This window comes from Podarcis melisellensis, assembly GCF_964234715.1.
Source record: "Podarcis melisellensis genome assembly, chromosome: 5".
NCBI classification, from domain to species: Eukaryota; Metazoa; Chordata; class Lepidosauria; order Squamata; family Lacertidae; genus Podarcis; species Podarcis melisellensis.
The window spans coordinates 94,036,308-94,158,203 of NC_138537.1; the positions used below are offsets into that span (position 1 = coordinate 94,036,308).

The 121,896-nt window shown below is 43.6% G+C and overlaps 1 protein-coding gene across 4 annotated transcripts; it reads left to right on the forward strand.

Annotated features, from left to right (window-relative positions):
* The first annotated feature begins 47,404 nt into the window (after positions 1 to 47,404).
* Positions 47,405 to 117,395, forward strand: NTF3 (neurotrophin 3). 4 transcript variants are annotated; one of them, XM_081911882.1, is made up of 2 exons: positions 47,405 to 47,998; positions 116,228 to 117,395. In XM_081911882.1, exons 1-2 carry the CDS (start codon positions 47,975 to 47,977, stop codon positions 117,023 to 117,025), a joined length of 822 nt encoding a protein of 273 aa, XP_081768008.1. In that variant the 5' UTR covers positions 47,405 to 47,974; the 3' UTR covers positions 117,026 to 117,395. The 4 variants fall into 4 exon arrangements, with proteins under 4 accessions (XP_081768008.1, XP_081768009.1, XP_081768011.1 ...); XM_081911883.1 differs by lacking the exon at positions 47,405 to 47,998 and adding an exon at positions 50,027 to 50,376; XM_081911885.1 differs by lacking the exon at positions 47,405 to 47,998 and adding an exon at positions 63,606 to 64,002.
* The last annotated feature ends 4,501 nt before the right edge of the window (positions 117,396 to 121,896 follow it).

Sequence of the window (121,896 nt, forward strand, 5' to 3'; positions counted from 1 at the left end):
CCAGGTCCAAGGCAAGGAGCCAGGCGTGGTCAGAAACTCCAGAAGAGCAGGTCTGGGTGCTGGCAGAAACAGGTTTCCAACGTCGTTGCTCCTGCAACCTGGGACTGGGCTGACTGGCCTTTATCTCCACTGAGGCCTGGGGCGGTCCCGGCCCACAGGTGACCCGCCTCTCCTGGCCTTAAGGCGAGCACTCCTCCTGAGAGAACCCAGTTCTGCCCTGAGCCTCTGCAGCTCAGGAGAGGCTGGAGGGTTACTGGACCCAGAGGCAACCTCATCTTCCCCTGACAGGGCTGGGAGAGGAGCACCTGCAGGCAACGGGTCCTCAATCACCTCCGGAGCCAGAGCGGATTCAGCTGGTGTCTGCTCCTGAGGATCCAGCACAGGTGGGGGCCCTTCAGATTCAAGCCCCTGCCCCGGCTCAGCCGGCCCTGGAGGCGGGGACTCCTGTGCAGGCTGGGATTCTTCCGATTCAGCCTCTGAATCAGATTCCTAGGCCATCACACCTCCTGTGGTTTCCAGCAGTTAGTATTAGGAAGCGTTGCTGCCTCCAACTGTGGAGGTACAGCATAGCCATAAGGACTAGTAGCCATGGTTGTTTGAACCTTATCACATGTCCACCACATCTGTGTAATGGTCCCATTTCAGTGCATCCCCACCAGTAGAAAGGAGAAGAACGAAAAAGGTTACAATTTAATAGCATTAAGTGCCAATGATGAAGCAACTTGAAAGAATGTTTTTGGCAATTTGCATGGGCTTTGTTTTGGTTTTTTTGCCTACCTATTGCACCAGTTGGCCTGCTCTATTCCAGTCCTTTGGTCTTCCTCCCATATTTGCTTCAAAGAATCTAGTTTCATTAATTATTACCGTATCTTTCGCTCTATAAGACGCACCAGATCATAAGACACACCTAGTTTTTGGAGGAGGAAAACAAGAAAAAAAAATCTGAATCCCAGAAGCCAGAACAGCAAGAGGGATCACTGCACAGTGAAAGCAGCTGTTCTGTCTTCTGGGATAGCTGCACAGCCTGCATTCGCTCCATAAGACGCACACACATTTCCCCTTACTTTTTAGGAGCGAAAAAGTGAGTCTAATAGAGCAAAAAATACGGTATATCTTCTTCTTCTTCTTCTTCTTCTTCTTCTTCTTCTTCAGCAATCACTCGTAGCCAAGTAAGATTGTATTCCATAAACTCGGTTTTAACAATGAGTCCGTAAGTGACTGTGGAGGCCAATTCTGGATCCACGTGTCCTTCCACAGTGGGGTCATTGGTTTCCGGGTGGGAGTTGATCACAGTGTGGATTTGCCAAGCGTGCCTTCCTCTTGTGTTTCTCCCTTGCATCCTGAGTTCAAGTGTCTTCAAAGCCCATGACACCTTTAGTAAAGGCTGTTCTCCAACTGGAGCGCTCGGAAGCCAGTATTTCCCAGTTGTCAGTGTTTATACTACGTTTTTAAAGATTTGCCTTGAGACAGTCTTTAAACCTCTTTTGTTGACCACTAGCTTTCCATTTTTAAGTTCAGAATAGAGTAGTTGCTTTGGAAGATGATCATCAGGCATCCGCACAACATGACCAGTCCAACAAAGTTGATGTTGAAGAATCATTGCTTCAACACTGGTAATCTTTGCTTCTTCCAGTACACTGATATTAGTTCGTCTGTCTTCCCAAGTGATGTGTAAAATTTTTTGGAGACACCGTTAATGGAATCTTTCGAGAAGTTGGAGATGCTATTTATAAGTGGTCCATGTTTCACAAGCACCTAGTAAGGTTGGTAGTACAATAGCTTTATAAACAAGCATTTTGGTTTCCCTGCAAATGTCCCGGTCCTCACACACTCTGCACTTCAATCAGGAGAAAGCTGCACTCGCAGAGCTCAGACGATGCTGGATTTCGCCATCAATGTTGGAAAAGATAACTGCCTAGGTAGGAGAAGTCATTGACATTTTCCAACGTTACACCATTGAGTTGGATTTGTGATGCTGCAGAGGGGTTATTTTGTACTTGTTGGTATCTATATTATATAGACAGCATAATTTTAGAAGTCCAGGTTGTGTTTATTATCATATTTTCAAATGGGGTCTCCTGACTGGAGATTTCGGGGACTAAACCTGGGAACCTTTGTATGCAAAGCAGATGATCTACTTCTGAGCCACAGCCCTTCCCTGTTTTGCTCATGGAAAGTGCATTATATCCCTACACGTTTAAGACTTTCACAGTAAAATCCTCTTGAAAAGTTCCCAAAGCATGTCAGATCAGCTGTTACCTGTCCCTAATTCATGGCAATCATCTCAGTAACACTTACGTAGCTGCCTTCTTGACATTGCTCCATTAGCTCCTCCACTATAATTAACATTATAATGACAACTTGGGCATATTAAACTAAATTTAAATAGCCCTGAAGATTTAACAACTAGCACCATGAGCGTAAGGAACAGAAATGGGAGGAATTTACTGAGGGCTTGTGTGTGTGTAGGTGGGATTAGTTGCAGAAGGGTAAGTCATCTTTCTAAGGTGGGAAAGAGCTGAAAAGCATTCCACAGACATGATCTCAGTTATCTACAAAAAAATCTCTTAAAATCTGTCCATATTGCTCCTTCTCCTCCTTCGCCATTTCCCTCCCAAACATAATTGCAGTTTTGATTCTTTTTTCCCTCCCCGAAGCTCATCATAAAGCTAATCCCTTGCATATTTACTCAGAAGTAACCCCACCAAGATCAATGGTAGATGTACATAGGTCTGTGACTCTACTCAAGTGAAAGTAAGCACCATGGTTGGCAGCCCAGAAATTTAGTTTCAGTCCTCCTTACCTGGTATCTCTTGGGCTGCTGAGTGGGACAGGAGACTTCGGCTTCAAGGCGGTGTATTTAAGGGGGCTACAAAACAGGGGAGGAGAAAATGATGGGTGTATGGGGAAACAGAAGCAGTTTGGATGGGGTAAGGGTGGGCTTGGCAGACAGACCCCATGTCTGGACAGACCTGTAGCAGGCATGCACAAGCAACAAGAGAGAGAAAGGTGGTCTAAGAGCCACCAGAGTTGACACTGGTGCTGATGAAAATGTTGGCTTCCAGCCTGGGCAGAGGAGGGTGACACTGAATGTTTGCTAGAGGCTTAGCTCATGATTGAAGAAGCTGCTGCTTCCTTTCCTCTTCAAAGACACACTGTGGACCACCAGCATGAAGCTCACAGATCAGTGTTGATCCACAGACCACAGTTTGGGAAACTCTGGCTTAGTCTATTGTGGTCCCTCGAGGTTCCTCTCAGGATAACACTGAAAACTAGGTTTCCATAGACTTCCTGCCCCAAGAATTTAGTTCCTGAGTTATGATGCCTCAGTAGAAGATTTGGCTCCTCACATGCAATGGTCTTGCTGTGTCCTTATTGGTCGGAGCTGTTAATTTAATTAAATTATGAAATACATGTGGGATAACCAGCCCTGTACAACCAACATGCTTAAGTCTAATTAATACATGAAAGGGTTAAGACCACAGAGTAATCTGTCCTGCCAGGCTTAGCTAGGTCACACACCCTCACCTTTGGAGGAATGTAATCAAGTTGATAGAGACATCACCTTGCCAACAAAGGTCCGTATAGTTAAAGCTATGGTTTTCCCAGTAGTGATGTGTGGAAGTGAGAGCTGGACCATAAAGAAGGCTGATCGCCGTAGAATTGATGCTTTTGAATTCTGGTGCTGGAGGAGACTCTTGAGAGTCCCATGGACTGCAAGAATATCAAACCTCTCCATTCTGAAGGAAATCAGCCCTGAGTGCTCACTGGAAGGACAGATCCTGAAGCTGAGGCTCCAATACTTTGGCCACCTCATGAGAAGAGAAGACTCCCTGGAAAAGACCCTGATGTTGGAAAAGATGGAGGGCACAAGGAGAAGGGGGCAACAGAGGACGAGATGGCTGGATAGTGTTCTCGAAGCTACCAGCATGAGTTTGACCAAACTGTGGGAGGCAGTGGAAGACAGGAGTGCCTGGCGTGCTCTGGTCTATTGGGTCACGATGAGTTGGACATGACTAAACAACAACAACAACCAAGTTGATTCTTCCCTTCAGTCTACCTGAGAAGCTCAGCAGGTAAAGAGGTCGGAGCTGGTTGCCCCAGGCTCAGAATGCATGGCTCTGACAAGTCTCCCTTGAGTTCCTATTCCAAAAATTTATGAATTTTCACCACTCAAGTTTTACTGCCTTTGTTTTCTGGCTGACGTAAGGAAAAGCATTTTAATCTGCCCATCAGAGAGTTTGCAAGTAAACCATTTTAAACTCACCAAACGTGTGGTTTTTTCCCCCCTATGCTGGAGGAAGAGGGGACTACAGTGGTACCTGGGGTTAAGTACTTAATTCGTTCCGGAGGTCCGTACTTAAACTGAAACTGTTCTTAACCTGAAGCACCACTTTAGCTAATGGGGCCTCCTGCTGCTGCCACGCCGCCAGAGCACGATTTCTGTTCTCATCCTGAAGCAAAGTTCTTAACCTGATATTTCTGGCTTAGCAGAGTCTGTAACCTGAAGCGTATGTAACCTGAAGCGTATGTAACCTGAGGTACCACTGTATTTTGGAACTCACAAGGGCATATTTTAAAGGTCTAACAGCCTATATTTCTACACTTCATTTCCTGGGCTTCTTTCTCCAAAGAGTACTTGTCCCAAACCTGGATCTTGGCATCTAGGTAATTCTCTTTTTTATATAACTATATTTTTTTCCTTGCCACCAACAACACATTGGTGTTACTTGCCCTCTCACTGCTTGGCCGTTCTACTTGCCTCATTGCTTCATCAATTGGGGCTCCTTGTAGCTTGTTGTTGAGCTGTTCTTCAGAAACCCTTCTCTGGGTGTCCTGGCTTTCTGAAAGTGAGGTGGATGACCACTGGAGAGATGGCCTTTTCTGAAGTGGTGCCCAAATTTTAGAACTGTCTTCCGAGAGGGATGCCAGGAAAAGTCCATCCTGCTTTTAATGGCATTTTATATCATTTCAATGGTCTTTTAGCTGCACTATCTTCTTTCCTAAATTACAGTGGTACCTCAGGTTACAGATGCTTCGGGTTACAGACTCTGCTAACCCAGAAATAGTACCTTGGGTTAAGAACTTTGCTTCAGGATGAGAACAGAAATTGTGCGGTGGTGGCATGGCGGCAGTGGGAGGCCCCATTATCTAAAGTGGTACCTCAGGTTAAGAACAGTTTCAGGTTAAGAACGGACCTCCAGAATGAATTAAGTTCTTAACCCGAGGTTCCATTGTATACCTTTCTATTTTTTATAAATATTGCTTGATGGCTTTGTTATTTTATCTTGGTGTTTAGTTTACTATTTTATTGTGTGGTAAAAGGTGGGATACAAATTCCTCAAATGAATGAATCAAAAACAAAATACTGTCCCTACCAAATATGGACGGGCATGGAGAAAATCCAAGTAATTTTAGCCGAAGACCTACACTGAAATCAACAGCAAACTAACCAAAGGAACTGGGCTCTGACCTTTGCATCAAGTTGCCACAAATATGTTTGTCTCTCTATGATATCATCACTCACCAAATAACACTTTGCTTTGTGGAAAAGGGCCAGGCAGCCCTGATAACAGTGTCTGCAAATTATGTGAAGAGATTCTCTTTTTTTTAATGCTATAACATAATACAGTGCCACTCCCCAGCCCCCTACTAAAATTACTTGGTCAACTTTGGGAGGAAAGGTTTCCCTTTTTACAAATATGCCATAGTATTTTTGGAAGTGAGCCATGGTGTGATTATAAGTGCTCACTTGCTGTGAGATTGGCTGTCGTTTTTCCCCAAGCCGCAACGTCAGCTTTTGAGTGACTCCTTCTGTGCCAAAATCTGTCCAGTGGAAAGAATGTCCCGCAGTAAGCAGCCCATCGGGCCACGTGCTTTTTCTTTCTTGCTACTTCTGTGACAATGAAATCCGTCTTAGCTTTCCTTCTTGGCTCCCGCGTCGCAGCTTCATGGAAAAATGCCTTTGCTCTCATAAAAATCCAAAGCATGTATTGTACATCTCTGATAAATTCTTATATGAAATTTGCAAGCAATTGTACCTTCCATTATTTTGCTTATTTTTTCCCTTCATGTTGGAAACTATTCAGTGCAAATTCTGCGACCTTAGATTTTGTACCTTCTCATTATGCCCTCCACTCAAAGTCTGGCTGTGTTGTTGTTGCGTGTCGAGGTCCCCAGGTCCACCCCGATAACTCACACATCACACAGAAATTTTTGTTAAAGATTTCTGGCATAATTTTGGCCACAACTTTATTAAAATACAAATTTGTGAGTGGTTGCGTAGGCATTGGTTGCGACTATCTGCCCCCACCATGGGGGACAGACTGACATTCCGCACGATGCAAAAGTCAGAATAGGGGAATACACTTGGAGATAGCGACGGAGCAGGGAACCTGCCCTCACCCCAAATGCAACCAGGAGCTCATTGCTATGGCCCGAGCCTCCTTGACAGAGTGGACAAGCAATAGTTAGCCCCCAATCCCTTTAACGGAATCCCTTGCAGCAGCAGCATTAGAGGGGCAGGCACAGCCAATCCATGCCCCTCAACCAACCAAACCATAAACCAATGCCTAACCGCGAACCTTACAAGTTGTGACGATTTGCTACGCAGTAGGCAAAAACCAAATGGCCCCAGCCAATCAGCCAGATGGACAAAATTCCTACCAGGCCCCTGCCCCAAGAGCAGACGACCCCATGACAGGCATAGCAAGGTCAAAGCGAACAACCCTAATTCTAGGGAGGGAGGGACGGGCAATCCGATGCACGGGCGAAAAGAGGAAGCCCTGGCCTCGTGCAAGGAGTTTTAGCATTTCTGGCTGTTCAATCAACAAATGGCAACATTAACTTCTTCCCAACAACAAGGGAAGCCCCAATCGCATCAGTGGCCAACGATCAATTAGCCCGCCCTCCAACTTTGGAGTGTCCTGGCGGCCCCCACCGCAACACGTGCTCTCCATGAAGGAGAACACGCTTTGTTCTTGATATTAAATTTCTTTTAATTTTTTTCCTGGAGATGAACTTTTATTGGTTTTCACATATTACATTTCAATACAAATGTACCAAAGCCAACACCATTTCCTCCCCACCCCCCATACATTTACTTTTCTATTTTTCAACCATCATATTATTCTTTTCTCCTTCCTCCCACTTTTCTCCTTCCTCCCACTTCCTCCCTCCGCCCCCACTCGATTTCCTCCACATTATACAATTTACAGTAATCTTTGCATTCTACAAGCTTCTCAAAGCATCTATATATTCTTATTATCTTTCCTTACTAATTTTTCTTCCATCCAGTACTTCACATTTTAATCGATGCATATTAGCATATCTTTTTTTTTTGAGCAATATTTTGCCATATATTCATCAAAACATTTCCACTCCTTTTTTAATTTTTGATTCGACTGATTTCTTATTATAGCAGTTAATTTTGCCAAAGTTAAATATTCATTCAGTTTACAAATCCATTCCTCCTTTGTGGGTAGAATTTGTGACTTCCACCTAGCAGCAATCACTATTCTAGCAGCTGTACTTGCATATAGAAAAATTATCCCCACAGTAATGGACTATATGGAAATGGCAGAAATGACTGGCAGAATCCGAGACCAGGGAGAAGAGTCGGTGGAAGAAGATTGGAGGAAATTTAAAATTTATTTACAGAAACATTGTAAAATTTTTGAATGTTAATGACATTGAAATGAACTGAAGGGGTTCTAGCAATAAGGTATAAAATAAGATTTGGATTAACATTAGATAAATTAAATTGGATATGAATTTGCTGAACTAATTTTTAAAAGGGATACAAAAAAGGGAGATGTGAGGAAGTCAGGAAAATAAGTGAATCAAAGATGAGGAGTTAAAAAGACGGATTTTTGTGTTGTTTTTTAGTTAATGTGCTCTTGTTATTTTTTCCTTTTTTTAAGTTAAATTTTTGTACTTTTGTATTTTATAATTCTACATTTTTGTGTATGTGTTTTTTCTTTTTTCTGTTTGTTGTTACTCTACAACAATAAAATATCATCTAAAAAATAAATAAATTATCCCCCCCCCCCCGCCTGTGGTATCTCATCATCTATCTTGATATTAAATTTCTATCCCACTTTTCCTTCCAAGGGAGTCCAGGGCAGCAAACAGAAGAGTGGTAAAAGAATAACATCACAAATAAAATAAAAATCTATTTAAAAGAATTTTTGAAATGATGTACAACAGGTGCACACTCTTATAGCTAATAATTTCAAGGTTGGCATGAATGTGGACCTTAATAAACACTTTTTGAGAAACATTCAGTTACAAGATTAATATTACTAAAACAGTCATTTTTTGAATGTACCCAGTAACTCAAGTGACAAATACATTCGGTATAAACTTTGCATATCAGTTAAAAATAGCCCAATAAAATACTTAGGAGTTTGGGTGCACTTATATTCACAAACAATTGTTGATCATAACTATAATAAAATAAGTACACAAAAAGATGAAGATCTTAAAAAGTGGCAGATGCTACAACTCTCTTGGATCAGCTACTTCTGTGAATATAGTGATACCTCAGGTTAAGTACTTAATTCGTTCTGGAGGTCCGTACTTAACCTGAAACTGTTCTTAACCTGAAGCACCACTTTCACTAATGGGGCTAAAGCGCTGCTACCGCCGCGCCGCCAGAGCATGATTTCTGTTCTCATCCTGAAGCAAAGTTCTTAACCTGAAGCACTATTTCTGGGTTAGCGGAGTCTGTAACCTGAAGCGTATTTAACCTGAGGTACCACTGTATTCCACTCAAGCTGTTATTTCTATTCTCTACTCCATCATTGGAAACAGATTATCTGAAACTTAATTCTTTACAGAGCATCCTTTTATTTGCTGTTCCATTGGATTTATTTGACCATGTGACTTGGGTTCATATAGCCAAATAAACCAAACAGGACAGCAAATAAAAGCTTAGATCAGAAAAATTATGGAGGCATTAGAATACCAAACTTCAATGCTATTTTTTCTAGAAAAAGAGGTGCTAGAACTTGTTCTCTTATAATGACCGCTCTCCACATTAAATGGGGGGCGCCCTTCGCGTGGTCGCGTGCAGCCTCCTGCACCCTATGTGGCATCATTAGCACAGGTTTGGCTTCGCCTCCCCCCAGGTGGGATACCTGGAGGTCTCTGCCTACCTCAGTCAGTTGCCGAAACTGAGTTCCAGTGAATTCCAGCTGGGGAAAAAAGCCCTGTCAAACTTTATAAGATAATATCAGGCAGCAAAACTTGACAGCACCAGTGATACTGATGAACCATTACTGAAAGCAGTCAAAGAACTTTACAGAATGCAACCAGCGAAATGCAGACCTTTTGGCTTCTACTTAAGTGATTAATAAAATGTGGTGTGAAATTCCCCAAGAAGACAACTCGGGAAACTTTCTTCCCCATATGAGACTCTCAAAAGATATAAACAGAGTTTGAGACTTCTTGCACTGAGCTGCCCAGTCAAGGTAAAAACAAAGATCCCTTATGAACATGATGTTTATGCCGTACTTTTTCCTGTGCATGAACTGGGTTTGGACAAAGGGATGAAAGAACAATTTGTTGCAATCTATGATCTATGAAAGACTGACTTTATCCTAGGCATGTCCAGGCAGAGAATCATCTCGCCCCAGTGAAAAATACATAGCTCTGTGTTTGAGAACAGAGCACCCATTTCAAAATCTATGAGCTGAAGTAACCATTACCTGGAAAAGAATTTTCAGCATCAGCTCCTGAAGGAGAGCCCTGGCCATAGGTTTAAAGGGGAGCTCTACCAGGGCATTCAGGGCCCAATTCAGATTACAATTAGGAAAACAATGAACCATCAATAAACTAGTAAGTGTCACACCTTGAGGATTATTAAAAATGGACGTCTTGCTTTCACATTCTAGAATAATATTGAGTGCCGCTACCTGTCCCTTTAATGTGCAAATACTGGGGGAATAAGAAAAAGTCTGAAGATGCATCTGGCTCCCGCTTCCAACCATTTGTGCGCCACCGCAAAAAGGCCTTCCATGTGCCCCCACAGTTTGTTAGTACAAATTCTTTTATATGTCAGCAAGGTCCCCCAGCACTTTTTTTGAAGGTTCACACTGCCTGAGCCAGAGCCACTCAAACTTTAGGCAGTCGAACTGGAAGATAAGAGTCTGCTGATGAATCACGGGGCCCTGAGAGAGGTCTGTTCTGAGCGATGGCTTCCAGTGTTTCCTGGCAGGCAAAGTCCTCAAAATTCAAAACACTGTTTTTAAGTACATGGATACTTGAGCATAAGACAATAAGGCAGTTGTTAAAGGTAAAGGGTAAAGGGACCACTGACCATTAGGTCCAGTCATGGATGACTCTGGGGTTGCAGCACTCATCTCACTTTATTGGCCGAGGGAGCCGGCGTACAGCTTCTGGGTCATGTGGCCAGCATGACTAAGCCACTTCTGGCAAACCAGAGCAGCGCACGGAAATGCCGTTTACCTTCCCGCCGGAGCAGTACCTATTTACTTCCACTTTGACGTGCTTTCAAACTGCTAGGTTGGCAGGAGCAGGGACCGAGCAATGGGAGCTTACCCCATCACGGGATTCGAACCGCCGACCTTCTGATCGGCAAGTCCTAGGCTCAGTGGTTTAGACCACAGCGCTACCTGCGTTCCACAGTACCAAAAATGTATTCACAGCTTTTTGCTTCTGGTGGATGGATGTAGATGGTGGTGCTGCCTGGTTGCTGCCCACCCCATGATTCATCACACAATTCAGTATCAGTACTGCAGGACAGAGTCTCAAACAAAGGTGTGCTCTCCCAAGTCCACATTCCCAGCATGTTCACCCTTCTGTCTCAGCAATGTCTACACCGGCTTGGTCCACAGAAAGGAAGATGGCAGGATCCCCAAGGACGTGGTCTATGGGGAGCTGGCTTCAGGCACCAGACCCATTGGCACGCCAACTCTGCAGCAGTATCCAAATTCAGGTGGAGGCACAGATTGCTAGCTGGCTGATCATCTGAGCTGAATGACACGTTCTTCCTCCAAGCTGGTTGTTAAGGTTATGTCATGTATTGGGTTCAACGCTGATCAACTGTTCAGAATTCCTTCCAGCTACTTTTAGGAGCTATCACCAGTTATCTGACCTTGTTTTATATGTGCCACCCTGGCATTCATGTGCTTGGATCAGGTGCCAGAGGTTCAGGATGAGTCTGTAAAAGCTCTTATTCTGCAGAAAACTTTTGTGTATGTATTGCAAACAATCTCTCTCTAGCCCATGGGTAGGCAAACTAAGGCCCGGGGCCGGATCCAGCCCAATCACCTTCTAAATCCGGCCAGCGGACGGTCCGGGAATCAGCGTGTTTTTACATGAGTAGAATGTGTGCTTTTATTTAAAATGCACCTCTGGGTTATTTGTGGGGCATAGGAATTCATTTATTTTCCCCACAAAATATAGTCTGCCCCCCCACAAGGTCTGAGGGACAGTGGACTGGCCCCCTGCCGAAAAAGTTTGCTGACCCTTGCTCTAGCCTAGCACATCACGGTTCCATTTAAGATCTTAAAGATGGAAGACTTTGCAGCCAAACAACACCCAGTTCTGTTTTGGAATCAGTCCCACAAAGCTAACGTCACCTACTGGCAGGTTCACATTAAAAAAATAAAAAAATAATGCGGGGAACGGGACGAAGGCTTCATTATAAATATGTGGTATCTATATGTAAACACACGATTAAAAAGTATATATACTTTTGAATGGTTAGGTTAAACAGGCAACAAATGTGGCTTATCTTCCACCCCACATCTTTGACACCTGTAAAGCCACATATGGGAGTTTTAAGCTGCAGACAGCGACTGTGTTTATGGATCTGATAACTTTATAGGGCTGAGCTGAAAAAGAACAGATTCTTTTTCAGCTCAGGCCTATTTTTGCAACCTAAGAAATGCAGAATATGATCCCGTGTGCAGCTATGCTGCTTAAAAGCCACAGAAGGCAATGAGGTTTAAGCCACCAAAATGTGTACGAAGTTGCATTCCATATTGTTGCAGTGGTTACAAATGCATATAGTGTTTTTAAGTGGGCATGGTAGTGAAAGCAGCAGAATCAATGCCATGCATTTCTTGCTGACAGATCTTGGGTCGCATCGCTAGGATACCTCTCTGGTTTAGTCATTGCTAAACAGATTAGATAAAACTCTCCTATTTAGCTCAGGCTGAGATAAATACCGTATTTTTCGCTCTATAACACGCACCTGACCATAAGAGGCACATAGTTTTTAGAGGAGGAAAACAAGAAAAAAAATATTCTGAACGAAACAGTGGATGTATTATTTTTGTGGTTCATGCTGTGGCCACAGATATGATATGTGATTTCATGGTGAGTTTGGAGTAGCCCAATGCAAAAATCCTGAGAATCCATGTGGATCTGTGCCATTGCGGCCCCACAAAACAGTGGATGTGTGATTTTTTGATGCAGGCTATAGCCATGGACATACTATGTGATCTGATGGTGAATTTGGGGTGACCCAGTGCAAAAATCCTGAGGATCCATGTGCTTTTACCTCCCCCCTCCCAGGCAGGCTCCTTTATATCTAGAGTCCCTTATCCCTCCCGATCGCTTGCTGATCAGCTGCTCAGTGGTTTTGTTTCAACACCCCCTTCCCTCTTTCTAAACAATAAAAGGCATGATCTACTTCTCGCCCCTGGGCAATTCGGCACCAGGGACCACACATTTGCTCCATAAGATGCACAAACATTTCCCCTTACTTTTTAGGAGGAAAGAAGTGCATCTTATGGAGCGAAAAATACGGTACATACAAACACAGGAGGTAGCTTGGTTAATCCCTTGGAAGCAGGGGATAAAATCTAACAGAAGGCTAATACCTTTATTAGGACCTGTGTGGCTTTCTGCTGGTCCTGATAAAAGAGAGCAAGTTTTCAAGAAAACTCAATCCTGATGGATGTTGTCATGAACTGGCAGGAATTCTGGGAGGAGGAAGAGGATTTTGGCAAAGGTTGCAGCTGGGAGTGGGTCACACGGGAGCAAGCTGGGAATGTGGAAGGAGAAGTTGGTGTAGGTAGCACTCATGGGGTGACAGAGGATGACAAGGGGCTGAGGGCCAGTGGCCAGGAAGCTGAGCAGTGGGTCCCCTCGCCAGAGCCAGAGGACCCCCGTCCCCACGAACACAGTGGGTCCTGGGGCATAGGGAACAATGGGCAGGACACTCCTGGAAGCAAAGACAGGCCAAGACCTGCAGCCCAGTTTGATAGCTGGCCAGGTGGGGAAGGAGGTGTGGCGATCACACACAGGGCCCCCGGACGTTTGACGGTCTATTGACCCTGTGCCACCACTGTGATTGCTTTTTCCGCTGCCACCACCCCATATCTCACGGGGACACACGGAGTCCAGACAGTTGTTAACATTAACAAATCATCAAGTTTAGTTTTAAATGCAGGAACAAGCATATGGTTTCAGTTTATTTTTCTCTTGTCAGTTTCTTAACCTTAGTTCCTAACAATTCCAAACTGATTATTCCAACTACAGTATCTATCTGACTCAGCCTAACAATTCCTATCACTCTCTCACAATACAACTCTACCAACCCACACCTGAACCTCCCTCTTCCTTCTCCAACTCCCAAACCTCAACTCTCAACTCCCAAACCTGAACTGACTTTGAAACCTCCCACTCTAACTTTTACTCCCCCCTTGCATTCTCACTGGCCAATCACATCACACCTATTTTAACCCTTTCCTTATGACCCATCCTAGGAGGCAAACGCCAGGTGAATCGTCAGGTGGGGCAAGCAGAGAGCAGGTGAGGGTCACCTGCCTCATCAAGCCCAGATGCTGCAATCAGCAGGCACAATATCAGAAGGCAGCAGAGCTCAACTGGCCATCTTGAGGGATCTCGTCTTGGTTCCTCCTGGACCTCCACGGGTTTCTACTCTTGGCTTGATGCTGGACTGCATCCTGACTTCGGACTTTGATTGACCCTGAACCTCATTTTCTGACCTTTGGCTTTCGACTTTGGATCTCAGACTGTGGACTTTGCAGATGCTGACCGACCCTCGGATTTTGGACTTGGTCTAGGCACGCTGTCTGACTGCCAAGTAGGCTAGGGGATCAGGACAGTTGTTTAAAAACATTATCCCTGAGAAAAGAGTGATATTGACCAAATAAAAAACCCAAGACCTGTGGATTGTATAAGTTTTAGAAAGACCCTACAGCACGTACTACTTTTTGCTAAACATCTGCCCTGATAATGATTCTTTTTAATGAATTCACATTGCGTCCTCCTTAGATGGTTTCTAATAAAGGCATTTTCCTATTGTTATTTTAGGCAGATAAATATATTGAACCTATGATATACTTCCAAGGTAAGTTGCAATCATAGAGCCATTAAACACACTACTTGTTCTGACTCACAAGGGAATTGCTCACTTGGTCACTTAAGATGGTCAGGATGATATGAAATTCCAGCAAAATCCAGTATTTCAGACCAGCCTGTGGAAAAGGAAAAGGAAAGGAAAGTTGCTTTAATTTTGATTTTTAGTTGAATTTAGTTTAATTTGGCTACCCATCTTAAAAAAAGAAAACCCTTGCACCTGGCATATGTAAAAAAATAATAAATTTTGATTAGCACTAACCATTTGCAGAGGAGTAGCATGTAAGTCAGGAATGCGGGAGGCACTGTGGTCTAAATCACAGAGCCTAGGGCTTGCCAATCAGAAGGTTGGCAGTTTGAATCCCCTCGATGGGGTGAGCTCCCGTTGCTCGGTCCCAGCTCCTGCCAACCTAGCAGTTCGAAAGCACGTCAAAGTGCAAGTAGATAAATAGGCACCGCTCCGGCAGGAAGGTAAACGGCGTTTCCGTGCGCTACTCTGGTTCGCCAGAAGTGGCTTAGTCATGCTGGCCACATGACCCGGAAGCTGTATGCCGGCTCCCTCGGCCAGTAAAGCGCGATGAGCGCCGCAACCCCAGAGTTGTCCGTGACTGGACCTAACAGTCAGGGGTCCCTTTACCTTTTCAGCATGTAAGTCTGACGCAGCAAAAGCAACACAGGTGCTGAAATACTTTGTTATCAGCACCATTTTTGAGGACTTACCTTTGATTTTTTAAAAATCAACTTTTATTAATTTTGTAAAAGACAAGACAGCAAATCATAAATAAGAAACTCACAAGAGAAACACCGCAAATACAACAAAAGTAAGTGAAAATAAATAAGAGATAGGATAACCTTCAGCATTGTTCCATTTCTCTCCAGAAGTTCCATAGCTTGCAGCATAGAGTTTCTGAGAATTCTCCGATGTCAATTCTTTTAGCTATTGAGAGTTCCACAAATTTGCATTTTCTTGCTGGTATATCGGGGATGCCTGCTCCCTCATTTATAAGTCAAACCGGACTAGATAAAAGGTTTCTTTACTTGATATATTTTATTGTATTGAACTTCATAGAATCATAGAATCATAGAGTTGGAAGAGACCACAAGGGCATCGAGTCCAACCCCCTGCCAAGCAGGAAACACCATCAGAGCACTCCTGACATATGGTTGTCAAGCCTCTGCTTAAAGACCTCCAAAGAAGGAGACTCCACCACACTCCTTGGCAGCAAATTCCACTGTCAAACAGCTCTTACTGTCAGGAAGTTCTTCCTAATGTTTAGGTGGAATCTTCTTTCTTGTAGTTTGGATCCATTGCTCCGTGTCTGCTTCTCTGGAGCAGCAGAAAACAACCTTTCTCCCTCCTCCATGTGACATCCTTTTATATATTTGAACATGGCTATCATATCACCCCTTAACCTCCTCTTCTCCAGGCTAAACATGCCCAGCTCCCTTAGCCGTTCCTCATAAGGCATCGTTTCCAGGCCTTTGACCATTTTGGTTGCCCTCCTCTGGACACGTTCCAGTTTGTCAGTGTCCTCCTTGAACTGTGGTGCCCAGAACTGGACACAGTACTCCAGGTGAGGTCTGACCAGAGCAGAATACAGTGGCACTATTACTTCCCTTGATCTAGATGCTATACTCCTATTGATGCAGCCCAGAATTGCATTGGCTTTTTTAGCTGCCGCGTCACACTGTTGGCTCATGTCAAGTTTGTGGTCAACCAAGACTCCTAGATCCTTTTCACATGTACTGCTCTCAAGCCAGGTGTCTTTTTGCCTTTGCTTTCCTGAAAGAGACATGAGTTTACCATAACAAATTTCCGCTGTGAGTTTACCAATGCGCTTTCAGAAGTGTGTAATCACCAGTCTAGCTGCCATCAGCAAATAGCCAATTAGTTATTTGTTTTTACTATTGAAATTTTGACCACCCCAGATGTTCAAAATCACCCGAGTGGAAAATGTCTTGTTGGGTAATTTCTTCAAATACCTGACTCAGAAAATGACTGCTTTAGGTCAGTTCCACCACAGGGGAAAGAAGCAGTATGTGTCTTTTCCTTGCAGTTCTGCAAAGATAACTAGGAAATGTAGCGGGTGAAAGAGGAAATCCAGAGGAAAATTGACTCATGTCATGTACTGAATTTTCCTTCCATTTTAAGATTCTGACAACTCGGGTGCAGCAACAGTTTTGTATCTAATCATCTACCACATATAATTTCTGCTTTTGGCACTGCAGTACTCAAAGGCAATCCTTACAGGAACTTCCATTCAGAGGGTGCAAGATGGGGTCAAGATTGCTTTTTATTACCTGCACATTCGCTCCCTTTTTAACAACAACCATAACAATGAAAGTTTGGAATCGGGGCCGCCAGGTGGCACAACCTGGGATTTATGAGTACTCAGGCAAGCTTCTGCACATCCCTGAGTATAATGCTCTTACGAGGTTAAACAAGCAAATTCCTATTTGGGCAATAATAATTCCAGTTAGTTAGATCAGTAGATAGACGTATAATGTGCACATTATGCGGAGGGAGATCTTTGTCAAGCCAGAAGCAAAGGAGAGATACTTACCTATTCAAACGGAAAGAGCTAGCGGTTTATTTAAAGGAAGGGTGAAATCTTTAAGTGGTGATTACAAAAACCGCATGTTGGTTTCAATTTCCACTCCATATGCCAAGAGCAATAGCATAATTTGCTTCTGCAAAGAAAAGGGGCAAATTAATTCAGGCAACAGGCAATGAGTAGGATGGATCTCTGCCAACACGAAGGCAGGCGGCACATTCTTTTCTTCATGGTTTACGCAGTAGCAAAGTACAGATTAGGGGTCAGTAAAGTTCTGGGGTTGTAAAAGGATCTGCTCAGGAAGTTTACATTCTCTTGGTACAAAATCTCTCCTCCCCCCCCCGAAATATTAGCATATATTTTATTGAAGCAAAATCTCAGTGTCAAGCATAAGGATGGTGGAGAATTCTGTAATAGTTGAGCTGTTCACTCATTTGTTAGCCTGGGAAGATGGTTGATTTCTATGTGAGCACCAGCCGTCTTTAACAAATATTCATTTTTGTTGTTGTTGTTAAAAGTGAACATTGTTTTCAAACCCGGGGCATATTTAAAGACAGCTAGTTGTGTAGATATGTGAAATAAAACAAAACTGTGTCAAAGTCGTTTTATGTATATGTATGTGTATATATATATATATATATATATATATATATATATATAGTGGTACCTCGCAAGACGAATGCTTCGTAAGACGAAAAACTCGCAAGACGAAAGAGTTTTTTGTTTCTTGAGTTGCTTCGCAAGATGAATTTCCCCATGGGCTTGCTTTGCAAGACGGAAACGTCTTGCGAGTTTGTTTCCTTTTTCTCAAAACTCGCAAGATGAAAAATTCGCAAGACGAAGAAACTCGCAGAACGAATTAATTTCGTCTTGTGAGGTAACACTGTATATATATATATATATACATATATATGCTTTCGTAGATTTTCACGGGTACAGGAATGCAGGTTTTGGTGTCCTCGGGTGTCTTCCCGTGTAAAAGTTGGGGTGTCTAGGCGACGTTTCGACGAGGTCTCACTCGTCATCTTCAGGCTGGTGCTTTCGGCTTCTTGTTACTGGAACAGAGCAGGATCTCAGTGTTTGAGTTCCTATAAATATACTCAGGATATCCCTATAAATCACTCAGGATATCCCTCAAGTAATTAAGGAACAAAAGAAGAAAAGGCACACTAGCCTGGGAACTTCCTCTCTGCCCAGAACATTGGAGGCTATACACCACACCCCCTCAACAGTATTTATAGGAACTCAAACACTGAGATCCTGCTCTGTTCCAGTAACAAGAAGCCGAAAGCACCAGCCTGAAGATGACGAGTGAGACCTCGTCGAAACGTCGCCTAGACACCCCAACTTTTACACGGGAAGACACCCGAGGACACCAAAACCTGCATACATATATATATATATATATATATATATATATATATATATATATATATGCTTTCGTAGATTTTCACGGGTACAGGAATGCAGGTTTTGGCCATGCCATTGTTTTCTTCTGTGTCTTGGTTTTTGGGGGGTGTTTCTTTTTGGATTAGCTTCGTAACCCTGTTTTGCTGGTATCCATTGGCAATTAACACATTTGAGAGATTCTGTAACTCAGTTGTCAAGTGGTCTTTGTCAGCCAGGCGTTTGGTTCTGGAGATGAGAGTCTTGGCTACGGAGTTTATTTGTGCAGGGTGGTGGTGTGATTGTGCATGTAAGTAGCGGTTGGTGTGTGTTTTTTTCCGGTAGATAGTGTGTCCTAGGGAGCCATCAGGTTTTTTGTAGATTAGGACGTCAAGGAAGGGAAGTTGGTTGTTGGCTTCTATTTCCATAGTGAATTGTATTTTGGGGTGTAGGCTGTTGAGATGTGTGAGGAAGCTATCCAGTTTTTCCTTCCCGTGTGGCCAAATTACAAAGGTGTCGTCAACATATCTGAGCCAAAGTTTGGGTTTGTGTTCTGACTTGTCTAAAGCATTGGTTTCAAAGTGTTCCATGTACAGGTTTGCGATGACCGGTGAGAGGGGTGATCCCATAGGTGCTCCTTCTATCTGTTTGTATCTTTGTCCATTGTGGATGAAGTACGTGTTGGTTAGGCAGTGGTTGGTCAGGTCCAAGATGTATTCGGGGGGATTGTATTTGTTTTGAATGGCTGTCAAGGCTTCATTAATGGGCACTTGTGTGAAGAGAGATACAACATCGAAGCTCACAAGTAGGTCATTAGGATGTAGGTTTTGCTTCTTTATTGTTTCTATGAACTGGAAGGAGTTTGGAACGTGTGAAGAGATGGATTCTGCATAGGGCTGAAGTTGCTTGGCGAGAAATTTCGCGAGATTTTGTAGAGGTGAGCCTATGGAGCTGACTATTGGTCTGAGTGGTGTTCCTTCTTTGTGTATCTTGGGGAGGCCGTAGAGTTTGGGGCATCTGGATGATTTTTCTCTGGGGATGATTCTTAGCTGGATTTCTTCACTGATAGGAGAGGCTTTTATTTTGGATTTGGTGGTTTTTTCCAGATAGGTGGTGGGATCTGTTTTTATAGGTTGGTAGGTAGGATCTTGGAGTAGATTTGATAGTTTTGCTTGGTAGTCCGATGTGTTCATCACAACAGTGGCATTACCTTTGTCTGCTGGGAGAATGATTATGTTGTTGTCTTTCCTCAGGTTGGTGAGTGCTTTCTGTTCTTCTTTGTGTAAATTGCTTCTGGGTGGTTTGCTGGAGCAGAGGATGTTGGTGACTTCAAGTCTGATTTTATTGGCTTCATCTGGGTTGATTTTGGTTAGGCTAGCTTCGACTCCGCATATGATGTTTTCCGTGGGGATGCGTCTCGGGGCGACTGCAAAGTTGAAACCTTTGGAGAGTACTTTGGTTTCAGTTGTGGTGAGGATCCTGTCTGATATGTTATGTACTGTTTGTTTCATGGGTTGTTGTGGAGGGTGGCTGGGCTTCTGGCGTTTCTCTAGTTTGTGGAGTTTGTTGGTGTGTGTGTCTGTCTTATGTGAGGTCTCCGTTTCAGCTCTCCAGACGGCTAGTTGTTTGCATTTGTCCCAGAGTGCAGGGTGGATTTTGTTACAGAGTTTGAGGTGAAGAGTGAGCAGATCTTTGTTGGTTTGGTTTAGTAGGTATCTTTTCTTGTGTAGTTCGTTTCTGATTAGGGATAGTTCAGTTCGTTTCAGGATCCTTTCGGTAGCTGGGGTTTTAGAATGGAATTTAAGTTGGAAGCATGTGGGAATTAAGTTGTTGTCTCGGCAGTTGCGTAGGAACAAGAGATCACATAAGATGGTGGCTCTTCAGACTTCTAGTTTCTCGTAGGTTCTTGTCAGCTGGAAGGTTTCCTCCCCGTAGAGGTGAGATATTTGCTTTCGTAGATTTTCACGGGTACAGGAATGCAGGTTTTGGTGTCCTCGGGTGTCTTCCCGTGTAAAAGTTGGGGTGTCTAGGCGACGTTTCGACGAGGTCTCACTCGTCATCTTCAGGCTGGTGCTTTCGGCTTCTTGTTACTGGAACAGAGCAGGATCTCAGTGTTTGAGTTCCTATAAATACTGTTGAGGGGGTGTGGTGTATAGCCTCCAATGTTCTGGGCAGAGAGGAAGTTCCCAGGCTAGTGTGCCTTTTCTTCTTTTGTTCCTTAATTACTTGAGGGATATCTTGAGTGATTTCTTGAGTGATATCCTGAGTACCACTTAGGTGGGTCATTAGGTGTGGATTAGTTGCTAAAGTCTTTGTGTCTTGACCTCTTGAACTTTGTGAAGAGTTTTTCTGAGAAGATGGCTGTACTGCACTTAGTTGTGCTCTGGCTTGGCTTCGTGTATAGGGGCGAGCTGTGGTTTTGTGGCCTGTGTCAGCCAGATCTGTGTAGGGATTGCAGGGGGGTGCAGCATCCGGAGGTGCCACCATGGTTTGGCTACTGGATGGTGTCTGTAATTTATCTGTGGAGAGGGTCTGGGTTTGGGTCTGGTGTGGTTGATTGGTGATGGCGTTCTGTGTGCCTCTGGATCTGGTGTCAGTTTTTGTGGGGAGGGCTAATTTCCAGATGTCTGGCAAGCGGGATGTGTCGTCACGCTTGTTCATGTTGTGAGGGTGTTTCTCTATCTCGATGGCTTCCATGATTATTCTCTTGTGGTGATGTTCCATGTTAAAGAGCAATTTGGAATCTGCAAAATTAATTTCGTGTCCTGTTTCTTTCATGTGTTGGAAAAGAGAGGAAGTTTTTTCTTCTTTTTTGACGGCATTCTTGTGTTCTGCGATACGTGCATTTATTCGTCTGTTTGTTTGTCCAATGTACGTGGCTGGGCAGACTTTGCAGGGTATTTCATAGACCCCTTGGTTTTCCAACTGGATTTTATCCTTGGGGTTTCTGAGGATATTGGCTATTTTTTGGTTGGTGCAAAAGGCTGTTTTGATATTGTGTTTATATACACGAAGCCAAGCACACAGGAAAACAGCATAATCAGGAAAACATTCAGATTTCTGTGACCTAAATCTGCATTCTAATGATTGCATCTGTATTATGTGAATTTTCTGAGAATGTCAGTTGGCTTTAAAAAGACATTTAAAAGGACTCTAGGAATATACTAAAAAGTAGAGAGATCACCTTGCCAACAAAGGTCGGTATAGTAAAAGCTATGGTTTTCCCAGTAGTGATGTATGGAAGTGAAAGCTGAACCATAAAGAAGGCTGATCGCCGAAGAATTGATGCTTTTGAATTATGGTGCTGGAGGAGACAATTGAGAGTCTCATGGACTGCAAGAAGATGAAACTGATCCATTCTGAAGGAAATCAGCCCTGAATGCTCACTGGAAGGACAGATCCTGAAGCTGAGGCTCCAATACTTTGGCCACCTCATGAGAAGAGAAGACTCCCTGGAAAAGACCCTGATGTTGGGAAAGATGGAGGGCACAAGAAGAAGGGGACGACAGAGGACGAGATGGTTGAACAGTGTTCTTGAAGCTACAAACATGAGTCTGACCAAACTGCGGGAGGCAGTGGAAGACAGGAGAGCCTGGCGTGCTCTGGTCCAGGGGGTCACAAAGAGTCGGACACGACTAAATGACTAAACAACAACAACAGGAATATACTAGCATAGTAATACCCAAGCTGTGTGTTGTGGGAGAACTGCCAGCGTACTGCAAGAAACAGACTAACTCACTGAAGTGTTCCTGTGAGTGCAAAGTACAGGCACACCTCATTTTATTGTGCTTCGCAGATATTGCTCCTCACAAGGAAGAGGAGAAGAAAGCCCCTCGCTGCCCCTGCCTCTCTTCTGGCCATGGGAGTGGATCTGGCTAGGGCTGCAGCTGAGTACAGTACAGTGTAAATATAACTTTTATATATGCGCTGGTAAACAAAACAAATAATTAAATAATGGTTGTGATATTCTCTTTACTGCAGCAGCCTGTAACTGAACCAGCTATACAGTGGCGCCTCGCAAGACGAAATTAATCCGTTCCGTGAGGCTCTTCGTATAGCGGTTTTTTCGTCTTGCGAAGCAAGCCCATCGACAGCTTAGCGGATTAGCGCTATTAGCGGTTTAGCGGCTTTTAGCGGCTTATCAGCTTAGCGGATCAGCTGATAAGCGGCTTAGCTGCTTAGAAAAAGGGGGGGAAAGGGGGGGAAACCCGCAGGAACTCGCAAGACATTTTCGTCTTGCGAAGCAAGCCCATAGGGAAATTCGTTTTGCGAAGCGCCTCCAAAACGGAAAACCCTTTCGTCTAGCGGGTTTTCTGTCTTGCGAGGTGTTCGTCTTGCGGGGCACCACTGTATCTCCGAGGTAGGCCTGTACAGTGGTACCTCTGGATACGAACGGGATCGGTTCCGTAGCCCCGTTCGCATCCAGAAGCAAATGTAACTAGCGACAGCACATCTGCATACACGTCGCTTTTCACCACTTCTGCGCATGCGCGTGACGTCATTTTGAGCGTCTGCGCATGCGCAAGTGGCAAAACCTGGAAGTAACGCGCTCCGTTATTTCCGGGGTGCTGCGGAGCACAACTCGAACGTGCTCAACCTGAAGCGCATTCAACCTGAGGTTTGACTGTACTTGCATGCAGAGAAGAAGGTATCAGGCAATTACAGTGGTACCTCGGGTTACATACGCTTCAGGTTACACACTCTGCTAACCCAGAAATAGTACCTCAGGTTAAGAACTTTGCTTCAGGATGAGAACAGAAATCGTGCTCTGGCGGTGCGGCGGCAGTAGGAGGCCCCATTAGCTAAAGTGGTGCTTCAGGTTAAGAACAGTTTCAGGTTAAGAACGGACCTCTGGAACTAATTAAGTACTTAGCCTGATGTACCACTGTATACCACATCTCTGTTTCAGGTCTGAGGGGATGATTCAGTTACTCTTAATGCAGAGGTGCAGCAAAAATTTCCACCACATTGAGATGATGTATATTTTAAAGCATTCTGCATTTCTTCACGGGTCTCTGCATTGGGCTTGCCTTTCTCCGGTCGGGAGGGAAACTCAGAAAAGCGACTTGCACTGAAACCCAGGGAGTTGGCTCTACTATGTGTGGGTAATTCTTATTCTCACACTGAAAGTAAACCTTTTTTATTTTTTATCCAAATAATATTTATTATTTTTAGTGAATAAACATATTAAAGAAAGAAAAGACAAACAAAAAAGAAAAGAAAAAAGAACAAAGCTACATACAACATATTACCACTTAATTAATTAAAATTAAGTACCATCCATCTTCATAAACATAGTATTTGACTTCCTCGAATCTCTTCCATCTGAATTTCTTAGTAATTATATGTAGCAGTTTCCAATATCAGTGTTTCAAAAGACCATATCACTGTCCTAATCATATTACATGATTTTCCTTAACGTACATTTTCTTATTTATAAATTTAATTCCATTTTAATCCTAGGCCTAATTGTTTCTTTCAAGTGATTACATATCTTTAATATTACAATATTCAAGTAGTCTTTAAATTTCTTCTTGATGTTCCTCTTCTTTCTGGTCCCAGTGAGATCAGCCAGCTCCATACATCCCATCATCTTCACCTGCCATTCTTCTACCATTGGTAGTTCTTGTGTTTTCCATTTTTTGGCTAATAAAATCCTTGCAGCAGTACCTTTTTTAGGTATGAAGTGGGCCTCTAATTTTAATCCATTAAAAATAAAATGGCAGCTTTACCTGCTGGAAGCTTGGGAGCCTCTGGGGTAAAGCGTTTCTGAAGTGTCTCAGGTCTGACAAAGCGTGTTCTCCTTCATGGAAAGCACGTGTTGCGGTGGGGGCCACCAGGACACTCCAAAGTTAGGGGCGGGCTAACTGATCGTTGGCCACTGATGCGATTGGGGCTTCCCTTGTTGTTGGGAAGAAATTAATGTTGCCATTTATTGATTGACAGCCAGAAATGCTAAAACTCCTTGCACGAGGCTAGGGCTTCCTCTTTTCGCCCGTGCAGCGGATTGCCCGTCCCTCCCTTCCTAGAATAGGGTTGTCCGCTTTGACCTTGCTATGCTTGTCATGGGGTCGTCTGCTTTGGAGCCGGGGCCCGGTAGGAATTTTGTCCATCTGGCTGATTGGCTGGGGCCATTTGGTTTTTGCCTACTGCGTAGCAAATCGTCACAACTTGTAAGGTTCGCGGTTAGGCATTGGTTTATGGTTTGGTTGGTTGAGGGGCATGGATTGGCTGTGCCTGCCCCTCTAATGCTGCTGCTGCAAGGGATTCCGTCAAAGGAATCGGGGGCTAACTATTGCTTGTCCACTCTATCAAGGGGGCTTGGGCCATAGCAATGAGCTCCTGGTTGCATTTGGGGTGAGGGCATGTTCCCTGCTCCGTCGCTACCCCCAAGTGTATTCCCCATTCTGACTTTCGCATCGTGCGGAATGTCAGTCTGTCCCCCATGGGGGGGGGCAGATAGTCGCAACCAATGCCTAAGCAACCACTCACAAATTTGTATTTTAATAAAGTTGTGGCCAAAATTCTGCCTAAAACCTTAAACAAAAATTCTGTGTGATGTGTGAGTTATTGGGGTGGACCTGGGGACCTCGACACGCAACGCGAACAGGTTAATGCTAAAATATTGATCACGACACAACACATGGCTTGGAATTAAGGATTCTTCTTCTGAGTATTCGTCTGTATTAATTAGGCCAAATGGGCAAAGAGAGGAGTTTGCTTTGCCAAGCCCTTCTTTCTAGCAATCCTAAAGCAACAGCAGGAAACTGTCTCAACAGAACGATGGCTGCCTTCCATCCCGGGGTCACATTCTTCTCTTCCTCTGGGACCAAAGTGAGGCCTCCTGCTGCTACTGTTTCACTGACCCCCTAATACCGAGAACTAACGTTGCCTGTTTTGTGCATGACATCAGTAGACACAAGGGAGCTGTGGAGAAATTATCAAATTTGGCTTCTTGTGCAAAATGGAATAGGGAAATAAGGGAGTTGAAACATCTTGCAATTCTTTAGCTGTGTCCAATCCCTGGGTTTTTTTCCTAATGGGATTGTGTTTAACTTCCGCTGTTAAATTCTGATGGCCCTTAGAGTAATTCAAGCTAAAAATCCATTGCTTTACATATTCAGTTCAGGGGAAATTGACATGGTCGTATTTGCTATCACCTTAGTGACCATAGCTAAGAAAGCTAAAGGGACTCCTGACCATCAGGTCCAGTCGTGACCGACTCTGGGGTTGCGCGCTCATCTCGCTGTATAGGCCGGGAGCCGGCGCTTGTCCACAGACAGCTTCCGGGTCACGTGGCCAGCGTGACTAAGCCGCTTCTGGCGAGCCAGAGCAGCACACGGAAACGCTGTTTACCTTCCCACCGGAGAGCGGTCCCTATTTATCTACTTGCACTTTGCGGCGCATTGGAACTGCTAGGTTGACAGGAGCTGGGACCGAACAACGGGAGCTCACCCCGTCACGGGGATTCGAACCGCCGACCTTCCGATCGGCAAATCCTAGGCTTCATGGTTTAACCCACAGCGCCACCCGCGGCGACCACAGCTAGATGGTTCAAATAGATTGATTATCAGCACCAGATGAATTCTTTTTAATTGATAGATTTATAGCTGGCTTTTTAAGAGGCATACCCTGGTGAAGTTACAAACATTACACAGGGATCAAAACAAAAGAAAAATGTAAACTTTTCAATCTCTCAAAAAAATTAAAGTCAAATTATCAAATTTGTGAGCATCCTTTCTCCCTAACACATATGAAGATGTGAAGCTCTCTAGCTTCACATAATTATTTTTTAGTTTCAATGGGTGATCAAAGCATTTTTAAAGCAAATATATGCTATGTGTTTACATGCGAAAAAGGGATTGGAACAGTTTTCAGCCCAAAGCAATAGGAAAGGTTATAACACCCACCCCAATAGCTGTATTTGAAGGGCAGTTTATAACTGCATCATGTTTGTGTGCAATGCTGAAACAAATAAGCTGCCTTGTCTATTCCAAACGCCTTTCTTGGGCAACTGGTATCTGTTTACACGTAGTCTTACAAATGAAGCAAAACAATTATATTAATATAATGCATATTAATATGCATATTATTTGCATATTGTATATTGTATTATGCATATTGTCTTATTTATATGATGTTAGCCACTCTGAGCCTGGCTTTGGCTGGGGAGAGCGGGATACAAATAAATTTTATTATTATTATTATTATTATTATTATTATTAAAGGGGATTTTCTTCCTGGTGGGATATTTGAAATTTATTTCTGCTTGGATTCTACAATCCTGCCATCATATCCATCCATATCATTATATTATCATTATATTAATATTATATTATTCAAAGTATTATTGTTGCTGTTGTTGTTAAATATATATATATGTTCATTCATATGATCCACGTAACTTGTGGAGCAGAATCTCATCTCCAGGTTATATCAATTTCACTCTAGTTTTCGCATGTCTTCTCCTAAAGTCTGAGGAGTAGATCTGTTCTAATAGCTGAAGGGCCAGTTCACACACGCCTGGGATTTTAGGTTGCACTCTTGCCATATCCCATCACATTTGGAACCATTAATGTGAACTCCGCTCCAGCGGGAAGGTAAACAGCGTTTCCGTGCGCTGCTCTGGTTCGCCAGAAGCGGCTTAGTCATGCTGGCCACATGACCCGGAAGCTGTACGCCGGCTCCCTCGGCTAATAAAGTGAGATGAGCGCCGCAACCCCAGAGTTGGTCACGACTGGACCTAATGGTCAGAGGTCCCTTTAGCTTTACCTGTGCTTCTTTCTCGGAAAGTGATTGGGCAGAATAGTGCCTGCATACATTGCTTTGTGTCTCTGGTTCTTGCAAGGGTGAAAAACATTTAAACACACAGACACATGGAACCTAGGTCAGCTAATGGGAGTTATGGCCACATTCTAGATAAGACCTGGCCAACTGGGCCATATCGCAGTTCTAATCACAACTCTGTAAGCTGGACGCCGGCTCCCTCGGCCAATAAAGCGAGATGAGCACCGCAACCCCAAAGTCGGCCACGAGTGGACCTAATGGTCAGGGGTCCCTTTACCTTTACCTGAGGAGAATATCTGTAGCAAGAGGAAGGAGCCTCACAGCTTAGATAGGAAGAGGGGGTTGAGGGTCTGGAGAAAGTATATATATATATATATATATATTATAAATATTTATTAGAGTTTTTAGAAAAAAGAATACAGTGATAGTAGACATTATTGCTTTGTTTTAACAAAATTTCATAATATCCTTGAACTTCCTCACGTCTCCCGCTCCCATTTACATCATTAATAAGTTTTTGTCAAGCAAATTGTCATCTTATTTCCAAATCTGTAGTCACTTACTTAAATACAATAAAATAATTCTCCTGCAAATTTGTTTCTCTTAATCTCTCTTATCATCAATTCCTAATCTATTTTAGTGATGGCCAATTATTTATAACCAAGCATCCTTTTTAACATTCCACCAAATCACAATATTTCTGCAAGTAAGTCTTGAATTTCTTCCAATCTTCTTCAATCCTTTCTTCTCCCAGGTCTCGGATTCTGCCAGTCATCTCCGCCAGTTGCATATAGTCCATCAGTTGCATCTGCCATTCTTCCAGTGTGGGTAGATCTTGAGTTTTCCAGTTCTTAGTGAGTAATATCCTTGCTGCTGTTGTTGCATACATGAAAAATGTTCTATCTTTCTTTAACACCTTCTGGTCGACAATGCCCAGAAGAAAGGCCTCTGGTTTCTTAGTAAAGGTATACTTAAATACCTTTTTCAGCTCATTATATATCATTTCCCAGAAGGCCTTCACTTTGGGGCAAGTCCACCAGAGGTGAAAGAATGTTCCTTCATTTTCTTTACATTTCCAGCATTTGTTATCAGACGAATGGTATATTTTGGCAAGTTTAACTGGGGTCATGTACCATCTGTATATCATTTTCATTACATTTTCTTTCAAAGCATTACATGCAGTAAAGTTCAACCCAGTGGTCCACAACCTTTCCCAGTCCTCAAACATAATGTTATGCCCAATATCCTGTGCCCATTTTATCATAGCCGACTTAACCATTTCGTCTTGTGTGTTCCATTTCAACAGCAAGTTATACATTCTTGAAAGTACCTTAGTCTTAGGTTCTAACAATTCTGTTTCCAACTTCGATTTCTCCACCTGGAATCCTAACTTTTTGTCACTTTTAAAAATTTCCTTAATCTGAGCGTAGTGTAACCAGTCTCGCACTTTGTCCTTCATTTTCTCCATACTCTGCAATTTCCAATTATCTCCATCTTTTTCTAACAGTTCCCAATATTTTGGCCAGTAGGCTTCCATATTGGGTCTTTTCCAGGCCTTAGCTTCCAAAGGTGAGAGCCACCTTGGAGTTTTATTTTCCAGTAAGTCTTTGTATTTTGTCCAGACATTAAACACTGCTTTTCTGACAATATGGTTCTTAAAGGCCTTGTTGATCTTAACTTTGTCATACCACAAATATGCATGCCAACCAAAAGCATTGTTATAACCTTCCAGATCTAACACATCGGTGTCTTCGAGAAGTAGCCAATCTTTTAGCCAGCAGAAACCTGCGGCTTCATAGTACAACCTTAAGTCTGGCAGGGCAAAGCCCCCTCTTTCCTTTGCATCTGTTAGTATCTTAAACTTGATTCTGGGCTTTTTGCCCTGCCAGACAAATTTGGAAATATCTTTCTGCCACCTCCGGAAACACTCCGTTTTGTCCACAATTTGCAATGTTTGAAACAAGAACAACATCTTTGGCAGCACATTCATCTTAATCGCAGCAATTCGGCCTAACAAAGAAAGCTTCAGTTTTGCCCAACTTTCCAAGTCTCTCTTAATTTCAGACCAACATTTTTCATAATTATCCTTAAATAGACTCAGATTTTTGGCTGTTATATTAACCCCTAGGTACGTTACCTTTTTCACCAATGATAATTCTGTTTCTCTCTGAAACCGTTCTGACTCTGTGTCTGTCATATTTTTCCCTAACACCTTCGTTTTTTGTTTGTTTAGCTTAAATCCTGCCACTTGACCAAAATCATATATCAGTTGTAATACTCTTTTCGTACTAGATTCTGGCTCCTGCAATGTCAAAACTAGGTCATCTGCAAAGGCTTTAAGTTTATATTGTTTCGCTCCGACCTGAATCCCCTGCACCAGCCGGTCACCTCTAATCAAGTTCAGGAGCACCTCCAGAACTGAAATAAATAACAGAGGGGAAATCGGGCAGCCTTGTCGTGTTCCTTTTTCAATTTTAAATTCTTCCGTTACCACATTGTTAACTATCAATTTAGCTTTTTGTTCTGAGTATATTGCATCAATCCCATTTTCAAAACCCCGCCCTGCTCCCATTTCTTTTAAGTTTCCCTTCATAAATTTCCAAGAGATGTTGTCAAAGGCCTTCTCCGCGTCTATAAAAATCAGCACTGCTTTAGTGTTTATGTTTGTTTGCAAAAGTTCCAAAATATTGATAATGTTCCTTGTGTTTGCAAACATATGTCTACCTGGGAGAAAGCCGGCCTGGTCTTTATGAATTACTTCATTTAAAACTCTTTTAAGTCTGCCTGCTAAAACATCAGCAAATATTTTGTAATCCACATTTAAGAGGGAGATGGGGCGGTAGTTCTTAAGTTGTGTCTTTTCAGTTTCTGATTTTGGTATCAACGTGATAAAAGCTTCCTTCCACGATTCCGGCGCCTTCTTTCCTTCCAGAATTTCGTTGCTGACCTCCATCAAAGGTTGAATCAAATAGTCACTCATTGTCTTGTAATACTTGGAGGTCAAACCATCTGGTCCTGGAGATTTGCCCAACTTCATGTTCTGAATGGCACATTCAATTTCTTGTCATGTTATTTGACTATTCAGGAGTAGTCTATTTTCTTGTGTGAATTTTTTAAGACTGTTTTTTTTCAAAAATTGTTCAATCTCAACCTCATTTTGCGGCCCTTGAGTATATAGTTTCTTGAAATATTTCTGGAAAGATTTTCTAATTTCCACGGGGTTCTGAATGTTTCTTCCTTCAATTTCTAGATTTGTTACTATGTTCAACTTTTGTCTCTTCTTCAACTGCCAAGCCAGCAGTTTCCCACATTTGTTTGCCGATTCAAACGTTTTTTGTTTCATTAACTTAATCTTCCATTCTATTTCCTCATTTATCAGTTTAGAATATTGTGCCTGGTGAAGTTTAATTTCTCTCAGAATCGGCTGCGACTTCGGATTTACTCTTAGCTTCTTTTCTAATTCTTTTATTTTTTCCAAAATCTTATCTTTCTTTTCATTTTGTTTCCTTTTCTTAATAGCGTTCTGTTGTATTAAGAACCCTCTCATCACAGCTTTACTTGCGTCCCAAATTGTTCTTTTTTCCACCGTTGTGTTCAGATTTATTTCAAAATAGTCTTTCAATACTTTTTGGGCCTTTTTAATAATCTCCTGATCTCTGAATAAGTTGTCATTCATCTTCCATCGAAAGGAGCCGGTTGGTAACAATGTCAAATCCATTTTCAGAGCATTATGGTCGGAGCAGGTCTTTGGGCAGATTTCCACTTTTCTGACCTTAGGTGCCAGACCTCTAGTAATCCATATTTGGTCGATTCTTGTCCAAGTCAGATGGGCTTCAGAGAAGAATGTTCCTTCCTTTCCCAAGGGGTTTCTCATTCTCCAGATGTCAATCCAGTCCATATTGTCTGTCATTTCAAAAAAGGTCTTTGGTAGTCTGCCATCTTTGGTAACTTTTTGACTTTGCGACTTATCCATGTTAGTTGATACGATCCCGTTCATGTCTCCCATCATGATGATGTTGTCAAAGTCCAGATATTCCAGCATGCTCTCATGCAACTTCTTATAAAATTCCGATTTCCCTTCGTTTGGTGCATAAATTCCTAATAACATAATTTTTTCTCCTTGATATTGTATTTCGACTGCCAAAATTCTGCCATGTTCATCTTTGAATAATAATTTGGGTGAAAGGCTCTCCTTTGCATATATCACCACCCCTCTCTTCTTTACTCTATCTGAAGATATAAATTCCTGGCCGAGTCTTTTATTTACCAGAACTTTTCTATGGAGCCTAGTCACATGTGTTTCTTGCAAGCAAATAATGTCCAATTGTTCCTTTTTTAATATGTGAAAGATTTTCTTCCTTTTTTCGGGAATGTTACAGCCATTTATGTTCCAGCTCAGAAGTTGCAGAGACATCCTGTAGAAATCTGGTTATTTTTCAGGGGGTGGTACTTTGTCATCCAAGGGTGCCGGTTCCTTTGGTGCTCCAGGCTCCGGCGGTGATCCAAGTCCTTTATGAAGGTCTTCTCCGTACTGGTTCAGAAATTTGTCTCTGTCTTCCAATGTTCTGATTTTGATCTTCCTCCCTCTAAAAGTAAACGATAATCCTTGAGGGAATTCCCACCTAAAGATGATTGAATTACTCCTCAGTAGTTTTGCTAGTTCCAAGTATTCGGATCTCAAATCCAAAAGCTGTCTAGGAATATCCTTATAAATTTCAATTCTTTTGTCCAGAATGTCCAGTGAATTTTTGTAATGTAGGTCCAGAATTCTGTCCCTTTCCTCCTTTGATCTCACTGTGATCAGGCAATCTCTGGGCTTGTCTTTTCTTATCAGTCTTCCCAGCCTGAAGGCTGATGTAATTTTAAAATCTTTTTCTTCAAGTTTCCACTGCACGGAAAATATTTTAGTCAGGAACTCAGCCAAGTTATCTTCTTCTACTTCGGGTACAGATCTTATCCTTAAATTGGTCTCCCTATTTTTCAATTCAATCATCGAAAGATAGGTCTGGTGTTCACCTACTTGTTTGTTGAGTGGTCCTACCTCTTTTTCTAGCTGTCCAAGTCTTTGGCTAGTGTCTTCAACCAGTTTCCTGTTTTCCCCTGAGGCCTCCTCCAATTTTACAATCGATTGAGTGTTCTGTGCCACTTGCCCAGTTATTCTATTTAGGCATTCTGTGTTCTGGTCTATTTTCACAGTTTGCTCATCAGCCTTTTTGTCCAAAGATTCCACTCTCTTGTCCAAAGATTCCAATTTTTCATAGATTTTTTCTAGAATGGAAGAAGCTGATCCTGAGGCCATATCCTCCAGTTGTAAATCCTCTGTCTCTCCTCCCCCTGCGTGTGGCAAGGAGGCAGCTTCTTCCTCAGAGTGCAAAATAGGCACAGACGATCTACGTTGCTGTAGAGTTGAGGCTAGAGTTGTTTGTCTCGTTCTTGGTCTTTGTTCTTTTTCCTTGGTCTCCTTTTTCTTTGCGCCACTCATTCCAAACTTATCTAGTAGTCAAGGTCAAGCTGAGTTGTTCCCATGAGAAAGGGACGGCCCAGGTGCAGCACTCAGCCAGCAGGCCAAGAAATAGAAAGTAAAACAATATCACTGCTGTTAAGTCCAAAAACCTCTAGGGGGAGCCTAAAATGTCTTTCAGGAAGGATTACCCAAAAATAAAAGTTAAAGTCCCAAAAACCTTCAAATGTTAAGTTTTTAGCAGAGTTGGTGATATAAAAACACAATGTCTCAAAACAGTGCTTGCTGGTACTTCAATTGATGTTATAAAGTAACAGAGTCCAAACCTCTCAAATTTTCCCAGTTTATGTATCAAGATGCTTGGGTCTGCAAACTGATTGCTACTGTTGCCAGGCAGTTCCAGACCTGGTTTCCTTCTTTAAATTGTAACTTCAGCAGAAGAAGATTTCAAAGTCCATGCTAACACATAAATCCAATGCTTAAACTCCTTTTCTGCCTTTAAATACAGTTCAGTAAATGCTCAGATCCAGTCAGTAAAAGATTTACTTACAGCCTCCACTCCTCCAGCTCTTTGCGTTGAAGTTCAATGGCAGCGGAAGACGGACTTCCTTTTTCTTTTCGTCCTCCGCTTTCAGCCAAATTCAATTACTTTGGTCTCAAATTGGTCTCCAATTGATTAAAAGTCTCTATTACTCACGGGTTGCTGTGTTTTAAATGCCAAATCCAGGAAGAAAGGTCGGCGCTCACCGGCAACGGCTTCGCGGCTTCTCTCCGCCGATTGCGGAACGACCCTCAGCACCGCTGCCTCCTCCGCGATCCGGAGCCCCTTACGGGGTCCCTTCAATGTTTCGGGGGCAGCTTCTGGCGCCCGCCGGGTCCCAAGGCTGCAGGCTTCTGCCGCCTGCAGTTTTCCGGTGTGGGTCTCCGCTTCGCCGTAGCGGACGACCCGTTCTCGGACGGAGCTCCCTTCCCGGTTAGGAAAGGGCAGCCATTACCCTTCGCGCCGCCTCCGGAAGTCCGGGTCTGGAGAAAGTATATAGACCAGGCATAGGCAAACCTGGCCCTCCAGATGTTTTGGGACTACAACTCCCATCATCCCTGACCACTGGTCCTGTTAGCTAGGGATGATGGGAGTTGTAGTCCCAAAACATCTGGAGGGCGAGTTTGCCTATACCTGGTTTAAAACAAACCAAATCGTTTTCCTTGGAATAGTTACACTTTTAAGTTATAACTAAGCTGATACTGTAGTTCAGGCATAGGCAAACTCGGCCCTCCAGATGTTTTGGGACTACAACTCCCATCATCCCTAGTTAACCAGCGGTCAGGGATGATGGGAATTGTAGTCTCTAAACATATGGAGGGCCGAGTTTGCTTGTGCCTGCTGTAGTTTGTTTGTTTTAAAGGCATCAGCAGACTTGATGATGGCAGTTTGCATAAAATCTATGTTTCGGTTAAGTTTGTATTACATGAATAGGTTGTGTTTGCACTGAATAGACGTCAATCCAGAGAGCTGCAAAACCCATAGTAAGCAGTCCATGACTAGGAGTTAACTGGAGGGCTGAGTCTGAGCCAGGAAAGGTAGAAGCTGTTAGGATAAAGTCTACGTGGGTCTCATTCCAGTCAAGAGGGGAGAGTTTTTCTGGGGAAAGACTCCCAAGCCAGTAACAAGGGCTGAGGTGATCCCTTGGGTCTGTAACTGGAATATCTCAGGGGTGGGACTGCTAAGGGAGAGGGTAATTGATGAAAAGTGCCCTTTGCTCATGAACCAAACTAATAAACACTGAAGGAACCGGTGCTTTGATTAAAAAAAAAAGAATTCACGTGAAACATCTGCCATAACTCAGCAAAAGGACCTAGAGAGATGTGGCAGAAACTGAAGTGTAGTAGTTTGTGTTTTATTTATTTTATTTTATTTTATTAACATATAAAACACATACATATACATTTACACAGTATACGTACACAACACACTACCTAATTTTCGTGACATAAAACATACCTACATTATATAATACCTACCTATACTATACATATCAACATACCTAAACACCTACCCCACACAGACACCCACCAAGTGACTTGACTTCCCGCCGTGTTTTTTTTTACGCTACTTTATTTTTCCAACTAGCTTACATGCATTTCATTATTTCTTTAATCTCTTCTTTTATCTTAACTTTACTCTTTTTTCACTCTAATCATTTTCTGGATTCACTCAGTATCTGTCAGGAAATTCTACTTTTTCCACATAAATTTTGATGTATTCCTTAAAGATAGCCCACTCCTAATTCACTTTTTGTACCATATCTCCTCTTATCCTCCCTGTTAGTTCAGCAATATGGAAGTATTCCATCATTTTAGATAACCAGTCTGTTTTAGTTAGGGCGCTGCTGCTTTTCCAAATTTTGGCAATCAATAACCTTGCCGCCATAGTTGCATACATAAATATTGGTCTGACCGTAACTAAGTGAAAGGACCTAGAGAAGGGACAGAAACTGAAGTGTAGTGGCTGATTCCTGAGTAACTGAAGTTTAAGAAAAGCTGTGCCGTACCTACTACTGTGTTTAAGCCCGTGACATGTTTATATTTGGTTTAAGTAATAAGTTAACTTCTACCTGAAAGAACGTACCTCCTGACCCAACATTGTTTTACCAACTTCTTTTTGTAAATAAAACCCTTACTGTTCAATGCCTGCCTGAGACTCCCTGAATCAAAGTTTCCCTCACACATGACCCCCACCAGATAGACTGTGGTGAATTGTGGGCATTCCTTTCACTGGCGCACCATGAGGTGTATCCACTATATATATTTAATTGGGGACAGTTAGCGGGGTGAGTCCGCTGCACCCACCTTGGAAAGTTGCCCAAAATGGAATGCTGCCCTCAGGCTGAAAAGGTTCCTCACCCTGATACAAAGCCGGTCAGGACTTATTGATGAGGCTTTATAGATGAGTCACATTTTCTGCTTACTGCATATCAAGTTCCAGCTTTCAGGGTCCTTTTGCTGGAGCACGTATCCTCAAAAACAAGTTCAGGTTTAGTCTCCCATGGCCCCTTCTCTGAGGAGTGATGCAAGTGATCCACTATGTCCCACAGCATTTAGCATGCCTATCAATTGGGTGGCGCAAAGTGGTGCTGTGGTCTCAACCACTGAGCCTCTTGGGCTTGCCGATCAGAAGGTCAGCGGTTCGAATCCCTGCAATGGGGTGAGCTCCCGTTGCTCGGTCCCAGCTTCTGCCAACCTAGCAGTCTGAAAGCATGCCAGTGCAAGTAGATAAATAGGTACGGCTCCATTGGGAAGGTAAACGGCGTTTCCGTGCGCTGCTCTGGTTCTCCAGAAGTGGCTTAGTCATGCTGGCCACATGACCTGGAAGCTGTACACCAGCTCCCTCAGCCAGTAAAGCGAGATGAGCGCCGCAACCCCAGAGTCGTCCGCGACTGGACTTAATGATCAGGGATCCTTTTACCTTTATCGATTGGGGTATCAGTTTGTAGCAGACAAGGCTGGAAGCACTGGCATTTCATGAGAAAAAACGGATTCACATTTGCAACTTCAGGCTACAATCCTATACACATACATTGAACTCATATGGGCTTTCTTCTGAGTAGACATCTATAACAGCTGTGACTACTTTGCTACAATGCATTTCAAAATAAGAAAGGGAAAGCCAGCTTTGTTTCCTGTTAACGGGAAAAAGAAAATCCCAAAATAACTATTATAGAAAGTCCATTCAATTAAGACAGCTGTGTGTGCATCAGAGGACCAATACTATTTTCTACTGTTATTTGTTACAAATGTTCATGACTCATGTGCTGGGCTTTGCTACTTGTCAGCTATGCATCACTATCTTATACTTGTTGTGTTTAATACCCTGCAGAACACGACAGCCCTTTCCCATTCCTTCATAAGATGCTAACCTCAGTTACTTTTCTGCTCTCCATTATGCTGGATAAATTAATTAATAAATAATTTCTCTCTCTCTCTCTCTCTCTCTCTCTCTCTCTCTCTCTCTCTCTCTCTCTCTCTCTCTCTTTCTTTCTTTCTTTCTTTCTTTCTTTCTTTCTTTCTTATTTTTCCATTCTTTATGATCAAACTTTCATCCAGGGATGTCAAATAACTTACCAAAAAAAAGCATTCAGTCGAAAATCTAACAATAACATGCATCAAAATCCTCCTCCTATTAGTTATACATAACAATATATACTTTTGTCCCTACTCATTTATCCTTCCTCCCTCCTCTTTAACCACTCCCCCCAAAACTTGTTCTCTCTTCAGATCTTTAACCATGTGTACAGATTATTCATTCTAATTTGGATGCTTCGGTTGGCTTCCCCCTGTGCTATCCACTTCTTATAACTTGTCCATTTATTCAAAATCTTTTGACATTTGTTTTCCCATGTATCTTCCGTCATTACCTGTTCAAAAATATCAGATTGAATATATTCAAAAACATAGTCATTCCATTTTTCCATTGTCTATTTTTCCTTTCCTTTCTATCCTAATGCAATAACAAGCATACCAGCTAAGATCATAATTTTATACCAATCTTGCTCTTTTCTTTCTATTTTACTATTCCCCAGTATTCCTGAGATAAGCATTTCTCTATTGACTTCTATCTTAACCTGAAATACATCAGAGATAACCTTTATAATCTTTTGCCAATATTCCTTTACAGAAATACACTCCCACCACATATGTGCATATACCCCTAACTCTTGACCACAACGCCAACACTTAGGGCTCAGGATAAAGAAATTAAATAAGCTCACCCAACATGCTCAAAACCAGGGGAAACAGTTCCAGGGTATAGAGAAGGGTGAAGCAGTGCATTGTTAAATATGAAAATCTGGCAGAAGATGCCTATGAACAGTATCAGTGTGAGATTTTGTAGAATCCTTGGTAGCGAGTTGTGACATATGTGGAAGACACTTTGAGGATAAAGTTTTTTTTAATAAGTTTTTAATTCAAAATTAAAACAAAACATATTATCCAGAAATATGTCATCCTTATCCCCCCCATTTTTCCTCCCTCCCCCCACAGAACCCCCCCACCCCCCGACTTCTCTCAGTTCCAGTCTTTGATTTCTCTAAAAATGCTGTTTTCTGCATGTTACACAGTTGTATAGATCCTCAAACTATTTAGCTGATTATTATCAATAAAAAGTTTGTGAATAGTTGTATAGATCCTCAAACTATTTAGCTGATTATTATCAATAAAAAGTTTGTGAATGTTTATTCAAAACTAGCCAAGGAGTCCAGTTCGCTTTGTTGCGTCTTCAAATACTTTGTAAAGGGTTCCCATTCATCTTTAAAGTCACATTTATCCTTGTCCCGTGGCTTGTATGTCGGTTTTGCCAGTTCTGCATAGTCCATCAATTTTTCTTTAGTTGGGGTTTCTTCAGTCTTCCATCCTTGTGCTTTTAAAACTCTTGTGGCCGTTGTCGCATACATGAAGATGATTTTGATGTCATGATTTGGGCTCCGTAGTTAGTCCATGGAATCAGTGTCAGCTCCATGGGTTCCACAAAATTCCCCATGAAGGGGCCTGGCACCATTTCAGCACCAGGGCCATGCATTGCTGAATGGCAGCCACAGCCTTGGGCGTCCACGGTTGCGGAGCCAAGCTGGCACTTCTGCAAGGAGTCCAGCTTTGTTGATTTTGTTTGACTTGTGTTCTTCACTTTTGCCTGCCATGACTTAAATCTAGTGAGGAAGGGAAATTGGTTGACTGCAGGATGGCCCCAGATTTCTTTAAAGGAATTATAAAATTGACTACTCCTGAAGAAACATAACCTGGACAACCATAATCTTAACAACCATAGATCTATTGCCAATAGATCTGGGCTAGATATTGAAAAGAGTGTTGGCCAGGCCATGGTCAACTCCACTTTTAAGAAGGAAACAGATTTTGATCAAGTTGCAGGTTTGGTTTTGGGATCAAAACTGCCTAGGGAGCCCTGTGAGAAGGTTTTTGATGAAAGAGAGATGGGAAGATGGGAGCCTGCTGATTCCAGAGGAACTCTCAGCAGCTTTCAGTACCATTAACCACCATATTCCCTTGAATATGCACTCTGATGGAGATGTGGGAGGCAAGACTTAGAGGGTCAGCTTCAGAAGGTGATGCTGCAGGCTACTGCTGGACTATAATCCAGTAACAGCCTGGATGAGGGTGAACAAACTTGACATTCAAGCCAGACCAGCTGGGAATACAATTGGTGGGTGATTCAATCAACTGGTGCCATAACCCCTAACCCTGGAAACCATGGTGTGCAACAGAGGGCACTTATGAGGTTCAAGCCACTTCCTCAGAGGCACAACCATTGGTTCAGAGGATCCAGCCCTACCACCACCCTCAGATTTGGAGGATGAGTCCTTCCACCTCCTCAGCCTTGCAGAAATCCCACATTGCAAAATCATGTGAGAACCATTTAATAACCCAGCTAGCTCTTCCAGAGAAGTGAAGCTGGAGTCAACCAACTATGGGTCTCATCAGCCTATGTGCAGCTTCAGTTGGCTTTACTTGGAGCTGTCCAAGGTCTTGTTTATCCTGACCTCTGCCTAAGGCAGCCTCTGATTGGACTTGCCTTGATTTGACTTCACTTGCCATGACTTGACTGTGTTCCCTGTGACCTGGCTGTATGTGCCTTGCCTTGCCTTGCTTTCACTGGACAAAACCTGCTTCTCCTGAGCCTCAACTGTCCAAAGTTGAGTGGTATTCAACTTGTTATGAAAGGGCCAAATGGAGGTCCAAGTGGCTCCTGTAGCTTAAAGTGCCCTTTTGCATGCAGCTTTTGCTGATACGCCAGCTCCCTCGGTTAATAAAGTGAGATGAGCGCCGCAACCTCAGAGTCAGCCACGACTCGACCTAATGGCCAGGGGTCCCTTTACCTTTGCTGATGGGACGCAGGTGGCGCTGTGGGTTAAACCACAGAGCCTAGGACTTGCCGATCAGAAGGTCGGCGGTTCGAATCCCTGCAACGGGGTGAGCTCCTGTTGCTCGGTCCCTGCTCCTGCCAACCTAGCAGGGTGGTTCCCTCAGTGCGAGAAGTGAGGTTACAGTGAACCAGCCTTCTCGGTAGTGGCACCCACCCTGTGGAACGCCCTCCCATCAGATGTCAATGAGAAGAGCAACCATATGACATTTAGAAGACATCTGAAGGCAGCCCTATTTAGCGAAGCTTTTAATGTCTGATGCTGTATTGTTTTTGATATTTGGTTGGAAGCCGCCCAGAGTGGCTGGGGAGACCCAGTCAGATGGGCGGGGTATAAATAAATAATAATTATTATTATTATTATTATTATTATTATTATTAGGATGTTGACAAGCTGGAACATGTACAGAGGAGGTCAACCAAAATGATCAAAGGTCTGGAAACAAAGCCTTATGAGGAACGGTCGAAGGGGCTGGGTATGTTTAGCTTGGAAGGAGGAGACTGAGAGGAGATATGATCTCCATCTTGAAATATCTGAAGGGCTGTCACATGGAGCAAGTTTATTTTCTCCTGCTCTGGAGGGTAGGACTTGAACCAATGGCTTCAAGTTACAAGAAAGGAGATTCTGTCTAAGAAGAATGAATGAATCTTTATTTGCCTCAGCCATTGGCCAAAGCAATAAAACAACAAGACGATATACAAAGAATAGAAATAAAAAGTCAATTATATAAAATAAATTTTAAGGTTTTGAATCAATAGCCAAATAATGGAACTTATTCTGATTGCCCCAGCTAAAAGCCTTGCAAGATTCTGACAAGATTCTGGCTAGTGATCCATGCGACGGTCACCTCCAGGCTTGACTACTGTAATTTGCTCTACGCGGGGCTGCCCTTGAAGCTGTCCCAGAAACTCCAGCGGGTGCAGAATGCTGCAGCGAGACTCCTCACAGGGTCCCTGCCATGGGAGCATATTCACCCAGTGCTTTTCCAGCTGCACTGGCTCCCGGTGGAGTACATGGTCAGATTTAAGGTGCTGCTTTTGACCTTTAAAGCCCTTCATGGCGTAGGACCCTCGTACCTACGGGACCGCCTCTTCTGGTATGCCCCACGGAGGACCTTAAGGTCCATAAATAGCAACACCCTAGAGGTCCCGGGCCCTAAGGAAGTTAGATTAGCCTCAACCAGAGCCAGGGCCTTTTCAACACTGGCTCCGGCCTGGGGGAACGCTCTGCCTCATGAGTCCAGGGCCCTGTGGGATCTGATTTGTTTCCGCAGGGCCTGCAAGACAGAGTTGTTCCGCCTGGCCTTTGGCTTGGAGTCAATTTGATTCCCTCCCCCTCTTTCTTTTTTTCTTTCTCCTCCTGTGATGAGGCTGCATTTTAATGTTTCAATGTTGTATTTTAATCTTGTAAGTTGTATTCATTCAACTTGTTTTTATTATTGCTTGTTAGCCTCCCTGAGCCCGGCCTTGGCTGGGGAGGGTGGGGTATAAATAAAAATTATTATTATTAAACATCAGGAAGAACTTTCTGACAGTAAGAGCTGTTTGACAGTGGCACAGACTCCCACAAGAGGTGGTGGGCTCTCCTTCCTTGGAGGTTTTTAAGGAGAGGTTGGGTGGCCACCTGTCATGGGTGATCTAGTTGAGATTCCTGCATTGCAGTACTGGAAGACACAAGATCTACCCACCTGGGAAGAATGGCAGATGAAGGTGATGGACTACATGGAACTGGCGGAAATCACTGGCAGAATCCGAGACCAGGGAGAAGAGTCGGTGGAAGAAGATTGGAAGAAATTTAAAGTTTACTTACAGAAACATTGTAAAATTAAGGAATGTTAGAAGGATGTTGGAATGAAGTTATGTGGTTTTAGCAGAAATGTTATAAAGGATTAAGTAAAAATAGATTGTTAATTGGTGAAAGGAGAGAATGTAAAGTTACATTATATTAAGATAAATTATAGGACAACAACAAAGATGGAAAGGATTTGCTGAAATAGCTAACTGAACTAGAATACAAAAAAGGGAGGTGTGAGGAGGTCAAGGAAACAAGCAAATGAAAGCTAAGTTATGGGAAGGTTTTTTAATTGTTTTTATTTTTCTGTTTTTTCTGTTTTTTCTTTTCTATTTTTGTAACCTTTAAAGCTTCAATAAATATTACTTTAAAAAAGAGAGAGAGATTCCTGCATTGCAGGGGTTGGAAATAGATGACCCTCAGGTTTCCTTCCAACTCCACAATTTTTGGATTCACCCTGCAGCAGCCACTTCCCAAGGCTGCCTACACATCTGGGAGCATGTAGGCAGTGGGGCAACCTGCCCAGGTTGTCCCTGAGAGCTAGAGCTCTGAGCGCTGAGGGGAGGGCTAGCCTAGGCATGTTGGTCGGCTGCCCTGCTGCAGGATTGGGAATGGGCTGCCATGAGGTGAGCAAGCATGGCCCACTCTCCTGCCTCATGTGATAATTCTTGCAATTCTGAATGCCAAACAAAGCTACAAGGGAAGTAATAGTGCCACTGTATTCTGCTCTGGTCAGACCTCACCTGGAGTACTGTGTCCAGTTCTGGGCACCACAGTTCAAGAAGGACACTGACAAACTGGAACGTGTCCAGAGGAGGGCAACCAAAATGGTCAAAGGCCTGGAAATGATGCCTTATGAGGAACGGCTAAGGGAGCTGGGCATGTTTAGCCTGGAGAAGAGGAGGTTAAGGGGTGATATGATAGCCATGTTCAAATATATAAAAGGATGTCACATGGAGGAGGGAGAAAGGTTGTTTTCTGCTGCTCCAGAGAAGCGGACATGGAGCAATGGATCCAAACTACAAGAAAGAAGATTCCACCTAAACATTAGGAAGAACTTCCTGACAGTAAGAGCTGTTCGACAGTGGAATTTGCTGCCAAGGAGTGTGGTGGAGTCTCCTTCTTTGGAGGTCTTTAAGCAGAGGCTTGACAACCATATGTCAGGAGTGCTCTGATGGTGTTTCCTGCTTGGCAGGGGGTTGGACTCGATGGCCCTTGTGGTCTCTTCCAACTCTATGATTCTACGATTCTATGATTCTATACTCAGTTGTAACTTTCCTGCAGTGTTTTCCTATTTAAGCAAAAGGAGGTTTGGACCTTGTGAGTGGAGGAACAGCCAGGGTAGGAGTGAGAGAAAGCGAGTCTGCTGTAGCTTTTCTTGCCTGCCGTTTTCCCACACAAAACAGCGTCTGCCCGAAGCTGCCTTCAGTGAGAAAATGGTCCCAGTGACACAGCGAAGCACCCCTTCCCCCAACCTCTCAGTTGTTCTTCCACTCAAACCAGCGACTTTCTAAGGCTACTTTTGGAATCTGTTTGGGGTTCTTAAAAATAGCAACAAAACTGTGGGGGAAAGATGCATGTAACAGCATGTCATGTCCAGTTTGGTCCTAACTCAAGCTCTTCAAAATCCCAGCATTCCATCCAGGGATCAGATTCTTTTTGAGATTAAAAACTGGCAACCATAAATACGCATCCCCAACAGTGGTAAAACTGCAGCGGAACTATTTTTCCATATAATAACTTTAAACAGCTGGAAGAGCAGCGCATGGGCATGTTCTTGGCACCTGTAGGAATGTAGAAAGATGCCCCACACTGAGTCAGGCCATTTATCCAACTGGTTCATGGACAGGTCTGTAGAGCACGAGACTCTTAATCTCAGGGTTGTGGGGCTCAAGCCCCACATTGGGCAAAAGATTCCTGAGTTGCAGGGGGTTCGACTAGATGACCATCGTGGTCCCTCCCAACTCTATGATTCTGTCTCCACTGATTAGCAATCGCTTTCCAGGGTTTCAGAGAGTGGCCTCTCCAGCTATATAGGGGTACCTCGGGTTAAGTACTTACAGTGGTACCTCGGGTTACATACGCTTCAGGTTACATACGCTTCAGGTTACACACTCCGCTAACCCAGAAATAATGCTTCAGGTTAAGAACTTTGCTTCAGGATAAGAACAGAAATCATGCTCCGGCAGCGCGGTGGCAGAGGGAGGCCCCGTTAGCTAAAGTGGTGCTTCAGGTTAAGAACAGTTTCAGGTTAAGTACAGACCTCCGGAACAAATTAGGTACTTAACCCAAGGTACCACTGTAATTCGTTCCGGAGGTCCGTACTTAACCTGAAACTGTCTTAACCTGAAGCACCACTTTAGCTAATGGGGTCTCCTGCTGCTGCCACACCACCGGAGCACAATTTCTAGTCTCATCCTAAAGCAAAGTTCTTAACCTGAAGCACTATTTCTGGGTTAGCAGGGTCTGTAACCTGAAGTGTATGCAACCTGAACTGTATGTAACCTGAGGTACCACTGTATACCACTTTGCTTCAGGATAAGAACAGAAATCATGCTCCGGCAGCGCGGTGGCAGAGGGAGGCCCCGTTAGCTAAAGTGGTGCTTCAGGTTAAGAACAGTTTCAGGTTAAGTACAGACCTCCGGAACAAATTAGGTACTTAACCCAAGGTACCACTGTAATTCGTTCCGGAGGTCCGTACTTAACCTGAAACTGTCTTAACCTGAAGCACCACTTTAGCTAATGGGGTCTCCTGCTGCTGCCACACCACCGGAGCACAATTTCTAGTCTCATCCTGAAGCAAAGTTCTTAACCTGAAGCACTATTTCTGGGTTAGCAGGGTCTGTAACCTGAAGTGTATGCAACCTGAACTGTATGTAACCTGAGGTACCACTGTATCTGCCCCACATCCCTTCCCCTGCAGCTACAGCTCTTTTTGTTGTCATTCCCCAATAAACTTATTTTTAGCCGGTTACCTGTAAATGACCTTGGAGAATGGCTTACCTTCCTGGGAAACTCTATCTGCTGAGTAAATGAACTTTGTCTAACTAGCTTCCTGATAGGAGATAAATTCATGCATATACCACTTCTTCTAACATGGAGATTAATTGTTGTGCCAGGAAAATAAGTGGCCTAATTTTCTTGCTGCTTGGAATCATATGATATTTTTAGGCCCATTGATAAAATTGCTCTTTCCGCTGTATGTATGCACTTTTCAAGACAGGAAAAGCAGCTATCTCTTAACAGGGACTGAGACTGAGTGAGCCGGGAGAACTCAGAGTTTTTGCCAGTCTTCAGGGGTTGAAGTGGCAGACACAACTGAGGATCTCAGATTTCGATTATTATTGAATGCAAGTGCCAAACACCTCAAATCTATTTCCTATGCAGAATGTAGCTAATTTGGGATTTGAGGGGATGTATCCATCCCTACTGAGTTAAAGTAGTGGAAAGTTCAGACCCTGTATTTGTTTTCAGTACTAAGATTCCACACTGCAATGTATGTAATAAGAATGCAGGAAAACATCCCTGAACAAATGCAGAGCACATTTGCCTTGCCACTAAATAATCACAAAAAGAGGATGAGAAAGGTCTCTTAGGTTAGAGGATTAGAGTTCCTAGACAGACTTGACCCAGGTATAAAAAGTAAAGGTAAAGGTAAAGGTACCCCTGCCCGTACGGACCAGTCTTGACAGACTCTGGGGTTGTGCGCCCATCTCACTTAAGAGGCCAGGGGCCAGCGCTGTCCGGAGACACTTCCGGGTCACATGGCCAGTGTGACATCGCTGCTCTGGCGAGCCAGAGCTGCACACGGAAACGCCGTTTACCTTCCCGCTGGTAAGCGGTCCCTATTTATCTACTTGCACCCGGAGGTGCTTTCGAACTGCTAGGTTGGCAGGCGCTGGGACCGAGCAGCGGGAGCGCACCCCGCAGCAGGGATTCGAACCGCCGACCTTTCGATCAGCAAGTCCTAGGCGCTGAGGCTTTAACCCACAGCGCCACCTATATCTTCAACTAAAAATTAACCATGGAATGTGGCTAGATACCTTCATGGAGCAATTATCCCAAGGTTCATCGTTAACTTACTATTTTTCATTTTTTACTTTGAAGCTTCTGCAATGGTTTCTATTTCTTCTGTCAGTGTTTGAGAGCCATCCTTCAAAGTGATTATGATTGAAGAGCCAAAAAACTGTTCCTGAACTATTCTCTGCTCCTCTCCTCTCCTTCCCCAATCAGTCACAATCATCACACTTTTCTTCTGTTTGTTCATCATTCAGCATCCCCCTTCTCATGAAAGAATTTCCATTGCAGCTGTGTATGTTTTGCCTGCTTGTCTGTATCAGTGCCAACCGCCATGGAAACACAACAGACTTGTTTAACTTGTACTCATAACATGCTCACAACACCCAGATCATTCCCCACTTTTCAGTTTCTATGCAATATTTCAACCACAAAGCGGTGCTATTGTGAAAGCTAACAATTACCAAAAAGAGAATTGTGATTGTTCTTGTAAGCATCAGGGCTACATATATAAACCCAAATAGTTTCATTCTAGCCAACCATTCACCACCTCAACACTTCAGACACCTAGTGTTACATTGCGACATTGCCACATCACATTATTTCAACAGCTTTTAATTACCAATTCATTTAAATACTTGGTGGTGTCCATTTTCCTAACCTCAAATTCTCACTATCTGATCCTCTGTCATTTGGAAGCCATGCTGTTTAGATTTCCAGTTGGTTCCATATCAGGGGGAATCTCTGGCAACTGCTCTCAAGATTTATATTTATACTATTTCTCCTGTATGTCCTCGTCTTAAGCCATAGGAATATATATATATATATATATATATATATATATATATAGTCATCTGATTGTGTATATAGGATACACAATCAGATGACAGTGTATCAAAATCAATAGCTATAACAGAAGATGTGGAAGATATTTCTTACAATTCACTATCCAGGAAAAAATTGAAATGCAAACAAAAGCCCACTAAGTTTCAGGGCAAGAGGAATGGAGGGATGGTGAGTTTTTGTCGTTTTCCTAAAGCAATTCCCCACCTGCACTGAGTACCCCAAATCCCCCAACACTTATCTGCCTTCAGAAGGGGAAAGATAAACACTGCTTTGTACATCAGTTTCATGGTCACTGGAGGCTAGGTCACCTATTATTAGGAGTTGTGGGCAAGTATTGCCCTCACTGCAGCAGTGCCAAGAGCAGCACTTTACTCTTTCTCCCACCAGAAGTCAACAACAACTATTCAATTTTATGGGTGAATTTGAAACAGGTGCATCTAGGGACTCCATGTGTGGAAGCGATGATTCTTCAACATTAACTTTGTTTGACTGGTCATGTTGTGCGGATGCCTGATGATCATCTTCCAAAGCAGCTACTCTATTCTGAACTTAAAAATGGAAAGCGTGATGCTGGTGACAACAAAAGAGGTTTAAAGACTGCCTCGAGGGAAATCTTTAAAAATGTAGTAGAAACACCGACAACTGGGAAACACTGGCCTGCGAGCGCTCCAGTTGGAGAACAGCCTTTACCAGAGATGTCATGGACTTTGAAGAAAACTCGAACTCCGGACGCAAGGGAGAAACATGCTAAGAGGAAGGCACGCTTGGCAAATCCACACCATGATCAACTCCCACCCGGAAACCAATGTCCCCACTGTGGAAGGATGTGTGGGTCCATAATTTGGCCTCCACAGTCACTTACGGACTCATTGTTAAAACCGTGTTTATGGAAGACAATCTTACTCAGCTACGAGTGATCGCCAAAGAAGAAGAAGCAGCATGCTCTTAGTTACCCAAACAGTGGAGTCTCCTATCTTTAGATCCCTGTCCTGGCAAACATTCTTGCAATTGATTTTTTTACCATCTTATTAAAATGTTGGCCTTGCTTCAAGTATTTCTGCAGCTTTCAAAATGCTGTAGACCCACACCTTTCAAAACTGTTTGTAAAACAAAATAAAAGATTCCTAGTGAGAGGAACTTTTGGGAGGAACCCAAGCAGTAAGCCATTTCTTTTCATTTATAGCCGAGGAAACAGGAAACACGGGTTGTCTCCCTTTTGCAGAGTTGCGAAGAGAGACCCTGCCTCCCCCACCCCCACCCCCACCCCCACCCAGGGATGCATATTTGGCAAGATTAGGTGTTGCGTCTCAAATTACAAGGCGTTGATCGCAGGAGGCCACAGGCACCAGTGGAGAATGGCAGGAACCTTTCCAGTTGCGAACAATGCAAGTTGCTGGGAGCCAGCCTCTCTGCAGGCTCAGTGATTTGGGGGCTTCTCTTTACTGCCTTCCCTTATGTTTGGACTGAGAGTGCACTGGCGGCCACAGTTTCCCAGGCTGTGAGCACGTGTCCAATGGCTAACCCTTTGGCTGTCCATATTTCTCAGGACAAGAGCTGGTTTTAATTCTAGCATTTTTTTTTGCAGGAGTTTAAATGCAGGAGTGAGCTGCTGTGAGCATTACATTTTTGCTCCAAGCGAACCATTTTTTTTATTAAAAAGTTGTTATTAATATTATTATTATTATGACTACATTCTGGATGGAAGATGCAAAGTGTTGAGTGGATAAATTTCCGTACAGACTGGAGGATAAGCAGAGAATGAAAGAAGAATAAGTTTACTTAAGAAGCATCAGCTCAGCGAAGGAAGATTTCCTCCTCCGTGAAAGTCAACCCAAGCGGTGAAAATGATGATGATGATGATGAGGCAGGTACAATGTGTAAAAATATGGAGCGTAAACATTAATTCCTTAATAGTGGTATATATATATATATATATATATACTAGATATATGCATGATTTACTATATGTGTGTGCAATTTCCGATTGATATACGAATTATATTCAGTGTGTGTTTTGCAAAGTCTCAAAGAGGGTGATTGTCAGAGTGCGATCTTCATTTTCAAAGGACATTTGTCACACCTTGGGCTACAGAAATGAGAAATAACTCTTGTGACAGAGTCATTTCTGACACTGGGCATCCTAAAACCTTAAGAATGAACGTTCACCTGTTTGATATCCATATGAGGGTGGGTGCTGAGAAGCTGGGAACATGAAGCAGACCAGACTGATTTGATGCTCAGCAGTAGAATGAGCTACGGTGTCATACTACAGATTTGGGGTGGCATTTTCAAATGTTCCCTATATAAAAAATTTCCCTGACAATAGAAAACTGGCATAAAGCTTTTAGCCCAGATGTCTGCCTGCTGTGCTGGTGTTTGTTTCCATGGTGTTTGTAGCATAGGGAAACAACAACAACAACAATAATAATAAAGTCCTCCATCTGAACTGGTGGAGTCCTTTTTACCATCTCATAATCCCCTGCATGTGCAGATGTGAGCAACCACCTAAGCGAAACTATTTTAAGCCTGTTGCTTATGAAAAGTGCAAAAGTATAGGCAAGGAAATAAAATGGAAGGGTGGACAGGAAAGATCTACCGACGGTTTGCTTAGACAATATATTATTGCAATAACCATAGCACTCTCAGTGTACTTGAAAGGGTAGAGATAAGACAAAAAGACTGATCTCTATCATGAGGAGTCTACAATCTAAATGGTAAAGAAATGGATAAAAGTTTTTCATGGAAGAAGGAAGGAAAGTATGCCGATCCAGATTATTCTGTAAGGATGCAAACTGCACAAACTTTCTGTAGCATCAACATTTGGGTGGGAAAGTTTGCTCAGAACAAATCGTCCTCTGTGACCTCAAAGATGTTGGTTGTAACTTGCTCTTCACGTTCTATTTTAATCTGGCCGAGGAAAGAGCACACACACACACACACACACTCATACCCGATGATATAAGCATGTATAAATTTAGAGGGAGAATTAAAGAGGCATGCAAGCTAAAATTATCATCTCCATTCTTAGTGAGCTAGTGAGATAAATTCAAGGGAAAATGAGGCGGCAAAGTGGCCTTGGCTATTGATGATGAGGAATTCACTCGTTTTGCACACACCATTTTCACCTACATATAAAACCTCGAACATTTGCCTAGTTTTGGTGAAATATGTATCAGTAGAATTCATTTGACTTATAGGCATTAACAAAAGAGGAGAAAAAGCAGGCCCCCAGAAGCTGAAATCTGATTTGTAAGAGAGAGTCAGAAAGTTTCCAGTATTCCTCTCACCCCCCCACCCCCAATATTTTGAATGTATTTGGTACAGAATCTACCAATTTGCAGCCTCCCTGTGCATTTTTGTAGATCACTGTCAATATAGATGTTAAGGCTGCAATCCTATAGCCACTAAAATGGACGCAAACTCCATTTAACCTGATGGGACCGTTTTGAGTAGACCGGGGGCTGTCAGTGGCATCTCTTCTGAGAATTAACAGTGCAAATCTAAGCATGTCTACTGAGAATTCGGTAGGGCTTTCTGCCAGGTAAAGCGGCTCAGGATCGCAGCCTCAACTCTTGAAAGCTATGCATGCTAATAATTTCAGGCTGCAGTGCAAGTCAGTTCCCGGTAGCCTTGCTCGCGCGGGAGATGGGCCTCTCAGCTGCCATCCTGCACGCACTTACCTAGGTGCAAGTCTCCTGGGAGACAGTGGGGCTTGCTTCCGAGGAAACGCACCGCACTCCCCCCCCCCCCGCCAAGCTTTGCTCATGCCAACTCCATTTCCCATCCTTGTAAAACATGCCAGTCGAGGGCTTGAAATGACTTTTCATGCCCGGGAGCGCAAGAAGAGCATCCAAACGCTGCCCCTCCCTCCACTCCCCCCCAAAAAAGCAGCCTGAGAGAGAAAACTTCGCCCCGAGAGTTTCTTGCTGGTGTTTCCCGGCCCGGGTTTGCAAGGGGCCGGCGCCGGAGGAGTGCGCGGCAGCCAAGGGGTTAAGGCGGCGAGCCATCTGGCGGAGCGGGTTTCTTATAGCCGCGCAGATTCAGGTTCGCGGGCGCAGAGGTTGCAGCTCGTCTCTCGGCTCAGAACCGTGCAAGTTGCGGGGGGGTCCTTGCTGCTGCTGCTGCTGCTGCCTGCGGGCGAGCGAGCGCGCCTCTCCAAGGGCCGGATCCTGCGCAGCCAGCTCGCTCTCTTCATGTCGGCTTCCCTGCAAACGGCCCCGCGGATGCCATGCTCACTTCTGCCACGGTAAGGGGACGGGGGTCGCGGGAGGGGGCCGAAACACCCACCCCACCCCCTTGGCCCGATGAGGTTGGGCCTCACTCGGGCACCGGGCTTGTCTACTCGCGAGTAAAAGCCACGCCGGACTCGCAGCCCCCGCGCGCGGGGCTGCCCAGGCTGGGGAGCTGGGTCCTCTTCCGAGGGAAAGCGGGATGTACGCGAGGAAGTCTGGGGGGGGGTCCCCTGGATTTCCCCCCCCCCCATAGCTTTGGAGGAGACATCGAGCAAGCTCGGTTCCTAACAAAAGCAGGCGGGGAAGGAAGACGCGCGCGGGGGATTCCCCCCCGGCCACCCCCCTCCCCGTCTCTGTTCCTCCAGGTAACTCCGATTTCCGCGGCCCGTTCCAGGTGTGGGTCGTCTCCTCCCTCCCCTTGCACGAAGGCGGGGACACCCCCCCAAAAAAAATGTCCCGCGTGGCGCAAACCATTCTCCTTTCCAGAAAATCAAAGGCAGGCTTTGCGCGTCCGCGGGTCGGCGGAGTGCGCCCCCCGTCCTGTGCGCGGGTGCGGAGGGGGAAGAGCCCCCCGTCGGGGCGCCCGAGGGAAAGCGCGCGAGCAGGAGCCTCCGCCTTCCTCCTCCTGCAAAAGTCGCCGAGTTTCTCGGGAGCTTCTTCGGGAGACGCTCAGCCCGATGGCTTGCGGGCAGGGAGAGGCGGCGAGAGGCGAGCGCAATCCTGACATGGTTTGGATACTTTTCAGATCCAGCCCTTTAATCCTCCCCGTTAAAATAAAACTAGGAAAGGGCGAAAGTTGGTCTGGATCTCGAAATAGATGGAGAGAAGAGCGGGGGACGGGGGACGGGACGGGCAGACGGCAGGATTTGGGTTTGAATGAAGTTTGCTGGCGGGCGGCTTCTTCGGTCACTTTGCGCGCAGCTATTTGGAGAGGCGAGCAGGAGTCCCAGCGCCTGCGAAGCGGAGGCTGCGCGCTGCGCCCGCGGGCTCCCTCGAGGTATAGCAGGGGCGAGGCGCGTGCGGGAGAGTCGGACTGGATGGGTGATCTTAGGTAGGCTGTATCTCCAGAGAGGTCTTCAACCCCCCCACCACCGCCCCCAGCATCCAGGCAGTTGGGGGAACCACGTGCGTGCAAGAAAATGCAAGCTTTGCAAAAACAATTTTTTTATATACATAAAAAAAACCACATTCCAGGGATCCAGCTGCATTGTTGCAAAACCACAATAATGCAACGTAATCTGTAATCTCTAAACACGCCTCTTAGGGACGAAGTGGCAATTTAGAAGAGCAGTAAACCCTTTTATAGCCTGAAGTCTTTCAGGGTATATGTGTATGTGTGTGTGTATGTTGAATCTCTCTCCCCACCCCCCGAAATAAAATAAATCAAAATTCTCTGCGCATAAAAAAAAAAAATGGCACACCTGGGAAAAGATTAGGCTGAATCCTGTTCCCTCACCTGCTCGTTTTGTTTCTCTCCCACACACGTTTTTGTGTGTGTACAGGTCTGGCTTTCTTGTTTCTGGCAAGCTTTTGCTTCCTGTCTGGAGCGGTGCTGTCCCGACTCCAGGGGAAGCTTTGCCACTGGAGTCTACTGACCTCATTATCATTATACTACCTGCAGAAAGTAAATAAGGTTGGGTTGTGGTGTCTGCCCCGGCTGATGGTAGCCTAAAGACCGGAAGACAGTGGCAGGAAACTACAGGTGGAAGCGATTCTTGCTGTAGTTGGGGCTGACATGGAAGCAAAGTGAAATTGGAGAGGTATGGTGCAAATCTGGTCTGGAGCATAGCTGTCAACTTACAGATTTGAAAATAAGGGACCAGCAGCCTCGAAAATAAGGGATCAGCAGCCAAAATAAGGGATCAACAATTACTTTGATAAAATACATATTTTGTTGCATGCAAATGGCTTTAGATACCTATTAGGTCCATAAATCACCATATAGCATATATGCAACACAAAAAACAGCAACAATTTGTTGTTGACAAAGGACAGCTGGACATAGAAAGGGCCCCATTACCTTCAGTAGCTTATTTAAGGGACATCATCAATAAAGGACAGCAGTGGGACATGGCGCTGGGATAAGGGACTGTCCCGCCAAATAAGGGACGCTTGACAGCTATGGTCTGGAGGTTAAAGTGAGCAGGTGTGCTCACTGGCATTCAACATACAGGAGGGACACACATTCAGACTTGAATGTTTTGACACTGCTGAGAATGCTATCAAGGGAGGTTGTGGCACTTCCAGGAGGTTCTTGGGGCTCAGGCCTGCGCGGAGCGTATCTTAATGTCCCTCCTTAATGTTCAGTGCGAAGACAAGCCACAGTTGTTTGCTAATGGGGGACAGCTTTCCCTGGGCATTAGTTCTGAGAGCAGGAGGGAAGGTGGGGGTGTGGGAAGGCTAGGATACGGAGGAAGGGTGGTCTTCTTTGTAGTAAAAGCACTTAAAAGATCTGTGCAAATTTCCCTTAGGCGTGGGGAACGAACAATGAAAGGAATGGTCCACACTTGTAATAAAGAGTGGAAGAAGACATTGAATGGAAAGAGAAGGTAAAGGCAACTGGGGAACAAAGGTTGCTCGCGTGATATATAGTGTTAGGTTCTAGTACTGAAAAGACCTTTTTATTTATTTATAAAAAATTTCTCCCTAATCCTTTGTTCCCCACTAATATGCAGAGTAATTCCTTGAGTATGCTCTGGAAGCATATAAACCGGTTATTATCCTGATTGCATTTCAACAGTGTGGTTAAAGCAGGTATGAGTTAATACTTTCTGGGGCTACATAGGCATAGTAACATTTAGATATTAACTTGAATTTTAAGATTCTTGGGTGTATGTAGCTATATATGCACACAATAATATAAATATGCAAATAATAAAAGTTATTTATTACTATGTAAATAATATGACAGCTTTTAGTAGCCACCAAAAAGAAAGCCTCCAAGGCCTGATTTATGTTTACAGAAAAGCCCAGTGTAGCCTTCTGGGACTGCAGCACTGTGTGTGTGTGTGTGTGTGTGTGTGTGTTTGTAGCCCCAACTCCACACAAAGCTAGTAAAAAAGAAAAAGATTGCACTAGATAAATTGACAGACTGTCCTGTCTCCCTGACATACCATTAGTTTCCCAGGAGCAGGACATTATTTTGGACGTAGGGAAACATTCATTCTTGTGATTCTCTCACTTAAGTTCTGAAGTGGCATAGTCTTTTTCCTGAAGATCTGGAAAACCCTGGGGAAAAAGTGTCATGGCATCTTGGAAAATAATAGGCATATTGTGTTCTTTCATGCAGTGATGGGATTCATCAGGTAATCCCATTATATTGAAATTGCAGTGAATTGATTTGCAGACTTGAGTTAGGGTTTGCTGGAGGATAAAACCAGTTGAGGAGTAATCTTGAAGTTAGAGGCCTGCAATGCACCTCACTGCTAATCCTAATGGCAACATTGCTGCATCAGTCTGAGAGCCCGTGTGGTATGGTGTCTGAAGACTTGAATGACAGAGACCTGGGTCCAAATTTCTAGTTAGCTACCAAGCTTACTGGATGACCTTAGGTAGGTTGTTATTTCTCAGGCTAACCTACCTCATAATATTGTTATACAGTCATACCTCAGGTTACAAACGCTGTGGGTTGCGCGTTTTTGGGTTGTGGACCGCGCCGAACCCAGAAGTAGCGGAATGGGTTACTTCCGTGTTTTGGTGCTTGCACATGAGCAGAAGCGCCGAATCGTGTCACACGCATGCGCAGACGCGGCGCTTCAGGCTGCGAACGCTGCGGGTTGCGAACGTGCTTCCCTCACGGATCATGTTTGCAACCAGAGGTATGACTGTAATGGATTCTCTGGAGAAATGATGGACAAGAGGCTGTTTGCAGGTGACCTGTGTTCAGAGGGTCACACAAGGCTGCAAATGGCATTGTGTTGTAAGATGCTTGTGGTAATAATACAGGGCGTAATAAAAAGATATGGTGGTAGTGTATCTGAGGATATAGGCCAGCTGCAGTTGTTTGTAGAGATGGTGAACTCTGGCAAAGTGTTGCAATAGAACAAGGAATAATGTATTGCTTCACCGTGGAAGTATCTTTTAATATATTTGCGAAGGAAGTTTGTTTGGTGATAAACAATCACTAGTACTGGAGAAGAAGGAATAAAGGGCCAAATGGGAACTTGGGCTGGTATTTAATACGGAAGAAAACATGAGGTAAACTGGCTATGATGTCAGAATATTTTCCCATCAAAATGTGAAGGTAGAGAAAACTGTGATATTTAAGTGCAAAGAACTGCTTTGATGGAACAGACTGTCCATTTAGTTGAGCATTCTGTTTCTAACACTGACCAGTCAGATGCTTGAAGGAAGATGACTGCCATTTCCCCCCCTGCATTTGGTTACTCAAAAGAAGGCCGCTGCTTCTGAACATGGAGATTCAGAGTTAGGTATCAGAGTTATCAATGAAAGTTGCATCTTCCGTGAATTTTGTCCAGTTCTTTTTGTAAAGCCATTCAAAGCAGAAATCATCTGTCTGACAGTTAAGATGGTAAGGAACCATGTTCCCAACAGGATCACTAGTGTGGAAAGAAGCCATCATCATAGAATTGTAGAGTTGAGAGGGACCCTGAGGGTCATCTAGTCCAACCTTCTGCAATGCAGGAATCCGGTGGGTGAGCTCAAACTACCAAGTTTCTGGTTAACAGCCAGACCTACTGACCCATTGCGCCACAGAGATTTGAATGGAAGCAGCTTGTACACTGTTGTTGGTAACATATGAATTGCCCCAAATCTAGTCTTTCTCATGACAGATTTGTGTGAGTGATAAAGTAGAATATTAAAATTTCACTTCAGTGTGCTTCATCGAGCATTTAACACATCTATCATCTGTATACAAAATAGCTCAAAAAAGTGATTTGTATGTTGGACTAGGACTGGGGAGACACAGTTCAGATTTCCACTGGCCAGTGATGCTCACAGGCTGTGAGTATGAGTCTGTTACTCTCTCTAGCAGCTTCATCTACCTCACAGGGTTGTTGTGAAGATAAACTATAGAGGTAGGGACAACCATGTATGCTGCATAAAGGTAAAGGTAAAGGGACCCCTGACCATTAGGTCCAGTTGTGGCCGACTCTGGGGTTGCGGTGCTCATCTCGCTTTATTGGCCGAGGGAGCCGATGTACAGCTTCCGGGTCATGTGGCCAGCAGGACTAAGCCGCTTCTGGCGAACCAGAGCAGCGCACGGAAACGCCATTTACCTCCCCCCTGGAGCGGTACCTATTTATCTATTTACACTTCGACATGCTTTCGAACTGCTGAGTCTGAGCAACGGGAGCTCACTCCGTCGTGGGGATTCGAACTGCCGACCTTCTGATCGGCAAGTCCTAGGCTCTGTGGTTTAACCCACAGCGCCACCCACGTCCCTGTATGCTGCATACAAACGTAATAAAAACAAATTAGGCATTTGGTAGCCTGGGTAGTAGATGGTGAACTCGAAGCTGATAGCTAGATGATATATTTACTATCTCAGCCAGCTGAAATTGGAGGGACAGGAATGTTTTGTAGGCAAAAGGAGTCAAATTTCATGGAAAGATGCACAAAGCCCACTTGAGAAGTTTTGCTCATCCTGTTAAAATGCTCCAGGCTCCCCTCAAAATCCCTTCAATTGCTTTGCTTGAATCCACCCCCTGCAGTTCATATCAGAACTTGCTTCATTGGCAGCCATAGTTCTGTTCAGGAGGAGCAGGTACTGGGTTTGAGGCACAAAGCTAAGGCAGTAATTTCCAAACAGTGTGATAGGGCACACAGTGATAACTGAAGGGTCTGGCCTAAAGGTCTGCCGCCATCTTGCAAATTTCCACTGTGCTGCTGGTCAAAATGGGGAACCCCAGAGCAGCATTGATCCTCGCTCTCCTTGCAGTGATGTTGTCCCAATGGAGCTGTGGTATTCTGTGAGGCAGCTTGCGTTGCAGCTGACTGACGCAGCGGAGTCTCAGAAGCATCGTCACTTTTCCAAAAGCATTTGAGTTTGGATTGAATGGAAGGGAGAGCAGAACATTAGGAGACAGTATTACGTGAACTGTCTTGAAGATGCAAGGAGAATGCCCGCCTATTTCCAGGGTGGGGTGGGGTTGGGGCAGAGCATAATACTGTAAGAGTTTACCATGTGTTATCAGGAACAAGAATCCAAACCACCCAAGTGAAAATGTGCAACTCCGTTTCTTGATTTAGTCATTTAGTCGTGTCTGAATCTTCGTGACCAGAGCATGCCAGGCGTTCCTGTCTTCCACTGCCTCCCACAGCTTGGTCAAACCCATGTTCGTAGCTTTGAGAACACTGTCCAACCATCTCGTCCTCTGTCGTCCCCTTCTCCTTGCGCCCTCCATCTTTCCCAACCTCAGGGTCTTCTCCAGGGAGTCTTCTCTTCTCATGAGGTGGCCAAAGTATTGGAACCTCAGCTTCAGGATCTGTCCTTCCAGTGAGCTCTCAGGGCTGATTTCCTTCAGAATGGATAGGTTTGATCTTCTTGCAGTCCATGGGACTCTCAAGGGTCTCCTCCAACACCATAATTCAAAAGCATCAATTCTTTGGCGATCAGCCTTCTTTATGGTCCAGTTAACCCACAGATTTATGCTTGGAACCTGCTAGTTCAAACCAGTGTGGCATTATTAACAACAGACCACTCAATAGGCTGCTGGGAGAGATTCACAATGTATTTTGAGGGCAAAATCCCCCAGATCTGTGCCAAACTGGAAGCCACAGCTAATAGACGTCCTTGGAGCACTGACTAGTTACAGTCTGTGGTATCAGTTTGGGTTGTTGTCGATGCTTGCAGAAGTAAGGTCAGATAGAAGCCCTCTTGATCCCTTCCCACAATGGTAGATGAAATCTAGTTGGAGCTGATTGAATGGATGGGTCTGTGGTTTAGTTCAGGAATAGGCAAACTCAGCCCTCCAGATGTTTTGGGACCACAATTCCCATCATCCCTGACCACTGGTCCTGTCAGCTAGGGATGATGGGAGTTGTAGTCCCAAAACATCTGGAGGGCCGAGTTTGCCTCTGCCTGGTTTAGTTAATGCCTTTCTATGGGAGGGATTTATGCCCACCCGTCCCTGGGCCCAGAGGTTTTAGAAAACTACTACCCAGTCTTTGATATTCCCTTTCTGGGTAAATGAGGAGGTGGACAGCCAGCTGCAGGTGTGCATGGAGGAAACAGTTTATCCAGACATCACCACTTGGTTTCAGGCCTAGTTTTAGCACCAAAACAGCCCTGGTTGATGACCTTTATCGGAAGAGAGTTGCAGGGAGTGAAACCCTGTTGGTTTCCCTTGATATCTCAGCAACTTTTGTCACCATTGACAGTGGAATGACGCAGGAGTTTTGAGGCATGATGCAGTAGTGGTTCCACTCCTACCAGCCCCATCCTTACAGGAAAGTAGCTCAAGGAGCATGGCCAGATAATAATGGTTCATTTGGAGGAATTCTACCCAAACCCACATCTTCAAGAGGCCCCAGATGCTTAGCTTTTTTATTATATAATTTAAGTCTCTAACACCACTTTGAGGTTTTTTACAATCACGTGAGAGAGTAAATAACATCTCCCCAAAACATGTCTACTTGCTGTCATGGGTGGTAATGTCAGCTTCTCCTGTAAGCAGGCAGGTGAGAGGACAAAGTAGTCTGTACAATGCAAGCTTCTTACTCCTTCCTTCCTTCCCCACCACCTGCTTAAAGCAGGAGCCTGGAGTTGCTTCAGATGGCACTTTTGTCAAGCGCTTTAAGAGAGCCCCATTGCTCAGGTGAGAGTGCCTAGATTGTCTTAAAGAGCTTTGCAGAAGCACTCTTTGAAGCAGCCTCCCTTCTTGAGCAATGTTTACAGGAGGGAGGGGGAGGCTGCTTCAAAAAGTGATTTTGCAAAGGGCTTTCAGACACCCCCTTGCACTCCTGCTCCTGTTTGAAGCTCCAGAGGCTCACACAGGGGTGAGAGTGCTTTCTAACTTTGAAGGAACTGCAGGTTCCCAAGTGCCCAAAAGCCAGCTGGAAAACCTGCACAAGGAATTTTGAGAGGTGGGTGGGGCCTCCCACCTGTCAAATTTGGCCTGAGAGGCCAGTCCTGATAAGGATCTGGTCTGTGGAGCCAAAAAGGATCCCCACCCCTGTTATGAAACAAAATGTGCAGGCAGCTATGGGATGACTCAGCCTGGCTGTTCCCCACCCACCCCTATAGGTGCTTTTGGCCAATGAGTGAAAGCAGAGCTGTGATTGACAAGTGAGTTTTTTAGACACTGGGCTATAGGAATCCCTCCCTGGGGCACTAAAGAGTTGCTCTTTCTTCCTCCCTTCTAGTGCATTCTTCTTTCGTGCTTCCAATTCCTTTTATAATCCTTGGAAAATCTGTACTGTAGTTTGTCCTCCCTCCCTTGCTAGCATCCAAGATTTGTCTTTCCTGTGGTGGGCTTGTCTGAAATAGGTGCTCACTAGAAGCTATTTTCTGCAGAAACTGTTGTTGTTGTTGTTTAGTCGTTTAGTCGTGTCCGACTCTTCGTGACCCCATGGACCAGAGCATGCCAGTCACTTCTGTCTTCCACTGCCTCCCGCAGTTTGGTCAGACTCATGCTGGTAGCTTCGCAAACACTATCCAACCATCTCGTCCTCTGTCGTCCCCTTCTCCTTGTGCCCTCTGCAGAAACTACAGTACATTAAATACGGACGGATGTTAAAGAACCTCCCCACTCAAAAGCAAATCAAAGTGTAAATTATCTGCCAGAGATTTATACATGTTCCCTGTTGTGCAGGAGCTAAAGTTCAGGCGCTCATTAAGAATTCAATGTGTACAATAAAATAAAAACATTTTATAGCATTTAAAAATCCTGATAATGATCTCCCGTTAATGGTTTTGCTCCACAAATACCCTTGCCAGGGATGTGATCTTGAACGATGATAATGACTCTAACTTGCCTATATGGAGATGGGTAAATATGTCTGGGTTTCAGAAACTTTTGAAACCTTTGTCCTTTATATAGGTATATAAAGGTAAAGGGACCCCTGGCAGTTAAGTCCAGTTGCAAGCGACTCTGGGGTTGCGGCGCTCATCTTTCTTTACAGGCGGAGGGAGCTGACGTTTGTCCACTCTGCAGACAGTTTTTCCGGGTCATGTGGCCAGCATGACTAAGCCGCTTCTGGCAAACCAGAGCAGCACACGGAAACGCTGTTTACCTTCCCGCCAAAGTGGTACCTATTAATCTACTTGCACTTTTGGGCGTGCTTTCGAACTGCTAGGTTGGCAGGAGCTGGAACAGAACAACGGGAGCTCAGGGATTCGAACCGCTGACCTTTTAATTGCCAAGCCCAAGGCTAAGTGGTTTAGACCAAGGCGCCACCCGGGCCCCAATATAGGTATATAGGTACTGTATGAATGTAAGACTCGCACCTGCTGCTCTGCCCAGTTTTGCCTTTGGCTCCACTTACCCCAGACATATGGGACACAGGTGGCACTGTGGGTTAAACCACTGAGCCTAGGACTTGCTGATCAGAAGGTCGGTGGTTCAAATCCCCGCGACCGGGTGAGATCCCGTTGCTCGGTCCCTGTTCCTGCCAACCTAGCAGTTCGAAAGCATGTCAAAGTACAAGTAGATAAATAGGTACCGCTCCAGCGGGAAGCTAAACGGCGTTTCCGTGCGCTGCTCTGGTTCGCCAGAAGCAGCTTAGTCATGCTGGCCACATGACCCGGAAGCTGTACGCCGGCTCCCTCGGCCAGTAAAGCGAGATGAGGGCCACAACCCCAGAGTCGGTCACGACTGGACCTAATGGTCATGCTGAGAAAAATGTCCCATATCCCTGCTCTAGCAAAACAGTAAGGTCTGGAGGTTCCATAAGGAACTACAGGACCGGGATAATATGGGGGCATGTCTGCTAGTCCCAGATACTTCACCATTCCCACATAGATTTGGCCCTGAGAGACCGAGGGAAAGGTGGGCCCATGGAGGATAGAAGCATCTGCTTGGCTTCCAGTTTTCCAGGTTTGTGGAAAGAATTGGCTTGAGCCAACATGAGAGACGCTTAATGCTCATCTCAAATTGGCAGTGTTTTTTGTTCGTTGGGTTTCTTAGTTGTTTTTTTAAGAAAATTTATGGAAATACTTGGCTTTGTTTAGTGTGTGTGGGGGGGAGCTCAGTTTGGAGCAGGTTGGGTGGGGTGTTTTGGGGTGCAGATTCCAAATTTGGTTGTATGCCTCAAATGTTTGGTGAGCCGCTGCCCGCCCCGCTATCCTATTCCTCAAGGAGTAGGCATTTCACTCAGCATCCAATAAGCAAGCTCTCTCTCTCTCTCTCTCTCTCTCTCTCTCTCTCTCTCTCTCTCTCTCCAAAGATTGTAATCCTGGAGGAGAAAAAAATAAATCAAATATTAATCTGTGATTGTGCCGCCTTATTTTGTCAATAGTTTCCACCCACCCTTGATAAGGTCTAAAATGTGTATCACTTAGAAAGCTATTATTCTTCAGATTGTGCGGTAGGGTTGGGAAAGACTGGATGGTAAACAAATCTCAAGTTCATATTTCTTTTGCCATGTGCTCACAAGGTGACATTAGGCATGTTACCACTCCTTTAGCCTCAGTCCTACATCTGCAGGGTTTTGTAAGTATTGACGCTGCCATGTGAAGTGCTTTGGATGGTCTAGGGGAGTTTTTAATGGTTGATGTTTTAATGTATTTTTAGCCTTCTGCTGGAAGCTGCCCAGTGTGGCTGGGGAAACCAAGCTAGATGGGCAGGGTAGAAATAATAAATTATTATTATTAAAATATTAGATATCATTATTGGTCTGGACAATTTTTTTCTCTCCTTATGAGGTGCTCTTCTTGGTTTTATTTCCTACCGGCCAAACAGCATTTTGGTTAGTCATTTTAGATCTGGAAATAGTTCAGTAGGACTTCAATGTACCAAATGGCGTACAGGATTGCATCCTGAAACTTCGCTGTAAATTAAATTCATTTGCTTGCCTCTTAATTAACTACTTCCTTAGTGCCGTCAAAATACCTACCTTTGGTATGTGCTTTTGTCTAAGTTTTTTTTAAAATTTTTGGTAAGTCTTGGTTTATATTTTGTCAGCTCTGTCCAGTCATTGGTCTTCTGATGTTCAGCAAATGCATGGAGGGAAATCAGGGGCACAGATGCTGTCCTTGCCGCAAACATTCCCGCAGGCTCCACTTCAGATCTCTGCATACTGAATGTGAAGACCTGAAGGGGTATTCTAAGCACTGAAGATGTTCAGAATCCCTCCTTAGACCTTTGTGCTGAACATGCAAAGATTGGGAGTGGAGCGGGCAAGGCTGTGGCCTCTCCTGATCTATGTGATCTTTAAATACAAGTAGACCTAATGGCTAAGTAGGTCTTTTTCTCAGAGCAACAGAATTTAGTTTGACTTTCTTTTTTGTGGTGCACTAAAGCGCTCTACTGAGGAAGCCACACACAATTCTAGGCTAGGTAAAATGGTTGGACTGTTCATCCCTAGAGCACTATAGTGTTGCTGGAGCATGCCTATCCCATAATTTCACCAGGATGCTCTCCTCGTCTCCACCAGGAGCCGTGAGTTGAGTATTATGGGCTAGAGTAAGGTTAAACAGGTGCCCTCCCTGCTACTGAAGGCTTAAAAAAAAATCCAGCAGGCATTCTGATTTTAACCGTTTTATAAATAATTTTTTATTAGTTTTTACACATATTTTCCTGCATAACATCCTTTTAAACATCATTTTGAATTTTTTGGCTATCACAGCCTGAGACTTCCTTCAACCTCGACTGATGGTTTTCTAAAATCTTTCTAATTATGCGTTTTGTTACCATAGTTATTGCTATAAACTCAAATTTCCAATACATCTATTCTTAATTCTCTTCACAATAGTTTACAAATTACTCCTTACAAAACTTCTTTTAACCCTACAAACGATGTCAATTGATTACAATTGCTTTCCAGATATGTCGAAAACTTTTCCTTTAGGAAAGTCTGGTCCTGCTGGTTCCGAATTTTCCCTGTTTTTAATAGTTTTAACTCATTTTTTTGTTTTCATTGCATTGAGCTTCTTGTATACCACTTAGCAGTGTTAGAAACTCAGATATATATATATATGTATCTGGTCCTTAAACCACCAAAACAGAATGTCTAGTTGCCATTTTGGGGCAAGACGGCTCTAAAGTTTTATTTTCCAGACAATGGACTGACTGATTATCAGACAGTATATATGTGGACTGGCACTGGATAAAGACTTTTCTTCTTCAAGTTCTCCAAGTTCTTAACCTAGCTCAAGGTTGTCACTTAAGCTAGATGTTTAGGTGAGAACCTTCAGCTAAGTTAAGAACTTGGAGAACTTAAAGAAGAAAAGTCACTTTATCCAGTAACAGTCCACATATATACTGTCTGATTCCTGCCTCTTTTTCTTAATGCTTCTCCCACAGTGGTCTATGATTAAATGATTTTTGCAGGTTTTTGTGGTGCTTCAGATACATATATTGGGGGGTAATTATGACTGTAGCATACTACCTTGAACTCTTGTTGTCGTAAAGGTAAAGGGACCCCTGACCATTAGGTCCAGTCGTGACCGACTCTGGGGTTGTGGTGCTCATCTCGCTTTATTGGCAGAGGGAGCCGGCGTACAGCTTCTGGGTCATGTGGCCAGCATGACTAAGCCGCTTCTGGTGAACCAGAGCAGCGCACGGAAATGCTGTTTACCTTCCCGCCGGAGTGGTACCTATTTATCTACTTGCACTTTGTGCTTTCAAACTGCTAGGTGGGCAGGAGCAGGGACTGAGCAACGGGAGCTCACCCCGTCGCGGGGATTCGAACCGCCGACCTTCTGATCAGCAAGCCCAAGAGGCTCTGTGATTTAACCCACAGCGCCACCTGCATCCCATAAGACATGGTTACCCACCCACAAACCATGTGCACCCACACATGTGGACAAACGTGCCCTCTCTCTCCCCACCCAGCACTTCGGGTTGAAAAACATATTTCACATTTGGAAGCCTATTTGCTCACGTGGTGGCATGTGATCTTCCTAGAGCTTGCAGCTGGGGAAGGAGGGTTATTCCGTCCCCCTCCAGCTGCACTTTCCAGGAAGATCATTCCACCCACCCCCACAATTAGGCGTGAACAAATTAGACTCCGGGAACCAGCGGATGACTTTTCCCCCCAAGCCTAATTGCAGTGTGAGGGCAGTTTCGGGGTGTGTGCACGCAGTGAAGTGGGAGGGGAAGGTGAACATTTGCTTCATCATCTTGAGGAGCGGTTCATAGAATCATAGACCTGGAGAGCTGGAGGAATCTCAGCTAAAGCATCCATGAAAGAAGACCATCCAACCTCTGCTTAAAAACCTCCAAGGAAGGCCCACAATCTCTTGAGGGAGTCTGTTGCAGTGTCAAACAGCTCTTCCTCTCAGAAAGTTCTTCCTGATGCTTAGGCAGAATCTCCTTTCTTGTAACATGAATCCATTGATTCAGGTCCTAGCAGGAGAAAACAAGCTTGGTCCATCTTCTTGCTGTGAGCTAGACGGAAAAGTGTCATGGGCCACATTCAACCTGTGGACCAATGGTTTCTCTGTCATTCTTTCAATAAGAATGACAGTACTGCATCTGCGGCTTGTACGTGTGGCAAATGTATTTAGGTAGAAGGTAATTAATATATGCGTATTACTAAAAATGTTCTTTTTTTCAACTCTTACCGTATTTCTTACTCTATAAGACTCACTTTTTCCCTCCTAAAAAGTAAGGGGAAATGTGTGTGCATCTTATGGAGTGAATGCAGGCTGTGCAGCTATTCCAGAAGCCAGAACAGCAAGAGGGATTGCTGCTTTCACTGCACAGTGATCCCTCTTGCTGTTCTGGCTTCTGAGATTCAGAATTTTTTTCTTCTTGTTTTCCTCCTCCAAAAATTAGGTGCGTTTTGTGGTCTGGTGCGTCTTATAGAGTGAAAAATACGGTAATTATTTCAGCATTTGTTATTAGATTTCCACCCACTATCACTGCTGAAATAAACGAGCATTTGTTTAATCAACAGTGGTCTTGTTACTTCACGTAGCTTACTAGTTATCCTAAACAGTTTATTTCCTACATTGGTGTTTACTATTTTGCAACAGTTCTCCTCTCTATTATCCACGTTTTTGGTTTCAAGTTATTCAGTAACCATCTAATTTTTCCTTATAAGCCATTCCCTCTTGGTTTTTCTTCTAGGAAATGCCTGCAATTTACATTTATAAAAGTCAATATTTAAGCATTGCACTTACAGTATCCCATCTTTATTGTTCATCAGCAATGGTCTATTGAGCACATTGGGCAAAATCCATTTGGAAGTTGTTCTTTGCAAGATTTGTTGAAATGAACAGCAGCTGCACAAGAGGCCGGGTTCAGAAATATATATTTCTAGAATGTTTAAATTTTGTTGCTTTTGATTTTATATCACTTGAATATTGCTTAATTGATATAATGATAGGCTACTTTGAGAGCTTCCTAAGAAGCAGGGACAAAATGTTGCTAGGTAAATAAGCAATGTTGGAGAACTTCGTGAGGGATCGAGTCTATTAAGATCCTTTGAACAGTAAATAGATTTGCAACTTTCAGTTCAGATGGCACCTGTGCATTTATCATAACGTACAGTTTGAGCCTGAGGTTTTTCCCCTCCAAACCATTTTCACATTACAAACTCATTTCTAGTATTCATTTCCCAGAATCATATCCAGGACAACTATTCCCCACTACACTTTTTTTTTGCCATACTGCCCTACAAATTTTGCCTGGTTGTGTTTTATATTATTTTCTCTCATATGTATTTGTTTGGAATTTTTTCCAGCCCAGAATGTTTGATTTTTCGCCATATTTTTTTAACCTTCCCTGATCCGTTTGTCTTGTTGTTCTTCTGGTTATTGCCCTATTGTTTACGACGTGTCCCAGATTAATGCCGTCTGTAAATTTTAGCTATGTTCCATTGACCCTCGTCACATTGAAATAATTCAGCATCTTGTTAAAACAAATACCAGTGGAACTTCTGATACTTGTGGTATACCCCCAACCACTCTCCCTGCCTTGGTACCTTATTGTTTTTCATTACTGTGAATGCTTTAGTGTTGCCCGTCATTTGAGTGCTGAGTGTGTGGGTGGGTGCATTGCAGCATTAGAGAAATTGTGTCTGCTGTTGCATTTGTCTGAAAGCTGCATTTTATTACTTTAACAGCTTCCATGCACCCACATTGCCTCCTCTTCCCTCCAGACAAACGCTGTTGTAAACTGAGATCATTTTTTCTTGCTGTTGGGTATGGTCATGTCATTTCCCCTTTTTGAATTCCTCCACCAGCTCCCAGTTCCCCTCTACTGCCTCAGACCTCATGCCACAAGCTTGGAATAGTTCAGGCTCCTATGCTTGGCGCAGATGTTAACACCTCTGTATCTTTGCAAGCCTTTAGAAATGGCTGTCCTCTTTGTTGCTCTGTTGCCCATGCGTGCAATGGGTCTGTTTGAATAACTGTTCTATAAAATGTCCTCTTTCAGTTTGGGAAAGTATGTTTTGAGAGGTGGTGTATAAGTAAATAACTTATATATATTTTTTTAATTTTTCAAACTTAGTACTTCGCCATCATGACCTAGTGGGCTTTGAGTAGATTTCTTGCCTAGAAAGGTGGTGTGTGTGTGTGTGTGTGTGTACACACGTACGGTAGCTCACAACACTTCATCCCTATATAGCATTATCAAGAGACTCAAGATAGGATGCAACTGTAATTGTGCTGCAGACACTGCATTGCAGAGGGTCGGACTAGATGGTCCTGGAGGTCCCTTTCAACTCTATGGTTCGGTGATTCTGTAATTCTATGAACAGGATAACTTTCTGGATAACACTAAATAGCTGGATCCACTTCAGTCTGGGTTCAGGATTGGTTTCAGGACTAAATCAGCCTTGGTGGCTCTGGTGAGTGGCCTTCATTCAGAGAGGGATGAGGAATTGTGACCTATTACTCTTTCTCATAATGGCCTTTGACCATGGAATAATAATAATAATAATAATAATAATAGTAATAAATTTTTATTTATACCCCACCCTTCCCGGTTTAAAAACCAGGGTATCAGGGCGGCTAACAGCAAATATAAAACATTGATTAAAATGCGACTTAAAAACAGCATAAAACAGCATAAAATACAACATAAAATGCAGCATCAATATCAATAAAATTCAAAAATTCAGGGGCCATTTTGGTAAAAAACAAAAACAAAACCCAGTCAGTAGACATCAAATGATCACCAGGGCTAACTGGCCAAGTTGGTCCTACTAGGGCCAGCAAGGAGACCAGGGAAGAAACCCAGAAAGGGTTTCTTCATAGAAGAGGAAAGGGAAAGGGGAATAGAGAATCAGGCTAATTCAAATTGAAGGCCAGGCAGAATAGCTCTGTCTTACAGGCCCTGCAGAAGGAGATCAAGTCCTGCAGGACCCTAGTCTTGTGGGACAGAGCATTCCACCAAGTTGGAGCCATCACTGAAAAAGCCCTGGCCCTGGTGGAGGATAGTCTGGCTTCCTTAGGGCCCGGGACCTTTAGCTATTATTATTCATGGACCTTAGGGTCTTCTGCGGGACATACCAGAGAGGCGGTCCCGTAAGTACGAGGGTCCTAGGTGTTCTCCTGGATTGCCTGGGTGAAGGCTCAACATTCCAGTGGTTCTGTTCTTACGATTGAATCTAGACGAGAGGACTAGTGTTCTGTTCCCCTTGGCATTTGTGCCATGGTGTTCCACAAGCACCATTTCATCCCTGATGCCATAAAGCCCACTGGGAATGGTCCTTAGGAGATTTCCAGCACTGTTTCTCCATAACATCTGAACCAGGAGGGGTTGCAAGCCATGGACCAGTGCCTCACTGTTGTGTCGAACCCTTATGCACCATATTGATCACCACAATTATCTGGAAGAATGCTGCCAGGTGTTCCCCGTGTCACAGCAGCCCAACTGGCCTCAACTGGAAGCCAAGCAGTTAGCACTGACGGTCCCATGTTGTGGAGCACTCTTCCAGCAGAAGTTTGGCAGGCTACTGACTTTCACATGTGTCTTGAAGACCTCTTATGTTGATGGGACTATGCAGCTCTTTAAAGATTATTTTTGTTCTGTTTCGTTGGTGCTGTGTGTTTTTTTCTTTATGTGCTGTGAATGTGATAGTTTACGTAAGTTAGTAGTATGCAAATACTTCTGTTAATAATAAAATTAACAAGTCTTTCATAGAGTTGGAAGGGACCCTGAGAATCATCTAGCGCAATGCAGGAATATACAGCTGTCCCATATGGGGATGGAACCTGCAACCTTGGTCTTATTAGCACCATGTTCTAACCAACTGAGCTATCCAGGCTGAGCTTAGTTGATTGCATTCTTGCAAGTGTAGGGAAGCCCATGGTCCCCCAGACATTGCTGGAAAACAGCCCCCTTCCCCCCTGACTGAGGCTGATAGTACAGTACAGTGGTACCTTGGGTTACATATGCTTCAGGTTACACACTCTGCTAACCGAGAAATAGTGCTTCAGGTTAAGAACTTTGCTTCAGGATAAGAACAGAAATTGGGCTCCGGCGCCACGGCGGCAGGAGGAGGCCGCATTAGCTAAAGTGGTGTTTCAGGTTAAGAACAGTTTCAGGTTAAGAATGGATCTCCGGAACGAATTAAGTACTTAACCTGAGGTACCACTGTAGTTACAGCCCAGCAGCTGGAGGACTTTAGTGTCTTCCTCACTTGTAAGCCACACTTGTGTGCAATATTCACCCTGCTATGTTGTTTTCGTTCCGCTTTTTAACAGCTGGTGTAGGACTGTTTACTTTGGTGCTATTTTTGAGCAGGTGATTGCAGTGTGAACAATATGCCACGGTTACCTTTGAACATGGGAGTGGTGGTGGTAGCCGGATGGACCAGTTTGGTGATGACCAGTTGGGGAGAAGAAGCTCTGAGAAGCTGGTGACTTTCCCCCCCATTTCTCAGCCAGCCGTTTAAATGGTCAGCCCTTTATTTTGAAAACAGTCTTCCTTATTTTTGACCCCTTGCAGAGTAAGGCCAGCAACTGCAAGGACTTAAAAAATGTGTGACGTGTGTATAGCCATGCAGAACTTTGGAGAAGGCTCAGGCGGGACTCTCAGAGATCAAGCTGTGCCACGGAGACACTGGGAGATGGTTTGTGTGTTTGGAGGACCCAGAAGAACAGAGTTCAAGAGCAAGCCCCAGACCTCAGTATCTCATGCCACTGCAGTATAAGGAGGAAGGGAGAGGCTGTTCCTGGGAGAGGCTGTAGTGATACCAACTTCACAATGCCCTGCGGAGGGAACCACCTGCCCAGGTGTCCATGGTCACCCGTGTTTATACGAGGGGAGGAGAGAAGGTGTGGAACCACATCACCCTTCTTCAGCGTTCATAGTCAGCGTTGCCACATGGCATGGAATCATGAAGCACAATGCTAATTGCCAAATGGGCCTAAGGGACAATTTCATTTAAAACAAATAGAAGAGTTGGAAAAGACCCCTTGGCCATCTAGTCTAACCCCCAGCAATGAAATCTCAACTGAAGTTACTATTCACTTCTATGTCACAAAGTAAAATGCTTCACTTAGGCCAGGGGTCTGCAACCCGCGGCTCTGGAGCCGCATGTGGCTCTTTTACACCTTTGCTGCGGCTCCGGGGCAGATACTAGCGAGGGGAGGAGGCGCATTGTGCGCCCCGACACTCGCCACTGTGGCGGGCGCTGTACTGGCTGTGACGTCACATGGGGGCGGTGTGTGCGTTAGTCACTCACCATCCCGACGTCACCTTCCCGCCCTCTGTCAGATCGCGGCTCCGGAGATATATTTGTTGTAAATGTCGCAATGGTTTTGCAGCTCCCAGATTTTTTTCCCCCTTCGGAAACGGGTCCAAGTGGCTCTTTTTGTCTTAAAGGTTGCAGACCCCTGACTTAGGGACACTGTTGAGCTAAGGGCCAAGTTTTCCCTGATGACAATTTTTCCCCAGCTAGAGGGCTGTCATACTCTCAAGATATCCTCGAAATATACAAAGTGGCCGCCAAGGCCATATAACACCAGTTCTGAAAGACCTACGTTGGCTCCCAGTACGTTTCTGAGCACAATTCAAAGTGTTGGTGCTGACCTTTAAAGCCCTAAACGGCCTCAGTCCTGTATACTCGAAGGAGCGTCTCCACCCCCATCGTCCAGCCCAGACACTGAGGTCCAGCTCCGAGGGCCTTCTAGCGGTTCCTTCCCTCCAAGAAGTGAGGTTACAGGGAACCAGGCAGAGGGCCTTCTCGGTGGTGGCTCTGTGGAACGCCCTCCCATCATATGTCAAGGAAATAAACATCCATCTGACATTTAGAAGAAATCTGAATGCAGCCCTGTTTTTAATGTTTTATTGCTTTATTGTTATTAATATTCTTTTGGGAGCTGCCCAGAGTGGCTGGGGAAACCCAGCCAGATGGGCAGGGTATACAGTGGTGCCTCGCTAGACGAAAAGAATCCGTTCCGCGATTCTCTTCGTCTAGCGGTTTTTTTGTCTTGCGAAGCAAGCCCATTGACAGCTTAGCGGATTAGCGCTACAGCTGTCAAGCGGCTTTCAGCGACCAGCTGTTAAGCATCTTATCAGCGGAACAGCTGATAAGCGGCTTAGCAGCTTAGGAAAAGGGCAAAAAAGTGGAAAAAAACCCGCGGGGGACGCAAGATTTTTTTGTCTTGCGAAGCAACCCCATAAGGAAATTCGTTTTGCGAAGCGCCTCCAAACGGAAAACCCTTTCGTTTAGCGGGTTTTCCGTCTTGTGAGGCATTCGTCTTGCGGGGCACCACTGTAAATAGTAAATTATAATTATTATAATTATATTTATTATTATTATTATTATTATTATTATTATTATTATTATTATTATACACAGGTCCTCCCTGCAGAGAAACCTGGCCTGTCATAATGAGGGGAATTTAAGGAGCTTAAAACAGAATCATAAGATCTAGCAGTCAGCTTTGTGTCCCTGAAGTCCCCTGGAATTAAAAAAAAGGACTCTACTTTATTCCATGCAAACAGGCATGGTGAGACCTTCCTCTCTAGGCAATGAGTCCCACAGAGTGGATGCTACCAGTTGGGAAATCCCTGCTTCTTGGGATGACAGCAGGCTCTGCGCTGAACATTGTTTGATGCAGTGGGGACTGAAAACATTTTACTGCCTGCAGCCTAACATGCATTATGCCCTCCTTAGTAAAAATATAAAAATAAACCAAATAGTTTGCATTTTGCTGCTCTTTAATTCTATCACAATATCCTCTGCCTGGGGTGAGTGGCCTTGCTTTGCCTAATTATAGCGCTGGCTCTGGTTTGATGAAGGGAAGTTGTCTCTAAAGTATTCTCCACCCGGACTAAATGCTAAATGCTACCACTGAATGATCAGTATTTTGTGTGTTTTGATTATTTAAAATTATTTATAACTTGTCTGATGTCAAATTGAGCTCAAGAACTTATTTAAAATTTCATTCACAACAATAAATAAACAACAGAAAACAAACAACAACAATATTAAAGCAAAGAGGAGCTGACTGCCATTTTATTGCATTGCAGAGTTAACAATTCATAAATCCCTAAGGAAAATGACCAGGTCTTACCTGGTGTTGAAAAGGAGTCAAGGTTGGTGCCAGATAAATATTTTAGGGGAGGGTGTTTAGCATTTAGGACACCACCATAGAAATGGGTGTTTTTTATCTATATATCCCAGGGTTCTGTGCAGATGATTTTTTATTCACATTAATAGTTTGTCCTTGAATAGTGAATGTTGCATTGGAGTGTAATTTTTTTTGGGGGGGGGGGACAACAATCATTTTTTCCTCCTTTTCACTTCCAGAATACTCTGCATATGTGGGACTGTACATGCAAACTGTAGGGGCTGCCTTACAGAAGTCTGTGAAGACGGGGATTCCCTCCGAACCGTTGTTATCCGGAGCTGGGGAACGGTCACTTCATTGTGTCTGATAAAATACTGTGAATGGGGAATGGGTCTTGGAATGCGGGGGGCAGAGCGGATGCCATGAGAATGTGTATCCAATTATGTTCTATGGACTGCGCTGTGGTCTGGAATAGGGGTCCTTTCTTGTGATACAAAACATCTGGCATCCATAAAGTGCTTTCTTTTCCTTTGTCACACATGCACATGCAGTCATGCTTCTCAGTACTATGGTGCAAAATAATCAGTCGGGAGTTTCTGTGAGAAATGGATTTGGGAGACGGGGAGGGGGGGGATGCCCCTTCTGCAGCCAGGAGCTAAGTTACCAAGGATTTTCGAGAACTGGAAAGGAGATGTGTTTCTGCAGGAGTTTAATATGAGCATACTTTTGAGTGCCTGTGGATAAGCAGCAAAGGAGGGTGACTGGATGAAGGACAGAGGAGGAATGCTCTTAGAGCAAGGGTCAGCAGGGGGCCGGTCCACTGTCCCTCAGACCTTGTGGGGGGCTAGACTATTTTTTAAAAAATGAACGAATTCCTATGCCCCACAAATATCCCAGAGATGCATTTTAAATAAAAGGACACATTCTACTCATGTAAAAGCACACTGATTCCTGGACGGTCCGCGGGCTGGATTTAGAAGGTGATTGGGTCGCATCCGGCCCCCGGGCCTTAGTTTGCCTACCCATGTCTTAGAGGAAAGAGAGCAATGCAGGAAGCTGGTTTGTCCTTTTCCACACTGTTTCACTGAGCAAAAATTCAACTGCTACAGCTCCCTGATGTTTTTGCATGGCTGTGACACACACTAGCAACCTTCAGTTGCTCTTCACGGACAGCAACAGTAAGTGGACATTTATCCCCATAGTCCCTGCCCCCTTTTCTTGCATTTATATTTCAATTTTTTCTGTCATGGCTGAATCCAAGGTAATGTGCACATGGTTCCATGGTTCCAGCTAGACTTCAGACCATACCCTTCACAGTGTTCAAAACTCCCATTGTTCTAGCAGCATTTTGCAACAGGGAATTTCATTAAGGCCAATAGTTTCTGCGCTCTGGGCGCCATACTGTGCCTAAGATTTCAGATTAAAACTGCAGAGTGGAAGGAAAGGATGATCTTTTTCTGCCTCCCCACTTCCAGCTACTCTCTGAAGACTGGAGAAGAGACCCCCTTAAGAATATTAGTGGGGAAGGACTAGACCATCCGAAAAATGAACATAATATTTTAGCTGCAGTTCATTCATTTTCAGCTTTGTATTCTTGTCATAAAGCAGCCCGCCTAGACATTCAGTTGTTGTGCCCCTAACTTAGGTTTCAAGGTGCTATTTAGCTCCTAGCTCCTCTCAGTTTCTAACGCTGTACCCTCAGATTCCCTAGGAGAAATGTACTCTGTCCATGTGTGCAATCTGCTAAGCTATCCCCACCATCTGCGTCGGGAGAATTAAGATTGGCAAACTCTGGACTGCTCTGTGTTTTTATTAATTTAAAGGATTTTCTGTTCTTTAGAGTGGCTTGCAGAAACCAGTAGTGTAGCAGTCCCTGTCGCCAGACTTAATGGCCTAAAAAAATGACATATCAAAGAGATGGGAAGAAAGGAGTTGGGGAGGGAAGGTCAGGCAACAGTTGTTAAAAGTTACCATTCTTGCAATCTATCTGAATACAGGTAACACCCCATTTGTGCTTGTTTAGCATGTATGCGACCACTGACGTGCATTGCGTTCAACATCGGAAGGGGGTGAGGCAGAAAGAATGGGGCAGGCTTATGCGTCTCCTGCTGGCGCACGTGGTGCCTTGAAACTTAACCCCCGTGTAACTGGGGACTAGCCTGTAGTTATGTCTAGTTATGGCTTGGAGAGTGGGCCCTCCTCTGGAGAGCTGCCATCGTCCCTGATCAGATCCGGGAGCAGAGCAGGTGACAACGTTCAGGCCAAGTTGTTGTTGTTTAGTCATGTCCAACTCTTCGTGACCCCATGGACCAGAGCACGCCAGGCACTTCTGTCTTCCACTGACTCCCGCAGTTTGATCAAACTCATGCTGGTAGCTTCGAGAACACTGTCCCACCATCTCGTCCTCTGTCGCCCCCTTCTCTTTGTGCCCTCCATCTTTGCCAACATCAGGGTCTTTTCCAGGGAGTATTCTCTTCTCATGAGGTGGCCAAAGTATTGGAGCCTCAGCTTCAGGATCTGCCCTTCCAGTGAGCCCTCAGGGCTGATTTCCTTCAGAATGGAGAGGTTTGATCTTCTTGCAGTCCATGGGACTCTCAAGAGTCTCCTCCAGCACCATCATTTAAAAGCATCAATTCTTCTGTGATCAGCCTTCTTTATGGTCCAGCTCTCACTTCCATACATCACTACTGGGAAAACCATAGCTTTAACTATACGGACCTTTGTTGGCAAGGTGATGTCTCTACTTTTTAAGATGTTGTCTAGGTTTGTCATTGCTTTTCTCCCAAGAAGCAGGCGTCTTTTAATTTTGTGGCTGCTGTCAGGCCAAGAAGGCAGGGCAAATCCTGCCACACCGTTCTTCCTGCAGGCAGCCAATGGATCGATTTTTTTCTGCCCCTCATATGGCATTTATCTATAGCTCAAACTTGTAGGCAGTGTAGTTAGAGTTCTGCTGTAGTGGGTGGAATTAGAGAAATCTGAAGAAGGAACAAACAATACTGTATTGTTTTAATTAGTGTTTTTTTAGTTGTTTTGATTTTGTGTGGAATGCCCTACCTGGGTGGATGGAGCAGCCAAGTAATTTCGTTGTCCCCGAGAGGGGGCAATGACAATAAAGCTATTATTATTATTATTATTATTATTATTATTATTATTATTATTATTCCATTTTGTTCTCCAGCACATGGTCTTGAGCATCAGAAGTGGTAAGCAAGGAGCACATTTAGCCCAAAGCTTTCTTTCCAATCATTTTCAGTAGTTCAGTGGGGTGGGGGCAAATAGAAGTGCCCTGGAAACAGGCCAGTGGGGTGAGGGGAGAACTTTGGAGTTTTTTTTGTGGGGTGGGTGCAATGCTTGCATTCTTAAATTTTATGAGGTGGCAGAGTGCTCTTTTTCTTCCTTTTTACAATGCTGAGAAACTCCCCAGACATGTTCCCTGTAGCACAAAGCATCACCTCCCGGCTGTGCTTATGCAATGACCGTGTGACTACATGAGGTTGCCTGGCAATATAGTCATTACAGAAAGTGTAGAAAATGCCGCCAACAGGTAATCTTTTGTGAGAAAAGCCCTGAACCACAGAGAGGTCGTGCAGTGAGTTTTCAAAAAGGGAAACGTACGGTTCTTCCATCTGTATTTAAGAATAAAAGTACAGTGGTGCCCCGCAAGACGAATGCCTCGCAAAACGAAAAACGCGCAAGACGAAGAGACTCGCGGAACGGATTAATTTCATCTTGCGAGGCACCACTGTACAAGCTCCTTCTCCCTCCTGCAATTTCACCAAATTTTCTGTGGTCCCCTTGAAGGTGTGGAGAGCAAAAGTTTATTTTGAAAGTTGGGGATGGGGCTCTGCACTGTGCTAATATGGGGGCTGTAATTCTGCTGAATTATTGGGGGAAGGAGATAATTTGGCTTCTGAAAACTCAGCATTATCTTGAAAAAATAAGCGAGAAACTTTCTTGCATCTGTAGTTTTGAAAAAAAATATGTTTGATAAAATTTCAGAAGCTAGAGGACTTGCTAAGTAAGATTTCTGTTTCCAGATTTCAGTGTCCCGCCTCTTTCTATGAGCAGCAAAACCAGAACAAAATATGCAAAAAGTAAGGATTTTTTTTTTAAAAAAGGCATGCATATAAATGTGCATTAATTCATATAATCCAACTTTTCCTGCTGCAAGGTTGTTGCTCTTTTCTGTTTCTTTCATTGCTTTTTTTATTTGGCCATACTATTGGTTACTTTTGAGCACTCAATAAAAGGCAGATTTTATTTCTATCTATAGCAATAAGCCCTTGAGTGTTACAGAATTAATCTTATTGGTGATGCCCTCATATTAGTGGCAAGAAAGCCCTGCTTATTTTAAGCGCTTCCCACCAGTGTCGCTTACCCCGGGCGCGGTGAAAACACTTGATCCCACATGCAGTAGCAGCTGTTGTTAATATGCCTGTGTAGTTTTTGACTTTATAAACTGCCTAAAACTGGAAGTTAATAGTGCTTCTGTATATCAGCACTGTTAATATTCCTATTAAAAAATGGAATGCAAGTTCCAATTGTTTTATCTTGTGCTACACTATCATACATAGTTATGCTATGATTATTTCCCAAAAGAATACCAGCACAGTTGGTTGTGTGTGTGCTTAAGTCCACTGAAATTACTAAGGCACGCAGAACAGTCCTTAATATTATTAAAGCCTAGTTCTGAGGATGTAAGCCTGTGTGTTGGAGCAACATCTGTTCAGATGGCAGGTGGAGGCCGATATGTCTGCATCTCAGGTAGGGGATGAGGAAGAGCGTGGATATCGGTCCATGTACGCCTTCTCCTGCATGGACAGATGGTTTCAGAGACGAAGTGGAATGGGCATGGTATATTGGAGCCATGTTCTGCTCCAAGAGGGGACTTAGTGCTCTTACAATTCACATTTATTACTTCTTAATTGCTGTGTTCTTCTGAAAAGAGAGAACCCTGTTAGGCTATTAGGGTACCGTATTTTCCTGTGCATAAGATGATATTTTTTCCTTAGAAATAATAGGCAAAAATTCTGGCTCGTCGTATACATGGATAGCAGAGGGGGGATGGGCGATTGGTGGCAGCAGCCAGCAGGAAATAGTCAGCGGCGAAGCATGCAACTTCCACTGGCATGCTGGTGATTGGCGGGGGGTGTGAGCCCCCCAGTAAAAGCTCGACAACTCTGGGCAATCTCCCCCCCAAAATACTCAACAACTTGGGGCAATTTCTACCCCAAAAATCTTTGTTGCGTTCCAAAAAATAGGGGGTGTGTTATACACAGGAAAATATGATATACAGTAGACCCTTGGGTTACATTGTTGTTGTTGTTGTTGTTGTTGTTGTTGTTGTTGTTTAGTCGTTTAGTCGTCTCCGACTCTTTGTGACCCCCTGGACCAGAGCACGCCAGGCACTTCTGTCTTCCACTGCCTCCCGCAGTTTGGTCAAACTCATGTTGGTAGCTTCGAGAACACTGTCCCACCATCTCGTCCTCTGTCGTCCCCTTCTCCTTGTGCCCTCCATCTTTCCCAACATCAGGGTCTTTTCCAGGGAGTCTTCTCTTCTCATGAGGTGGCCAAAGTATTGGAGCCTCAGCTTCAGGATCTGTCCTTCCTCGAGTAATGTGAACTTCGGGCTGCAAAAGCAGCAAACCCGGAAGTATACTTTTGGGTTTTGCCGCTCGCGCATGCACAGAAGCAGGCCTCTGGGTATGGATTTCTTGGGGTGCACACGGACCCCCGGAATGTATTAAATTCCTATCCAGAGGGTCCACTGTATCAGATCCCTTCCAATATTTGCTATGAGCCCAGTATTTTATCTAGGTTGTTCTTGGTTCCTGATTTCTTTTTTACCTCTAGGGCTCTTTGATAACCCAATGAAAATTTCTGAATTGATGGATTTTATCTCTTCTGCAGCCACAGATTTGTGTCTAGTAGGCATTCTGATATATAGTGACAGAAATGCTCAGCACACTAGGCTCTCTTGTATGTGCCCCTTTGGGACTGAAATAACTTATTGGGGTCCAATAGTAGTTTTTATGTTGGACTGTCTTTTGGGAATGTTTTTAAATTAGTTTTTGCTACTTACATTTTATGTCAAAATCAGTCATATTCTTCCTTCTAAGCGTGAGGACTGTGAGGTAGTGTGCATAGAAACCAAGAAAAAACACACCCTTATTTAAATTAAGTGAAATAGCATTTATTTGTTTGTTTGGAATATTTATATCTTGCCTTTCCAACAAAATATTGCTCAAGGTGGCTATAAAAACATCAATTAAAATATACCGTAAACATCACAGCCAAGGAAACAAACCAAAATAAAGACAGCCTCTCATTATATCTTTAAGCAGCAGAAAACACAGAATTAAAATCAGTCAGATACTCGAATGCCATCAAAAGGTGTGAGGCCAAGCAGCGAAGGTAAAGAATTCCAAAATCTGGGTGTGACCACTTCAAAAGGCTCTTTTGTGTTCCCACCAAACTCACTTTTGACATCTGTGGCACTCAGATAAATGACCTGTCTTCCTAACCAGTGCTTTTTTAAAAAAGAAAAAAAAAGGGGCTGGTACAGTGGTACCTCGCAAGACGAATGCCTCGTAAGACAAAAACTTGCAAGACGAAAGAGTTTTTCGTTTTTTGAGTTGCTTCGCAAGATGAATTTCCCTATGGGCTTGGCTTGCTTCGCAAGACGAAAACGTTCAATGCATTCCTATGGGAATGTTTTCAATGCATTCCTTTGGGACTCCGTGCTTCCCAAGACGAAAAATTCGCAAGACGAAAAATTCGCAAGACGAAAAATTCGCAAGATGAAAAATTCGCAAGATAAAAAACTCGCAGAATGAATTAATTTCGTCTTGCGAGGTACCACTGTACTGTGTACCTTTGAGTACCCCCAAAAAAACCACACTGCTCCCTTCCCATCAGAATGAACTACAGAGGACCCTAGGTTTGTAAACTTCTGTCCGTAGCTCCTAGCAAGGACTTTAAAAAATTTGCAATCTCCATTTTGGAAATGGGTCTGTAAACGGACATCAGTTTTAGAACTGTATAAAAATACATTTTTTGTACTTTTAAACATTTCCCCTTTGTCTCTTTTGCCCCCTGCTTTGTGATCGTTTGGATCCTATTATTGATATTGGAGAAATTGTCTTTTATAAATATTTTGGTCAAAAAAGGGAAGGGAGTGTGCTTCCGCTATGAGTTTTCGTAAACGTTGACATATGTAGAAATCATAATTAGTACATATGGGAAGACTGTATGTCTAGATGAAAGTGGGATGTTTGTTCCTTTTTGTGTTCATCCAGTTTAGGAAACCAGTCAAATAAGGGCTGAAAGGGGTGCTTGGGTAATCCAAGTGTTTTTCCTTTGATTTCTGGTCTGAATAAATGTCTTACTGCGATTGCACTTCCACCACAAATGACTTAACAGTCAACTGCCACTTCATAGGAGCTAAACGGCATTGAGTTCTACTTCAACCACATCAGCTAGCACTTCATGCACCTTTGTATGTTCATTCTAGCATGCAACTGTACAAAAAGAAAAGAAACAAAAGGAGAAAATATAAAAGTTTCCCTTTTAGTGCACTATATAATTTTCAAATATTACACACAATTGCTGACACTTACTTCCCCTTTTCAAAACGTCTCCTAGAAATCTTGGGCAAATTTTAAAGTTTAGCTGATCCATTACATTTTGACACAGTTGAAAGTGAGGTCAACTATTACATTTCCTGCCTGAAAAGCCCAGCATTAGATGCCATGGAACCTTGGTTCTCAGACTTGAATTGTTTTGGAAGTCCGTTTGACTTCCAAAACTGTTCGGAAACCAAGGTGCGGCTTCTGATTGGCTGCAGAAGCCGTGTTGGAAGTTTGGCTTCCCAAAAATGTTTGAAAACCAGAACACTTACTTCTGGGTTTTCAGCATTCGGGAGCCAATTTGAGAACCATTCGAGAACCAAGGTATGACTGTACATCATCTGGAGTGTGAAGGCACTCTGGGATGGAGAAGGGATGCAGGACGTCTCTGTGTGAGGAGATGTGTACATTAAATAAATAATAAAATGTGTGATGGTCCCTAATGTGGGCTGGACTGCCAAAACACTGGGGTTAGGCAGTTGACTGTGCGGACAAGTGCAGTATTTTACTTCTCCACTCCCATTCTTGGGAGACCTGCTCATTCCTGGACATTCCTAGGACAGAAGCTGAACATGCTACCAATTAATACACTGACTAGGTTCCTGTAAGGCCCAGAATATTTTGCTTAAAAGTCCTAATCTTGGAGTATCAATCAGATACCTGGGGGGTGGGGAGATACGGTGGTACCTCGGGTTACGAACTTAATTCATTCTGGAGGTCCATTCTTAACCCGAAACTGTTCTTAATCTGAGGTGCGCTTTCGCTCATGGGGCCTCCTGCTGCCGCCATGCCGCCATTGCGTGATTTCTGTTCTCATCCTGGGTCAAAGTTCTCAATCCAAGGTACTGCTTCCGGGTTAGCGGAGTATGTAACCCAAAGCGTTTGTAACCCGAGGTACCACTGTACTTTTTAATTGGCTACATGCACTGTAACATTTACCCTTCAGTAGATGGCCCAATGAGGAATAAAGGTTCTCTTCTCATCTGTTATTTATTTATTTGCCTTTTATTACGTGCATGTCCCACATTTTCTCCAGGGAGCTCAACGTGGCATGCCCACTCCTCCCACTTTCCATTTTATCCCCACAACTCTGTAGTGTAGATTATGCTGAGAGATTGTGAGTGACTGACCCAAGCTCACCCAGGGAGCCTTGAACCCTGGTCTCTAAGGTCCTAGTCCACTACATCACACATTTCCATGAACAAATATTCCGATTTCTTCCCTTATTTGCTAACCTAAGCCTGTATTCCAACTATTGATGTTCCCTGTTGTGAGCATGTTCCATTAACAGCTGCTACAATTTTAGCACGATATTCTCTCTTAATTCCCCACACTGTCTTTTCTCTCAGAATAATTACTTGTTGAAATGTGTAATTTTTTTCAGTGAAAATACTGGAAGAGTTGCGGTCTCAGCCGTTGGCCCCCAAAGACCTTTATAGAAAGGTCTTCAACTTTTCCAGTTTAGGTATTTGAGTCATGCTAGAGTGTGGACAAAAAAGTTTGCATGGTAAGTTTGCCATACATCCGGAATTTCCTGGACACATATGGGAAAAAGCTCGACTTAGGGCAATTTTTTTTAAAAAAACCCTCAACAATGTTGCCAAAACAACAACAACTTTTCACTATTTGAAATATGGCACCTCACCTGGGTTGTATGGAATATTGAAAACGGGCTTTTAGAAGGAATGTATTCCTTTATGCAACAGCTGCGGCCAGAATATTAGTGCCGAAAAATGGGAAAACAGACAAAATACCAGAATTTCTAGAATGGAGAGCCAAAATTTTTGAATTTGCTGAAATGGCAAAGTTAATAGCATGAATTAGAGGTTGTCCCAATCAAAAAATCTATAAAGAGTGGGAATGTGTAAAGGTTTACATGAAAAGAGTTGGTTTTGGAGCTTAAAAATTAACATGCAATAGCCTAAAGGGTTAAGGAGATAGGATAATTATCATAATAAAGATGGAACAACAAATATAAACAGCAGGTAATGTAACAACAACAAAATTACAGCATGTAAAGAAGATCACACCCAGGTGGAGGGAAGCAATGGGTCTTGGGGGAGGGTGGGAGATGAGGGTGCTAATTGAAAAATTGTCAAAGATATACAGTGGTACCTCGCAAGACGAAATTAATTCGTTCTGCGAGTTTCTTCATCTTGCGGATTTTTCGTCTTGCGAAGCACGGATGCACCCTGGTATTAATGGTTTTAAGAAAAAGGAAACAAACTCGCAAGACGTTTCGTCTTGCGAAGCAAGCCCATAGGGAAAATCGTCTTGCGAAGCAACTCAAAAAACGAAAAACTCTTTCGTCTTGCGAGGTTTTCGTCTTCCAAGGCGAATATTCGTCTTGCGAGGTACCACTGTATATAGGATTGAAGGGATTGAAAATAAGGAATTACAACAAGGAGACAAACATTAAGGAATATTAAAGTAATGGAATCTGAGAAGAGAGTAGTAGAAATGAAAACATGAGACTCAAGGTTTTGCCATATATGATTTGATTTCGGATGTGAAGTCTTTTGTTGTCAGGATTGTACACTAAATGAAGAAAACAATAAAATGGGGGGGGACTGGCTTTTATATCTTGCATTAAATAAATGTGCAGTTGTGTCGTCATGATGCAGTTTGCTTGGCCGCAGACCTCAAGGGGGGCAGAGAGGCAGTGGGTGGGCAGACTGGGGGAGCTGTGGAGGGTCAGCCAGAACAGGCTGCAGAAACCCCAAGAGTAGCTCCTCCACTTCCAGCCCTGGAGCCCCTATGCCCAGGATCTAGAGTACCAAGCCGACTGGTGCTGATTCTAGCCACTTTCCTCCTTCTTAGCCAGCTTGGAGCTCTGCTGCTGCCCATTCAGATGCAGGAGGAGGAGGAGGGCAGTGCTGTTGCCAGAACCCAAGATAAGGGAACACGCTTTGGGAGTGGCGATTGGGCCCCAAACGACACCCCCATAGTCCTTAGGCTGTGCTTCACCCACTCCCCTTCCAAGTACCTTCCCCTCTGGCAGGAAAACACCCATGGAACGAGAGCAACGTCTTTCTTTGTACAAATGCTGATTTGCACAGAAGATGTTACTTTATTAAAGGACCCTTGACCATTAGGTCCAGTCGTGGCCGACTCTGGGGTTGTGGCGCTCATCTCGCTATACTGGCCGAAGGAGCCGGCATACAGCTTCCGGGTCATGTGGTCAGCATGCCTAAGCCACTTCTGGCGAACCAGAGCAGTGCACGGAAACGCCGTTTACCTTCCCACCAGAGCGGTACCTATTTATCTACTTGCACTTTGACGTGCTTTCGAACTGCTAGGTTGGCAGGAGCAGGGGCTGAGCAACAGGAGCTCACCCCACTGCGGGGATTCAAACCGCCAACCTTCCGATCAGCAAGTCCTAGGCTCTGTGGTTTAACCAACAGCGCCACCCACGTCCCTTATTAGATATATAATAAATAATGATAAATTTTATTTATACCCCGCCCTTCCCTACCAAGACTAACTCAGGGTGGCTAACAACCAATAATACAAACAAGTTGATTGAAATACAACATTTAAACATGAAAATGAAGCCTCATCACAGGTGGAGAAAGGAAAAAAATAAAGATGGGGAGGGAATCAAACTGATTCCAAGCCAAAGGCCAGGCGGAACAACTCTTGTCTTACAGGATGTGGTGCTGATGTAACTTTGAGAACTACAATGTGCTTGACAGGCTTTGTTCCCATAGGTTTATCATTTCAGGTGGTAGCAGGGGACATCTCCCCCGTGGGCTGCATCGAGTCTTCCATGTGCCTCCTGATATGCCGTGCGCTCTGTAGCCTGGCCCCTGGGGGGGGGCAGATCCATGGTTTTGCTTTCCGTGCCCTATCTCAGCGTGGAAGGAAAAATATGTGACCCATCCCTGTAAGATGTGTGTGAATGAGAAGTGTATGTGTGGTGACAAATTGTGTATGTAAGAATGGAGGTGGGTGGGCGTGATTTGGCCCCCGGCCTCTTTGTGGCTGGCCTTGGCCACCTGTGGCTTGTGGACCCGACTGCTTTCCTCCTGATGGAATTCTGTCCTCAATGGGGAAAAGGTTCCCTGTTCTAAGAGCTGCCCATTTTTCACCCTGTAGCATCATTTCATTGTTCAGATTTCTTCCAAAAGATTTTATTGCATATATTCAAGTTTGCATCTGATATGTTTGTTTCCTTCTTTTTCTTTCCTTCCTTGCATTGTTTACTCGTTCCCATTTCTTTCTTTTGCTCTGCATTTTTGAATTCCTTCTCATTTGTCCTCATGTGTTCCAAATTAATGCAATTCCCCTCCCCCCCGACATTTCTGTCTTCAATATTTTTCTCATGTGGACTGAGTTTATTATTTTGCTTTCACAAATGTTGACCGTAATCCTCAAACCACTTTGGTCTAATGGCACTGAAAATCAACGAAGCAAGCTGCCAATTTTAAAACAAACAAAACAGATATAAAATGTGGCTTTGGTTGGCAGACCAGTTTCCTGTAGAAGCCATTCTCACATGCAAGGATTACATTATTCTCTTTTTTCACATGTTCAGTGTTGAGGCTGAAGCGATCCGGGCTCCTGCATCTTTAAAGTTATAAGGGATCTTCTGCAGGTATAGTCTGTCATACTTGCTGAAATGGCCTTCTCCACACAACTGTTAAAAGTGCCTCTTGTAAATCTCTCTTCCCTAAGTGCAAAAGACAGTTTGTTTTGAGTTCAGATATTGATTGATGGAGTTGCTGCTCTGCCTAGACAGGAATGGCAGGTTGGTTAAGAGCACAATTCTATATATCTCAATATATTCAGCAGTAAGTCCCATTGAGTTCAGTAGGAAGTTGCTCTTTCATTATCATTTTGGATGCCCTTATCTGAATCTTTTCCACCCCATCGATATCCTTCACGGGAGGCAACCACAGCTGTACACAGCATCCCAAGTGTGGTTACACGATAGATTTGTATCATGGCAGTACAATACTGACAGTTTTATTTTAAGTTCCTTTCCGAACGATCCCTAGCATGGAATTTGCTTTTTGGGTGGCTGCTACATGCTGGGTAAAGCTCTTCATTAAGCTATCCATTATGACCCCAAGGTCTCGTTCCTTTGGGAGGGAAGGGAAACGAGGCAAAAAGAGAAGCAAGTGACAGGCAGTGACTTGCACAAATGCAGCTACATATGCCTAGCCATTTTTTGTTTGAGGAATAAGGGATTTATTTCCTTTCCTTTTCCGAGACACAGACCAGTAGGAGCATTCTCCTCCTCCTCTTCCTCCTCCTCCTCCTTCAATAGTTTAATGGTGATTTCATTTTCTACCAACCTAAGTCCTTTCCCCCCTTTCATATTTTATTATAGAACAGGAAACTACGATCCTTTCTAACATCACAAACATTTGGGGCTGAATTAATGAGCATGAAATAGCAACTATTCGACAGTGGAATTTGCTGCCAAGGAGTGTGGTGGAGTCTCCTTCTTTGGAGGTCTTTAAGCAGAGGCTTGACAACCATATGTCAGGAGTGCTCTGATGGTGTTTCCTGCTTGGCAGGGGGTTGGACTCGATGGCCCTTGTGGTCTCTTCCAACTCTGTGATTCTATGATTCTAACTCTTCCCTGATTATATACGTGTTCAACTCTTTCTGATAAGGATATCAAGGTTGCCATAGAACAAGTCACTTAGAGCAGGTATCTTCAACCTTTTCAGATCCAGGACCCATTTTTAACCCAAACCTGCATTTCTTAATCTTTTACCATTTATTTGCATGGTGGCCATGCGTCTAATGACCCACTTTGGATCAGGCCGCAACCCGCTAATGAGTCCTGACCAACCGGTTGAAAACCAGTGACTTAGAGATCATCCCTTATCACTCGGCGACTTCAATGAGTCAATAAGGCTGGGTTTTTAAAGAAAATTATTTGCATTATTTTCAAAATCATCACATATACATTCTGGAAATAAAGGTAACCCATAGCCAACAAAACCAATGAAATTTCCCCAGGGACCCCAGAAAATACACTCACCACAACTTGTAACAGTATACATCAGTAAAACCCGTTCTTAGTAAGTGATTCACCTCTGGAACTGATACTTGGTTTTCTGAAGTATTTGTGAATGAAATAAAGGTCCACCATTCTCCTGCAAAGGTGTATTTGTGCTGTGTTCCTCTTCCTGGTCTCAGTTTGTGCTTGTTCTTCTGTAAGGGCAATACACCATACTCTCTTGTACCAAGTGTTCAGGTTCGCACCTTTAAGTCTTTCCAGGGTGTCTGTATAACTAAAATGCTGCCACTAGGAGAAATCCAAGTACAGTGGTGCTTTGGTTTTTGAACAGAACGCGTTCCAGGAGTCCGTTCGACTCCCGGAACTGTTTGAAAACCAAAGCGTGGCCTCTGATTGGCTGCAGGAGCGTCCTGCAGTCAATCGGAAGCTGTGCCGGACATTCAGCTTCCGAAAATTCCGGGTTTCGATCGTCCGGGAGCCGATTTGTTCAGGAGCCAAGGCGTTCAGCTTCCAGGGTACGACTGTAGTGGTATCCCCCCCCCAAGACCCAATTCCCATTTAAATACAGATTCAGTAATGCAAGCTCTGGAGGCTTTTTGATATACTGATGAATGATTTTACTTATCTCATTAAACGCTTGTTCCCTCAAATTTACCGTCAGTCAGTCATGTCCACCACAAGTGCCTATAGATGCCTGTGTCCCTCACCACTGGCCGTATGTTTATGCATATATGAAAGTTTAACTGGGTTTAAGCACCATTTCTGCAGTTGTGAGAGCAGTGTTTAAGTTGGCGAGGCTGTTAGTTAATACCACACACGATTTTAAAATTGCCTTTGAGCCTCTCTGTTGTTGTTTTTTATAGGATATTTATTAAGATTTTTTAAAGTATTACAATAAAGATGAAAAAAATAACAAAAATAGAAAATAAAAATAGTTAAAAACACACAGATTTTCTATTGCTAGTTTTCCTTTAGCTTGTTTCCCGGACCTTCTCATACCTCCCTTTTTTGTATTCCACTTCAAATTGTTGGTTCAGCAAATCCTTACCATTAGATTTTTACCTGTTTATAACCCTTTTTTTCATATTCTCTTAAAGCATTACAGCTGGAAACCACTTAATTTCTATCCAACATCAATCTAACATTCATTAATTTTACAATATTTCTGTAGATAGTCTTTAAATTTCTTCCAATCTTCTTCCACCGACTCTTCTCCCTGGTCTTGGATTCTGCCAGTCATTTTCTGCCAATCCCATATAGTCCATCACCTTCGTCTGCCATTCTTCCAAAGTGGGTAGATCTTGTGTCTTCCAATACTTTGCAATAAGTATTCTTGCTGCTGCTGAGCCTCTCTGGTGGTATTTACGTTATGTATTATTTCCAAGGGAGAGCACAAGTAAGAAACCCATTGAGCAAACAGAAGCAGCCCAAAGGGAGTGGTGGAAGAGGCAAAGTGTGTGTGTGTGTGTGTGTGTGTGTGTGTGGGGGGCTGCTACTTGGACGGAGTCACAGACCTAGCTGGGGTTGAGGCAACAGCTACGCAACACCTATCAGTAGCCTGCCACCATCAGGCACAATAAAACCTTACTTTGCAGACTTTTCAATACAGTGGTACCTCGGGTTACATACGCTTCGGGTTACATACGCTTCAGGTTACAGACTCCGCTAACCCAGAAATAGTGCTTCAGGTTAAGAACTTTGCTTCAGGATAAGAACAGAAATCATGCTCTGGCGGCACGGTGGCAGCAGGAGGCCCCATTAGCTAAAGTGGTGCTTCAGGTTAAGAACAGTTTCAGGTTAAGAACGAACCTCCGGAACGAATTAAGTACTTAACCCGAGGTGCCACTGTACTCTCATTTTGCTTGACATCCTCTTTTTCCTCTTGTATGTTTTCCAGAAATATGTCTAATGTGTGAAACCTCTGCCTTAGATTCAGGTAGTTAGACTGTGTTGATCTTCCACAGTCGAAATATATTAAAAAATTAAAAAATTGTCCAGTAGCACCTTAGAGACCAACTAAGTTTGTTCTTGGTATAAGCTTTCGTATGCATGCACACTTCTTCAGATACACCACGGGTTGGCAAGGTTTACCTGGCCTGGGCCGGTCCACTCCAGCGGAGATCCCTCTGTGGGCTGGATCGCGCACTCGCCCGCGACTTCCGGCATCTGCGTTTGCGCAGACGCAATTTCCGGCACCTGTTCATGTGCAGACATTATTTCCGGCATCACAGAAGTGATTCGCTGCGCTGTGCCGGTTTGGTATAGTGTGTGGGGACTCGCCACGCGGGCGGCTCGGGGGTCGGTTAAACAACTCCTGTGGGCCACAGGTTGCAGACCCCCTGTGATACACAGAAAGTTTATACCAACAACAAACTTATTTGGCCTCTAAGGTGCTACTGCACAATTTCCCCCCCTTAGAGTTTGTGTCATTTGTAGTATAGCACCAAAGGCAGCTCCTTCAGTGCTGGTTCTAACAAGAGTATATAGGCATATTCTTATTCTTCAACTGCTTTCTGTGTAGAAAGGTATTTCAGGAAAAACTCTTGCTTTGCTCACTCCATAGCCTTTTCTGCCTTTCGTCTGCGGTGCTGAGCTCCAGATGGTCGCTTTTTAATCAGCCGTAGCTCACTAGAAAAATGAATACATTTTCTATTTTTTTTCCATAAATTTTTATTAAGTATTTCAAAATAGAAAAAGAAAAAGAAAACAGAAAACAGTTCACTACAAAGTTAAGACAAAAAAAAAAACAGAAAAAAATACACAAATAACAATACATCAAATGAATATTTTTACGTCACTTCTTTCGCATAGTTGTTTCTTTCTAGACTTCCTTCAGCTAAATCGCAAGTCATTCGTAGCCAAAATTAATGTCCGCGTTTCTTCGTTTATATTGTCGTTATGTCTACTCTTACTCTCTATTTTCTTTGCACAATAACCTCTAGTCTGTTACAGTACATCTTCAAATCCCTTGAGCGTTATTTTTCCATCACAAATATATTCCAAGTAATCTACATATTTCCCCCAGTCGCTGTTAAATACCTGGTCTTTTAAGTATCTAATTCTCCCCGTTAACTTATCAAGCTCAGCATATTCCGATAATTTACCTCTCCACTCCTCCACCGTCGGGATTTCTTGTTGTTTCCACCTTTGCGCTATTACAACCCTTGCTGCCGTAACCGCATAGTATACCAGTCTACGATCTTCCTTTTTTATATCTTGTCTTAATATCCCTAATAGGAAAATCTCGGGTTTCTTTATAAACGTGTATTTTAATATCTTTTTTAATTCGATGTAAACCTTCTCCCAGAACTGTTTTACCCTTCCGCACTCCCACCACATGTGGTAGAAGGAGCCCTCTACCTTTTTACACCTCCAACACTTATTGTCCACCTTGTACATTCTAGCAAGTTTCATAGGTGTCAAATGCCACCTATAGAACATCTTCATAACATTTTCTCTTATCACAGTACACGCCGTAAAGTTTATCCCGTCTTTCCATAATTTTTCCCAATCCTCAAATTGTATACTGTGACCTATATCTTTAGCCCAGCGAATCATTACAGATTTAACTTCTTCGTCAGCCAGGTTCCAATCAAGCAGCATTCTATATAACTTAGATATATTTTTCTCTTTGTTGTTAATTATCTCCGTCTGGTATTTAGAGTCTTTGTCTGCATAACCTCTTTCTTTGAAGTCCTTGCTAAACATCTGATTCACTTGTTGGTGGTGAAGCCAATCGTAAACATGTTCTTTTATCTGCTCATAGGGTTTAGTTCTCCATTTCCCTTCCACTTTAGTTACTAATTGATTATATGATGCCCAGTTCTTTCTCATGTTAGTAGTTTTTATACTTATAATTTCAAGAGGTGACAGCCAGTGTGGTGTTTTCGGCTCAAGCAAGTTCTTATACCTTTCCCATACCTCGATTATCGGCCCTCTAAAGATATGGTTGCCAAACCCCTTATGTGCCTTCATTTTGTTCTTCCATAAGTAGGCATGCCAGCCAAAGCAGTTGTCGAAGCCCTCCAGATCTAGTAGCTCCGTATTTTCTAGCTTGGCCCAGTCCTTTAACCAGCTTAGGCATACAGCCTCATAATATAGTTTTAGATCTGGCAGGGCGAAGCCCCCCCTTTCCTTTGCATCTGTTAAGAGTTTGAATTGTATTCTGGGTCTTCTGCCCTGCCATATAAACCTCGAAATTACCCTCTGCCATTCCTTAAAAATCCTATTCCCTTTTATTATAGGAATAGTCTGAAACAAAAACATTAATCTTGCTAGCACATTCATCTTGATTATGTTGATCCTTCCCCACATTGACAGTTTTAATCGTCCCCATTTTTCCAGATCCTTCTTTATTCCCCTCCACATCGGCTCATAGTTGTTTTTAAAGAGATCTATATTTCTAGGTGTTAGCCAGATGCCGAGGTATTTAACTTTTTTGACCATCTCTATCTGTGATTGCTGTTGGATTGTTTCTATTATCTTCGGATCTATATTTTTACATATCATTTTTGTTTTTGTCTTATTTAGTTTAAACCCGGCCACTTCTCCAAATAATTCTGCTTCCTTCACTATCTCTCCCACAGAGGTTTCCGGGTCTTCTGTCATTACTACCAAATCGTCGGCGAAGGCCTTGGTCTTATACACATTCCGTCCTAACTTTACTCCTCTTATATTCTCATTTTGTCTTATGGCATTTAAAAGGACTTCTAACACTGTTATAAATAGTAATGGGGAAAGCGGGCATCCTTGTCTTGTTCCCTTCCTTATCTTTATTTCCTCCGTTACCATATTGTTTACGATCAATTTGGCCCTCTGTTCTGTGTATATTGCCCTTACCCCATTAAGGAAGTCTTTGCCTACATTCATGTGTTCCAGGTTTCTCAACATAAAATTCCATAGCACATTATCGAATGCCTTTTCGGCGTCAATAAACATCATTATAACTTGTTTATCAATCCTAACAGACAGGAATTCTAACATATCAATGATATTTCTTGTGTTGTCTCTCATCTGCCGGCCAGGTAAGAAGCCTGCCTGATCTGTATGTATGATATCTGCTAACACATTCTTTAACCTTCTTGCCAGAATTCCTGCAAATATCTTATAATCTACATTCAACAGCGAGATTGGTCTATAATTTTTGACTTGGGTCAGATCTGCGTCCTGTTTGGGGATGAACGTGATGTATGCCTCCTTCCAAGTTTCTGGGATTTCTCCTTTCTTTAAGATATTGTTCATGATGTTTTTCAAGGGTCTTACTAGGATAGGTTTCAGTTCTTTATAATAGCTGGCAGTAAATCCATCGGGGCCTGGTGCTTTGCCCCTCTTGAGATCTCTAATTACCTCCTCAATCTCCTCGTTTTCGATTGCTATGTTTAATCTTTGTCTCCCTTCCTCCGGGATTTTTTGTCCCCCTTTATCTTTCATGTATCTTTCTATTTTCCTTAAACCGACTTTTTCCTGGTCCTTATACAAGTTTCTATAATAATTAAGAAACTCACTTCTAATTCCTTTGGGGTCAGTTCTCTCCTCCCCCTCTATTATTATTTTATTAATCGTCCCCTGTTCTTTCCTTTTTTTCGTTTGCCAGGCAAGCCATTTGCCTGGCTTATTCGCAAATTCAAAGTTTCTTTGCCTAAGTCTTTTAATGTTCCACTCTACTTCCTTGTTTATCATTATAGCAAACTGGGTTTGTAGGATTTTTATTTTTTCTTTTGTTTTAAGACAATTGGGGTTTTGGGCTAGCTCTGATTCGTTTGTCATTATCTGTCCTAGAATTTCCTCTTTATTTTTCTCTCTATTCCTATTTTTGATTGCGTTTTGTTGAATGAAGTACCCTCTTATTACCGCTTTACTAGCATCCCATACTATATTGTCTTTTGTCCCTTTATCACAATTCTCCTTAAAGTACTCTGACAATTCTTTTTTTGCCTTTTCCACCACCTTCTGATCATCTAGCAAGTAATCTTTTAGTCTCCATCTAAATGTTCTTTTCTCTAAGCTTTCTAGTTCCATCTCTACTGGGTTATGATCTGATATTACTTTCGGTCTTATCTCTATAGATTTGACTCTTGGACATAATTCCTTTGAGATCCAGATCTGATCCAGTCGTGAGAGTGAGTGGTTAGGTTCCGAATGAAAGGTAAATTGTTTCTCAAGAGGGTGTCTGAGACGCCATATATCCACTAAATTGTAATTCTCCACCATAGAGAAAAAGGATTTTGGTAGTTTCCCTTCTTTGCTTTCTCCATCTCTACGTCTATCCATCTCCAGTGAAATAACCGCATTCATATCCCCCATTATAATTATTTTTTGATCTGCATACTCCATTAGTTTTTCTTCTAATCTTTCGAAAAATTCCGTTTTGCTACCATTCGGGGCGTAGATCCCGACTACCATCATCCTTTCTCCTTGCCAATTAATGTTAACCCCTATCATCCTCCCCTCCTCGTCTTTAAACATTGTTTTGGCTTCTATTTTGCTACTGATATACAATACCATCCCTCTTTTCTTTACCTTATCCAGTGTTTCAAATTCGTTCCCTAGCCGTTTATTAATCAGAACCTTTCTATGCTTTCTGGCCACGTGTGTCTCCTGGAGACAGATAATATCTAGATTTTTCTTTTTCAAACATTGTTCAATTTTATTTCTCTTTTTTTTGTCATTCATCCCATTGATGTTCCAATTCCAAATTTTTAATCCCATAGTGCTTAGTTTCTTCTTTTTTAGTCTTTATAATCCTCCTGTTTCTTGTGTATTCCCTAAGTCTCCCTCTTCTTCTTCTACCTCCTCCCCTGATCCACTCCCCTCCTCCTCCTGATCCCCTGTCATTCTTGATTCTCCTGATTGAGTCCTCTCTGCTCTTCCTGTTTCATTTGTGTCTAGTTTGAGTTCCTTATATTTCCTGAGAAATTTCCCGGTCTCTTCTTGATTTACCAACTTATGTCTTTTCCCTCTATATATAAATGATATCCCTTCCGGGAATTCCCACCTAAACTCAATCTTGTTCTTCTTCAATGTTTGCGCCAAGGGTTTATAAGAGTCTCTCCGTTTAAGTAGTCTAATTGGGACATCTTTAAAGATAATTATATAATTCCCATCTATGTTTAGTCTCTTTTCTCTGTTCCTCTGGAGGATCAAATCTCTCATTTCTTTGTTTTTGAACGTAATCAAACAATCACCTGTGAGCTTCTTTGCTCTAGTTGCATTGACACGCATTCTAAATGCATTTAATATGCTGTTGGCCATTTCCTCTATAGGTATACCCATCCAATCCGCTAACTCCTTCGTCAATCTTTCTTTTACATTTTCATTCTGTGTCTCCGGAATGGCCCTCAGCCTCAAATTCACCTCTCTCTGCCTTAATTCGTTCATCGCTATGGTATCCTTCATCTCTTCCTGTGCCTTACTTAGCTCCATCACTTCTAGTTTAATTTTTTCCTTATCTCTCTTTATGTCTCTCAACTCTACTTTAGTCTTTTTTAGTCCTTCCTCTGCGAGCTGCGTCCTCCTAGATATTTCTTTTATTTGGCCCTTTAATTCGTTCACTGTTTCCTCCATTTTTTTATCCAATTTCCCAATTCTGTTGTCCACTTGTTCTAATTTATGCTCTACATTAGCTTGGCTTTGTTTTATTTCCGCAAACATCTTCAGAATCTCTGACTTGAAGTCTCCCTCCTGTTTGGAACCTCTCCTCTCTCCTGGAGTTCCCCCGTTCGTTCCTTTCTTCCCCGTGAGTGACATCATGTACCCTTGTGTCCTTCTTCCTTTTTACTATTCCTTTCTGCCCCCAAATTAGTTTTTCTAGTACCTTCTAGTACTGGTACCTTCCTCTGTTTCTTTACAATCCCGTCCTCCTTTCCAAAATTCACATTACATTTACATTACATTTACATTTGCATTCACATTAGCATTTACCTTTGTTGTCCCTGGTTACTTCTCAGGAACAATAACCAAAAGTCTTTATAATAGTTAGGGTCTCTTTTAGTCAATGACCCTTATGGCCAATAATCCCTAGTTATCAATGATTCCTGAGTCCAAATGCCCATATCCAATAGTCCACAGGCAGTGTTATTGGTTTGTAATGTGCTTATGTCAATCTACGTCGTAACCCCAAATTCGCTTTATCCACACGTTACTTCCCATAAACGAATATTACTTCCCTTCCCCCCATCTATAGGTCCAGTTATTATTGATCCTATAGTCCAGTTGCTTTTAGTCCTGTGATCCTGTAGTTGGGCAGGGTTGGGTATTTGATAAGGGAGGAGGGATGTTAAACGGGGGGGTATAGAAACAGATACAGATACAAATACAAGTGGGGGGAGGGGGGAGGGGAGGAGGGGGGAGCAAGGGAGGGGGTAGTCAACTCACTCCTGCTCCATCTTGTTTCAGAAAGTCGCCGGGACCGCTCGCATTCCCGCTGGGTCTTTACGCTGTCTTTAACCTGTCTTTACCCTGTCCTTGGAGCTCTGGGGGGGCTTCGCGTTTCTCGTTTTCGAATCCCCTTTGCTGAGTAGAGAAGTGCCGGCAAAACCCTGTTGTTACGCTGTCAGAAAATGTCGTCCTCTCCCCTCTTCACTTCTTCAGACTCCGCGCTTCAACGCCAAATGGCGGCGAGGGTTTCCCTTCTCTTCCGGGTCTCTCCCTTTCGTGTGTGATGCTAAGAAAAACCGAGGCGGGAGGGAAATATCTCCCCCTCCCCTTTGTAGTCTTTTATGCGCCAGGAATGTTGTTCTCACTTTTCCTTGGGCTCTTTACAAGTCTCTCCACCTCCACCTCCCCCCAAAGCTGCTGTTTTTCCTTCCTGGGGAGGTGCACTTGAAAGAGGACCGCGTTACCGCCCGGGCAGGTCGCTCACTTTCTTTTGTACTGGGTTTTCGCCGCGTCTAGGTTGACTTCGACTATAGTCTGAACTCTGTTTACCTCTCTAGGTTACTTTGAGACTTCCTTGTTGCTACACTTCGCCACCAAATTACTAAGTATCAAAGTTCTTTTTTTTTTGAAAGCGGGCCGCTCTTCCTGCAAGCGCAGGGCTTCGCTATCTGAAGGTAAGAAAATGGTTCCCCTCGACCCTCGGGCTTTCCCCGCTACGCTCTTCGCCTCTTACGAGGTTACCTGGCAGCCGGTTTGTCCTGTTCTTGGTCGTGTCGGGTACTTGACTCCTTGAACACCCTTCAAAGGAGTTTTGGGGGGGTCTCCGCGCCCTGGAGTTGCCCCTATCCTTCAGAATAGCCCGGGTTTTTACCGCACGGTAAAACCCTGCTTGCGCTGGGATCGCGGCTCACCGGAAGTCCGCAGAAAAATGAATACATTTTCTAAATAAGATTAAGATGTGACTGTAAGATGTAAAATTAAGTGCATTTTCACTTGGTGTGTGTGTGTCAGTCAGTTCTATGGTCCATCTTTCATATATGCATAAAAAACAAATCTAATGTATTAATGACTTCAAAATGATAAAATTATTCAAAATAATAAAAGTCAAATATTATAACAAATTTATAAGACATAGCAAAGGCTGGTAGGGCTGCTGGGGTTGTATTTGTTCCTATATATATCTCAGCAGGAAGGCATAATGGTTAAGGGGAAGTTTGGTCTGAAAGCAATATAATATAAAATTAGGTGTGGCGCTCTGCCTGTTCCTGCTTGGTTTTCCACACTGCATGCTTTTTTACAGCTCTGATGTAAGGTTTGATATTCAATCTTATGGTATCAAGACGGTGATGATATATTTGATGAGCACCCTTTGTCCAAGTCGTTTATAAAGACGTTGAACAACAACGGGCCCAGCTGAGGTCAGACAGAAATTCCTTGTGGGATTCCCAGTGCTCACGGAAGATGTTTTTTATCCTCCAAGCATTTTAATTGCAGTTTGGAGTTTTGGAGTTTTAACCAGTTTTTACCTTACCTGCATCTTATTTCTTGTACACCGCTTAGAGATTATAGTACTTAAGCCATGTATAAATTGTTTGAATAACAACAACAACAACTTCAAGGTTCTGGCATGAATGTGAGATCCGGTGATAAAAAGGGAGCAATATCTTTCTCAGGCATTGCCAAGACCTCTCTAGGGTTGCTGTCCGTCACTTGTTGCACTGACGTGAATCTGCATGTGTTTCTGTTTTTCTTCGTTTCTGTCAAATACAATATCAGCTCACTTGAGCACTGATCCTGCACGTTGGCAAAATCCTCAAATGTTTGCTTTTCCACCAGCCTTGTAAACCTTTATGCTGTAGAATGTCCCTGTCGGCCTGCATTGCTTTCTACATTATCTTCAGCAATTTCACTTTATTCAAGTTTCTGAGACTAAAAGCTGAAGGCTTCCTTTCATTTGCTGGCTTGGGTTTTTCCATCTTCTATCAACAGAAGGATTACCAGTGGTTCTATCCTACTAAACTCAATAACACAAACATGGTGTATATAAATACTTTATAGTGATCTGATTCCTTGAAATTCTCCTTCAGCAGCTGCCTCGTATTTACCCATTCAGAGCTCCCTCAGACGTTGGACCCAATGACTCTATTCCCCCTTGCTTTTTCATTTTGATTCCAATATCTTCTTTGAGAGTGGTTTTCTTTTTATTCAGGCCAGAATTCAATTGTTTGTACAGTGGTACCTCAGGTTACATACGCTACAGGTTACAGACTCCGCTAACCCAGAAATATTAATATTCGGTTTAAGAACTTTGCTTCAGGATGAGAACAGAAATCGTGCGGCAGCAGGAGGCCCCATTAGCTAAAGTGGTGCTTCAGGTTAAGAACAGTTTCAGGTTAAGAACGGACCTCCAGAATGAATTAAGTACTTAACCTGAGGTACCACTGTACAGCCATAGAAAGCATTAGTTCAAGACACCAACTTGGTTGCCATCTTGAATTATGAAAATCCCTTCATCATATTTTGTTAGCAAACTCGTTAAATACAGAATAGGCCAGGCATAAGCAAACTCGGCCCTCCAGATGTTTTGGGACTACAACTCCCATGATCCCTAGCTAACAGGACCAGTGGTCAGGGATGATGGGAATTGTAGTCCCAAAACATCTGGCGGGCCAAGTTTGCCTCTGCCTGGGATAGGCGATAGTACCATCAGGTGAATTCACTTTTGGTTGGAAAACTACACACGGACTTCCCATTAATGGCTCATCTTCATTCTGCAGGCAGGTTTTGAGTGGAGCGCTGCAGCGCTCTGTCATGCCTGGTGTTCTTTAACATTTTTATCTTGGATGAAGAGGTGGAAGGAATCTTCATAAAGTCTGCAGATGGCACAAACTTTTGCAGATGGCATAAAGCTTGGAGGACTAATTTGGCACCTCGGAAGGACAGAAATATATTTTCAAAATGAAGTTAACAGGGTGGAGAACTTGGATTCATGACAAAATGAAATTCAGTAGAGACAAATGCAAAGTTCTGCATGGAGAACACTTTCGACAATAAGAGCAGTTAGACAGTGGAACCAGTTCCCTGTCTTCAAGCAGAGGCTGGCAACCATCTGTTGGACATCCCTTGGGTCTGGATTTTCTGTATTGATCACAGATAACTTATAATGCATTCTTCGGTTCTGTGATTTTTGTGACCAAAAAATCCAGCATTCTGTCTCCTTTGGTGGTCAACAATATAACTATGGGAAGCCTATGAGCACAACATGGATTTCGTGGCCTTTGTCTGTTGGTTGCTTCCTTTTTTATATAATATTTTTTTATTAATTTTAACATCTAAATTATAATACATACCACAAAACTTCACCACTTATACAATCTTTTTTTGGACTTCCATCAGCACCTCTGATGATCCACCGTTTTTATCACTTCTTATGCATTTCTTAAATTCATATTGCCTTTAATTAACTACCCTCCCCTTTATCCATTTTTGCAATAGTTCCAATAATTCACCTCACAAAACTCCTTGCAAACCTACAAACGTAGTCTGATCATCACAATTACTTTTCAAATAGTCTGTAAATTTACACCAGTCTTCTGTGAATTTCTGGTCCCGCAGATTTCGAATCCTTCCTGTTAGTTTGTCTAGTTCTGCATAGTCCATTAATTTCATCCTCTATTCTTCTTTCGTCGGTAATTCTTCTTGCTTCCATTTTTGTGCCAATAATATTCTTGCTGCTGTTGTTGCACATAAAAACAGCTTATATTCTTTTCTATTTATATCACTTCCTTCGATGCCCAGTAAAAATGCTTCTGGTTTCTTTATAAATTTCAACATTTTTTTCATCTCGTTATATATCATTTCCCAGAAGCTTTTCACTTTTTTACATTCCCACCACATGTGATAAAATGTTCTGTTGGTTGCTTCCAATAAGTTCCATGTAGCTATCATAGCTATTAATTGTTCACCAAGCCACCCTCCGTGCGGGAAGGAAGGATAATTGTGGTGGATGAGGGCAGTGGCGTAGCGTGGGTTGTCAGCACCCGAGGCAAGGCAAGTAATTTACGCCCCCTAACCCCTAACCTGCCGCCGCTGCCAGCTTCTTCTTGCTGCTGCCTGGTCTGGTCTGGTGTGGTTCTCTCCCGCGCTCAGCGCTGCGCTGAGCGGCCGCTGCACTGTCCCTCCCCCAGATAGTCCCTCGCTCTCTCTCCGCACCGCACGCCTGGCACCCACCCCCTCCACAGTGGGCAGAGACCCGGCGGATTCGCACAGCCAGCACTGCAGTGAGAGAGAGTGAGTGAGCCAGGTAGGGGCAGAGACCTGCGAGTGCGAGCGCGCCCCCCCCAATGTTGCGCCCGGTGCGGCCGGCCCCCCTGCACCCCCCACGTTATGCCACTGGATGAGGGTATGGCTGCTTGCAAGCCATTTCCCCCTCGTCCACAGGACTCTGGTTGCTCTTCCCCTGTGCCCCCTAAATTTTGTGGTATTGTTATTGAATGCAGCTTGGTCCATAATAAGGCCTCGTTGGATGAGGGGGCCAACCTGGTGTGCATTACCCTCAGAGAGCTGCAATTCTCAGTGGTTTAGCAATCTTCCCTCTTCCCAGGCAACTCTAAGAATTGAAGATCTCTGAGGGTTTGTTAACAACTCTCAGCACTACAGTTCCCAAGATTCTTTGGGGAAGCCATGACTGTGGCATGTGATACTTTTCAAAATGTATAATGCAGAAGGGGCCTCTCACCGATGCCTCAAATTGGTTTCGTTTGTCCACGAACCAAGGCTTTTAGTGTTATGGCACCAGTAATTTGGAACACTGGAAATCAAACAAACACTTAAAATCCTAAAAATTGCATTGCAAGAAGCAATTTGATTGGTCCTTTATTTTGTATTTTATCATTGTATGGTTTAATGATTTTATTGTACACTGCCTCAAGGGTTTTTTTTATGAGTTGGCAGTTTATATAAAAAATATTACAAGTCAAAATCATTTTTCCCTGTTTTGGTCAATGACCAGCATTTATTCTTATAAGTAATTTGTCTGCGCTTCTTCTAGTAATTTAAACCAGTGGCCATCACCGCATATCGTAACATTGAATTACAAAACTTAGCTGTGTATTGCATGAGGAAATACTTTATTTTGTCTGTCCTGAACCCGTTGCCAGTATGTTTAATTTGGTGACCCTGAGTTCAAGTGTTTTCTGGAGAGGTAGTAAAAATTTCTTTATACACTCTCCTTGCGACGTGAATAATTTTATAAGCATATCCTGTTTCCACTGAAGAAGACACCTTAGTCTCCTTTCCTCCGTCCCAAATTGAAAAGCCTCGAGCTGTGTTTCCTAGTAGGGAACAAGACACATTCCTGAATTTGGCATTGTGTTTCAAATCCAACATTTTCTGCCTGAAACGTAATGTGCACTGACATCCATGATTGATGGACATGGATTGCATGGCATGGATTGGATCTTGATTCTATCATTAGCCAGAGCTCTTGAAACTGTGTATGAAGAGCAATAAAATAGGCTGAACTAGGTGGCCGGCCACAGAGAGAGAGGAAGAAGGGCTTACTTAGCAGCGGGTGAATGGAAAGTCCCAAGGAAATTTGAATGGGCTTGCCATGTTGAGAAGTCTTCTCTGCCCTGTGACAAGGTGTCTGTCCAGCCGTTCTGTGCGTTTCCGCTTACATAAGCAGATTGGATCTTAAAGCGCAGTCTGAGCTCAGACCTCTTCAGGTTTCAGTAATGTGGTTGCAGGTTCAAAATCTGAATCCCCCAGAACCAAATGAAAAATGCGCAGTCTTGAAGCCTGGCTAGGAGCCAAATGTGGAAAGGGTGAATTATCCAGTTACTGAACTCTCACAGGAGCAGCTGTTCCTCTGGAGAGCTTTCGACTCAACATGGTGGGAATGTTTTGAATGCACAAACGTATAAAATAATCTGGCAAAATTTCAATCACTTTTCAAAGGCAGAATAAAAACTTGAAGGAAAGCCACAGTGCTTTGGAAGCGTGTAGAAGATTTATAGGCCCCTGACAAGCAAACAAGTCGGGGGGGGTCTCTAAATTCCAGTTGCTGTTTCTCTGTGGAGGCTGCAGCTAGGAATGGAGGATAAATTTGATTCAGTTTGTGTTTAAAGGCAAACATACCCAACTCACACTTTCTGAAAACTGTAACACAGCTAGCCCTCAAAATTCACACGTCTCCTAATTTTGCAGTGCAGTTTTCCAGTCAAGTAATGTGTGCAAATATGAATGTAGCAGGGGGAGGAGTGCGTATAAATATGCATATTAGTGGAAGTAAGAACAAAAATACGCCGAATTTGAAAAACTGCATACAAAATTGTGTATATTTAAAAATTGCACTAAAATCTTGCTGAATTTTCGTGAGAACTTTTTGATACCAGTTTGTGATGGTGATTATTTTTTAATGTGGAGAACGGAACTTTGGAAAGACTGGAAAATGAGAAACCCTTTTTTAAAAAAATAAATAAATAGCTGTTTATTTTTAATTAAAGGGGTAGAGATCTTTTCTTTAAAGAAAAAAAATGCACATAAATAAGAAAGCAGATTTGACAGATACTGCCCATCGCTAGTTGCAGTATGGTTGCAGCTGGAGGCATTGTTCTTGTAATATGGTGTTGAAATAGGTGGTTCACCTGCGCTGCCAAATGAGGTTGTATGCACCTTGCACACTCAGAGAGCAGAACTGGAGTGTCTCCAAGAAATCTCAAGTTATACCTTCCCTCCCTCTGCCACATGTGTTTGCCACTGCTTTCTGAAGCCTGTGATCCAACATCTGTCAGGGATTTTTTAGCTGTGATTCTACATTACAGAAAGTGGACTAGATGACTCTGGGGGTGCCTTCTATAAGATCAGGGGTCAGCAAACGTTTTCAGCAGGGGGCCTGTCCACTGTCCCTCAGTCCTCCTTGGGGGCCAGACTATATTTTGAAGGAAAAAACCGAACGAATTCCTATGCCCCACAAATAACCCAGAGATGCATTTTAAATAAAAGGACACATTCTACTCATGTAAAAACACGCGGGCCGGATTTAGAAGGCGATTGCACTGGATCCGGCCCCCGGGCCTTGGTTTGCCTACCCATGTATAAGATCTTCCTAAGCCTTTCGATCAGGGGGATGAGAGCATGTTTCCAGTGCTAAATTACTTATGGGTCCTGACACCAGTGCCTACAATGATTATGTGGAGTCATTTGCCCTTTGGGGGTTTCCAGTTTGCTGGACTCACTGCTCTCTTTGATGTACATAGTGACACCACCTCCAATAGGCCCTTCCAGTAGATTTTGTGTCCATAGACACAACTGTGTCCTACTGGTTTTCTGTGTTCCACCACATTCCCATTGTTCCCATTAGATGCCATCCTGTAAGACCAAGTACTCCAGTTCACCTATCATGGTTCAGAGGCTTTTAGCATTAGTGTATAAGCACTTGCGAGGGTCACAGGTGGCGCTGTGGGTTAAACCACAGAGCCTAGGACTTGCTGATCAGAAGGTCGGCGGTTCGAATCCCCGCGATGGGGTGAGCTCCCGTTGCTCGGTCCCTGCTCCTGCCAACCTAGCAGTTCGAAAGCACGTCAAAGTGCAAGTAGATAAATAGGTACCACTCCAGCGGGAAGGTAAACAGCGTTTCCATGTGCTGCTCTGGTTTGCCAGAAGCGGCTTAGTCATGCTGGCCACATGACCCGGAAGCCGTACGCCGGCTCCCTCGGCCAGTAAAGCGAGATGAGCGTCGCAACCCCAGAGTTGGTCACGACTGGACCTAATGGTCAGGGGTCCCTTTACCTTTACCTTTTTATAAGCACTTGCATGCAGCACTTAGGTTTTTGCCTGCAGTTGTCTCTCAATTGCTCTCCTGCGACCTTTTATTCGCAATGCCTAGTTCTGTGCCTCCTGTAATTAACTGTACATCAGCTTTATCACCTTCACCCCCAGGGGAAGACTCGTTCTGACCCTTCTCAGCTCCTGTCAGATTTTCCCTCTCTGTCACTGGAGAGCCAGCGTGGCATAATGGTTAGAAGGAACACGGGTGGCTCTTCTGTGGTCTATGTTATGGTAGAGGACTGTAGAAGAAACTTCATACTCTGCTCTCAAAGTGCACAGGAGTTTGGCCTTTTGTTTTTCCCATCCAAAGTAACAGTTCATTATAATAGCTGCAGAAAAGATGTGAGATATGTAGGGTTTTCAGTGTGAGTCCCCATGGCTGATGTAATGACTCAGTCCAGGATCTCCATAGTCTGATAATCGTACAAACATAACAAAGATGTTTCAGGTGAAGGGAGGCTTTCCTTGCTTGTAGGCAAGTCAAATCTATCACCATTTCTGAAAGTTTTAACAACTCGGGCAATGTTAGATCTGTTGCTAGAAGGGGACAGATATAGTCTGCTTAATGAAGAACATGATGTTTAAGAAAATTAATCTCAAAATGGTGGCACGTTGCTGTGTTGCAAAATCAATGAACTGGCATAGTTTCCACCTTTTTAAAGAGCCTCATTTGTATTGTCTGCTCTTGTTATTAATTATATAGCATTTCACCAAACAAATATTGTTCACCCCCCCCTTTAAAAATAGTTGCAGTGGGGTAAAGTGTACTACTTAGCCCTAGTGATACACTAGGCACTAACCAATAGAGATGTTAACAACAACAACAACAACAGCAACTATTATAATATCATATCATATATCAATCTACTGCCTTTCATCCAAGGATCACGGGGTGGTTTGTTTGTGTGTGTGTGTGTGTGTGTGTGTGTGTGTGTGTGTGTGTGTGTAAGTTTGGGGCTTATTTCCCCTTGGGGATGAATAGGGATGGGACTCAAGACTTTTCTTAACTGGGTTTATGTTCCAAGTTTGTGTCACAGTTGCTCAGTCCACGATGACGCTAAGCTTGTTGCACCAGTATGCTCTCATTCCTCAGCCTGGAATGTCAACAGTGAACTCAATTCTGGTGTTGTTTTTTACAATTCCAGCCAAAAAGATCTCCCTGCAAATGTGAATTGTGTGCCCCCAGGGCACACAAAAACAACTCCCATTCTTGGATCCTGTTTTTGGGTGCAAGCACCGAAAAACACAGCAAAACTTACTTCTGCAAGCAAACATATCTAAGATGGGTGGTGCCTTTGTGATCCCTTGAGGCAGTTGATGTTCTGCCTTCTCCAGGGTTCCCGTGATCTGGGATTTCTCCCAAACTTTTGAGTACCTCCTATCACTTTCTAAAAGGTATGGTGCTTTCTGGGGCTCAGTGTGCTCTTCAGTGGTGGGCAAAGGTTCTTGCACAAAATTATTTCACCCACTGCTGCTTCATGCTAGAATTGGTGGGGTGATATAATGTGTCCCAGAATTGACATTAGAAGTCTAGCAGAAGAATATACTATTGAATTCAGTGACACTTGCTCTCAGCTAAGCAGAGTTTGGATTGTTGCAGAGTTCTGTATTTTTCTGATTTTTTTTTTATTGTAAGGAAATGTAAAAAAATGGGAGATGTCTTATACACAGATAGTGCATGGGGGAATGGGAAATTGGTGGCAGCCACGAGCGGGAGATTGTCAGTGGCGATTGGGCGGGTGATTGGTGACTGCGGCAAGGCCTGCTGACGATTGGCTGCTGCTGCTGCGGCAATTGGGTGGGCAGTTGGCGGTGAGCGGACAGACGATTGGTGGCTTCAGCAAGGCATGCGATTGGCAGCGGCGGTCAGGCGGGTGAGCGATTGTTGGCAATCCCCCCCAAAAAGCTCAGGAACTCTGGGCAATCCCCCCATTTCCCTAATTTGGTGTCCCAAAAAATAGGGGTTGTCTTATACACGGGGGCATGTTATACACAGAAAAATACGGTAAACAGCAATCCAAAGCCCATTCTAAAGCCAGATGTGCTGTCGATGTTTTAAAATACTTTTTCATTAAAAGTGAAGTTAATGGGAAGGCTGTGAATGGTATGTGGCAACCTATGTAGGATCCAGGAGGAGGGGGCGGCGAGTTTTTGTGCCTTTAATAGCTAAACAGAAGACACCGAGTGCTGTTGCTAAGGATAGATAGAGGTGTTGGTATATCTGAGTTTCCAACACTGGCTGCAACCTCTGTTGCTGCTATTTGTTCTTTAATTTGTGTTTATGCAATTTCTGCCTTCCCTTCAAGGCTTTATTATTATTCATCCTCCGTTGATCTAATGTTTTGGATACTCAATAAAATTACCACAATGTTCTGACACACTGGGGTAGTCTTGTTCACCGATGTTTAATTAATTAAACAACATAGTTTTATTTGGGTTTTGAACAAATGTGCAATTAATTGTTACTGTTCTGAAGTTTATTGTGTTATAATCTTCCTTAGTGGGTCATGCAAACTACTGTTCAGAACAATGGTTTTTTTTTAGGGTGGCGCAGGGGGAGAGTTTATGTAACCAAGCCAGGGTGGGGTGGGGGCTGAAAAAGTTTGGGAACCACTGGATTAGACAGTTGAGACATTTGGATGGCATGTAAAATTAATATGGCAAAAGTTTTCATTATTGTTTACTGCAATATAGAAAATATTTCTAAACTCCACATAAAAGTAAGCCAAATTTAGTTTATTAAAACAGCTAAAACAACTTAAATCACTCGGCCCTCCAGCTGTTTTGCGACCACAACTTCCATCAGCCCTAACTAACAGGACCAGTGGTCAGGGATGATGGGAATTGTGGTCCCAAAACAGCTGGAGGGCCACGTTTGGCCATCACTGACTTAAATGGCTTACCATATATAATAGAAATAAACTTGCTAAATCTAAATCTGCTCTCCTTATATGGTCAAGAACAGCACTTTGAATTCAGAACAGAAACTGATTGGCCGTAAGTCCAGTTGGGTGAGGATATGCTCAAACCGTCTTGCCCCAATGAGTAACCTGACTGCTGAATCTTGCAGCAGCTGAGGTTTCTGAAATGTCTTCTGAGGCAGCCCCAAGTCTAATATTTTGAAGTAATCTAACCTAGTGGGACGCGGGTGGCGCTGTGGGTAAAAGCCTCAGCGCCTAGGGCTTGCCGATCGAAAGGTCGGCGGTTCGAATCCCCGCGGCGGGGTGCGCTCCCGTTGCTCGGTCCCAGCGCCTGCCAACCTAGCAGTTCGAAAGCACCCTCGGGTGCAAGTAGATAAATAGGGACCGCTTTCTAGCGGGAAGGTAAACGGAGTTTCCGTGTGCAGCTCTGGCTCGCCAGAGCAGCGATGTCACACTGGCCACGTGACCCGGAAGTGTCTTCGGACAGCGCTGGCCCCTGGCCTCTTAAGTGAGATGGGAGCACAACCCCAGAGTCTGTCAAGACTGGCCCGTACGGGCAGGTGTACCTTTACCTTTACCTTTTAACCTAGTGGCTACCAGAGCATAGATGGCAGACGTTAGGCTATCCCTATCCAGATAGGGTCAGGATGCTGGTGGCGCTGTGGGTTAAACTACAGAGCCTAGGGCTTGCTGATCAGAAGGTCAGTGGTTCGAATCCCCGCAACGGGCTGAGCTCCTGTTGCTCGGTCCCTGCTCCTGCCAACCTAGCAGTTCGAAAGCATGTCAAAGTGCAAGTAGATAAATAGGTACCACTCCAGCGGGAAGTTAAATGGTGTTTCCGTGCGCTGCTATGGTTCACCAGAAGGGGCTTAGTCATGCTGGCCACATGACCCGGAAGCTGTACGCTGGCTCCCTCGGCCAATAAAGCGAGATGAGTGCCGCAACCCCAGAGTCGGTCACAACTGGACCTAATGGTCAGGGGTCCCTTTACCTTTACGTTTCTCCAGATAGGGACACAGCTGGGCCACCCGCTGGAACTGATGGAAGAAACTCAGTGCCACTGAGGCCACCCAAGTTTCAAGATCAGCCATGGATCCAGAAGAACCCTGAAGCTACATACCCACTCCTTCAGAGGAAGTGTAATCCCATCAAGAGCAGGCAACCTGCCAGCCATCCAGTCTAGAGAACTGCCCCCTATCAGTGCCCCAGTCTTAATGTGGATTGAGCTTCAGTTTATTGACTCTCATCCAGCCCATTACTGAGGCAAGACACTGGTCCAGCACTTCCGCTCCCTCACCTGCAGATGTAAAGAGAAGTAGAGCGGTGTGCCATCAGCATACTGCTGACAATGTACTCCAGAATTATGGATAACGCCACTCAGCAGTTTCATGTAGATCAGGGGTCAGCAACCTAAGGCCCATGGGCCGGAAGCGGCCTGCGGAGGTCGTTTGACCGGCCCATGAGCCGCTCCCGAATTGAGCTGCATGCTCGCGTGCTGCGCTAAACCAGTGCATCGCGGCGCAGGGACTTCCTTCCGCGGCACAAAAAATCATGTCTGTGTAGATGCAGGTGCTGAAAATCACAGGCGTGCACACGATCCAGCCCATGGAGGGATCTCCGTGGGAACCGATAGATACCGTATATACTCGAGTATAAGCCGACCTGAATATAAGCCGAGGCACCTAATTTTAGCACAAAAAACTGGGGAAACCTATTCACTCGAGTATAAGCCGGTTCACCACACCATAAACCTGGTGGTAGCAACAGCGGTGGAGGAAGAACAAGCAGCCCAAAAGGGCTGCTTTTGGGCTGCTTCTTCCTCCTCTGCCACTGCAAACAGCGGCAAGGGTGGCGAAGGAGGAAGGAGCAGCCCGAAAGCAGCTGCGCCTCTCCCAACCGCGGCTCCTGTGCCTGCCCTTGTGAGAGATGGGCGGCGGTGGGACCATTGGTGAGAAAGGGCTACTTTTGGACCGCTCGTCCCTCCGCCGCCGCCGCCTGCCTCACTCGAGTATAAGCCGAGGGGGGCTTTTTCAGCATTAAAAATATGCTGAGAAAGTCGGCTTATACTCGAGTATATACGGTAAACTTTGGTGACCCGTGATGAAGATGCTGAACAGTATAGGGGATAAAACTGAACCCTGGGGAACCCCACATTGAAGGCTTCAGAGGCCCGAAGAGTACTCCTCAAGCATCACTTTTGGGAATGATCACCCAAGTAGAACTAGAACTACTGCAAAGCGGTGCCTAACTTGGACGTCTGCTCCAGAAGGATACCGTGCTTGATGGTATCAAAAGCCACTGAGAGGTCAAGGAGAATTAAGAGGGACACATTTCTTTCTCTCCTGGCAGAGGTCATCATACAGGGCAACCAAAGCGGTTTAGATGCCAAAGCTGGGCCTAAATCACAATTGAAATGGCCCATTAGTTGTGTCATTAGTTACTATGGGCAGGCTGCCTTTGGGATTTTGATAATTATGTATTGCTGTTTTTATCTTTTTGCTTTTTTGTATGCACCCTCATTTTTGCCTAAATGGCAATTCACCTGCCAAGCATAATTTGTTTTTATTTTGATAGTCAAGCAGTATATAAATTTTATGAAAAATATAATTCATTGTGTTTCCGTTTGCCTTTTGGATCTTCCCCCACATCTTGGGACCTGAGTTTACAACTCGAATGCCATATTGACCTCCACTGGCTGCAGTTGCTTGGCTGAATTTGAGTGATTTTCCCAGAGGACATTAACAGAGTTCTTGGGGCTCTCTAGCCAGTTTCACACACACACTTGGCTGACTGTAGCCAGTCAAGTTGAGCTACTCAGTTTGGTCCATTCTGTGACGGTTTCCTCTCTTAGGGAGGGACTCCTATCCTCCTCTCTTGAAGGAGACAATTGTGTGTTTTCTACTTTAGAAGGTATCCTTAGATCCCCTGAATCTAACTAATCTGGTCAGTTTTATGGGCAAAGTTTATTTGTTTGTTTGTTAAATTTCTACCTTACTCTTCCTCTGAAAGGATGGGGTGGTAGCAGTTTGGCTCTGGGACATTCAGGAGGGAAATGATCATATAGATAGTTATCAATCTGACTTCAGGCTAAGTTTTGGTTGGCAACTGCGTTGGTTAACTGGCGGATCTATGCCATGGGTAGGCAAACTAAGGCCCAGGGGCCGGATCTGGCCCAATCATCTTCTCAATCCGGCCTGCGGATAGGGTTTTTACATGAGTAGAATGTGTCCTTTTATTTAAAATGCATCTCTGGGTTATTTGCGGGGCATAGGAATTCGCTCATATTATTTTTCTTTCAAAATATAGTCCGGCCCCCCACAAGGTCTGAGGGACAGTGGACCGGCCCTCTGCTGGAAAAGTTTGCTGACCCCTGATCTATGCAGTGCTTTTTTTCTGGGGGGACACATACCCCTAAACATTTTGTGAATCTAAGTTTGGCCTCATTGAGGGGCAGTATTTCAATATGAGTAGGAAAATGAGAGTTCCCCTAAACATTTTTTTTAAAACTGGATCTATGTCAAGAGATATATAGGGGCCTATCCAAGCAGGCTGATTTTATTGGATCTCTTTTGCTACCATTGTGACCTTCTGAGGCATTGCAATGTGCAGTCTCCTTGTTAGGAAGATCCCAGAAAGTAATCTTGATGCATTTATGCTTTGCACTGCTTTGTGGAATTTGTCTAGTGGAGCGCCTCAAGATCTGATATTGTCCACCACGTTCTTCAATATCTACATGAAACTTCTAGGAGCAGTGTATTTGGAGATCTGGCGTGATCTTACCACCACTTGGGTGGCAAAAAGCTACCTATAAATAAAATGGCACCAATAAGTTGATTACACCCAGCTCTACTTTTTTTCTGCCAGGCCTGGGCGAGGAAGTGGTAACTGAGAACAGATGTCTGGTGGCAGGGATAAACTACAGGAAGAAGAATAAAATGAAACCCATACGCTGAGATCTTCAGAAGAATACCTGCTCCAATTAAAAATCCTACATAAGTTTGGGAGTGGCATGAAGGTGCAATGGGATCTGCTCTTCATAGTGCACTCCCTAGGGAAGGTTGCCATGCAAGTTCTCTTCTTATCCTCCAGAAACCTTTTCTTTCAAGTTGGTATTTCGGATGGGAGGCAGATGTTGCTTTACTGAGTGGGTGATAAACAATTAGAAGTCCTATTTGGAGCGGCCCCCCTTGAAATTTGCTGAGAATGATTAAATATTGCCCACTGTTTCTTCTGTAGTGCTTTGTTTCTTCCATTTATAAAAGTATTTATATGCCACCAGATCGTAAAACGTCAATGTGGTGTGCAACAATAAAACATAAAACTGCATTTGAAATGGTACAACATAATCGGAAAAACGACTTGCTAATTCAGAAGCTTTTAAGCAGTTGCAGGCGGAATAAAAAAATAACTGAGAGAAGCCTCAGCGTCAAAATCAAGAATGCCTGCCGAATTTCTATAGCGAGGGAGCAACAAAATTAAATACCTGGTATCTGCTTGAAGCCAGTTTAGCTTCTGTGATATGGGGGAAATCTGGATGCTCTCAGGGACTGAGCTGTGATGTAAGTGTTCAATTGGTCTTTAAGATATGTGGGACCCTAGTTCTTCAGGGCTTTATATACCAATCTGAGCCAGTAGCATATGGGAGCCGGTGCATATATTCTAGCAGAGATGATTCATACTGTTGGTTGTCTGCCCCCACCAGCAGTCAGTAGCTTGCTGAGACCCTTAAAGCCAGAACTATTCTATCATTTTCTGGCCAAATTCGTACAGTCTCCTTTCCAAGAATCTTGGTCCCTACTCAGACTAGGACAGACAAGTTTCATAACTTCACCCTACCCTCTTGCTGGTATGATTTGATCTCTCAAATGGCTAATGATTTTCCATAAATTAGCATTCATTCTTAATTGCAAAGTCATGCAGTGTTAGAAGGAATTCAGGCATGGTAGCCCATAACAGTATTTTGAAATCTACGCAATCGCATAAATCAGCATTGATATTGTTGCTATGCAGTGCCATTTGTGCCGTTTTCCTAGTGTGAGACTCGATTCCTATTCACTAGCTAAGTTTTTCTTCCAGCCAGGTGCAGGTTAACAAGAGCCTTGCCATTGCGAACACCTCTGAATCTTGAGATAGGGTAAGAAATTCTGATGTTTCAATATGTTAAGGTTGTGTTAGTCATAGCTGTCAAGTGTCCCTTATTTGGCGGGACAGTCCCTTATCCCAGTGCCATGTCCTGCTGCTGTCCCTTATTGATGATGCCCCTTAAATAGGCTACTGAAGGTAATGGGGCCCTTTCCATGTCCAGCTACCCTTTGTCAACAACAAATTGTTGCTTTTTTGTGTTGAATATATGCTACATGGTAATTTATGGACCTAATAGGTATCTAAAGCCATTTGCATGCAACAAAATATGTATTTCATCAAAGTAATTGTTGATCCCTTATTTTGGCTGCTGATCCCTTATTTTTGAGGCTGCTGGTCCCTTATTTTCAAATCTGTAAGTTGACAGCTATGGTATTATTTTAATTCATTTAAAACATTTACCGGTATATTCTGACTTTGAGAAAACCCTTCCAAGAAGGCTTACCATAGAACACATTTTTATTTTCTTGATTGCTCACTGATTTTACACTCCATGATATATCTGCATGAGCAGGAGATTGCTGCTGTTTGCAGGGTTCTCTGGCTTTCCATGGGTTTATGCCTGGCCGCTGTGGGAACACGATGCCCCTTAGTTCTCCAAAGGCGTTGATATGATGACAAGGGAACCGTTATTGGAGCTAGTTGTATGGCAATGTACTGTGCAATTACAGTAATCTCCTTTCAGCACTAATCCGTACGATGGTGACAGGGATCCCCTCCGAAGTCCCTGCGGAGGAGGACATGCTGCAAAAATGTTGATAGGCACCGACTGTTTGATACGGAAACAGATGATATTTAGGTAAACTGCTTCACATGGAGGGTCCAATTCAGCTGATAGCGAATAGTCTTCGATAGGACTTTCCTCCCAAATATTCTCTCTCCTACATGAATGAGTCTGATCTTTTTAAAAGAGTTGTGTGTCGAGGTCCCCAGGGCCACCCCAATAACTCACACATCACACAGAATTTTTTGTTTAAGGTTTTTGGCATAATTTTGTCCACAACTTTATTAAAATACAAACATGTGAGTGGTTGCTTAGGCATTGGTTGCGACTATCTGCCCCCACCATGGGGGACAGACTGACATTCCACACGATGCAACAGTCAGAAAAGGGGAATACACTTGGGGCTAGCTATGGAGCAGGGAACCTGCCCTCAGCCCTCCCCAAATGCAACCAGGAGCTCATTGCTATGGCCCGAGCCCCCTTGACAGAGTGGACAAGCAATAGTTAGCCCCCGATTCCTTTGACGGAATCCCTTGCAGCAGCATTAGAGGGGCAGGCAAAGCCAATCCATGCCCCTCAACCAACCAAACCATAAACCAATGCCTAACCGCAACCTTACAAGTTGTGACGATTTGCTACGCAGTAGGCAAAAACCAAATGGCCCCAGCCAATCAGCCAGATGGGCAAAATTCCCACCGGGCCCCTGCCCCAAAGCAGTCAACCCCATGACAGGCATAGCAAGGTCAAAGTGAACAACCCTAATTCTAGGGGGGGGGGGCGGGCAATCCGATGCACGATCGAAAAGAGGAAGCCCTAGCCTCGTGCAAGGAGTTTTAGCATTTCTGGCTGTCAATCAACAAATGGCAACATTAACTTCTTCCCAACAACAAGGGAAGCCCCAATTGCATCAGTGGCCAACGATCAATTAGCCCGCTCCCAACTTTGGAGTGTCCTGGAGGCCCCCACTGCAACACGTGCTCTCCATGAAGGAGAACATGCTTTACCTACATTAAGGATCCATGCAGTATGTCTTACGGCAGTGAATTCCATAACAATGGGTTGTTTCTAGCACTTTTGTCCTTCTTCAGCATGTTGTCCATTAATTTCATTGGCCTTGTTTACAAACCATCTCAAGCCATAGTTAAACTATGGCATTTCACTAGTATTTGTGTGCCATGGCTCACAGTGAATATTGCATCTGCAAAGTATGGGCCAATGTTCATTTATTAACTAAATTTCATGCAAAGCAAAGAATAAAGCATAGCAGGAACAATTTGTGTACAATGCAAGGGCTGGGTGTGAGATTTGATAGTTTCTATTTGGAAAGAAGGTTTTTCTAAAAAAAGACTCTACCCAAATAAGTCATTGGACGTGTCTGGAAGCGTGCAGAGTGCTGTTTTCCTTTTGATAGCTGGGGCAGACTTTTTAGCAGTTACATTTGGAGACACATCATTTTGATATCCCCCAAACGTTTGCTCTTGCTCAGTAGAAGAGTAAGAATTGTCTGCCTTCTTGTATCCACCCAGTTCACTGATCTGAGCATTCTTCTTGATTGGAAGGAGGTGATTCAAGCAGAGGTTACTAAATCCATTACTTTTGTAGTCTTTCCTGAAAATAGCAGCAGCTTCCTCTTAATGTGGGTCCTGCTGCATCTCTGCATTGGGAATAACTCAATCAATCACACCTGATGCAAGTGAATGATCACTCTCCAGAAGAGGTTGATTGGAAGGGGCCAAGTCCAGACAACGAATTATGCAAAAATATGGTAGGATAAGAACCCCCCATGGATAAGAACCTTGGGTGTGCTTAATTGTTTGTTTCTTGTGTTCACGCAGTTTGAGAATTGTTCATGGAGAGAGGAGAGCGCTTCCTATCTCTCTGTGTGCATTTCTGCATTTTGGACCATTTACTTTTTCAGGTTCATATCCGTTTCCCACCCAATATATGTTTGTTTAACTTTAATAAAATGTGTGTAAGCAAAGGTTTTAGATCCCCAGGGGTCTGGTTAGATATCACTACTTCCTAACATTCTCCCTTCCTTTTAATATCTCAAGCTCAGGATAATGGTTCTCCAGATGCATCAGCGTTCAGTGTTTACGTTGACTCTCACTTAGTAGACTCTCACTTTATTTTCTGCCAAAGGCCGTAGCCTTTTCCAGGCTCTTAATATTGTCTCACTCTGGACCTACTGGCCTGTGCAGATGGTCCTTAATCAGTTGCCAACTTGCAGTTTGGACGTTCTGCTCCTAAAGGAAGCACAAGAAATGCCTGGTGCTAAATCAAAATGGTGATACTGCAACCAGTAAGTGGCTTTTCTGACAGGCTTTTTACTTTCCTTATTGCAATTTGTGTTTGATTGGAAAACCCTGGCTTGTGGGAGAAAGGCTTCGGGTTTTCTTCCGCCTTTCTCCTAGGAATGGTCGGAGATGAGATTAGGAAAGAAGACCAAACTATGTTCCAATACGCAACGGTAGCTGCCAGGATATTGCTAGCGCAAAATTGGAAAACCCCTAATATCCTAACTATTAGAGAATGGCAAACTAAGTTATTTGAGTATAAAGAACTAGCAAAGATGACACAGAAGATCAGGCATCAAAAAAACGTAAAATTTATTAACGATTGGAATAAATTCATTACATACATAGAAACAAATTTAGGAAATATTAAAATCACAGTAGGTGTAACATAAAACCTGCGATGTATAGATAAAGGTTGTAAAAAGATACCGCAGGAAGATACTGTGGGGATATAGCTCAAAACCGTGATGGAGGGAAGTCAATTAATGTTATGCTATAAACTGATGTTTTTTCTTTGTTGTTCATTTATACGTTTTTGTTCTTTTACTTGATATGTTTGTGGTTTTCTTTTTCTTTTTGTTTTTCTTCTTTTTAAAAAACAGCTTAATAAAAAGAACTTACAAAAAAAAAGGAAAAACCCTGGCTTGTGTTAAACGATAAACCAAACTGGGGCTTACTGGGGCTGCACAAATGTGACAGCTCCTGCAGAGGAGCTTTCAGCTGTAGTGTGAGCAGGAACTAAAGTGATTTAGAAATGGTTGTATTGGGAGGGGTGGAGGGAGGCAGGAATCAGTTCTGGGTGTCACCAGCAGGGAAAGAAAGCTAAGTTTGCTAGCAGCACACCGCTAAGTAAAGTTTGTTCCTTCTAATCCAGTCTCTGCGGCTTCTTTGTAATCTTGCAAATGCTACATGAGCTCCCCTCCCCCTGGGTGCTGCTCAGCAGATTGGTGGAAGAAGTCCAAAAGAGTGGACAAGCTTTTCTTTCCGGCCCTAAGGGCACCATTGGTGCTGGACAGCTTCTACTGGATTTGGCTCCATGGAAGGCAGAAGACCGTTACATCTACAGCTGCCCATCTGCTTCTGGCAGAGTCTTCCTAGCAGTAGCAGAAGTGCTGCAACAGAAGCAGCCATGCTTGGTTTTTGTACTATGCAACCAATTCATAAACTCGCCTCTGCTCAAACTAGGCAGCTTCCTTAGAGGTTGGGAATGGGGATGCAAGGGCTGTTCTTCCTTTTTTTAAAAAATGAATATTTATTAGCATTTTCAAAAAAGGACAAAACATAAAACAACAAAAACAAAAACAAACAAAAAAATACGAAAATCCAAAACTAAAAAAAAACCATTAAAAACACCTGAAAGTTCAAATACTTATTTTCTTTTAACTTGTTTCTCAGACCTCCTCACACCTCCCCTTCTTGTATCCCAATTTAAATTATTGGCTCAGCAAATCCTTAATTTACTTCTCCATTTTAACTTAATTTAACTTATTCTAACATGTTATTATTTTACTTTTCTTCTTTCTTCCATTTCCTCAATTTATATTTACAAACCTTATTTTCATTTAATTTAGACCATTTTAAAAAATCAATTTTAACCTATCCAAATTTACACATCAATATTTATACCTCATTATTTTTTCTTAAACATTTTTCCTAAAGTCGAGCAAAATTTCCCTTCCACGTTCTTCCATGGAGGCAGGGGGTAGGAAAAAAGGGAGAATCTTCTCTTGCCATGTCCTTCTTCATCCTTTCTACAAAGAAGTAAGTGTCCAGACTAGTTGGAAAGTAGCATTAAAATTTTAATAACTTGATTTATAGTAGAAGAGAGAAGGTTATTAACACACACATCCCCAAAAGTAGTGAAATTCATCAATAGCAGCATTTTCTCTGTAATGGGGGGGGGGGACGGGCGGGACGATGACGACAAAGTATCCTGCCAATCTCTTGAGCCTGTGGTCAATCCACAGGCTTCCATTCAGCCAAGAGTGGAAAAGCCTGACCTCTACTACTGGACTATTGAGCTCATCCCTAATTAGTTATTTGCATTCACTTATCTGTGGAGTGCAAAGATTTGAGAAATATGAAGAGAGGCCACAGGCAGGAGTTGAAGCAGTAAAACTGACCCTGGATTTGACCGCATGGGGAAATGGTTCACCACAGGGAAAAAGAAAAATTCCTGTACATAGAAAGCAACAGACTGCAGCTTGGGATAAGGAGAAACTTGGTCCACTTTGCATTTTGCCTAATTCACGCTTCCTGAGGCAGACAGCAAACTGAAATGCAGCTGCCCTTTAAAATTTGCGCTTCTCTAAATTTTGTGGCAGCCAAAAACTGCACAAGAGCATCTATTTCAGGGGAAAGTATTCATAAAAAGGGGGAATGTGCCTTTTTTTAAGGACTTATTGTCCTTAAAAATGCCTTTTTTTAAGGACTTCTTTGTAAAAAAAAAAAAAAGCAATCTGATAAGTTTGATGTTGTATAGTTGAGGAACAGTTTTACTCCAACCAAAGCCTTGGTCACCTGACCTTTTTCTACAACACTGGCATTACGGTTGGTATCTGGTGGTTCCATGCCTTCTCTTGGACAAGCTTAGTTTGGTGGAGTACAGTAGCTGGACAATTTTCATTCTCCAGTTGATATCAGACATGCTAGAAGCTCTAACCACTCTTTCTTTCCACCTTTGTGAGATCTGGGTTACCATTTCACATTTAACTTGCTTCGGCAAGAGTGCCGGTCCTTCAGTTCCTGAGATCTACTGCTAGAAACCCCAGTGTTTTCTCCACAGACTTCTCTTTTTACAGAACAGCAAGAAATTGTCATTTAAGTATTAAGGAAAACGTAGTCTAGACTTAGGTGAGCTCATTTCATAACAAAATATGGGAATGAGGAAAACACATTTCTTGACCATAAAAGGGCAGCCTACACGTTGACAGTCATTTCTCCCTCCCCCGAGCAGAGCAGAAAGCTGCTACTAAGTGGTCTGGAGATGCAAGTTGCAAAAAGCTAACACATTAAGGCTGAAATTCTCAACACAACTAGTAGGGAATAAGTTCTATGGAGCGCAGCATGGCTGACATCTGAATAAAGTTGCACTGTTACTATACTGTATTGTACAGTTTTGTGGACCAGAGTGTACAACTAAAAGTAGTGATGCTACTAAAAGCATTAGGGCAACTGTGGGCTAATAGGCTACTTCACCCCATTTTTTTCTTTTGCTAGAAAGAAAAATGAGTTTTATATTTACAAAGCAAAAGTGCATAGTCTGCATTATTAAAGCATAACTAATATGGGATATGGCATCTTGAGATGTTCAGCTTAGAACATCTGCTGTGTTGTAAGTGGTTAGTCTACTATTCTCTGACTTCTTTGCAAGATCCCAGCAACCAGCAGTCTCTAGCTGCTGGTCCACTGGTGTCCCACCAGTGGTTTTATCTTCTGCTCACTCCCGATATTGAAATACTTAATGCGTTATATAATCACACATGATTTCCCCACTCCACTTCATTGGCTGCTATTTGCAGGAGTGAGAAACTTGCATGATGTTACAAAGGCAGAGTGGAAGAAGATGGGGTGAGATTCTTGTTTTTAGTGGTAGTCGTAAGTCTGCTGTAACATTTGATTAGTAATAGTACACTTAGTAATAAACGCACACATCTTTGCTCTTCTCTGTGGCCACCGCGAGGGACACTGTGAATACACAGGCTTACGGATCATGCATGGATTCAGTTTTGCCATGTAAAAATTCAGCTGGTATCAGTGGAATGTATGTGTGAATTAGTACCTTACAGCAAGAACTCCTGAGATCAGTGTGCAGGTCAGATTTTTCTGAGAGTTTTAAAAATAGGAATGATATGTCTACATGCATGTACGAAATTCAATCCCTGGCCTCTCCAGTTAAATGAATCTCAGAGAGTAGGGATATGAGAGATTTCCATGTGACATTCTGGAGAGCTCTTGCCACTCATAGCAGACAATATGATCTTAAATCAGTACAGTATAAGGCAGATTCATAGATTTTTTTCCTAGCTCAATGAGAAAGCAGGCAGAAAGCCCAGGGTTAATTCCTGGCACCTCCAGCTATAGGGGTCCAGAACAGCTGGGCTGGAAAGGGTTACGGCCAGTCACGGTAGATAATATTGAGCGCAAAGAGCCAATGGTTTGTCTAAAGAAGCTTTATATGACCATATGAATTTGGGGGAAAGCTTGCATGAATTTATTGGCCGTTTGGTATTGCACACACAGTTTGTAAAACTTTGCATCTGCATAATATTGAAAAGAAAATGATGGAAAGAAAAACAACCACCACCAACCAGTTGACTATGTAAGCTCATTTGTTTGTCTCCAAGTTGACTCTTGGTTCTTTTTCAGATCTTACACGTGAACAAGGTGATGTCCATCTTGTTTTATGTGATATTCCTTGCTTATCTCCGTGGCATCCAGTCTACCAACATGGACCAAGGGAGTTTACCAGAAGATTCAATAAATTCTCTCATTATAAAACTTATTCAAGCAGACATCTTAAGAAATAAGATCTCCAAGCAAATCACAGATATAAAGGATAGTGTTCAAGACACAATGAAGAAAACAGAGACTGCTGAGCCTGATATGGATGGCAATGAAAGTGTGAAACTCGATTTCCAGCCGGTTATCTCAATGGATACAGAACTACTAAAACATCAGAAACGCTACAGCTCCCCCAGGGTCCTCCTGAGTGACAATACCCCATTGGAACCCCCACCATTATACCTTACGGAGGATTACGTTGGCAGTTCTGTGGCGGCAAACCAAACGTCTCGGCAGAAGAGGTTTGCTGAAAACAAGAGTCATCGTGGGGAGTATTCCGTATGTGACAGTGAGAGCCGATGGGTCACAGACAAATCTTCTGCCATTGACATTAGAGGACACCAGGTTACTGTGCTGGGAGAAATCAGAACAGGGCCTTCCCCAGTCAAGCAATATTTTTATGAAACAAAGTGTAAACAAGCCAAGCCTGCCAAAAGTGGCTGCCGTGGTATAGATGATAAGCACTGGAACTCCCAGTGCAAAACATCCCAAACATTTGTACGAGCATTGACTTCAGAAAACAATAAACTTGTAGCCTGGCGATGGATAAGAATAGACACTTCTTGTGTGTGTGCATTATCCAGAAAAATTGGACGAACATAGGTCTGTGCCTCTCCGTCGTATAAATTATTATGTCTAAATTATATGATATGCATGTAGCATATAAATGTTTATATTGTTTTATATATTATAAGTTGTCCTTATTTATTAAATTCCAGAAAACTGCCATGTGTGTATGTATATGTGTATGTATATATACATATATATATGCATGCACATAAACAACACCAATTAAAAAACAGTAAAGTATGGATATCTACAATTGGCTACACCAGTTTTCATGACAGCTTGTGACTTCTGTTCCTCTTCAGCCTTCCATAAGTTGCCTGTAAAATCTTTGTGTAACATTGGTATTTTTTCGCCCAGAACTGTCAATCCACTGACTTTCATGGAGTAAACCTGTTAAAAGAAATTAGATCAAGTTGCCGAGACTTTTGTACATGCTTTTCCATTCCTTGATGATAAGATTAAATATATAGTGTTTAACTGTATCCCTTCATCCCAAAAACAAAATTAATCAATGTAGGCTATAGCCAGCATTGACTAGTAATAATACTCATTTTCTGTATGTTCTGCCAGCTTAACTATTAGAGTTACCATTTATCCCCCCCCCCCATTCTGTCCCATGTCACTGTTCCAGACCCACTGCTAATAAGCCTGCAATTTAAGTTTAGGCTTGTTTTTCTTTTCTTTTTTTTAAAAAATACATTTGTTTTGTAACTGTTTTTAGTGCTGCTAATTTGTCTTTTAGAAGGCTAGGAGAAAAATCTAAAACATTTGTCCTAGAAACTTACCAAAGCCAAGTGGATCATTAATATAATATATAAAAGTTGGGATTCCTCAAAATAAGCACTTTTTAAAAAAATGTGAGCAGCCTTCTTCCATTTGGAATAAGCTGTTTTACTCCTAACGTTTCATTGCATTTATGTGTTTATTGGTACAGTAGGGGAAAATCCGGTTTAGATTTTAGTTGCTACAGTGTTCAGATATAGAAGACGATATATTTCTGGAATAGGCATCAAAGCCAGTTCCGTTCGAAGCTGCTGAAATGGTTTTGGAAAACTTTTAATGGAAAAAGACATACTGAAAATTGAGCAAACCCCCTTTGTGTGGAACGAGCACTCGTAAGTCTTCGAAGTCTCAATGCAGTCCACCTTCAATTTTGCATAGCTGGTCATATGGAACAGCTAGTAGATCAATCCCAATTCTGTCTGCTGATCCTTTTTTCTGGATTAGTGTGCAGATGTTTCTGGACATGTGTGTTTGCAACACAGCTCCCACACTTCCTTTCACCCCCTTCCAGCCCTTCCTGGGTTTTCATGTTTGTTTTCATTGTAACTATATTGGTTTAATAGCAATTCAGCAATAAGAAAGAAAGATTGTGAATGAAGAAACAGGTGCCTGTAGCTAGTCATTTCTATTTTATCGCTTAGTTATTTAAGGGACGCGGGTGGCACTGTGGGTTAAACCACAGAGCCTAGGACTTGCTGATCAGAAGGTCGGGGGTTCGATTCCCCGCGACAGGGTGAGCTCCCGTTGCTCGGTCCCTGCTCCTGCCAACCTAGCAGTTCGAAAGCACGTCAAAGTGGGAAGGTAAACGGTGTTTCCATGCGCTGCTCTGGTTCGCCAGAAGCGGCTTAGTCATGCTGGCCACATGACCCGGAAGCTGTACGCCGGCTCCCTCGGCCAATAAAGCGAGATGAGCGCCACAACCCCAGAGTCAGCCACGACTGGACCTAATGGTCAGGGGTCCCTTTACCTTACCTTTTTATACATAGATTTCTATATCATTAAGGGGAAAAAATCTCTTACGTTTTTCTGCACTCAGATTCCCAGTTCTGCACACACCCTAAGAGGAGTTGCTCTTTCATTTTGGGGCAAGTGAAATCTGTCTCTAGTTTCTCCTCCTGTTCCATCAGAATTCAGTGGCAAAGTGTGTTTTACTGTGTTAGTCTGGAAACAGGACCAATGAAGAGATGCAGCGACGCTACCTTGCATAACCTTTTGCCCTTGCCCATCAAGATGTTCCTGAGAAAGAACATCTGAATGTTCATCTACTTCTAAGGAGGAGCTGCAGAGGCTGGGGAAATGGTTTAATTCAGTTTACAAACTAAAAGAAAAAGTGCTATGTAGTTTGGAAACTTGTTTGTTCACTGTGCAGTTGGGCATAACCAAAGACATCATAACCAAATTTTGCATGGTGGTTCCTGAGGTCAAGGAGCAGGCTTTCATCTATGCTTGGATACAACCGGATGTCATTTTGAATCAATACGGGGTAAGGTAAAGGTAAAGGCACCCCTGCCCGTACGGGCCAGTCTTGACAGACTCTGGGGTTGTGCGCCCATCTCACTTAAGAGGCCAGGGGCCAGCGCTGTCCGGAGACACTTCCGGGTCACATGGCCAGCGTGACAAAGCTGCATCTGGCGAGCCAGAGCCGCACACGGAAACGCCGTTTACCTTCCCGCTGGTAAGCGGTCCCTATTTATCTACTTGCACCTGGAGGTGCTTTCGAACTGCTAGGTTGGCAGGCGCTGGGACCGAGCAGCGGGAGCGCACCCCGCCGCAGGGATTCGAACCGCCGACCTTTTGATCGGCAAGTCTGAACCTTTAAAAACTGCACTGATTTAACCATTGTTTTCAAAACCGCACTAATTTTGTTTGTTTGTTAGAATTCCCACGCAATGCGGGGCTCGAAGCTGCTAGTATTACGTGATTTAGTAATTGCCGAGATAGGGATGCGGGTGGCGCTGTGGGTTAAACCACAGAGCCTAAGACTTGCTGATCAGAAGGTCGGCGGTTCGAATCCCCGCGACGGGGTGAGCTCCCATTGCTCAGTCCCTGCTCCTGCCAACCTAGCAGTTTGAAAGCACGTCAAAGTGCAAGTAGATAAATAGGTACCGCTCCGGCGGGAAGGTAAACGGCATTTCCGTGCGCTGCTCTGGTTCGCCAGAAGTGGCTTAGTCATGCTGGCCACATGACCCGGAAGCTGTACGCTTGCTCCTTTGGCCAATAAAGCGAGATGAGTACCGCAACCCCAGAGTCTGCCATGCCTGGACCTAATGGTCAGGGGTCCCTTTACCTTTACCTTTAATTGTCAAGTATTGTAGATGGTTCCATAAGACAAACGCCCCCAAAGTGAAGGCAAACAGAAGAGCTAAGAGACAAGCTGACACATAATATTTATTGCTACTTAAGGATTGATGTATGGGACGCAGGTAGCGCTGTGGTCTAAACCACAGAGCCTAGGGCTTGCTGATCAGAAGACCGGCGGTTCGAATCCCCTCGACGGGGTGAGCTCCCCTTGCTCGGTCCCTGCTCCTGCCAACCCAGCAGTTTGAAAGCACATCAAAGTGCAAGTACAGTGGTACCTTGGGTTACAGACCCTTCAGGTTACAGACTCCGCTAACCCAGAAATAGTACCTCGGGTTAAGAACTTTGCTTCAGGATGAGAACAGTAATTGTGTGGTGGCGGCGTGGCAGCAGCGGGAGGCCCCATTAGCTAAAGTGGTGCTTCAGGTTAAGAACAGTTTCAGGTTAAGAATGGACCTCCAGAACGAATCAAGTTCTTAACCCGAGGTACCACTGTAGATAAATAGATATTGCTCCGGCGGGAAGGTAAATGGCATTTCCGTGCGCTGCTCTGGTTTCGCCAGAAGCGGCTTAGTCATGCTGGGCACATGACCCGGAAAAACTGCGGACAAACGTCGGCTCCCTCGGCCAGTAAAGCGAGATGGGGCTGCCCTTGAGACTGACCCAGAAACTCCAGCGGGTGCAGAATGCCGCGGCGAGACTCCTTATGGCGTCTTCGTTGCGAGATCATATTCATTCAGTACTATACCAGCTGCACTGGCTCCCGGTGTAGTACAGGATCAGGTTTAAGGTGCTGGTTTTAACCTTTAAAGCCCTATACAGCCTAGGACCCTCGTACCTACGGGACCGCCTCTCCTGGTATGTCCCACAGAGAAATTTACCGTCTGCAAATAAAAACATCCTGAAGATCCCAGGCAACAGAGAGGTTAGGCTGGCCTCAACTAGAGCCAGGGCTTTCTCGGCCGCGGCTCCAATCTGGTGGAAAGCTCTGTCACAAGAGACTAGGGCCCTGCGGGACCTGACATCTTTCCGCAGGGCCTGCAAGACAGAGCTGTTCCACCAGGCCTTTGGTCAGGGCGCAGCCTGACCCCCTCCTCTGGCAATCTGCACAGAATTTTGCTTAATTGGTTGCCATCAATTTGATTTTAATTTGATTTTAATTAATTTTAGAATGAATGTTTTTAGAATGTTGGATTATTTTGATTGTTGTTAGCCGCCCTGAGCCCAGCTTCAGCTGGGGAGGGCGGGATATAAATAAAATTTATTATTATTATTATTATTATGAGCGCTGCAACCCCAGAGTCGTCTGTGACTGGACTTAACTGTCAGGGGTCCTTTACCTTTACCTTTTTAAGGATTGATGTAAACTCACATTCCTTAATTTTAACCATGATTTCATGTTTGTGTTCAGTATGAAATCTGGAGTTCACATCTCTGGTATTCTACCATACTCATTATTGGCTAAAGTTGCAGTAAAGCAAAAGGTGAACTACTAGGCATAACAAATCAATCAGGAAAACATACGTGAAGGATAAAACGTTCATAGTTTTAGCATTTTGCTTTGAATAACCCCAAAGTATTAATTCACAATAGCCAATTGGTATGGAATGTAGCTCTGAAGTACTGTGAAACGAAGCAGCCAAGGTGCCTAAGAGTTCATCCAGGGAGAAGCCAACAGGTAAGTAAGTTGAATTTTCAAACAACTCCACAGAAAATTTCAGTAACCCATAATACTCGCTTCAAATGCTGTTTTAACACTTCAGCAACAACCACCTTCTCTTGTAGCTTTCTAGTGAAGAAATGGACCACTCAACTACATTACG

Excerpts from the sequence above, each read along its gene's own strand:
- NTF3 (XM_081911882.1), top strand. The coding sequence starts at position 47,975 with ATGATGATGATGATGATGAGGCAG. Across the intron at positions 47,999-116,227 it reads TGATGATGATGATGAGGCAG|ATCTTACACGTGAACAAGGT; the intron begins GTACAATGTGTA and ends GTTCTTTTTCAG.